This window comes from Megalops cyprinoides, chromosome 12, assembly GCF_013368585.1.
Source record: "Megalops cyprinoides isolate fMegCyp1 chromosome 12, fMegCyp1.pri, whole genome shotgun sequence".
Classification (NCBI taxonomy): Eukaryota; Metazoa; Chordata; class Actinopteri; order Elopiformes; family Megalopidae; genus Megalops; species Megalops cyprinoides.
Genome location: NC_050594.1, coordinates 21,853,878 through 21,973,993, shown reverse-complemented (window position 1 = coordinate 21,973,993; position 120,116 = coordinate 21,853,878). Strand labels below are relative to the sequence as shown.

Below are 120,116 nucleotides of genomic sequence, written 5' to 3'. Positions count from 1 at the left end.
AGTAACTCGTATGTAAGCACAATATTCATGAGCTGCTGGAGTAATCTTGGTGGTCACATTCAAAAAGAGTTCCATCTTGCTACACTGAGATGCCAAACAATGAAACTCTAATTGAACTTGCTCATAACATTTTCATTCAAGATCGTGTGTAGCTGTTTTTTTTAATGAAATATTTAATATTAATTTCTGCTGTTTCATTTTCTCTATTTTATTGCAAATTCCAGTGGCCATATATTGCACTTGTTTTTGTCCTATACAGTACAGACATGATTAAAATAAAATATATCCTTATGCTGTGCTGGTTGTATGTTTAATATGTTGAATGCTGAGGTTGGGAAGAGGGTCAAGCAGAACTATGGCCTCCCTTCTCTTGTGGTAGAAGTGGCAAAACCTGGGCAAGAGTAATCTTCGAGTGTGTAGTGATCTAGAAATAAGTGATGCAAACATGAACATGTCAAAAATAACACATCTGAATAACGAGACACTCGATCAAAACATATGATTAGGCTCATTCACACCTATGCTCACTTGAAATATCCATGTACTAATTAGCGTCCTTACAGATGTCATAATTATACTAAAAAATATCTGATAAATTAGTCTTTGTTGAAATATTTGCATGTCACTGAGATCTCCAGAATCTCCTTGATGATAATACAATGCATTAAACAGGTGAAGTGCATTTTAATGTATTTATTTCTGAAGCGGTTGTCAAAGCTAAATCAATTAAATAAGCCTACAATACATCTGTTAAGTTTATTAACTAAGACTCTTTGATCTGAACAGGTCATTTCTGAACTACTCCTCTAAATTATATTATTAAATATTATACAAGCTTTAACCGTGACAGTAAAATCATTTGATTTAAGAAATACGGTCATGGTGGACAAGAGGTGTAAAAATAAACAGCTCACAAACTCCAGTGTCATCCTGGAGAATGAGTTACAGTACTGCTGCTCTGGGAGGGCAGCGGACATGCGTTAATTCAGTCTAATGAGAGGTCACAGATACAATAGCTCTTCATCATGGGGGCCTGGACATGTCTCAGCCAAGGGGGGGGGTGGTGGGTGGCGGGGGGAAGAGGTTGCTTAAACAGCACAGAGATGAACCTGTCAGTGTGGTCGTATTAACACCCTCACCCTGATTACAGGTGCATCTATCATGGAGGGGTGTTGGATTTATGGTTGCTGGGCCCGGTCTGGCAGGTTAAGTTTGCAGTCTCGAGCGGCGTGGTGGCTAGAGACTGCCTTTGCGTCCTTGAGTTATCGCTAGCGGGATACTTGTCCGGTGATTTATACTTAATTCCTGGGGATTCTTCAATACCTGGGACTGATGAAAATCTGCGATCAATAAGCAAATAGCAACCAAAACAGCAAGCTGGGCTGAATTTATTGACATGCAGTAAGTTGTGATGTGGAGAAGCGCTGTGTCGGATTTCTAACCCTGGGCCGGTCGTTAATTCTGCAGCTTGAGCTCTCTGGCTCACAGGTCTGACAAAAATGTTCCCCTCCGGCACCCTCTACCCTCCATTACCTGTCATTCAGCAGCACCCTCCCCACACACACATGCACACACACATACATACATATACACTTCACCCCACTCCACCCCGCATGAGTCCAGTAAAGAGAAATTACACTGTGACACACAGGCAGTTTCATCCTCCATATACATTATGAATACATGAAACTGCCTCCTGTTTGCACAGGTTTTGTTGCTGTGGATTCTATGGAAACCAATTAAATAACATGCTTCCTAAGAAGTGCATTTCACTTTAGAAGTGATTTCTCCTACATTGAAGAAATGACTATATCATACAGTTTGATCAGCCAGACAATATTGTTCATTTGAATTCCTTAGGTTAGTGATGGCATTTGCTAGCAGAGGATAAGAAATATCAATGAACATGAAGTAATGGGTATGCCATAATTCCATGACATGTTGGAAAAAAAAAGAAACACTAATTACAATCCATAATAACGTGTCGAAAAATGTCAGCTATTACAATACTGTAAAGCGCTGCTACCTGAACACTTAATCGAGGATTGTATGCCCGCATAAAAGCAGAACAGCCCTGCTACGCCCAAATATAATAACACTGAATACCAAGCCGGGAGAATTTCTCCTTCCTCTATTGAGAGAAGATTGATTAAATCAACCAATTTCTCATAGCAGACAGCTGTTCAAGTCTGGCCACTAAATCAGCTCGCTGTAAAAGATTCATATCAAGGCTTTGCAGTGATCCATCATGGAAAATCACTCTGCGCCGTGCTCAGGCCGAGCGACGCCCGGCTCGGCTCTGCCTGTGACTGATGTCGGGAGATGTCAGGTCCTGTCCGATCGCTTCATCTCCGCGTTGCTCAGTGGGCGTCTCCTCAGAGGAGGCGTATTTTTAGATGCCTTTCATTAGGTCCAATCGGCGCCACCTGGAGCGGATACAGACTCTGTCTCCTCCCCTTCGCCGGCGGACGTATTTCCCCTGGTTAATGGTCTGATCTCTGGGATCACTGTGCAGGCCAGGGCCCCATTATTGCCCAGCATGGGTGATCCTATTTGTGCGTCCACAAAACCGGTGGAACAATGCTAGGATCCATATGTTTCAAACTGCAACTGGCACACGATGAGAAGCAGGGGGCTGTTTTAATCCAGGCGAGCATTTTGTCCGGGAGCAGGGATATGGGATTTGCCTGCTTGCTTTCAAGCCATCTACCATATTATGCAGCATCTATGGAAAAGCATTTCAGCATGATGGGTAAACATGCAAAGAAACACCAAGCGCTCTGATTTATTCGCAGCTCTGACTGAACATGAACTGAAATACACCAGTGTAAAATTCACAAAAATGAAAACACACCTTTAAATGAACTAGAAGCTGCAACATCCATGGTGTTATTTTATTAGCAGGGGGAAATTAATTAGAAGTTGAACAAACTGTGACAGGATTAAGTCACTGTGACTCTGACAGCCATGGGGTACACTAGCAATCACTATTCGTTACGCTTTTAATTAATTTTCTACTGTATGAAGCCCCTGCATACATTTCAGATATGATTCAGTCATACCCTGCACACTAAAAATGAAGGGTCATCCACGCGGTGCCCCCTCAGATTAAGCAAAGTTTATCCTTAACAATTACATTTAACAGATCATTATAATTAGGAAAATGTTGATAGTTGATTATGATCTGATGCAAGGCAGAATCTTGACAATTAAGCATTAAGTATTTCTTTCCACCCCCATTCATTTAGAAAATTATCAACTCTGATCTATTTCAAAGCATCCCCACCCCCAAATTTAAAAAAAAGACAAAAATGACACAACCAAAATGAAGTTCTCACTTCAAAGAAAAAAGTCAATTTAGGAAGTGATGCATGCTGGGGAAAGAGATAAAGAGAGGGAGTGCTGTATGGCCTACATGATGGGAGCCCCATATCGACTGGACTCCCTCCCTCCCTCCCTCCCTCCCTCTCAGCAGGCCTCCTTTCCTCAAACCCTGGGGGCTTCCAGAAACTTCTGAAAGTGTACTCATCGCCTCCACTGAGCGCCTCCCAAACTGGCCTCATCCTTCAGGCTCTGACACTGTTCCGGGGGGAGGCTCGAGAAGACGCCCAGGTAAGTGACTCACCTCCCTTTGGACCGACGGGAAAGGACGAGCAAGTGATAAACGACAGGCGGTGTCACCAGCACCCCAGGAGCCTATAGTTGTGCATTCCACTTCTGTCTCTACGGCGTGCGCACGCTATCTGCATGAGAGCAGGCCCCGCCCAGATCAAGTCAGAGACCTGATCAAAACTGCAATGCAAATGCAAAAAAAGCATCATCAGCTACTTCATGACAGCTTTTCCTGGCCACATTGAGTCAGCTGTACAGCACATTCAGCATGGCTCAGGGTGAGATTAATGGTTGATTCAGTCCCTAAATTCAGCTTCCAGCCTGAAGGAGTGACATGATGTCATGCCCCTCCGTATCACAAGCATCTATATAATGGTTAGCCTGTGTATGTTTGCCACCCGCAAATTGGAGAAAAAATAATCAGTTAATTAGAGAGATGTTCCTGTCATCAAACGACAAGCTGAGCTCACAGTTAACGAGCTTGCCCGCCCACTCGCGAGGAACCACCCCCAATGGAAGATCAACACCATGGACTGTGAAGGTTTGCTCCGTGGGAGGAAAGACAAGGCAATTACTGGTAATCTCACTTCGCAACACCTGGACTGAGCTCTCATTATGCACGCATGGTTAGCGCTGGTCTCAACGTAAGCAAAGTCATGGAACAAATGAGTAAAGCATTGCTGTTGGATAGCCAATATTTCATTCCCTCTGAAAATTTGCAAGGTTTGTTTGAATCATTAGACAGAGCAAGACCAATAAAATAGCAGCACCAACGTGTTATACATATAATATAGTGTAGGTTTGCAACCTTGCACCCTACTTTTAGACTAAATGTAAAAAGGCACATACATTTGAATGGGTATGTAATTGTTTACTGAGTTACGTCCGGACCAATTTAATCTCTGAGGGGGGCCGGCGTTGTCCTTATTTCAAATGTGCTGGTTATGTAAAATGACAGGCCGAAGTTATCCTGCTGAAGCAGGAATTTTTAGAGGTTAGGTCGCGGCGGGACTGAGAGCATTCTCTGCATCCCTTCGTGACATGAAATATCTGCTGTGACATCCCACAGTGAGGGTGATTCCATAAAAAAAAAAAACTGCTGACACCTCAAAATGTCCACCGCCATTACCCAGCATCCATCAGGCCAGAATCATCTTCATCTCAGAGCATCCACAACTTTCACTTGCCTCCTTTCACAGGAGGAGGAAGACATGAAGGGATCACAGCTGCTCTTACCAGTAACACCAACCAATAACGCGTGACGCTAAGCCTGCTGACATTTGAGGGTAATTATAGTAACAACCTTGACAACCACTGTTCTTATAAACTTAGCTGCAGTTCATGTTACCATACGACTGTCAATACCATGACTGCTAAAGCTGACAATACTGCCGTAACAACTGCGACATTTCTTGTGCTGATCAAACACTTTTGGTTTTAGGCAGTAGAAGCAGATTTGGAAAATCTCACTCTAAGTATGCTTAAACACAAACCGATTACATCACAGAGCAGACACTGGATGCAGTGTGATTTTAGCAGAACTCACAGATGACCCTGTCAAAAGTGAGAAACTGCCAGGACAAAACCCACATTCTGCGCACTATTTTCATTCTGGATATTTATATAACAGAAGAACTGTTAATGACCTGCTGTGCCCGGCCAGGGTTTCACGCACGTGACTTTGTGGTAGCACGCTGCCACTTGCCCATTGTCTTCAGTGTCTATTCTCAGCGGCTGGAGAATTCCTTGCTTTACCCGCCAGCCAGTTCAGACGGCCGCACCTTCCGTCCACCAGATCGGCGGCGTCTTTGCTATTGCTATTTTTTGCCCCGAACAGTTAGTTAGCAGGACAAATGACATTTGGAGTGGAAACCGCAGCACAGAATCGCGCAGAACATGTGTAATAGGATATAGCAGAATCAAAGTCCTTCTGTGTCCTTATTTACAGCTCCAGCAAGCGAGCCCTCTCATCCTCCTCCCCCCCTCCCCCCCATGCAATACGATACAGCTCTGGGGAGTGTCCGGAGGGGTGTGGTGCTGGTCCAAGGCCGTGGCGAAACAGGGGTACCCCCTCACAGATGAGGAGACTGGCAGTTCTTCAGACATCATCAGCAGTAGTCCGGAAAGAATCTCTCACCTCTTCTTAAATTTCCACATCAACGCACCTACGACCGGCTGAATAATTGAAACTACATAAAAGAACCCTTTTAATTACATAAAAAATAAGGCAATTTTCACTGGTAAATAATACACGTGGGATAAATAAACACATTTTTCCCCGGCATGGGGCTCTACAGCAAATGTATTCTTGCCTCTGGGTCTGTGTCTGTGTGTGTGTGTGTGTGTGTGTGAGTGTGTAGATTGTACTGAAAGTCACACAGTTTGATATTTCATACTTAAATATCACAATCATTTATTAATTCAACCTTGAGGCAGCACAAGTGCACTAAAGCACAGGCTATTTCCAGTGCTTAAAATGGCGTGTTCGGCTAATTGCTGGAGGGACAGGCGACTACAAACAGTCCTTTTATATTTAGATGATTTGTCTGTGAATTGTGCATGAGTATCTGGTGTTGACAGGCTCCAGAGCAGTATCAAACAGCAGAGTGATAGGGTCTTATATCCAGTGCTCTTTTATCTGAGTACCCGCTTCAAGGCAAAGTAGAAACAGGAGCAAGCATCCCCTCCACAGCCCAGAGCCGCACACCTCTCCCTAGCTCTCTCTCTCCCTCTCTCTCTTTCTCCTTCTTTCTGTCCCTTTCTCCCTGTAGATGTAGTGTTGAGAGCCAAAATGCTAATTTAACCAAATGACTACAGCAGCTAGGGGTATGGTATTGGAGCAGCGAATCTAAGTGCTAGCCAAACCAAATGTCTGCAAGGCAACACAACACACTCAAACAAAATGAGGCTCAAACAGCACTAGCGCCTTCCCACTTATTCATAAAAGACAAAATGGTGATCGAGTCTAAAATGACATTTTAATGCACACACAGCACTAGTGGTCCCCCAATAAAGGTTAACGGAGGCACGTGTTTCCACGTCCCAGATTTCAGTCTTCCTGTTACCCACGCATAGTTTGCCCATTCCATGTTCATTGACCCTTTTCTCTTACGGCGTGTAAAACGATAGTAGGGGAAATAAGTGATCAGCCAGCAAAAAGCTCAGACGTGCTGCCCTCTCGTCCTTGTCAGGGAGCGGCTGAGTAAATTCACCGCCGTGGCAATGCACTCCAATCACTTCCTTCAGCACCGTTTCTTCCCCCCCCCCCCCCTTTCTGAGCCCTTCTGGAATGCTCAGGAGGGTGCGCATTATTTAAACATGGGCCATGTTCTTTGGGCTCAAATTTTAATCATCCCATGTCAGAAATATGTGGATTATGGGATTTGCATTGTTTCCAGATGAAGGAGGAAGGAGGGTGGGGTGGGCGGGGGTTGTGGGGGTGAAAGTGCGAACGAGTGAACGCTCGGCCTGCGCAGGCCGAAATCAGATTAGCTCCCTAAATTCGCGGCGGGCCCGTGTGGGTGCGCGCACGCTCGCGTTCTGCTGGGAAGATAACGCAACCATTTTGCTTTGTCAGTCTCAGCTCTTTCAGCACGCAAAACATCATTAATAACCCCGCACTAATAGGACGCGGTGCGTTTGATTTATGGCCGATCCCGGCCTGTTTCGGGGGATTTGGCTCAATTTTTAGACAAGTCGCAACCGTAAGAGAGATTCTAGCCAGTCTCCGGAGGGGACAAAAGGTGAAAGGTTGAGCTTGACGAATAGACAGAGAGGGCAGTGCACAGCCCCCCCTCTGTGGAGGCAGAGCGCTCCCCTCACGTGGGGCTCTGCAGGCAGGAGCACACGGGACAAGGAGGCTCCTTGGACTGGGCCGTCTCATTGTTTTCCATTAGTCCCGCGGAAAGAATACATCCCCACGAGTATCCCCTGCACCTCCGCGCCCGACAGTGCTATTTCAGGTGCGGCTGCTTAGCCAGATCAATACACTGTAACCAAACAGCAACGCTCAGATTAATGCTCTGCTGCAGTGCGGAGAGAAAAAAAAAAACAACAGCGAGAACTTCACAAAGGAAAAGACACCACACACCGGGGCGAAAAAAAAAGAAAAGAATTTGGTGGGGGGAAAAAAAATAGGAATCAGCAGAGAACAAATGAGGACGCCTTTTGGCTGGTGTCCCCTCTTCCCGTGTTAGAGTGACAGTGACAGAAATGACACATGCTTTCGAGAGTCTTCGACGAGGCTTTAAAACGCTCTCCGCATTCGTAGAGCAGGGGAACGAGGATTTTTTTTCCCGTACAGAGATCAAGTGCTCTCAGAGATGACGGCTACAAACACTGACGGCGCAGAAGGAAAAAATTGACTTTATCGCTCCCGCACACTCAAAGAGGCCTGCTGAGGCTGTCATCCGAAACCAGCACGGGCACTCTCTGTGGCCCTCCACAGGAAGTGTACAGGTGCTCCTTACAGAAGAGAGAACACCGCGATGTTCTGAGTCGTGTGGGAGCAGGGCAAATATAGAACAAGTGACAGAAGTATAATACTGTTCTCCAGCTTCACAACAATTCAGGTGTCAGTTTGAACACTCTGATGCCATCCCTAATATATTTCAGCAGAATTGCTCTCATTAGATGCCCTGTACAGGCGCTACACCACCAATTCTCTGCCTTTACAAAGTTTGTTTTTTTGTTTCAGGTGAGAGAATTTCTTGGAATTATAGAATAAAGTCGCTGCCTCCTCCAGGAGTCCCACACACCTCCATTTTAGATCAAAACGTGAAGTACAGTTGGCGGCCCTACACCTCTCTTTAAGCAGGCCCTAAATCCAAGTGATCACTGGGTACTGAGCGCAGATTTATGGCTGATAACACCTCCAGGCAGCTGTAAAACAATGTCTAATTCCCTGGCAGAAATGGTACTTCGGCGGGATGACATTTTCTCCGCTGAAGATCACTAAAACCTGAGGGCCTTCAAAAAAATCCCTACTGAAGTGCAGGGCTTCACACACCACCATAAAGAAATGAATTAAAAAGTCCCTTTATTTCTGTAATCACTGTACAGAAGTATCAATAGTGGTAAGGATGTGCTGTCAGAGCACATCTTATTTTACTACAAAGATTGCCTAACATTCCAGATTATAGCACATTTTGTATATAGCAGTCCATTCCCCTACATTTAGTTAAGTCCCTAAAATAAATATTGTTGGAGACATGGCAGATAAACTGTATTGATTTTTTTTTTTGCTCGTAAACATTACTCAAGTGTAATTGAGGGTTGATACGTAAATGCATGTTGGGAATATTAAACTCCATTACCCTCTAACACAGATCCTCAGATGCTTTTGATGGCCATGTTTTTCAGCTAACATTCTTTCAGGTTACTTTTCAATCAATTAAAACATGAATAATTGCTCTAATAGCTCTGTGTGAGTCTGGTGTACTGATGCATTCTGCGCTGGCATCAAGCTGAGTTGCTGTTTAGACAGTTATCTAGTATTTTTTATTGTACATATAATTACATACAAGGCTCAAGTATGTTTTAATAAGAGGGGTAAAGAGATGAATGCTAATGTTTCCTAGAAGGTAAGTGCATTTGCTATCACCGCCATGGGCTATTTTCAAAATGGAATAAAAAAATATTTCCAAATTGAGTTTTTACCGATCATTTTGCCTTCTGCCTGTCCCTGTGGATGTGTGGGTGGGGGCCACGTAGGGGCAAGGTCTGTGGGAGGGGTCAGATGATAATGTGCGGGCAGCAATAATTCACCCGCAGGTGGATGAGGAGCCGGCGGGCAGACCTTCACGGCGACGCGCGACACCCGCCTCCTGGGGCCATCCTTCATTCTTATTTACGAGCCTCCGCTGACACGCTCCCCCTGTCACTCACCTCCTCAAGGTCGAGGAGGCGCCGCGTGCCCGGCCACCTCCCCCCACCTCCCCACCCACCCCCCGCGGCTGTGACCTCCAGGCGCGGCCTGTTCGCCTTCCTCTTCCACCCTCAGCACCAGGGGGATCTGGGATTCGGATCTGTCCTGCAGCGGTGATCTCTCGGTGACAGAGCCGGAAGGCAGAACTGCCAAACGCAGGGCAGGGCCGGAGCAGCGGAGACTCAGCTCAGTCTGAACAGACAAACGCTGCCGTTTTTGAAGCACCCTGCCTGGTTCGACACACATCATAGACTTGAAAATGAAGTTTAGACAAATAAGCAAGACTACAAAAGCTTGCTTAAAAACACAAGAAAAAAAATGAATGTTCATTTCTAGATCACTGCAGTGCTTCTAACAGTCAACAGAATGGATGTATTTGCACATTCTGCAAGTCTGCTGGGCAATGTCGGGTTAACTTGCACACTCCCAACTTTAGCCCCAGCCAATTTCTGCTTGTGTGCGCGTTTACGAATGAGTGGGATTCGCCCCATTTCTCCCCTGCAATCGCTGCGCCTCTCTTGCCGAGCCGACACCCACAATCCCTTCATCCATCTTTATTTCCGCGCGACAGGGCGGCCTCGGGGTCTATTACAGCTTGACATGATACAGATGTCTTTTTTCGCGGTATGAATTTATAAATAAGGACAATGTATCCACATACTGTATATTCTGTGCGAACAGAGACAAAAAAAAGTTTGGCTGTGGAGAGTATCTGTAAGTAAATGGCACTCCCCCCCCACGGGACTCAAGGTCAGAGCGGAGGCCTGCTCGGCCCCCCGGTCGCAGTGACGCATCCCTGCATGCGCTCCCAAGGGCCCAAGATCCGCAGTGATGTTGAAGGAACCAAACATGCGGGACTGAGGGGCTGCTTTCCCTGACCTGAGTCACGTTTTACTGGAACGTCTCCTGCTCTTGAGTCATGCCTTGTTACTGTTACTGTACTGGGCTCTGCATGTGCCCCTGCACTCTCCGTGACTTTCCCGAACAGCTTCATTCAACACGTGTGGCTAAAATGACAAAATTATGCTCAAGTCATTATGTGCATTGTATTGTACAATACAATGCAGCATGCAGAAGGTAAATGCTTATGCATTTTTGCTTCACAACCCAGTTTAAAAAAAAAAATTCTGCAAATTTCACAGTAAGTACATCATAACAGTAGTAATATCACATTTAGTTTATTTTAGATAAATAATCACTGATAGTATGTAGACTTAAATGGGGCCTGTATGTACACTGCCTGCTATGGTAGAAGAAATTGACCAGTAGGCAAAAATGACTCCACGCCAACGTAGCAAGACGGTCTTGTCATCCAAAGAAAATTGAAAATCTGTGAAAAACGGATGACTGTCGCCGAGCTTTAATCAGCCGCGGTTTCTACACTTTCCCGTGTCCCGTCTGAATAGTGCATGAGCGCCTCTGCCATGCTGCTCCCAATGCAAAACACAGAGACTCTGCCATCTGCAAGGCAATACCCCAGGCACTGAGGAGTGATAATGTTAGGGGCCAATTCCCTCCCCTGCCCTGCTTCCTCCATTACACCGCGTGATACTATTTTTAATATGCCGGTGGAGATGATGTTGGTGGATCCTGTGTTTCTATTACAAATCCACTGTTTGATTTACGACGCACGGGGCCATATTGATAGTTCAATATAAAATGTAGGATCCAGCCATTTTTCTTTTGCCGCAAACAACGTGCCCATGAAAAGCTTTTTGCCACGTTCAATATTAAAACTGCAGCACTTCTGGCCCCAGACCGTTGTGTAGCATTCAAGGGCAGCGTGTGGCTGCTGAGAATATCCATACCTGGTGTCTTCCACTAAATAACATAAACTGAAGAATAGCTGTAATTAAAATGCCACTCGGAGTAATTGGGGGGTGAATCCATAAATCCCGATGAGATGTGATGTTAATATTGCCACCTCTCCGATCCCCCCATCATTCACCTTGTCCTTCAGACAATACTGATATATTATATAGAATATATAATGATAGTTAGAGTGTAGGAAATGTTATTATAAAGAATTATTATTACTATTATTATTCAATTGTCAATAAATCAATTCATATTTTTAAAAAATATTATATCCTATAAAAGCTTTAACCAACACAGACAATTCTACATTTTGATGTGGTTGACATGACTAGGAATGCATAGATTCACACAGCATCCTCTGCTAATTATGTCTCTCACACATACTGTACATGCTTCAAACAGCAGCCTTTCCTTACTGACAAGATGTAGTGGTTACAATATGCACACCGGGATGCAAGCCTGAGTAACTACAAGACAAATGGTGAGGCGTAATCTTCTTTCCATTGGTTTTCAACAACAATATTTGTGATGGCTCGTGAAAATGCCATAATGGTGTTCATTCACATCAATACTATGCTAATTAGGTCCCCACTACACTCATTTCTTTTGCATCTGCAAAAACCCAATCGGCGCTCCCATTCACGAATAACATCAGTCAACGAAAAGCATTCGGGGTCACAATTCATGCCGGAGGAATCGATCGAAGGCACGGCATTCGATATTAATAGCTGAAGATCGGGGAGAGAAGACCGGAGACTTGCTGACGTTGACAGTGTGAGCGGCGTGGACACGTTCTGCACAACAAAGGCGCTGCTTTTGTTCAGTGCGTTCCTAATGGCGACTGCATGTAGCACAGGTGGATCTGCTGGCACTGGCACCAGCACTCAGGCACTTCAATACCTTTCCGACACCCGCTGCAGGCGGGCCGTTTTCCTTCTGCTGGAGGTGGTCGCCGTCATTGAGCGCATGCAGTACGTGAATGGAGGCCCTGGCGCTGTGACACAGACAGGGGTTCTGATAGCTGTGGGGTAACCAGGGAGAATAATCTAATGCGGACGTAGCAGGTACCGTACCAGTGGTTTGAAGTGATGCTAAATGTGTGCAACAAGGCTGCAGAGCTCCTAACCTCGGGGGCTGGAGGATTTCTGCTTTTCATCCCGCCAGGGCGTGCTTTCCTTTTAAATCTAATAAGTCATGCGCTTTGATAAGGTTAACCCTTTCGCTTACTGGCCAGGGGCTAGAGCAGAGTGACAGGACCTGGTATATTTCAGCCCCCGAGCACTGCGTGTTTGTTTTCTGCTTGCTTCGGCTGTTTTTTTTTCTTAAGTCTTAACACTAGCCATATATGTATTTTCACAGAAAACTGTTTATCTACTATATGCACACACCATCTGAACAATGAAGGCCAATGCTCACTTCAGCACTGTTGGATCAGAGCAAGAATTGCATGTAGTCAGTGCAAGAGGACTATCTTATGAAAAAAGGGCATCTGTGTTGTGAAAAGGCCACTCAGAGGGGGGAAAACGCTTTGTGTGTTTTTTTTTCCACTCTCTTCCTGTAAAACTAGCCGTGTGTGTCTTCTCAGATAAAATTGTCCATCTACACATGCGGCATCTTAACAAAGAGGACGGATGCTGGCTGCAGCGGTATTGGATCAGGCTAGGAACAGAATGCGACCGGCTTCCGGAAAGGGAAAATGGCGCCTGTGTACAGCGAAAAAGGCCATTCGGAGGAAAAAGAGCTTTGTGTGGGAAATTTAAGAACGCCGTGAATAAATGTTTACTCCAGCTGATCTGCCGGTCACAGCTTGCAGTGCTGGTGAATAAATGATGAAGAGTGCGGGTGTTGCTGCGAGGCTCCGCTCAGATCATCCGTCTGAAGCGCTGCGCTCAAGGAAACCAAACCACTCCCACAAAGCTCTGCTTCCCTCAACAAAGCCCTGGCTGTGGCATATTTTCTATTCCACTTCATTACCAGCTCAAAAGCAACTGGAAGCCTTTTGCCCGCTAATTAGATCTGGATCTATCTGCTCAAAAATGGTTGTGGTGCTTAGCTGGGTCTGCTAAATTGGCGTAGAGGGAATTTAGATGCACTGATCAATAGTTATCAGTTTAAAGCCCCTATTAAAAGCACAGTCTGTAAGTTATGTATGTGCATAATTTCACCTCATCTAAATAAGAAGGGAAGATGACAAGGCGAGTGCTGAATAGAGGAATTTTGTAGATATAAAAGGAGCATCTTAAAATAAATCAATTAGGCCTTGACTGGAAAGAAGAATCTGCTTGCATCTTGTAAATGTAGAACTATATAATATAATACCATCAAAATATTGGGCATTTCTCAGGGGCTTAATTATTAAAGACAATCTTAGACCCATGTCTTCCTGAGTAGCAATGGATCAATTCCACTGTCCACTAGCATGGCTGATACAGCACAGCGCTATAAAGTAAGTACTTTATTCAGTGCCTATCAAATGTTTTGTGTGGATATCCAGTGTTCCTCTTGAAGATCTTTATGCAATAGCATTACAAAAAAAACGCAACAGAAACTGTGCCAGCAAGAGTCTCTTCTCTACAATTTCGGCAGATTTAACCGCTCGGATGTTCTTTCCCAATGTGATGGTCTATTCCCATGCAATTCACTGTAAATCTTATTCACAGAACTCTATAGATTTGTGACACAGTTTAAACAATGGCATCACAAAACCTTCCAAACAGGGCTGACATCAGGCACCAGACAGCACTGGGGATGAGATTTAAAGACCGTCGGTGGATTAAACATGATATAAATACTACGGTTGGGAGCTCAACACAATTTGTAAATATGCCCCCCCCCCCCCCCCCCCCCCCCCCCGATTTCCTCGATGTTTGCGGTGCGCTGCTCCGTGCGTGTTGTGATGGGATGTCACCTGGCGCCCGAGCATGTGTCCCGCTCAATGGAAGTGACAGGGAGTGGAGGATGCTGGGATAGGCGCAGTGACAGTGGCCTTTGCAATGCAGCAGGTGCTGTCAGACCAGCCCGTCTTTGAAGCCTCATGGTATTTCCAATCGGCAGTCTCCAGCCCGGCTCTCAGCTCCAATCTTCGTCTCGCTTTCCGATCGGACGGCATGTAAGCCGTGTTTCGCTTGTGATGACAAGATGAACACGCACACTCCTGTCACCTGCAGATAATATAGATTTATTTATCCGTTCTGTTAATACAATACAGTTCACATTTCAGACACTAAAGCGCAACACTGAAGATCTCCCATATTCAAGGCACATTTCAAAAAAGATATTTTATTAAACATAATGGCATCAGTGAAACTGAACAGCCACTGTATCATATGTGTAGAAATACACCCAACTCAGCAACAAACTTCAGATTTTAATACAAGCAATGCCACTGAGTTCTACCAGTGTTTCGTTTCTACAGAAACAGCGTTCACAAAAAAGGCTTCATGTCTATTCCTAGCATCTTATTGAGTGTCTTTTAATTCTTTGGCCTATGCACCAATGACAATGACAGAGCACACTCCTGAATTACAGCAGTACACCGTACATCCAAGAGAAGCAGCTAGACAGACATCTGAAAATATTCTGCGGACATCTGCCCATTAGAGCCCTGTTTAAAGAGGGATTAGAGAACGAGCTGGCATATCATCACAATCTTAATTAATTTCAATTTTTGTCATTAAAATACCATGAATATTTAAGATGACATACATAATCACATTAGATGTAATGAAATAACAGCAAGCGCACAGAAGCTCAAGCTGTATATAAAAAGTGCTTAAGTGTCAGTACACTCTGAATATGTAATGAATTTATAATTACAACGATATTTAAAAAAATAAAAACAGCAATTTGGTAGAATTTAATCCAGCACTTTTTGCAGTTCTAATTGGTCTGACAACACGAAGCTACTAAATCCTCTATACATATTCTAACTGCAATAAACACATGTAGAAATGGATTTCTAATCCTCTTTTAAGCTCCAACTCCATTGTGGACAAGCCAGGGTATGAAATATTGGAAAATGTACACTCCAAATTAGCTGGTGACAGCATCCTACACTGTACTCTCACGGAAAACAACAAACTCATAAACCCCCCTGGTGATGTATGCTTTTTTATAACATTTTTTGTGATATGATATCAATGTGAGAGTATTGCCATTTTCAAAAATAGAGGAGGTATAGTAGAGAAAGCAAAAGAAGACATCAGGAGTCTTGTTACTTGATTTTCTATTCTATATTCATGCACATTGTCCTAGACATGTATTGATTTGCGAAGAAATGAGGAAAAAAAATCAATACCTTTTACATGAATGCAAGAACAAGCAGTTTTGCCCTCTGCTGGAACAAGCCCTGCTGCCAATCCCCCTGTGTCCCCTCTGAGAGGGGAACCTGTCACTGGTGCATCCGGTCAGGACAGGCCCTCCAAATAAAACCTAATATTTTTTGATGGAGTAAAAAGTTGAGCCATGCGGCCCATGCTCCACTCTGCTCTGAATTAAAAGAAGGGATTAAACATGGATTTGATTTCTTTTGAGAATTAGGGCTGACAGTAGCTTAGGCTCAGTGATACAGAAGCATTAAACTAAAATGCATTTCTGTCTTGCGGCCTTATCCTTTAGCCATTGTGACTTTGGAGTGACTTCCAAAGCAATCCAATCAGAGGATGCTGGCAGATTAGGGTTAATTTACGTATCATTACGGCTCACAAACACTAACACAACCCCACACCACTCCCCCCCTACTACTGCCCCCACCGCACAGGACTGTCGGCCCGGAGCTCGTCACCGTGGTGAGCGGCGGAACAATCCGCCAGCCTCATCATAACGCCAATCAAAGCGCCGTTCCTGTGGACATGCGCACCGGCAGTCCGGCGGTTGCCACCTGCACCGGCTGCTGTGCCTCAGATGAAACGCTTCCACATCAATTCACAGCAGAAGGAAAAAAAAAGACCTGCCCGCACACATCAAGCTGCAATTAAAACTCATTAATAAGACATCTCTGCTCTCCCGCTAATTCCTCCCTGTGATAAACTCAACAGCCCAACTCGGTGTCTTTGTGTCCTTTCCGCCGCTCGGCCTCATCCGCTGCACGTTCTCAGTAAATATGCATTAGTAATCTCCCCTCAGCAGACAGCCGGCCCGAGCATCCCCGCTACAGTGCCGCTAATCCGGCTTTCAGAGAAACACCGCCGCTGCGGAATAAAGTGTGCGGCAGCACTTTAGTAATCTGGACTCCGCCCGGATCAGCCCTCGGTTCTGCGGTATTGTCGGGCCTTCGGTACGGTACGTGAGAGGAAAGCGGGAACGGGCTGACGAGGCAGAGGGCAGGAGCCTGAAAGTCCTCGGCACGGTCACACCTGCACATTAACTGACTTTCAACACGGTGTGACAGTGTGAACAGCGGCAGGCAGAGTGGCACGGGTGGCGCTCCCCGGAGAGAGCGATGCCCTTCCCGAGACCGATACAGAAGTCAGGCCAAGTCTGACACGCTGTGAAATCTTCTCATCCTTGCTTACCCAACTTTACTGTACTCCCTGTTCTCATCCCATGATTGACAGTGATGAGGGATTATATAATGTCTGAATCAGAGGGCTTCTGTTGCCTTGTGGTCACATTAAAGGGCCTCAGCTGTTAATGAATGTATGCTGACAAAGGTGAAAAATATGAACAAGAAGTGCCTATTTTCTCACAAGGGCACCATATTTTACCCTTGTGTTCTGTAGAATTAATTTTATCATTTGGGAACAGTTTGACATTGTGCTCTGCAGTAATATTAAAATGAAAGTTTAAAATTTAAAACAATGATCCCATTTTTATATTTTTCTGTTAAATCGTTTCTCATTCCTCTTTAATCAGATGTATTGAATACATACAAAGGGCACTGGGCATACATGCATACACACACACACACACACGCACACATTTATTCATTAACAAAAAACTACTTCTACATCCATGTTTAATGCTGACAAAAGGCACAAAATATGGCAAATTCATGAATTTACTCGTGCATTAAACTAAGCAGCACATTTCAGCACACTGATTTCATACATGCTATGATACTTTACCTACATCAGATTATGTCACTGCTTAGAAACATACTAAGCCTGTTTACAGACCTGGGTCAGGGAACTGGCCCATTGAGTTATTCTTAAAACTTTACCAGAACAGTCAATTATCAACTTTTTACTTAGCAAAAGCGGTACGGTGCGGTAAAAGCTCTGCAAAATATTTTAATGAAATGGCTGAGATATTTGAAGTTGAATTTCACCAGTTTGCTGGTTTAAAATGAAACTATAACAGTTCTACTTACCCTACTTTAGTTCCGTTGTCAGGAATTTCTCCAAATTTGTTCCTTCTTATTTACGCTTTCATATTCAGTTCACTAGTGAACTGTTGCAAATCGCGAAGTCTTAATGCAAAAGAAAGCGGTACTCTTGGCATGGATTATATTTATTTAGTTGATTATTTAGAAAGTGCAAAGTAGTAAACCAATCCAATATACCACACTTGCATGTAGCTAGTCACTATAATTTAAAATGCGAATCTTGTTTACACCAAACTATTTATGAATCAAGAATGATCATTTGGTGTTAGCCAGCAGGAAACATATTAGCTGTACTGTATGCAAGCCATACTACAATGTAACATGAGCTAGTTAGCGAGCAGCATGTACACTATGTCATAATTAGCAAGTTAGCTAGCAAGGATTGTCTGATCATAATTTGTTGCTTGTCATGGTCAGATCTGGTGTGTGTGTGTGTGTGTGTGTGTGTGTGTGTGTGTGTCTGTGTGTATTAGTTAACACACACACACACACACCTAGCACCAGTTGTACAACTTTTAAAGGGCATCACCATTCACAATTGATGCCTGAAGGATGAAATTTATGTATGAAAATTTATTTATGAAATTTTTACAATTACAATCGCAAGAATGTGCCATTGAAATAATTCCTTCCTCAAAATAATTCTCGCAGACTGAGGAGCCTGGCTCAGGAGACGTGCAGCTTGGAGCAGATGTTTAGTAATGGGATGTTCCCTTACAAAACAAAATTAAGCTTGCCGTTCTGCTTTACTCTTTTCCTGATAAAAAAAACACACACACAGCTTTAAAATTCAGCCTGTGGACCATTTCATTTAGCAGAGAGAACAAGTGAGGCACGAGAAAGAGAAGGAGGGGAGCGCACGAGCGCTGAACTCCCAGCTCGCTCAGAGCAGCCGTGACGAAATGCGCTTCCAGGGGTAATAATTATGTGTCTTATTATTAAACCACCCCCCCCCCCCCCTTCCCTCACCCATGCAGAGGTCTCCCTTTTGCTCTTTGCGTTCTCTCCCTTGGCAGGGGCTGCATCCGCACGCTTCACACAGAAAACAAAAGCTTCTTAGGTCTCTTTAGCCGGCGGGGTCAGTCGCCAAGGTTATCCTGTAACACAGGAGCCCAGGGGCGGCGGCCAAAACAAGATGCAATAGAACTCCACTCATTCACTGTCCTGCCCCACTGCCGACTGCGTCAATGCCATGATTACAGTTCCTAAACGCCATAGGTCACTACACCATGCTGTGTTATGCCCTGCGATTTAATGCAGGCTAGCAGCAGCGGTAGCAGTGGAGACCCTCAAAGCCTATGTTTGCAGGCAATCGCTAATCACAGCGAGGGAGGGGATTTTTGCCTCGGAGAGTGCCATAGAAGATGCTTGAGCACAGGGAATTACACACAGCGATGCTAATTCCAGTCTCTGACTAATTGACCTTTGGCGTCTGGGCTGGTGCCTGCAGAGCCAAGAGAGGGACTCTCTGCTCTGTGCCACGCGGACCTGGCAACTGTAGCCAAGGACAGGATAATCGTGTCCTTAAATAGTTCAGATGCTTCACCGGGGGAGGGGGGGGGTAAGGCAAAGCGTTCATTGATAAAGGAAACCTCATGTCATTGTCTTGGATGTCTTTACAAAGCCAGACTGGCCCCAGGTATCTAATTCAAAAGCCTCTTAAACAGCAGGTCCCCAGATTCTAGCAGCATGCCTCACATGTATGCTGTCTACATCACATAAGAGTCCATGAGTCAAGGGGCAAAGATGTTATTGAGGCCAAACCAGATTTGACATGGCCATATTTGCTAATCACCCCGGTCACCTCGTGAGGACATTTTCCCCTCAGAGGCGCGTTTCAAGGATAGGTCACGCTCATCTGTCACATCTGCCCATGCTCCGTCTCAGGGTGAGGTCACTCCCTTCTGCTTGGCTCCTTCTATGATTAAATGGACAGAGGAAGCCATTGTGCAATTTATCCATCACCGGACTGCCCGACCCGATTGAAGTCGGCCTTTACGTTCTAACAGACACCAAGCCGTGTGCTCCAGCAGCTCAAGGACTCAATACGGGGCGATCCATTGTCATCGGTTCACTGAAACACATGATATGCACAACCTCCGCGGGGATATTTCACTTCTGCCACGCCCGCAAGCAGCATGCGGTGGGAGCTGTGGATGAGAGCCTGAGTGACAGTGTGAGAGAGAGAGGGACCTCTAATTAGTCCAAACCCCTTTACACAAGGGGGACGCCAGGGGAGATCGGATTTGCTTCTGAAACGGAAGAGAGAGAGAAAGGGAGAGAGAGAGAGAGTGAGAGAGAGGAGGGGGCAGAACAAGCCTTTTCTAAAATATCCCTTCAATGAGGATCTCCGTCGGCACACGGCTTGCCAGTGGGTCTCCCTGGCGCACGCTCACACTGGCACGGCCTTCGGGAGGCAGCGCTAATGCCCGCGCTACACCTCCTCCTCCTCCTCCTCCTCCTTCCCTCGCTCCCTCCCTCCCTTCCCTCACCTCGACAGGGCGCTGGCACGCCACCGCCCCACCCGCTGTGCTCGCTCGCGCTCTTCCCCTTCAAAAGTCCTCTTCTCTCTCCCGTCCCCCCTTGCCGCTCCCCGCCCTGAGCAAAGGATTCTCTTACGGAGCCGAGCGAAGGCAGACGTGTATTGGGATTGCGGCTAAAGCGATACCTCCTCGGCCTCTCTACAGGAACATTAATCCCTCTCCGCTCTCCCGCCCCCCCATCACTGTTTGAAGGATATTCTCACTCTTTTCACTGTTTTTTTTTTTAAGGTCTGGTCTCAACAGACACTGTAAAGGTCAGATGTCTCATTCACAGTATCCAGGGTAGGAGCTGCGCTGGCCCCTTGCTGCAGAATTTTTTACTGAATTGCACATTGGGCCTCTGCGCTGTGTACTCAGCTGTGTGGACAGAGTATTCGCACTGACTGCAGTAACCTGATACGGCGGTGTGCGTGTGTTTATGAGAATCAGTCAGAAGGGAAGAGAGAGGGGGGAGAGGCCAATGTGCATGTGTGTGGGTATGTAAATCTTAGGGAGCAGGGGTTGTCGCACGCAGGTTGCAGGAGAGAATAATAATGAAAGGTTTAATGGCTAAAGCAGGGTAATCACACGCAAGTTAGAGTCTCTTCTAATGTTTATTCAGTGGATTCTGTAAAGGTGATTGATGTCCATACCCACCACTAAGGGCACAATTAATTATACACCATCTTCTGCATAGGTTAGCAACAGCCATTTCTTCCATGTGACAAAGGCAAATTAAGAGGGTGAGAAATAAAAGTGGGCTATCGCAGTCACTAAAAAATATGGAAGCAAAATGTCTTAGAATATATTATGAAATCAAAACCAGGAACATAAATCAATACAATCATGAAAATATCTTGCCACTAACATGATACCCTCAGGCTGGCTTTCCATTTGGTGAAATGGACTTTTGAGGCCAGCGTTGCTTCATTATTTTAAAAGCCCCTAACACACAGAATCAAATCACGTCGATGCAAAGGTGCTCCAATATACACCCTTTTATTGAAAATGGGGGTTCCAATTAAACCTCTTAATCAAGAGCATGGAGGATAGACATTTTTCAACTGTAGCTGTCATACATGCAAAGTGTATTTTTCATCAATTATGTGGCAGTATTTGAGCACACATTTCATGGATACTGTTACTTAATTTCAGAGTTACCCTTCCTCAAATTAATCCACATTATCTTTTAAGCCTTTCCTCATAATCCTACCAGTTAAACTCCAACCTGGCCTCACAAACCGTCCTCTTTGCTACAGAAAAAAATTGCCTGCGTCTATTTTTAACCTGCTTTCCCCTTTGCCATTGTGTAATACCATTTGAGCGTCCATATGAAGCGCTCCTAATAAGATCCCAAAAGAGTTTCACAGCAACTGCTTACAAAGAACCTCCTTAATGTCAGTGGTGACACAGCACTATGAAGTACCAAGCAACATTCCCTAAAAAGGTGCAAATACTGACAGCGATCTCTATGGAAACATAAAGATATCTTATAACTAGCTCATCCTTCTCCGTGTGTTTATAGCAACAATAATATGCACCTGTTCAGATGCTGTTTATTTTTGTCTATACTTAGACTTTCCACTATAAATTTAAAAATATCTGTTGGTATCAATGTGACAGTGAGATAAGATGTTCCTGAGGTAACAAAAACAAAGCTATTCCTTTCCTCTAAAGACAAAGTATCTTGAGAACAGCCATTTCTGGTGGGATAAAGGCATAGTCAGCCTCAGTTAATGCAGCTGTTTTTTCCCTGTTCTCCATCCATCAGAGGCATCTCAGGCCACCATGGGTTCAGGTAAAACATTCCACCTGTGCAGCAAAAGCCACTGACATGCTCAAAACTATTCCACTTCAAGGTAGCGTGATGGAACACACTCTGAAACTAGCTCTGAACACACTCTGAACATATCCTGCCGGATTTCAATGTGGAGCTTGAACACGGAGATAAAAAAACAAACAAATAAATCAAACCCTTTTCTGAGGAGATCTCGAGAGAAAGTCCGATCACGGCAGCCGTAAATGTGTCTGCATCTGGCAGCTGTTCGAACTGACATTTATGTTCTCTAAAAACATTAACATGGGTGTAAACTCATTATGGAAAACTGAACAGTTTTAAATGAAAATTGACTTGCAGCCCAACAATAATTTACTCCATAGGTAGCTTCATTTACATGGGTCTCTGAATATAAACGGGATGTAATGAGGTTGAATATTTGAAGACTCAAAAAACCACTTAATTTCTTAGCCCAATAGTAATAAGTGTAACAGAGCTGAAAGTAATAGCTTCTGTGAGCTATGCGTCATGCCGGCAACATTGCTAATTACAAATTTGTTTTTGCTCACGGTTTTCTCACTACTTTTAAAAAATGGACAAATCACCTGAAAATGTATTTTTTAATAGCAATCCAAATTTGTGCTGAACACCCACAAGAAACAGGTGAAAGCAACAAAAAAAATTGCCAACTGAGATTTAAAAACTGAGGACCTCCAGTAAGTTTTGTTTACAACCACAAATGTTGTTAGCTAGCTAGCCAACTAAGGTAGTTCGTAAATGGCTAGTTACGTAGGTTGTTACCAAAATAATCACAACATTACAATAGCCTATCTTTGATTGCAATGTTGAATTCAGGCACTCCTGCAAAAACATACTCTTCCTGTTCTTTCAGAAAAAATGAAACATGGGTGTGACCAGGTCTATGCGTACACTTGGTGAGGCAGGTTACTCCAGGTAAAATCAGTACACGTGTCTTGACTTTGGCATTCCATTTGCAAAAGGCTGGAGAGAAGGACACCACTGGACAAAAAAGCAGCTCAAAAGCAATAGCATGAAACCCTCTCAGATCTCCCACTTAGAGCCCTGAGGTGCAGCAGGCCTATGACAAGACTGAAGTCACTGCCCCTAATGCTGTGCACATTTCTAAGACTCAAAGGTGAATCACCATCCCTGTCATCTCTCTCCGCGAGCCACTTCTAGCCAAGGACGAGGGGCGTGATTACACGCACGGATCGCCCAGGGGGAAACAGTCATCACGCGCACACTCACACACTAACGACTCCGGGGGACACACTCATTCTCCACAAACACACACACGGTGCTGGCAGTGTCCATACTGTGGTCAGCAACATGAGAGGTCAGTGAGGTGGGTGACCCAGGTTTCCTCACAAATTAGCTCACTGAGGCTCACCATGCTGCACTTGACCTCAGATACGGCCCGCTTCTTGCCTCCGCGCCCCTGACCTACGCCTTGCATCCCTGTGTCGCTTCATGCTCTCAGTGGCTGTTTGCTGCACTGACTCCGCCCTCACTCCCCACCCCACCCTCTCACCAAATTCATAAATCATCAGACCTCTCCAGGGGATTAAGGACATGCTCTTAAAAGGAGCTTAAGATTTACAGTTATTTACCCAAAATGTCATGACGGTGGCCTACAAGGACACAAGGAAACTGGACCAAGATTGCCCTGACCGATGAGAGACGGGTCTTGACCTGGCCTCATAAGCTCAGTTTAAATATATTCTTTCTATGCTGAAAGATTATGCGCCTTATAATAGGATGGAAGAGGTGAAAAAGGTAAGAGCGTAACCCAGACTGTCCTGTATGACAGATGCCCGCCCAGGCAGCCTGCCAGCAAGTGGAGTCTTGAGGTGACAAGAGGTGCAGTTGTAAGGGAAATTGATAATGCCATATGGCTATTCTGGAAGCCCTGCATTCCAGTCACGGAAGGATAAACGAGGAATAATCTGGCGCAGGAGTAGCAGAGCGTCATTTTAGTGCCGTTTCAGACTCCTTTTGCTGGGGCAAGCATACTGCAGGTGAAACCGCGGTACTGATGGTGGTGGTGCAGCTGTTTTTAGCACATTTTTACAGGCTTACAGCAGCATTTATTTGCTTTAGTAAAAGCAGAATATACATCCTCTTGTCTCCTTGCATTCTGAGTTGGAGCGAGTGCACACAAGCAGGTGCAGAGCGTTTAACAGTGCAGAAATCAGCTTGTGGTGCATCACTGAAAACAGGGGCTGTGTGGTACAAAATGCTATATTTGGAGCAGCAGGTGGGGTGAGGTTTAAATGGAGTGAGGGTGGCTACAGGGAACAGCTTAATTGCTTGATTGATTGGTCGTGTTGCAGGGGCATATCTCTGAAACCCTTCGCTGCGATCAATGAGTCAATTAGTGCCTTGCAAACAGATCAGCTTCCCAGCCCGGAATTCAATTAAGCCGGGCCTCTTGTCCCCTGGCCTAGAGTCTATTACGCCCTCAGTCTCCCACTCCCCGGTGCTCCGGTTCTGCTGCGTGCCGGAGTCAAGGCACGCCACGGAACCTGGAGCCGCACGACAAGGGAGCCGCCTTTATTAGATCAGTAATAGACACTACACACTGTATCTGCCAGTAATCGAGTTACTCCCCTAATCTGTCATATAAACAAATTATCAAGGGCTGCAATGCGTCAGCAGGATTGTCCCACAGGGGTGGGGAGGGCTGTGGGGGCTGTTAATAGAGCCACAGGAGAGGGAGAGAGAGAGAGAGAGACTTTGGCAGACAGCAGGAGGAGAGAGTTGGGACTCACAGAGAGATCTGGCAGCAAGCTCTCGCTCGGTTTCTTAATCGAAGACAAGAGAAGTAACAAACCGCAGAAGAGGAAATCGATGGTCCCCTCGAACAGCTCGCTGACCTGCCACTGGACAGAGCCCAGAGTCTGAGCGGATGCTCGAGGTGGTCATTACGCCGGGCTGGCCGTAGGGACTCGGGAAACACGGTGACAGATTGAGGGTGCAGGTCGCAGAGAAGTAGGGTCAAGGCTGTACAGTGCTTTATGTTCCATCTGCAATAACATCCACGGTAATCCACACGGCTGGATGACCACAGCCACTAAATATCCAGGCTGTTCAAAAGTGTCATTTTAAAAAAAAACAGCAATAACTCAAGAAACCACAACAAATCCTTTAATAATTAATGGTTATTTCATGGTAATGCAACACAGTAAAATAATGTGTATTAATTTAGGACTTTTAAGGTTAAATTTAAAGTCAACTTAATATATGTGAATGGATCAGATCATTGTGATCTTAATGTGAACAGAAATGGGCAACATGTTGTTATATATTAGAAATGGGCAGAAACAGTGCAGAATGAGTGGACTGGCGCAAAATGGCTGGACATCACAACAACCATGAGGACAGTATGAAAAGGGCATGACCATTTCTTGGAAAATGTGGGGGCAGCCATATTACCTTTAAGAACCATGCCCAACTGAATTAGTAACATGCCTGACACAAAACAAACAATTTCCAGGGGCACCTTTATGGTTGCCACTGTCAGCTGTATTCCAAACCTTGTACTGTATGACATATGTACTGTATGACTGTATAACATGTAGGCAGATTTTTCCTCACAGAATACAGACATGAAAATTGCAAAGAGACAAGCTATCCCATACATCCAAACTACAGTCTGGTAGACATGTTTGCACATGTTGATCCGCACGTGTTTCAAACACACAACACTGGTGTGATCTGACTCATGAACATGTGTCTTTGTTCCAGGCCAGACACAGGCATTAAAAAAGTTCCTCTCCTTGGACCTCTTCCATTTTCATACAAAAACATAACATATTGAGAATATATTTTAGAGAATATGTTTGTTAGCTCAATCAATATATTTAAAATATGTAAATTAATGCCATTTTTGTGTAATTGGTCATATATTTTAAATGTATTTTAAATATATTCTTGGTCTGAACAACATATTTAACAATTTCTTTTATGTATGGACTGAGCATTATTCTACAATGAGCAGATTTATTTGCCCCTCTGCTTGGGGTGATGTTTGACAAGTAAAGCGTTTATGTAAATTTCCTGAATCAACTATTTTTTTTCCTCTCATTGAGGCTGCAACTAAATTCTTGAAAAATCATAATTTAAGAAAGCCTCAGTTCTAATCTAATAATCTTATGCAATCCAATCTAATCACTGAAGTCATTGTACCAAGATGGAGCCAAGATCTAGTTGGAGCCATTATGACTATCACCACCCTAGAAAATTGTCATCTGCATCTCAGAACCATCCACCCATCCATGGCTATTGCCTCCAGAAACATTCTCTGATGCATGTGCATAAGAGAAACAGCCAACACAGCCTGCTACTCAAATTAAATGAAAGCTACTGCCTGCATCTGGAGGGAAATGCCTGCTCTGATTGGAGGGAAGAGATCCTCATCATATCATTTCCTTTTATCAAAAAGCCTGCGATTTCTCCATGCCATATTTCAGAACTGCCTCCATAGTCAGTGTGAGACCATATGTGTGATGTGAGATAGGCTTTTATAATGTACAGTACCAGTCAAAAGTTTAGACACACTTACTCATAGCAGGGTTTTTCTTCATTTTTTACTATTTTCCGCATTTTAGAATAATTGTAAATACTATGAAATAACACAAACCAGAAACATGTTAAACAAATCAAAACTATCTTATATTTTACATTCTTCAAAGTAGCTAAACAATATTTAAACTTTATTTTTGGAAAGAAATTCATACACATTCACTCATTTTTTGGTTTGTTTATAATTATGCTTCTTCAGATTTTCTACTTGTTTTAAAAATGATTAAGGCAGACCTTCCACCTCCCCCTCCCTGGAGAAACCTCTGCTGAATTCAAAGGGAACATTTGCCAGGCCTTGTTCTGTCACTTGTGTTGTTAGAAACCAAGGTCAATCCGAGTGAAGTATAACCTGTAGGCTGTACTCTCATTAATATAGCCTCTCCTGTGAGGATGGGCAGGCTAAGCCTACTCTGACCCTTCAGCTGTTTGATATTTGAGACTCCTTACTGGGCCACCACCATCAGCAAGCAGGAACCTGCTTGTCCTTGGAGGTTTTGCATTCAAGTAATGATGCTTAGCTTCTGACATCTTAAAAAAGGCAGCTATGTGGTAAGGAGGCTGATGGCGTATGCTTGTGCATGTTGCAGAAGAGAAACGGAGGACAGTGTTGGTTAAGCTTTGCAAATCTTTGCTCCGCAAATACACTATATGGCCAAAGTATGTGGACACCTGACCATCACACCTATATGAGCTTATTGGACATCCCATTCCAAAACCATGGGCATTCAATGAGAGCACCTCAAGCAGAGACAGGAACACACAGCCCCTGTGGTTCATACTTATAAGAGGCCTGAATGCAGCCGTTCCCCGCATTGTGTTCCCCATCTCTGATGATAAAAAGGGCCGGAAGTGCATCTATACCTTTTGAACCTTGAGTCTTTGACCGCTGTCCCACAGCAGCACTTTCTCTTCATCTCAGAATGCATCTCCGTTCACATGCTGCGTGCCGCGGAACTGGAGAGAGGCGCAGAGCACCGATCTGGACGGTTACCGTCATCTCAGCGCCAGTTCAAAACGCTCACCAGAATTCTGGCAGAGCTCCCTGTTTGAAAAAAGAGTCTGTGGTGATGCCTCAAAGTTTCGGAACTCACCTCACAGAGCTGGGGTCATTGAAATGCAGTCGTTTCATCTACAAAGACAAGCTCTGAACACCTGATGTTCAATTATCCGCTGAGAATTCAAAGAATATTCCCACGCCACCTGGGCGCCATGGATTATTATAGCAATCGCTTTACACGGTAATATATGCAGGTGATTCTACTTGCACGATGGCTAAATATAATCTGATGCCCTGCTGCATAAAAGGATTATAACTAACAAATAGATATCAACTCCGCAGAGGGATTTAAAGAGGAGACACACACAGTTTTGTACTGTGATCACATGGGCAGATTGATGATGTAACCTGAGGCTCCTGATTCATTTAAGTCATTGACCAATGACAAGTATTACTTTCACTGACTGACATGTGTGAAATATGACACCATGAGGACCAAACAGCTTCATGAACTTCCATGAAATTAGGTTTGTAATAGCGGGCAAATCTTCACAAACAATAGCACAAAGCAATTATAGCAGTACATGAACACAGAAGCTGGGACCAAAGGGTCATGAACTGAACTTTTTTTTTTTTTTCTTTGGTCACATGGTGCTGTATCAACACAATCCAGTGACTGCTAACACGGGGGGGAGAAAGGCAGCTCAAAGTCACTCACTGACCCTCAGGTCCAAGTGAAACTGAGAGCTCGGTGCAATCCCAGCTTTGCTTGCATGCTCTCCAGTAGAGTTAAACATGAGAGATGGCACTAGGTACAAAGGGCAGTTTCTTAGAACAGGTATGTTCACCATCACAGTATCACAGAGTCAAAAGCCAATCCCTGTGTTTTCGCGGAGGTCCTCAGAGGGAACACACACCTCTGAAACTTCAGTATGGCATTACAAGCATGAACACACCTGTACATACATGTATAAATTCATGGTTTTTGTTTTGATTCTAAACTGATTTCCATTGAACCTTTATGCACTGTACATGTATACAGAAAACTTCTCTTACAACCTCCTACAATCAGTAGTGATGCTGTGGGCAAGAAATGAGGATGAGAACCTGCTTTTAAATCTGATAATGGTGAAGCTGTTTTTGTTTTTCCATGAATACCAAGCTTGCCAATTTCAGGGAGTATCACTGAACAGCATCTGAGGCCTTATTACCTAATTATGCCTTAATAATTAAGGGTCTTATGAAACAGAAAAGAAAGAAAGGCTTAAATACTCATACACACATTTTCACAGCCCATTTGGTAGCATTGCATTTGTGCATTTCATATTAAATGTGACAATATTGCTGTTAAAACCATGAAACCAGCAAAATAAAATCTTTAATAAAACCTCTATTGTCAAAAGGATTTAATGTCATATTTTAATGTAATAAAAACTGAAAGAATTATGTGTGAAGTGCCAAAGGAAATGCTACTACTACCAGAATTACCCAAGAAGGACTTTCTGAAGGGTGATGCTTAGTAAACCTGAACACCCTGCTAATCATTAAAACCTGCAAAGGGGTTCAGAACATGCACAAGTTTTAACTTCTCATCCCCTCATATTTCTTTTGTGTGTTACAAATATTGCTTGCAATATTCATCAGAAAGTCAGAGGAGGGTAGCAGGTATGTAGTTAAGATAAAGGACTGAAAACACACTTTCCAAAATTGCTGTAATATTTCCATGAATTAATATGCTTGTGTCATTTGCCCTTTCATTTAGAATTAAAATAAAATGACAAGAGTGAAAGAATATGGGGACTAAAAGATATGTGCAAAAAGAATTTACATGCTTTTATTTACTCTTAGCTTTTCCCTTGATTACAAAAAAGAACTGTCCAAATCTGAACAAGAGTGACATTCTTAGAATTCACACAAGTGGAAACACTTGTGTTTATCTGAATTCCTGGCATGAATAAGATGAAGCCAAATGTCCAACTTGTCATGCTGTTGTATGCAGAGGAGACAATATATCAGCCGCCTTCTAATTTGCAATTACTCCTCCAGCCTCCAGCAGTCAACACTCCCTCTGTGCCGCTAACTCTGAATCCAGGCCTTCCCAGAATTCCCTGGGGCCCTTTCATCACAGTCTAAACCGTACCCCTTCTTGGCTCACTCTCTGACAGCGAAAAGCCCATGGGGAGGTCCTTCTACCGCCCCTGTGTGTTCACCATGGTGAGCCAATCATGAGCTTCCTTCCCCTGTACCCCTCACCCTATCACATGGCCACAAAATATCAGTCACAGCCACCCGCTCACTGACAGCTCCACGACCCTGTGATCCTTTTCCCGCTCACTAGCTGAACCAGTTCCCTGTAAATAACAGACCCCGGACCCAGGAAGCTGTCACTCTGAAACTATTGGTGAAGATCAAGCAGCTTGATGGTCCATTTGCAGTAAAATCCACCTGCAAAAGACAAACCAAGCTGCTGCATGCCCATATTCTCACAGCTGTAACTTTTTTTTTTCCTTAACTATGCACCACGATAGCTTGAACTGGTTTTCTAAAATAGACTCAGAATAATGCGGTGCAATTAACCAAGGACTTTAGGGCTGGAAGAATTACGTGAGAGAATCTTCTTCATTAAGGGCTTGAAAGACACTAATTGTCCCTTTTTATGGCTCTGCCCCACAATATTAGCCTCAGAGCGCTTCTGGTGAGCCCCGCCCTAAATCCTCGGCTGGGAAGGCCACGACAGCTCTCTCCGGTAATGCACAAGCCTACATGTTGCCTCCCACCACCTGCTATCTCATGTTCACCAGCAGTTATGCACCTTAAAGCTGGGCTGTGCTCTCTTCTGAATTTTGAATTCACAATCCGAACACGTGGTCAACGGTGAGAGAACACAATTGTGTAGCGTGCATGAAGAGAATACTGTTAGTATATTTCAATATTTTCTTAATAACAACAGGGTTCTTCCAAAACACTTTTGTGTTGTTTCATTCGGAAAAACTACTGCATGGATTTTTCCCACTGTGGTTATAATTTAATTTGTTGCTTGTCATGGTCAGAGTTGGTGTGTTAAATCTCTCTCTCTCTCTCTCTCTCACACACACACACACACGCACACACACACACACACACACACTGTTGTTTAAGAAGAACAACAAAATGCAGTTTTCCTCATTGATAGTTAACTAACAAACATATATTTATCCCCCCCAATGACATGTAAAGTGACCACTTAAACTAAAAGCAAAAATGATTTAAAATTAAACTGAGTTAAAAATAAGAACACATTTTAAATCTGAACTAATAAATACACAAATCACTTTTAACCTGGGTTGTTTTTTCTTAAACAGTATTTCTTCTGCATGTGCATACCTACTTATAGAGCTGAAACCATACAAAAGCAGCACTCCATACCTTCAGCATGGAAGAATACAAAAAACCTGCACATGCAGGGATTCACAAAAACCTCTGGATGAAATATTAACAAAATTGCTAACTATATCACATCAGCTCAGTGATTGTGTGGCTATTAGTACCAATCCCATCATTAGGAAGATGCTAACAGTCAATAATGGTAATGACTTTCCTTCGTATTAGCATTTAGACATTACAGAGCTGGACAGAAGTAATGAGCCAAGTACATTAACCCTATGCACCCTGCCCTATTTTTTTATGTTTTGGACTCCCCTCAGTTTTAGGCAATTACTCAGGATCTGTAAAAACTATCCACACATGCCATAAATCATTTTGTTCAGAGCTGCTGTGTCGAATGGAAAATGCCATGGAGGAGGAGCCCTGATCATTAACATTAGGAATCTGATATGCCCTTTTATATGAGATAAAATAATTCTCGCTTGTTGAAAAAAAATGTGTTTCCTCTGACGAAACAAAAGTTTCAGCTCAGGTATCTATACAGAGACAGATAGCACAGACTTTCTACATATACTGTATATTATACACATATAAAATCCATGTCAGAGTGAAATTCCATTGCTCAGATAAAAGTGTTGTCTTTTATTTTATTTTTAACACACTGCAAACAGTAACTATTTCTATAAATACTGACATAAAGTAAATGTAAAATATCTGTACAATTTAAAAATAACTACATAAATAATGAGAAAAACAATCAATATAAAGTTGCAACACAGAACATTTTAAGTGATTGCAATCAAATAGGTGTTTTAATAAATTTTTGTTATATTACTGATGAAAAGCCAAACTTCTTTCAATAATTATCATTTGCTCTTGTCATCTGTGTGGTCAGCTGAGCTGAGACAGACAAGCATCTGAATACACTGTAACTATCAAAAGGTGGAGACTACATTTTTCTTTTTCTGAAATGGCCAAGCTATTAAGCAAAGATTAGAGTTCATTTTGTAGTCAATGAGAGATCCGCTGGTGATGTGAAAGTTTTACACAGTTTGCACCACATTTTGGGGAACCAATTTTACGTGTACTGATGACGTATTGAGCACATTGAATGGGATAAGCCTCCTGGGCACAGCTACATAAACGGAACGCTTCTACATGGAAAAACGGCTAAGTTATTCAGCAGAGAAATGAGGTGAGTTCATGGAAACAATTTGTGGCTTTCAGATTGTAGGGGTTAATAGTAGCCTGCCCTGAACCCTTAATCTGGCTGTGCCATGCCACACAAACATGAATAAACTTCCATCACGGGCAGGGTGAAGGTTCAGTCCTGCTCTGGCACAGAAAACAAAAAACACTGATAAAACAGAGCGAGGCTTTCACTCTGGCCCCACTGCTGACTGCTGACAGTGACCAATAAACCAATGATCAGAGATAGGCTTCACAGCCAGCAAACACAGGTCATAAAGCGGTGTTATATTTACCACCCTGACACAGAGCTGGCAATCAAAGGCATTTCTCTGACTCTCACCAGTGGAAAGAAAAGGGCCACCCCCACCCTGGTCTAAGGATGGAAATTCAGAATGGAAAGCACCTGTCTGAGCAGTTTACAGTTACTATATCCATCGGTGACGACCGCTGGAAGAAACAGCCCCGTGCTTCAGCAGATTAGCATTTTATCATTTAATTACGAAATCCCGCATTTCCTCAGCCCACATGTTTGCAAGAGTGCGGCCAATTTAACTCTCCTCCTTCTGGGATTTCGTAAACCGCGTATCATCAGACGCCTACTGAGGCTTAAGCCGCCGTGTGTGTGCATGTGCACACAGCGAGTCACGCAGAGACCACCCTACACATCCCCAACACCCTGTATAATTACAGGAGGGACTGAGCCTGTTTCTCACTGATAGGGGAGAGGACATTTCCCACTCTGCTCCATGCAATTTCTCTCAGAGGCCTCACCCGCTGGGACAGAGTTATAGCACAGCCCATTTGCCACGGGAAAAAACGTGCTTCGATGTTCGGTAACACCTGGGCCATAATATTAAAGGATAAAAGTCCTAACAAGGTCATAGAAGATCATTTATACCACAGCCTGAGTACTGTTGTGACACTGGTACATTAATGTCCAGAGCAAGACAGCTTGGATGATTGCATGACACCTTTATACGTTTCTTTATATGTTTCAATCTACATTCCTAATAAAATTCAAACAATCCACAGCTATCTGAAGACAGTTGTGAGTCATATTCAGACACTCGTCCTTGTAGCCCTATCTTAAATTGCATAACATGAGAAACTAGAAAGAGACACTGATAGTAGGAAACCCATCAGAAAAATATCAGATTAATCTATACATAATTTAAAAAAGTTCTGTAACATGGCATGGTATGGCATGATTCTATAGTAAATTCTGTCTTATCTGTTAAATTAATATATAAAGTAAAATAATGTTAAATCTGTTCTCAAAAAGATATGAGTTCATGCATGAAACCAGATATCTTTTCCATACTGTCTTACTTGGTTCATACCAATCCCAGGAGGGTGGAAAAGTCTAAAGTTCAAGGATGGATATCATGAGTAACCAGTGAACAGCACAGGCCTCCCTCTCTGTCGCTCTTTTACTCGAGCTCCAATGGCTGCTTCAAAGTGCATCATGGCAGAAACGTCTTCGACATTCGCCTCCACCATCATCTTGCTCTCAATCCATTCTCATGGAGAGGACCTTGTTCTCTATCTTCAATAATGCAGCAGCAATCTGCTTTTCTTGGAAGGTTTACATATGTGACATGCTTGATATGTTGGATAAGCTGACACCATGGGGAATAAAATAATTGGGAGTATGAGGGGCCTCTGAGCAACCCAGAGAGCAAAGGCAGACGTGCGCGCACACACACACACACACACACACGCACACACACATACATACATACATACATACATACACACACACACACACACACACACACACACACACTAACATATAGGATTGTGAGGACCAGGCAATGAGAACTCATCCATAGAGTTTCATTACCATCTCCCTGGTGTTCTCTCCCTGCTGGAGGCACTGTGCTCACCCCCCCCCCCCCCCCCCCCCCCCCACACACACCCCCCACCCCTCCACTGCCCCAGGCTCAGACTCCAAGCCATGCTTGAACGGTTCACCAGTCAGGCAGGGAAGAGGGAGATTGGGGTCTGTGGCACTCTAAGAATCCGGGCATATTTCATCCTCCTAACAAGGCACAGGACCTCATACAAGTGCCAGCTCAGCCACGTGAACACTCAGCCAGGGGCCACCGCCGCCGCCAGGGGGCCCCGCTGAGACGAACAGAGATTGCCAGCGACCAAACAGAATCCCGCAACTTCGTATGAAGGCGGGACATGAATTAAAGATGTGGTCAATTGATCATACTTTCCTAACTGGGAAATATTGTTTCCGTCAGGAGTATGAGAGGAAACAACATAAAAGTTGTCTCAGAGTCAGGTTTAAAAGTAGCACTGCAGAAAATGTCACCTCAGCAGATTCCTCTCGCTGGGAACTTTCAGGCGTTGGCACCGAAGTGAGCAGCTGACGATGGCTCGGGTGATCCAAAAGTTGCGGCTCTCGCTTCTCACGCAACGCTGCGCTGCAATGCCCCTCAGTGGCTGCTTGAGGAACAACATCTGAGTGCTACCCCACCAAAGCTTCGAGCTGGAAAATACTGATGGTCTGCAGCGAAATGAGTTGAGATCTTAAAGCATGAACAGTATCAATCTTATGAGTAATAAGATTACAGGACTAATATGATCACTACATTGGACTACATTTCCCTGGTTAAAAAATTCTCTTCCTAATGAGGCCATTCTGGGTTCTGATATGGTTCAGCTAATGGGCAGGGGAATGTATCACAGGGCAATTTGAAAACATGCAGGCCAAGACAGAATTAATCAATATGATTAATACTGTTTAATTGTCGCCTCAGAGCCGCAATGTCACAGCCTGCATTACTTGCTGATACACCTTGTTCAGCAACACCTCGCCTCAAGAAATAAATCTCCTGCATCAATATCACAGTCTCCTGGTACTGCCTGTGGTGATTACCAAAGGTTGGCATGTTAAACTGAGTCAATCACAATCAATCCACAACTATCAATGAGCAAACTCTGCGCTATCAATAAATCAAATGAGCCAGGTTTTTTTCTCTTCTTGCCATATATGTAACATACTATACTATGTATGCATATAAGCATTGCACTTATGACCTCATGGTTTGATAAAGGCATGCTTAAATGCTCAAATGAATATGTAAATCAAAATGAGAGACCCCACAATGTCTCTACCTCTGAATGCAGAGTGTGCTGTACTGAAAATCCCCTAGTCCTTGCACAGTATCATCTGCACATGCACATGCACAAACACACACACACACACATGCACACACAATTCTTTATCTCTTTTACTATTTCTCACACACATTCTTTCTCTTTTGCTCTCTCTCTTATACACACAAATGCACCCCCATGTGAGAGCACAAATTGTTACTGACACAAACCATTAGATACATGCACACATATACAGGTACACAAACACACACACACACACACTTATGCAAACGATCGCACACACACATACACACGTTCTATCCCCATCTAGCCTCCTGTCTCAAAGCCGCAAGGCTATAGGTATTGTCTCAACTTGGGACACACAGGAGAGAGAATTTAATCAGAGCTTTCACCTCTGGCCACAGATCAATGTAAACAGGGCCAGATTCCAGCGACCCGATCTATGTAATGACGACTTTTCACAACTCATCCATCAAACATGAAGACAGGGTATTGAAAGGTTGAGCTATCTTCACCCTCACTGCTGCAGCTCCAAGCACTGCTGTCTCCCCAGCAGTGAGGGAGGCCTGCCCAAACCATACTGCAGCCGGGGCTGAGGAAATCTCACACAGGACACTTTGGTCCGTCTGCTAAATGCTGATCAGGTGTCGGTGCCATGAAGTTACAGTACCAGTCAAAAGTTTGGACACAACTTTATTTTAGATTCTTCAAAGCAGTCAAAAATATTCTTTTTTAGAAACAAATATTTTTGGAAACAAATTCATATATAGGCATCAATTTCACTATTTATATTTGTCTAAGAAACACATTTCAAGCATTTAAGTATAAGTCTTTAGATCAAAATGTCTTTGAATGCATGTTTCTCATTACCTTAATCAGGTGTGTCCAAACTTTTGACTGGTACTAGATCTACTGAGAGTAAACTAGTCCAGTTCTAGGACTAATCCAGAACAGGGCTATCCATGTCTAAACACATCAGGGACATTGTGTGCAGTGATCATCTAGCAGCTCAGCTCAAGCAGACTCTAAAATCCTTTATTATGCGGCTTGCTGTGACTGAGACACTTACTGCTAGCTGATGTGAGAAATGCAGCCCTCTGGTTTGGAGGTTTGTGGCAGTGAAGCCGGACAGAGTGCTGTGCTCTGGCCCGTTTCACACCCATCTGCCACATAGCCCTGTCACACCCATCGCAGCCTTGGTCTACACACCGGGGCCGAGGTTCACTTCACACCGGCTTGCAGGCGATTCTCACAGAGCCAAAATGGCCCAAGGAACGAATGGTGCACAATGGCACAATGGCAATGTCTTTAACCACATTGATTTTTACAAGGCGCTTCAACAGCATTTGGGTCCTTACAGTCAGATTCCCCCCCATTGTTTACATCATGGAAGGCAACAATCAATGCGGCTATTTATAGAACGTCTATTTTTGGAATTCTTTCCTCATCCCCACTCTCCAGCGCCGCTGTAACGCTGATATTCGTGTCTCCGTCTTGCAGCAGTGCGCAGTGGATAATAAATGATTACTCTAGCGTGGCTGACATTGCTCTCCGCAGGAACTCAAAGGCAGGAGGAAGATCCAGAGCCCAGATTTAGACTAACAGCTGTTCCGCACCTCGCCTCGCACACCACATCTGCCAAGTCATTGTGGCAGGACGGCGAGGTGACTCCTTCCTACAAGAGTCCTCAGCATCTCTCTCTCTCTCTCTGTTTCAGCAGCAGAGAGCGCAACCTTGCAGAAAGTGGCGGTGGAGCAGAGCTAAAGAGAGGAGGGAGAGAGGCCCGACCGCCAGGAGCACGAGCTCACTCCTCACGCGAGGTCATTATTCACCCACACAGAGGGGTGCTGAGGGTCAACAGCCACTGTACCGAGCAGCTAATTAAACCATAGAAATAATGAAAAATACATACGTCTATGGAAATGCGTGTCTTTGAGCAAATATAATGGGTGAGATATTTTGTATAACGTTATTCCACCGCACACACACATAGACATACACACAGCCACATGATTTTACAGGTAGACAAAAGAAAACACAATTATCTCAAAGACATGGGCATCCATAATGGTTACAGTATAGGAGAAGGGAGCAGACTAAATGAGTACATTTTTTGTGAAACTGGATGAATTTTGGCATAATACCAAGGTGTCAAATGTAGGCCACAAGTTGTCTTAAAGCCTTCCGGATAACATGTGCACACAAAAACAAACATGTTTCCTTTTTCAAATGAATTATTTAGGACGGAACTGTGCACTGTAGCTTTGCCTGAGTGCTTACCTCACCAGTAAAGCTGTATGTGCCAATTTACAGGAAAATCAGAGGGAGTCAGAATTTATGTACCATACAGTATAACCACCCCAACAGACAATATGTGAGCCTTCTGCCAGCACAGTGGAGCATAACAATGCATTGTCAGTAAATTTCTCTCTCCTTTTCCACAGAGCAGGGTCTAGACCACACATTCATTAAAACGGATGTATAATATTCATTTATAAAACTCTGAAAACATCCAAAATATTTCTCCTTGTGTGACACAGAGAAAAGTCCAAAGTATAACACTAAAGAGTCACTTTGGGTAATCCTTAACTAAACCAGTCCCCGAACTCACCCTGGGGCTCAAGTGACTTTCAACAGCTTAAAAACGTCAGATGTAGCAAATGGGCATTTTCTGAAAAGAATAAGTACAGGAAATGGAATCTAAAAAACATTGTGTAAATAAACAATAATGGGAAAGAGGGACAGTCCTAATTGCTTTGCCTCATCACCTGTATGTGTTACCTGTAATCGCTCCTTTTAAATGAGGACAGCAGATTAAAAAGCAGTCATGCCAGGCTCGCTCTCTCTCTCTCTCTGAACTCACCGTGACACCATACACACCCTGAAGTTGCTGAGGGAGGCTTGTTCCCTAAAAATGTCAGGTATGTTGCGTGCTTTGACTGACTGACACCTGAATCCACATATTCATCTTTAGCTTAGATGGCAAAATTACATCTACACAGTTCTATCAATGTGTGCACATTTTTATGCCTCATACAAACTGCTGTTAGCATGCCACTTTTAGTAAAGATCACCTACCAGCTGCACCCTTTTATGTAACATCATAGTATTACTTCTGAAGCTACTCTTGATATTAAAAATATAAATAATAGCAAAACTGGACGAAAAAAAGACAGAGGCATCACATTAGATGCAACCAAGCAAAAAGAAATAAGCCGCTAATGGGCAATCCTTATTTAAACTTTGATGTGCCATACAAAATTTAATGTGTGCAAATCGTTTTAAGTAAAAGTTGAAACAAACAGCTTCTATACAACCATAAATGTTGAGTTATGGCAACTACAGTTCTAACGCAATATGGAATGCCACAGCAAAGCGTCTGAATACTTATGTAATTGAGATATTTCAGTTTTTTATTTTGATAAATTTGCCAAAAAATATATGAAAAAAATGCTTTTGCTTTGTTATTATGGGTTATTGTGTGTAGACTGATGGGCAAAATAATATATTTAATCCATTTTAGATTAAGTCTATAACACTACAAAGTGTGGAGAAACTGAAGGGGTCTGAATACTTTTCAAAGTCACTGTATGCTGATCCTACCATTTAAGGGACAGATTTGTCCCATGGTCCTCTCCCTGGTCCTCTTGTTAAAACGGTGCTGAATCCAGTAAAAAGCTCAGCTTAGCCAATTAATATGGGCAGGGTGATGGCGCACTGCCAGCCCCAGAGCCCGTACCATTGGCATGCACAGGCTGATTGGGCCCGTGTTTATCGATCACACATGGGTGTTGGCCTTTCTTGCAGTAGCAGAGATAGGGCAGCAGTTCCAGCTGAATAAACAGTAAAGCTACCTGAGGTGTCGGCTCTCTCTAGTGGTCAACTCCAGCAGCGTCGCCAGGCCCTGACATCAACCCCACACAACACAAGACTGCAACTCATGCATTTACTGTAAACAGCACCCCCCCCCCCCATCAACCCCCTCCGTTTTCAACCTGGAGTAGGCCAAGCCCATCCTCAGGAGCCAACAGACACACAGAAAAGTTCTTAAAGCAAAGCCGGTATAATGCACCGGCTGCCATGGAGTGAGTTACGGCATGATGGTTTCAGCCCCAGGAGTTTTATGAGGTACTTTATCCTCTCGTGCAGTAAAGATAGATCACACATTTCAACATCAGCGCAGTGCACACTCCCCTCCCTGACCTGTCAAACTCGCTGCATCATTAATTATGGCATTAAACCGCTATTAGAGGGGCCGATACCAGGAGATATATACGCGGTAATAAGATCTAATCTCGCCTGCCCTGACACCCCGAAAGGGTGCGCTCAAATTCCCATCGACAGCACTGATTTCCTTCTCTCCCTGCATGCCTCTATCCTGCTGTTAGCTCGAAGGTCCTCCCCTCCGTTTAATTTGCCTATTCTCCGATTATTATCCGATTATTAAGACCTCTGTGGAGAACATGCAGGTCTTATCCATCATCTAATTTCAGAACAATCTTTTGTCTGATTCACCTATTGTGTACTCCTCTAAGATCACAACGTCACAACAGTGGGCAGCAGTGTGGTGTAGAGGTAAGGAGCAGGGCTTCTATCCGAAAGGTTGCTGGCTTGATTCCCTGCTGGATCATTGATGCTGTACCATTTGGGCAAGGTAGCTAACCCACAATTGCCTCAGCTAAGTGTTTGATTTCATAAAATTGTAACCTAATACAATATAATTGCAACCTTGTAACTGTAATCACAAGAATAGATATGCAACATTTTAATAGCAAAAGTCCACCAAAGATTAAAAAATTACCACAATCCCATTTTTTTTTTTTTGTCTTTTTATCAGCAGCACTTCCTCTGCAAGCATTTACATACAGTACACCACATTCTTTACTTTGATAGCTGATGCTGTTATCCAGGAGGATAAATTATCTTCACTTATCCAGATTAACTAACATAACTTAAAATTTTACTTATCCATTCATACAGCTGCACATTTACGTGAGCAATTCAGGTTAAGCACCATGTCCAAAGGTAAAACAGCAGCACCCACAAGGGAATCAACCCCATAACCTTTGGGCTATGAGCCCTGCTCCTTACCACTGCCACCACATATATACACATTGCTCATTTCATGTCATACACATGCTGTAGCTTATCTGTATAGCTACATGCTTATTGTTATAACTGAGATTCTTTGCTCAGGGAGAACAGAGAAGAGAAAAAAGCTTGAACAGTGAAGTCAGTTTAAAAAATCCATGTGAAAATGTTTCTAAGTATATCATCAACATAAAAGCTGCAGCTCTTCGCCAAAGGCAGTGGTTGAGGAGAAGCCTAATTACTGCCCACAGCTAATGATGCTTAAAAAGTTCTAAACTAAACACATTAGATAACTAACATTTACTTCAATCCCCTGTTTTTAAACACTGACCATTAATAATACTAATATGTGATCAGTCCTGTTCCCCGCCCTCACAACTGTCTCTTGGTCCCATTCCAAGCCTCAAATAAGAAGTCTAGACACTGCAAGATTGGAAATTTCTCTTGTCATAATATCCCCAGAACTGTATTAGGTCCTCTTCATAGAGGATTTTAATCTACGAAGCAGACAGGCAGGCTGTCTGAATTACAGTGCTGTCTCAAATAGCCATGGCCTGTGTCCAGATGAGTAATCCCACGAGTTAATCATTTTCATTCAGGGTCATTTACAGTTTAATTAGAAAATGAGGAACCAGTGTTATTAACCACAGAACAGCAGTTAATGCTACAGGCAGGTAGCATGCTATATAATGTTGGTAAAATTGGTCTAGGGGAGACTGCAGTAAAAAAGGTTACCCTTGATGCTTTATCTTCTAGTCCACTGTGCTACCTGACTTCACTACATCTTGGGCATATGGTTATACTACTGATGCAGTAATATGACATTCACATCATTAGCAGCCTGGATTTTTACCAGTGCTGCACCTCAGAACCACCTTCCATTTTCAACCTTCAACATATTTAATACATAAAATGTACTCCTGACATCCAGAGATTTTACTGCAAAACTAGAACTGAATGTCCCTCAGGTAATACTCCCCTTCACTTAGATGCTGACCTGCTTTAAGGATGTCTGCAAGTGAAGTGGAATTTGATTTGTTTGGCAATCACAAATACAGGAAACCTACGCACGTTTAGGAATAATCCTGCCAACTCGTTCTTTAATGCCTCCTTTTCTGAGAATTTAAATATCAGAAAACTAAAAAAAAACTTTTGCTGTAACTTTAAAATCTTAAACTAGTAACTAATAATTAGCAACACCTGATAAATATTTTTATGCCAAATAATGTGCTATGAAATTGGGGAGTTGAATTCTAGTCCTAGAAACACCTTTATTTCCCAAAATAGGGAACCTTAGGTTCATATGTGGTATCCACTCCACACCGTACCTCCTGGCTGACTCTCATTAGCATGGACTTACCTGCATCCCTCTGCCATCCATCACATCCATTAAAGCTGGCACAAAGGATCCCCAAAAGACGAGACCTACACCACACAGCAATCATAACTGCAAATGCTGCAGAACTGACCATTTCATCAGTGATAATAATTCAATGTCATAGAGGCTTGCCTACCAGCAAAACAGTTTGTCATTAATGCTTTGCCCTAAAATGTTATTTAATAACACTTTAATTTCCCCCCATTTTTACCATATCAAGAATACCAGAACAACAAGAAAGTTCCACATCATTACAATGTTTAATGAGGACCTATAATTTGCAACAAGAGTCCCATTGGTCTAACAGCAGCACAGACACGTACAGCACACCCGATGTCACGCCATACACTGTCACTATCAAATAGTGTCTCCTCTGCGTGAGATCTAAGCTTAAGGTCAAAGGTAGGGGGATAGGGGGGGGGAGGAAACAGGAAAGACATTCTTGAGAAGCTTATTAGGTTCAGTTATGGGGGCTTTCTATTGAGATGCTGAAATACAGTTCATAAAAGTGTTCACGTTGAGCACAGTGGACAGAGAGGAACAGAGGGGGGACATTTTCTGAAGGTGACAGTTTTTTTTGGCAAAAAATTGCTGGCACACACATCTCCAGCAGGTTAAAACAGCAGGAAAACACCAGCGGAATCACAGGTTTAACACAATATACATCTGCAGTTCTTCAGTCTATATGTAACCTATCTGATTCATTTAGATAAATATAAATGACAAGTTAACTAGCTAAATGAGCCTGACATTTTACAAATACATTCTTTCATGTGAAATAACCTGATTTCAGCCTATTGTGGATTTTCTCGGTATTCTACAATATCAAACAAGGGGTAATTGGTTGTATTTCTTCCTCTTTCAACCACTTTTTTGTGGGATTTCAACTATATGCTTTTCTTTTATAGGATTTTATTTCTGAAGGAAAGACAACACTGGACACTGAGTACTCAAAGTTGATATTAAAAAAAAAAGTTTCAGATTTGTGAAAGTAACACTAAAACTTACATCACTGTATAAAAACATGGGATAAAAGATTTTGCACTTGGCATATGATAATATTTCAGTTACAAGCATAACCCCTGTATTTGCTAGACATATTTGAGAAACTCAGAGAGTGGTCATTGGAGAATTTGAATCTCTAGATCATCCAGCAACCAGTTAGAATGCTTACAGTTTATCATGGATATTATATAAATTAATTTCAATTCAAAAACAGTGGAATGAAGTTTCCTGGCTTGCCACTGCCTGTGTAACAGGGCCATCTAGTGTTTCAGTTGGGAACTGCAGCTCTGCGTCTTCTATGGCACAATGATCAGGATGCATGCCTTGCAGTTCCCGTGTACTGTGTACATGCTGCACTGTGGTCAAGATGTCACAAATGCACAATGGTAACTCAATAATAAAGAACTATCAGTCTGTTTACACATTAAACCCTAGTGGTCCCATCATATTTATTGCATTTATTTAAAAAAGTTAATAGGTTTAGCCTTCACCTCAAATCAAGAGTATAGTCAATTTAATAAATTAAACAACTGTACTTCTAACCTTGTTAAAAAAATCCAAACTGGAGTGTGCAGTGTGTACTTATGTATCATATAGTAATTACTAATCAATAATCAATTAATGACAATGTATTAATTTCAGAATTCTGAAATTAATTTTCCCTCAGAATTCTAAGCATGAAAACCTTTTGGTGACCCAAATCTTGCAGAGAACAGTGTTAATAAATAAAATAAATAAAAAAGTTGGCTTACTGCACTGTTTACATTTTTAATTGATAAAATGAAGATCTGTGAGATTTCCCCTGTTTTGTTCGTTATACTGCTAGATATAATGTATCATACACATACTAACTAAACTGGTAACCTCAGCTTTACCATTTTCACACACAATGACAGTTCCAAAGAGCCCTTCGTGGAGCTATATTTACTGGTGCATACTATAGGTGAGAACAAGCAAATAATAACATATATGGTACAAGCGTCAGCACCTGGTGTGAAATACAATGCAGTGAACTGTTACAGTGTGCTATACAGTGAGAAAGAACACAACCTCTTTTAAGGCAAATAAAGAGCTGAATCATGAAGAACCAGGATGTTGTGCTGGGAGGAAGGGGAGATCTGGCCGGGGGACAGCGCACAGTGACTAACACCACTGTTCTGAGAGGCATATTCCTCCTCTGTTGAAATGTCTATTGAATAGGAAGAGTCAAAATGCTTCCCTAATGAGTTAAGAGACTGAACAAGTGGCATGCTCTGAAAAAAACATTGGACAATAAAAAAAATCTTTATCAGCCATCCAGACATCTGTTGTTCATATTCCTATGTTGTGTCCTTTCTTTCTGCATTTATAATGGCAGATTTATACGATCTGCAATTTCTAAACTATGACAACAACAATGTACATCTTAAGTGCAACCCACATTGTATTTGCCTTTACGTTTCAGTTTTTACATATGGTTTCATATTTCACTACAGTGTTACCCTGGGTTGCCATGCACACTATTGGATATTGTATAAATACACATTATAAACAAAACATAATGTCAACATACAGTAATTTGGGTCATATTACCGAAACACTAAGATATTAAAAGGCACTGATTTAGAATCATTGCACTTAGAATGTGTTGGGTCTGTCTGAAACAAGATAAGTAAATATAATTAAGAACTAAAAGTAAAATTGTTTCTGAATAATGGGGAAAAACATTTAAAGGAAGAGACAATTGTTTGGCTTCGTCTCCAAAGTAAATGCACATCAATGGTAAGGTTACAAAAACACAAATAATTAAAAATCAAACCCTATTTGTAACAATTGTTAGTGGTATTATAATGGTTGGCATAAATACAGTAGCCTTAAATCCCACCCTCCCAAAAAAAACATAGTTTACTGTGCTCTGGCCAGAGACCCTTTAAGAAAGTGACACGGTTCATTTTAGGGCATTTACCCCTGGAGCTTATAACAGACTGTGTAAAGAATCCTAGGATACAAGGAGACTTAGATTACAGAGTCGTATTTGCTGGGAAAAAATATTGTTCACGAGAGTGCTTTCTAAAATTTGATTTACAGACATTTTTACAGTGAGAACCTAGTTATTTTCAAGCACTTGTTCAGCTAGCAACTAACAAGAACCAGTCATTACCATAAGCAATACAATGATTAACTTGCAGAACAATAACAGCCTTCTATTTCTATAAATATGGATCTAGTTCAACTGCTGCACATATCAAAACCTGGACACTCTGAAAATACATACAAGCATAGCTGCCTGATTGATTTTCAATGTTGGCTACCAATAGCTTGGTAAAAAGCAAGCCAGCATGGGAGATACCTGGCTAACTACATACCAGTAGGACAGTGATTTCCAGCTACTAAGTATTAGCATACACAACACCAACAATATTATGAATTTTACATTTTTTTAATAGGACCTATAACAAATTTTTTCTCTTAAAGCAATAACACAAACACAATACAACATGGGTGAAGTACTGATTATATGAAGGGAAACTTTTTATGCTGTAAGCATGTGCTGTGGTAAAATGTTGACACACTTTTCAAATAGTTAGACCAGATTCTTCAGGCTGCATATGTAGCACATATAACACGGACATGAAACAATGGATCTATAAATCTTACATCACTTAAAAACCGGTGTGTACATCATACTGTATCTATCACACAATAGAATTCGACTGGCGATCTCTTTAAAGCCATTCTCTATTTGTTAAAGAATATTTCTCTCAGGGAGCAAAGTCTGGCTATGGCCTATGGATCGGAGTTTAAAAAAGCTTCAGCATTCACCTCCCTGCATCCAAGATTCTGCTGTGGCAGCTGACTGAGGGAAGAAGAGCAGAGGGAGAGCAGTACATTTTCACCCTGATAAAGGATCTTGCTATGGAGCACTGCTTTTGTGAGGTTGTCATTCAAAGCGGCACAGCACTCTAACCTTAAGTTGTGGTCTCTTAAGCACCCACCCTACAGTGTATCATTTTCTATAAAAATGAAGAAGAAAAAACAAAAACAACAGCTAAGAGAAAATTACTATGGGAAATTGTAAGTATGGATGAGAATCCAAACAACACATTGAGCAAAATCTCCAGTTACTATATCTAACTACCCGCACTTCAAAACCAAATTAATTCACGGGGATAATGCTCTATTTAATGTGATAAGGTACTGGAGGACTCAGAAATAATCTAGTATTACTACTCAAGATCTAGGTATATGGGTATGGGAATTATGTTCAGACTTGTGATATCTGATGTTCAGGTCTTTGAACTGCTACTCATATCCCCCATAAAAATCAACCCAACCTCAGATACAGCTCAGATATTCACAACCCATGTTGTGATAAAATATGAAAATTTACATATCATTTTTCCTCAACAACAACATCACAATCTTAATTCTCAAACTGTGATCCTGGATCAAGCCGCCTCCACTGCACTTCACTACCTTAATTGATCCAACATTTAAAGCCATGCAGCTCAGAACTCCTGTCTTTCTATGCATAATGTTACAGTCACAATAGGTAACAATGCCAACATACTTCTCCCCCTCACCGCCACACTTTGTTTGGGAGAACCTCGACAATTCAGCACATCTCAATGGACACACAGCCCCAAACTTTTATTGTCAAGGCAAGGAGGACCAAGAGGATGGTATTTTTGGTGTGAAAAGAATTAAAACACAAAGAAGCTCAAACAATAAAAATGAGGTAAACAAATATAAATTGTTTTTTGTCAAACAAGCCTTGTACATTAAAAAAAAACAGCTGGTACAGTATTTGCACCCCCTGTGTACCCCTTATTTACACAAATAATACATAATAAAACTAAATAAAACTTCAAAACAGGCAACATCCGCAAAATTACCTAAAATCATAAATTACACTGGTACAATTTATAAGATTACATATCAAAATATAGTCTATATACATTCTTATATTTTGACATCATATAATCTATAACACGAATAACAAAATTTGGACCAATCAAACACTTTTATTACAGTAATGGATAACCAGTAGAAATAGAAAATGACAAATAATAAAAAGCATTCTAAAGAAATAAAGGTGACCCGCCATAAAATTTAAAGAACTGAACAGTGCTCTGTAGAATAACCATGTCAGTGCATTGTACAGCACATAATAATAAAGGAATAAACAGATCCATCCAGATGGTTAAGGACTTCCCACATACTCTCACCTCATACCTTCCATTACAACTTACATGAATCACTAATTATACAGCTACTATGCAGACCAGGAACTGCGAGTCCTTTCTTCCAGTCTTCATTTTATCAAACAGGCTAACTTAGAGATGTGAACACAACAAACAGTAAATGAAATGTACACATAAAATGCGCCATAGCACCTTCACAATGCAGCTTGACTGCAAGGTAAACTTGGGTCACTGTTAGATTTTGTGTTTTAGTGAAGTGAGCTACATTGTTAATGCTGAGCAAGATTAAATCAAAGTTGGCACTTTTTCTGGGTTAAAAAGCAAGTAACATTAAAAAAACTACACTACACATTCAATTTACACATGGTACAAATAAAGATAACATGAATGATATCCAGGCTGCTCTGTAAGAACTCTAAGAACAGGCTAATAAAGGAATGGTGTTTATGGAAAATAGCAAGAGGTTTTTTTTTATCTAATTCCTAAAAAAGACATCAGAGACATTTTACTTTAATAACCAAATAAACTAAAATTGGACATATTATTTTCAGTGCTATTTTGGATGCATTAGTTGATTTGAATGACACATGGATTAGTAAAGGGTAGGGTATGAGTCATACCCTATCTTGTGTTATGGAATGTTTATCCAAGCTTTTGTACAGCATTAAAACTAGCTGTTTCATTTTAACACTGATCTGAAAGTTTAAAAAGTTCTACAAGAGACCTAACCATACACTGTGTTTCTTTGATAAAAATGAACGATTTCTTCATCACTGTCTTTTATTAACAAACGTCATCACTATCACTAAAATGACAAGTCTGTATGCCTTTAACCTGCTTGTGAGGCATTACTATTCGATTCTGTAATCATTCAAATTCTGCTTTACTCATACAGCAAGTGCTAGTACAAAACCCAATGAAAAGCATGTCAAGGCTGAAAATGGCACAGAACTGTGGAAATGTGAAGCTGATGTGAAATGTGTTTATTCTTCTTGCGTTTTAGATTCATTTGTGATCAAATCAAAAGTGTGCCTTTTGTTCCTGTAGTAGCCAGTTGGATATTTAGTTGGAAGGGTCCTTTGCCATAAGATCTACGGAAATGTTAATATAAAGATTTATAAATAAATTAAAGAGTGCAGTTCTTACTCATAAAAGAACTATATCAGTCTCTCCAGCTCTCACCCCTCCCTTCTGTAAATCCATCCACAAATTTGTCAAGATTTCCAAAAAGTGTTTCAGCTTTTACTTTTCATTTTAAACTACTAGAAATACTGAAAAGGAATGACTGACTTTCACATGCACTGTCTGTCGATGGCACAAAGAGAGAGAGCCACATTTTCAAACCAGAACGATGACTCAGACGTTAGAGTGAGTGACTACTGGCATAAAAAGGTGCTGTGATGTATTGTTACTGAGCAGAATGTGAAGCGTCGGTGTGATTGGCCACTCGACATCATGTGACACACACAGTTCCCATCCTTCAGGTCGGGCCTTCTCTTTCAGAGGTGCCAGAGCTGTCACAGACAGGGGACTGTGAACGCCCTGTTCCTCTGAAGAGCGGGGCAGTCATTGGGGTAAAGTCTCTGTGTCGCCAGCTGGGCGACAGAGCTCTGAGGGGGGACAGGGGCGGAGGACAGAGGGTGGGTGACACAGTCACAGTCAGCTCGGTTATCACTTCCTCCTTCGGTTCACCTTCAAACCTTCACTTTTAAGAAACACTGAACGTCAGAGGACGCAAAAAAAAAAAAACATTATTAATAACAATATAACAATTCTTTTAAAAAGAATAAAATCTGAATCACATCTCAGGTCTGTGTGGCCCACGCCCTTGGCAGATCCCCCAGAGATTTGGCAATGGTTTAACTCTTGTGCTTCATCGCAAGCTGTAGGGAGAGATGAGAGAAGTTCAGGGGGAGAACTCGTCATTCACAGCCAATCAGCAACCTCACTTTCAGACAAAGCTGCCACCTCAGAACCAAACCTGATACAAAACTGTACAGAATGCAGAAGAAAGATACCTAGAGGGTTAAGTGCATAAATACACTACATTCACAGAAAAGGATGCGAAAAACCTCAGGCTCACATCCTTTTCAAGACCCTACCTTTGTGAGAGTACTATATGGACATAATGTGGACTTTAAACCAGCATCAGACAACATCTATTGAAAAGAAAGTTGATCTAAAAATAATCATGAATTTGTTTTTCCATGATTAAGGACTGAAACACTTCAAACAGGATCCATTCTTAGAGAGCTCAAAGCACCACACATTTCAACACTGCACTCTAAATAAATACAATACGAAGAATAAAACATAACCAACACAATGAAACTGTTTCACACATGACGTTGTAAGCCAACCCAGATAAATGTTTTCATATCGTGACAGGGCAAAGCACAAAAATTTACTGTCAAAATGCATCTATCCAAGGAGCTCCTACGTGGCTCTGAGAGCCGTTTCATTCCCACAGTATCTCTTATGTCAGGGCTGATTAAGCCCATTAAGAAGAGGTGTAACTGGCTGGCTGGGGGCTCATTAGAAGGGGCAGGACAGAAACCACCCATATAATTCACATCCGTGCTTGGATTCCCTGCCCTCCTTCCCATTCGCGACAAGGGCAAAAAAAGTGGACGGCAATACACAGAACTGACAAATGGGGGCAACAGAAGAACACAGAGGCCGCAGTTGCGTCTGCATTCGACAGCATTCAGTTCTGCAGCCTTCAGCTGAGATTACAGTGTGCAGCAACGGTTAGCAAGTCGGTCAAATGGCGGAGGGGGTACAAACCTTTTTATACCCATTAATTTATTCAAAGTAGCTACCCAGGAGAGTCCCTGAAGCTTTTATAAAGAACACTTGAGAAATTCCTAATTAATAGCGTGAGATATCCAATTAGTTAAACAGTCAAATAAATTAGGCATTTAATTGCTAGAACAAAATGGAACTAGGAGACAATGAGACCATTAAAGTGGGAATTTTGCATCCATTCTCCAGGTAAAATGAAAAACAAAGGCACATTTTCTCTCATCCGTTCAGTAATTTCACTCTGCGGGGAATTCATGTGTGAACAGTGAAGCGCACGCAAGTCTTCCTAAATGAGACTCAATTAGTCTGCTCTCGACGTGATGTATTATTCAGTTATTTATTCATTTATCTTATGAAGCGCAAAATGGAGCCACTTCTAAACAACTTGATTAGATCTCCCATTCGTGGCACATGGGCTGGAATGCGCATCCTTTGGGGGATGGTGACCACTTCTGAGCCAATGAGAGGGAGAAACGTCTCGCACGTTGTTATAATATTGCGAGTTATAAATGATGCAATCATGCACCGAAAGTGTGAGCAGCAAAGCTAACGTTCAATTTTTTTTTTTTTTTTTGCTCGCAGAGCAAAATCAAATTATGCTAATAGTGTCATTTTGCAGCGAAGCGATTAGTCCTCCTGAAACCGGATGGATGCGCTTGGATGAGGCTGTTCTAACAACCCCGCAGAGAGCGTTTTGACGCAGACACCGCTGAGTACGAGAGAGAAGCACCAACAGGAGGAACATGGCACCAGAGCAGTAAACATGTGCCATGAATGAGGCACTGTCAATTATCCATATGAGGTTAGCTGAAATTCTATTTGGGCCTGCTTGAATATCAAAACTATGCAGTTGTTTGAAGAATCTCCCATGTAATCTGCTCTCTGAGAAGCTTTAGCTTTGTCTCATGTGTTGGAGCAGTGGTGGTTTATATCCAGTGGGTCACAGATTTGAATCTGAGCATAGACTGAATACTACTGCCGAAACTTGTATTGATCCAATGAGGAGACTGGTAACATAGAGGCAACAATTAACAGCAAATATGTTAATGATAAAAAGAAAAACAAATGAAGTACATGGAACAACAAGTTAAGCAAAGCTGATTAACTAAGGCTGAATGTTGTAATTTGTCTCTAACAGCATATGGGTCTAGGTTGTGAAAGACTAATTAGCCCCGGTAAGATTATGAACTTTTTTTTGTACATCCTAACTATGATAAAATAAAGCAGCTGGCAAAGGGAGAAAAAGCACACTGAAAGTCTGAATGATCTTCCCAGCCTTAACGCGTCTGACCTCGTGATCACCTCCTTAACTTTATACCTAGAGTATAAACGGATCAGCCGGCGATAAAAATAAGCCCTGCTGAGCTTTGCTTTAAGGCCCGGGGCGCAGAGCGACGGAGGCGGCGGTCACGAACCTTGTGGGCTGTGTCCGCAAACTGCTGGGCGCTGTTCATCATGTCCCCGGTCTTCTCCTCCGCCCGCCCCAGCCGCTCGCCGCGCTCATTCAGGGCCTGGCTGGCCTTCTGCACAGCACTGGTCACACTGTCCGCCGCCGAGTGCAATATGCTGTTCCCTGTGAAAAGGTGCAAGCGGGGGTCACCGTGAAAAAACAGGCGCCCCCCGAGATTCATTTCAACCAAAGATCGTGTGGAGGAGAGCTAAGACACTGCAAATGGACCGGAGGTGTTGGGCTGCGCAGCATTTGCTGTCTGATGTCTTCAAGAAAGAGAATCAAAGAAGACTGTCAGTGGAGCGGCAGTTAAAATCCCTCATGAAGGTGCTGCAATTTCTGTAAGTGTCAGCTAAAAGCACAGTGTTGACTTCCACCTTTGGTATGGTGCAACAAATGTACATTTGAATGTCACATAAAAGTGTCAACAGATGATGCACAGAAATTGCTGGACCACGTGCTGTTACAACTGGCAATGAAATAACCAATATGTTCAAAATGACTATAGGAAATTATGTTTAAAGGTTTTGTAACAATTACCAAATATGAATTAAATAATGGCACACTGTCATTAAAAAATGACTTTTGGTTATACAGTATTTGTAGGCATTAGGAAAAAAAACATGATAGTCCTAGGTTTAACCTTCTCACATATACATGAATATAGAGGACAGCATTAAAATAAATTTATGTCAAACAACAGAACATCCAGTGTGTGTGTGTGTGTGTGTGTGTGTGTGTGTGTGTGTGTGTGTGTGTGTGTGTGTGTGTGTGTGTGTGTGTGTGTGTGTGTGCACGCGAGCGTGCGCTTCTGAGGTGTTTGTTTTCTCTTTCAAAAAACAATAAAACTTTAGTCTGATATGGAGTAAGTGCAATGAGAGCCCTGGAGGCACAGCTCTGCAGATCTGGAGAGAGAGCACATTCTTCTACCGATAACCCAAAACCTCTGGATCCTGCAACTGACAAGCAATTATTGTGGAGCGCTTTGGGGCTGAGCCGCTGCTACTGCGCTAACAATGGTACCACTGCAAGGGACCGCACTCCCCCGTGCCTCCTCTCGGAGCTGCTCGCTGGCGCTGCGCCAACAATTTATAATCCATCCGTTTATGCATATCCGAGGGCGGTACGCCACTTCATGTCGACGCACTCATATTGTTTTTGAGCCCCTTCTATTGTTTCGACGGCTTGCCTACTTTTCCCAGCAAAAACAAAGAGGTCGTTTTGATCGCTTTGCAAAGTTCTGAACAAAAACCATTCTTCGCCGGAGCGGAGAGTTTGACAGGGACGTTTCTGCCAAAACAATAAACAAATAGTGAAAGGGATCCTTGATCACATGAGCCGACAAAGCGGCCTTCTCTCGCAGCTTTTGGAAGGAGCACAATCAGGCACAGTGTGGCATAAGAGCCCGCGTGAGGTGTGGACGATGTGAACGCTCTCTGGGAGGGCCGCGGCCCCTGCTCCTTTAGCGCAACGCCGTCGTGACAAAAGTCTAGCAGCGAGCTCTCATGCCCTTCAATTTTGCAGCAAGAGAACCATTATCTGCAGGGGAGAATCTGGCTCAGGTGAGACGAGCTAAGACATTAAAAAGCGGCAGCCTATTGGCAGATCATCACTGCGGGACGCGAGGCAGCTGGGGGAGCCAGCTGGTGTTAATTTAATCTCCTTCAGATGAACTTAACTTGATAAATTCACAGCAGTGTCCAAAAGTTCTGCTCTGCATATATTGCCTGGATACCTGATATAGCCCATGTCAGATCACCCTCCTCCCCTAGTGTTGCGACCACAATTGACATACAACCAAGGAGGCAAAGTCTTCCTAAAACTACACCATGGCTTTTTTGCACTGTAAATGACCAACCAGAAGCATAAGACAGGTTATTTTAGAAAAGTATAGTCTGCGCGCTGTAAAGAATAACAACAAATTCAAATGGACTTATTTCATATGAGAGGAATCAAATCATTTTATTTACAAACACAATAGTTTTATCTATGCAGCATAAGCAATTTGTTTCATTCCTATGCTGCATGAGAAGTAAAACTCGCCAACTTTCACTGTAGAAACAAGGTAAGCGCAATCATTTAAGACTTACCCCAGCAATTCTTTAAATCACAGATAACAGGCAAACAAAACAAAACAATAGATACTGCTTATACTCAGCACTGTTAGTGCAATACGTGAATGCAAGTTATAAAACAATCAAAATCCAGAGGCATCCTGTTTGCACTGAGTATGACTTATTATGCAACCTATGATTTTTTTCTGGAACATCAATTCAGTGCTCCACACGGGCCCTTTCACAACACAGACTGCGGATTGGCGTTGCTGACTCCATTTCTCTTACAACAAAAAGTGTGAGAGCAGAATACATGCTGCGATGCGGGGCGGCTGACTGCCTCTACAGTCTCTGATTGGCAATAACATAGCTGTATGACTGCTATACGGAATATGCCAGCAAAGAGAATTATGAGCCCTGCTCCCCCTCCCCCACCCCCCGCCGCGCCCCCACCACCCACGCTCTCTAATCCCCGTTCCACTTTTCCCATTTGAGGGAAACGGCTTGCCCCCCCACCCCACCCGACTCACCCCCATTCCAATGCTCCACTTTTCAGATTAGGAATCCCCCTTCAGAGGAGAGACTCCAGCGCCGTCACGGGCTACACACTGGGTATGCAGTCTAGAGGAAAGCAAGTGTGGGAGGCAATAATGATGTCCATAATCCATACGCAGTCAGTTTCATTAAGGTGCAGTTAGGCTGCGAGGGGATTTCAGGGAACAAAGAGACGTGTCGTAAAGAATTTTCCCGTAGTTTTGATAAAGGTGTCCATGGGAGACTAATCCTAAGAGCATGTGAGAGACCACATGGCTTTATGTAACATTCATTCTCTACTGCTCTCATTCTCAACTGCCATGTGAAAATCCCCAAATTCAGTCTTCATTTCACTATACCGGTGTATGTATTTTTAAAAATACAAAAGTAACATTTTAAAAATGTTGAATTTGCCCCGAAGTGCCACTGGAAGTGTTTCCAAACAGTTCAAATGCCCTTAAAATAAATGAATGTTTTTTCTTTTTCAAATAATTGCACGTTAAATATGTTATTACGTTATCAAAATCCAGTCAGTGGTGAGGTTTGCAAATGTTTCCTTTTAAAGCAACCTTTTCAACAGCCAGTCGACTTTTATCATTTGCCACAAATGGCAGTGATTAACTAACTGTGGTATCCAATTGGCTGCAAAGTGCAACGGCAAGTGGCCATCCTGGGCAAAAGATCTAAACCAAATTCTGCAGATAATAAAATGCAGAGGGTAATAAGAGGGTAGAATCCGGAATAAAATCATGAAAAGAGAAGTAATGATTTTGTTCAAGCACAGCCGATAACTGAAAACCATTCTAAAATCAAGCAGAACAAGGTGATTATTCCAATGCTGCAAGCTAGTGACATTAACAGTTGGAGATAAGGCAGCGGCCATTATAGCAATAAATGACACGACTAATGTATCTTTTAAACAAACGTGTATTGCATTTTTAATACGCTGACGTATTTTCTCTCACAATAACCATTTTTGTCCATTTTCTTAAGTACCGGAGCACATCATTATACAGTGCATGGCATGTTATTTATGTCTCTGATAATGAATCTTTTGAAAGCAAGGTGACCTCATGAAACAAAATCAACTTCGTCAAACCGAGGTGCACCTCTATGGGAACATTCCCTCCCAAATGCACATGGGAGCTGCCAGAAGTTACTGAAGGGATATTAAATACAGAACGCACAGCATGACATTCATTACAATAATGTATTCATACTCAGCGGGTGCCTTTCAGAAGGAGGCTTATCCGCGTGGTATTACCTTAATTCCCCTCATCATTTCAAAATCGAAGTCATCGATTTTTCAGCAAAGAGCGGAGCAATGATAAGAGTGTGCCGAATGATGAGCCAGATTACGCCAGAGTGTCGTATATAGATGTAACGAAGCATTAAAACAGGCATTCGGTACGGTACGTGCATTGGCGCACACCTCAGAAAGCGTTTCATGCTTTTCAATAGGACTTGAAGGGAACTTTAACCAATTATGTGAACTGAATATGTCCAAACATTCTGCACCTGTGGACGAGACAGCTCTGAGAAATATAGACTGCAGGTTCACAATGGAGTCCCAAAAGCACATAACAAGCTGGTTTTGAAAATGCTGAATGACTTTTCCAGCAAACAATCTGATCCTGTTGAATGCGTCCTACAGAGGAAACTCCTACTTAAAAAATTCCAGTTCACTCCACTTCTACCCCCATGATATCCATACAGCAAGGCGCCCCATGATATCAATACAGCAAGGCGTGTCAGTACAATGTGAGAAAGAAACAAGGCAAGTCTGGATACTTGGCATCAGTGCTGAATCAAGAGTGTAATATCCTAATGTGAACTTAGCAGGAGAGGAAGAAATACAACCACAGAACAACTGAAGCCATTCTGACTGGCCAACGCATGTCAACAATGTCATGAAGGTAATGGCTATGGAGCTACACACGCAAGTGCCTGTTTAGCACAGCTGTATGGACAACCTCATTTACATAAAAAACTAAAAGCGTTGAGGAGGAGAAAAAATAACTCCAGGAGGACTCATTTACCATGATAATTCAGAGCTAAGATGAATCCCCAGGGCTACTCTGTGTGGGTGGTTTAAAGACCAGGGAGAGGGGGAGTCAGAAAACATCTTCCTCAATCAATGCGCCACACCTCCTAGGCTGCACATTGTGGTATTTCATTATAGCCATAAAAGGGTATGAATGGAGCGGCCGTCCGTCTGGGTTTATTCCAGTCAAAGACAAATTACTTGAATGCAGAACACAGGAGAGTCTGAATATAGCATTAACAATTGTTCTCATTTCTGCTTTCATATTTTCAAGCAGGGACTGTAGGATGCCTGGATTTTCTGTGATGGAATGTCCTCCGTCGACATATGAATATGTGTGTATGCATTCCGTGGAGACTTGTAAAGTGAAATCAGGTGTCACAGAGCCACAGTCTGAGATCTAGCGGAAGGACTTTATCCTTGTGTATTTAAATCTGAGATTACACGGCAAATCAATTGTGCAAACTGTAAAAGTTGAGTGAACCATAAATTCAGCACACTTTCAACAAGCTTGTAAAACAGCAAATTGGGTTCTGATGTTTGATAATCTCTGAAGAGAGAGTTCAAAGGTCTAAAACTAACTTCCTCCTCTGATTCTTGTGAAATGATCACCACGGACTTCTGGAACACAATTCACCTCTTTGGCTTTGCGCGCTGTCAGGCTCCGGTTCTTCCTATGGAGGCCAGCGCAAGAGCAGAAACGGATCTCCCCCTGCACTGCCAGAGATTCACTGTCCCACGGCTTGCCGCAGCAAATTCTACACCCTACAGCTCAATAAGGGGGGAAGCCCATATGCTGTGAGCAGCGAGAAGGAGCACAACCAGGGCCGAACGGGCAGCGCTCCGAAATGCCAGCCACCCCGGCGGGGCGCTGGCAGGAAGCGGCCTCCCGCCGACATGTGGAAATACCGTGGAGCGGTGCTAAAGCGCCAGCAGGCACGTGGGAGACGGATTTCCATTGTTCTGAAGACAAGGCCGCTGCTGAAATGGAACCAACAAATTCATTACGAGTCCAGAAAACTCCCTCTTTTCTCCATTATTCATTTAAATGCAGACTTTGTAACCCAAAAAAGCAAGACTGACACAAATTCCTTGAAGTGAATTTGGTTAATGCAGTGCCAGACCATTTTATTTCATTTGCAAGCTGTGGAGTGGCACGGCCGACAAAACACTCTGACCCCGGAGGCTCACTGTAAAAACAAATGGATACTGACAGATCTTATCAACAGAAAAGTGCTCTACCCAGCTAGTCCTCTTGCCCTTTAGTTTCATCACAGACTGCACTCAACAAATGTGGCCCCTGCATATGCACATTAGAGGAATACTTAATAGGAACATTTTCTCCCAAGTGCACCATATTCCACAGAATATTTCACAGATAATCAATTTGGTGCAAGCTGCCCATGAACTTTAATAATGGAGTACAAAAACAATTAGTCAAAAGATACATTTGATTATATCTGATATAACACAGTCTTTTGCTTCATTCTGTTCTAAAATGTTGAAACTGCTATTTTTGTACACGAAGCAATTTTCCCAAACCTGACAGCTTGTCAACCCAGTAGTACCTACGACCATGACTCACACAAGCTGTGCATTTCACAGGATACCCATCCTGGTTTTCTACCACCAGACCGACCAGACCAACAGCATGTACTTTTAAAGTACAGCGGTCATATGTACATGCATGGCAGGATTTCATCTCTTTGGACTAAGCACAAGGTCAGCGTTGTAGGTGTTGCCCCAGATGGTGTTGTCGCCATTGGTGAGAAATTCATGTATTCCTCCTTTCCTTCGAAAGTATCAAAGGACCAAATGCTTTAGATTTTATTGAGGATTTTGTTTTCTCGCTTACCTTCATTTAGACGTTGACCTTGGTTTGAAACCACCGTTTTCCTCATTCTGTTCAAAAAGATCTTGCAACGGAAAATGACTGAATTTACAGAATGATTTTCTGCGACAAAAGACAACAACAACAAGAGAGAATGTCTCAATTCCTGCGGACCTTCTATTGTTAGATAGTTTACTCCTAGGGCAAAGCATTTATAAAAGTCACATTTATAAGAGAGAAAACATTTCTAGTGTACCAAATCTGATTAATTCTGTGACAAACCATCAAAGTAATGAAAAAAAAAGAACCTGTTCTGCCCTTAAACATAATTTGGAATCATAACTTCAGGCTACTCAAAATATCAGCCAAGACTATTGCAAAGAAAAGTTGAGTTAAAATACAATGCACTCTCAGGAAAACGACAGTTATAGTAGCGCTTCAATGTCACTGGGAAGGATTAGGATTATTAGTAAACATAATTTTGGAGTTGTAACAAAGAAAACATTTAATTTTACTCATACAGTAGGTGTGACCTGTTTTCTTGGTGGCATATTACAATTAACCTATTTATTAATGTGTTGAGCCACAACAGCACCAGAATGCTGGATGACGCAATGAGAGCAAAAGCAACACTCTGTCCTCAGATAGCCAGATTGCCACGACAGTGATGTAGGTAAACACTAACTCCAGATGGTGAGGGAGTGAATTTCCTCGTGTGTAAACAACCATGTTAATATGTGATAAAGTGAGTACAGGGCCCTTCAGAAACTACTGTAAGGCTACAAAAACGGAGGCTACAAGCACCAGTGAACAACATCCCACTTACCATAGGCAAGCACTCTTGCGCCATGCTGGAGTAAAACTACCTGCAAGATTTAGGGAGCATTCTGTTCATCTGAGGCTAATAACAGCATGTGCAATAGCCAAATGAGTCCAGCCATTCCTTCCTTATAGTGAGCCCAATTACACGGCCCATCAAGTATTCAGAGCCAAGCACTTCCACATCTCCAGCACGCTGCTCTTCTGTTCAGTAAAAGCTCTGTCACACAATGACATGGGCTAATTGTGGCCTTATATTAAACATCTATATCACACCCATGAGAGACAAATTCCCCCATGGAGGCGTTCACGAAGCTCTATCCGCAATACATGAATTACTTCAGAATCATAAAGTTCCTCCAAGGTGCCAAGTATTCTATAATAATTTTGAGCTGTATATCAAACGTAATAGAATGCGAGCCCAGGGCAGCAATGGTGGATTGGAGCTTTTTCCACTAGTAATTACAGATCTGTGATAGAGCCTGCAATTGTTCTGAAATATCAGACAGCTGTTTCCTAGGCCTGAGCGTATTCAGGATGCTATTTTGGAGAGGAATGTGGACAGAGGGCAATCAGATAAAGGGTTTCAGAGGGCTACACGTTATGTTTTCCCCACTGAGAGAACACAGTTTTTGACATAATCTTTGCTTAGACTGAAACAAATCTAAAATCTAAATCTAAACTGATCTAAAACAACAGTGTCATCAAGGACACCAGCATCCAATGGGAGCGGATAAATCACACTAATATTAAAACCCCCTCTCTCCCTATGGAAAGTGACATACATGCATGTTCTGTGGGTGATGCACATAATTTATCATCTGCTGGTTCCTTCCAGCCAGAGGTTCAAGCTGTAGGCCTACTGCATTATAGTAAGGGTTGAAAGGTACACACATTCACCGTGACATCAAAAATGAATTCAAAGCATGATTTGAGCATGACAAGAGCTTGTTGTTAATTACTGTGAAAATCATAACACTATGATTGTGTATTGGAAGCCTATTCAACCTAAAAATCATTGCCCCTGACTGCAAGGCACAAGCAGGTCTGCAACCCATAGAACAAATCCAACACATTAAGTGTTACCACTGAGACCTGACTTCACCTAAGCCAGGCAAATCCATTATAAAACTTGTAAGCCTTGTGACCTTGTAAGGTCACCCCTTTCCTACCTCTTTCCGCATAATGATAACTCAGCTGTGAGGTAAGACAATTAATATACTGTCACGCAACTACAGAGCAAAGCTCTGGACAACAACAAGCTTTTTCTTCTTGTTTACAAAGCCCGAAAAACAAGCAAGGTATTGACCAGCGTACTTCTTCAGAATGAATAATTACCTGTCACAAAGACTCCTAACTAGCACCATTGTTCACATTTCAGTCTTGCAGCAAATCTGATAAGCAAACGAGTGATGCTGAGCAGCTCCTGGGTGTGTCATTAGGAACACATTCTCCATTGTCGTAACACACACACACACACACACACACACACACACACACACACACACACACACACACACACACATCGGGCATTAGGACTGTAGAAGTTTTCAATCAAGAAGAACTCTCTCGTTAAACCGAATCGACAAAATTCTCAATTCAGGCGCTCTGGGTGACACATACAAGGCGTTCGATAACACTGGCGCAGATAGCAGTAAATCAGACACCGGCGCACATCTGCGCTGGCCCGGAACGCATACAGTACGAGGAGGTAACAACCCCCACTTCACGCTAGCAAGCACTGAAATCACTGAAGAGAACCGCCTGGAAGGTCCCTGCTGAGAGGGTGAGCTGGAACTCTGCAGAGCGCGTTGTCTCCGGAGGTCTGAGGAGGCGTCCCGCACAGTTATTGTCCCACACCTGAGCAGCTTCATGATCATTGTTTTGCACTGGTGTGAGACTTAAACTGGGGGGGACCATCAGAGGACACCATCCTGCGGGGAAAATGTCGATCCAGTCATCTGCTCATTAGCCCTTTACTTAACATGACTCGCATTTTGGTCTTGGGACTAACAGACCAAACTTTGCATTGCCAACACCATTAACATTAACACAATATACACTTCTGCTGGTGGAGCTCAAGCAATGCAAGTTACTTCATGGTATGATGCAACAGTCATGTTCCACCTGGGATTTGAACCAAAATCTATCTGGGGCCAAAACTATTAAAAACAATGCATCCTGCATTTCTGCACTGCAACATCCTACTATACAACCGGCCAAAACACACTCCACGAGCCAGTGAAAAATTACATTAAAGAACAACAACTGTGGCTGAGGAAATGGGAGTGAGGTTATGGTAGATGCACTTCTGTTTTGAGCCAAAGAATTTCATCCGCAGGGATAAAAGGGTAACTTAACACAACAGTAATGGAGTGATGCTATTTATTCTCTAGGAATAACGAACACAATCAAGCAGAATCCACAAGTAATGTAAACGCTAACCAATGGCCAACAGGCCAATATCCAAGCCCTCTCAGTTCTAAACAGAGCAGAATAATAGATCCACATTGGTACTTTATCAGCCAAAAGTCTGCTGGAGCAGAGTGGAAAAGGAAAAATGACCATGAAGCAAACCATAACTATACCCATGAATAATAAAAACAACAGTCTGTTCCCTCAAGAGAAGGAGAAGGCAAACAGGTCGATGGCTGATTAATAAGTGCAGCTACACAGTCCTTCTCAAGATGTGTCTGGGTCTGAATTCCAGGAAATGGATATCTTGAATCTGCCCCTACTTGGCTCACTAAATTAACACTACCCTTAACAAAGCAACGCTGTCAGCATCATTCCTTCAGTTCTTACACAGCGTTCCCAAAAAGACCAATTTGCTTAAGATTTCAATACACTCCACAGTACACCTCCTTTTTCTGTGCTCCAGTATTTTTCCTACAGTTGTTTGCCTGCCAGGTTTCAGCAGCTAAATGTGTGCATTAATTAATTAATTTCCAGGAAAAATGTTAGTTCTGCAAGGACTGGTTTTTCAGAACCTTCAGCTTTCAAGCCCACCATCTGTGACACTGGGTATCAGCAATTACCTGATAATTTTTATTCTTTTTTTCCCTCCCACATAGAAAGACAGCTCTTACCAAATTCTTGTCATTTCTCCAATAACAACTGGTAAGTTAGAATTGGCCTTGGTCCATCATTGTGCAAAATAACCTTGGAACAGCCTGAGATTCACTAAGACGACTAATAAAGTCTCCTTAGACTGAAGCTGTCATAAGAGATCTATGTACCTTCAGTCATACAACTTGCAGAAAGTGCAGACTTCAGTGCCCTCCAACACCATGCTGTGTTGTGATTTTGGTCCATGCAGGTGTTACTAAATGAAATCATCACTGGTAAGAAAACATCCAAACAGCCACAATATTAAATTGTTCTTATGGGAATTAATAACATGGCACTTCTGAAATGTTTGAAAAGTTTAACATTTGGGCAGGTCAAATTATGTTGCATATCCTTGTCATCAGGGAAATCTTTCTACTTGTCTCATAACTCCATTAGGGATGGGCATTTCCAGCACTCAGCTTTCTCAGGAATAATGGTAATAAAAATATGACTGCTTGGATATTTGAAAAATGTTCAAATCCAGAACCAAAAACACTGTATGCCTAAATTTAAAAATGAACACATTTTCATCAACTGTATTTTCTCAGTCATTAATTGACACAAACTTATTCTGTGATCTAATATTTAAAATTGTATTTATTTTAATATTTCCTCTTCTACATTATTACATTATATAAATAGTGTATATGTATATATACTACATTATATTTCCTAATTCTACATTATACTCTTTCTTATATGTATTGTCAGTGCTCCCACCCCCTAGCTGTTGTGTTTTTGTTTTTTCCCGTCCCATGTGCTTTTGTTTTTCCCTTGTGTTTCAGCCCTGCCCTGTTCCCCGCCCGGTTCTCCACCAGCCTGATTACTTATCGCATTCACCTGCCCACCTGCACACTGCTTCCCATCCCCTTGTCAGCCCTGCCCTATAACTGCCCTGCGTGCCTCTGTATTGTTGCTAGTTCGAAGCAGTATTTTCTGACTGTTTCGTCCCCGCCGTTTTTCCGGCTGTTTGCTGTTTCCCGTTTTCGACCTGCCTGTTTTTTTGATCCGTTTATTGCCTGCCGCTCTGTATTGTTCGCCCGATCTCTTTGCCTGCCCGTTGTTCGACCCTGCCTGTTCCGACTTTCCCGTACCTGGATTTTCCCTTGGACTGCCTCTCTGGTTTAGACCCTGCCTGTGAACTGTTTAATGATCTGCCTTGCGATTTCATTAAATCTGCCCGGAAACCGACGCACTTGTGGTCTGCGATTGAGTCCTTGCCTGAGCCCCTTGACATGTATGAATGAAGCTATCAAAGTGGAAAAATAACACAAATATAAACAAACAACATTTCACTTGTAGATGCTGAAAATTCAAAAGCCCCTTTCACCCTTTTCATATTTTATTCAAAATACGATACGTAAATGTAAAGCATAATCCTGGAACGTGAGTCAAAAATATCACAAATACAGATATTGCACACCACTTTCGCCAGGAATTATGCACATACACACACACAAAATTTGTTTGCTGTTTATCTGAATGTGTGTAATATGTCGAATCATTATAATGTGCGTATTGGTCTTTTTTGCCTATACTGTGCATGTTCAACATAAAAGTGGTGCCTTTCCTTTTGTAGTTCAGAGGTAAAGTAGAATTTTAGCCAAGAAAGCTAACAATGACAAACTTAAATGACATTACAGTCCATACGCTGCACAACATATGGGATGTCCTACAGCACTGAGAGCACAATGTTTATGCTGTTTTGCCCCCAGCCCCTTTATTCCATACTTCTATATCTGTGCATGCATAGAAATGTTTTATCTGCATCTGGTTTGTATGCATTATCTGTGGCAATGCCCCCCCCCAATCAAAAAATGAAGATGAAAGAAACAGGTCTTTGTGGCTCTGAAGTATGAAAAGGATACAACAGCACATTTTTTGCATCAACACAAAAAACTGCAATATTAAAAAGATCAATAGTGCGGTTAAGGTTACAATCAATCATCCAACAAAAAACAAGCTTTAGCACTAGTTCTCGCACTGAAATATGACAGGGGAATATGACAAACACAACCTTCAACAAGAAAACTGTCCTAACACGGCTGCATCAAAATAAAAGTTGAAGTTAAAACTGCATTGGTGCTCGTATATTGCATTTAGGATAGTGAAAAGAATCTTGCTCACTACCTGACAAAAAGGAAATACCAAGAAAATAAAATGTACATACCAGATTGACTGCTCATAATTAAAATTAGATTATCAATGACTACTTCAGCAAATGCAGCAGTGTAGAGGTATCTTAATGAGAAGAATATCACAACAATCATAAATTAGACATAAAATAGCATTTACTGGAATACTGAAACTTGTGAGGTTTCAGATTTGCATGCTTTCTTATTTTTCAGCTTTGACTGCATACTTGGTTCAGATTTAGTTAATAAATCTGACACTCCCTCTAACTGTTGGACAGTCATCAGGATATCAGCAACATGACTTTTCGCATCACTGAACTTAAACAGTCAGCAGAACGTTTCTTATCTTTTTATATTAGCAAACTATTACCACTATTACAAGATACTGACCGTGAAAGCAAAGGAACCATTTGTACTTTGTGAGGGGAAATAAATGTGTAAAATAATCCCCCCCAATGAGACTTAACATCAGCATGTGGGCCCACTTAACGAAGATCACAGCGGTTTTGCCAGAATGAAAAGGACTGCTTCAGCATGTCGCTGTGCTAGAGAACGCACCGAATTAGTGAGGGACACATGGGCTTTCTTCCATGCATTTAACAGTTTGTCTGCATGCTTCATTTGGGCACGGTGACAGAAAACTGAGTCAGTCTGTTGCTTTGTGGTATCTCTTGTCTGTCACTGGAATCTACCAGCTTTTAAAAATGTGAAAGGTTTAGAAGTGCTTCCTATCCAAGCATCACACTATCTGTGCTCAATTCCTGTTTTGTGGAGCTAAAGTTAATGTAAAGTGAATCTTAACTGAAGTGGACATTCCAAGCAAAACCAATCTTACTTGCTGACCTATTCAATTAGCATATTTTAAGCAATCAAGTGTTCTTTTTTAATGCTGGAAAGTTTTCAAGTATTGGTGAACTTACATTCCCACTGGAGCACAGAGTATGCCCACCCCTAATTGCAATGTTTACTGCACATGAAACCTCTAAATATGCTTGATCATATTCCTAAGTTTAAAAAATATATATTTTCACAGGTGTACTTGCTGATCATGTAGCCAAAAGTGCTGAAAAACCAGCCCTATAGATTTATGGAAAGAGCAGGTAAGCCAGTCACAGGGAAACATGCTCTGGACATGAGGGCAAAGTCCACGTTTAAGCAGCTTACCACCAAGTAGCTTGGACTGACAGTTGACAAATTCAGGCTTCCGCTCTGCACTGTACCGCTGGCAGGTGTGGTGAAGGATCTGGACAAAGGTGCACTTCTCTCCAGATGAACTTGCCACCCACTGGTCAAAGGCGTTGTCAAACACCAGATCAAACTCTGGGCAATCCTGAGAGAGGCAGAGGGTGGCAAAGATGAAAATATGTGGGGCAGGAGTGTAGCGTAGTGGAGCAGGGCTTGTAACTGAAAGGTTGCTGGTTTGATTCCCTGCTAGGGCACTGCTGCTGCACCCCTGGGCAAGGTATTTAACCCACAATTGCCTCAGTAAATATCCAGGTGTATAAATGGATAACATGTAAAAATTGTAACCTATGTAAGTCACTCTGGATAAGAGCATCTGCTAAATGACAATAAAGTAATGTAACATGTACAGTGAGGGCTGGTGCAGTTTGATGGAGGGTCTTCCTGAGCCACTTTGGTCATCAACACAGTGCGAGAATAAATCAAATTTAAGGGCTCAGGTAGGTTATTACACACGGAGTGACTGATGTGGGCTGCAAACAGGTAGATCACCAGAAAGATCTAAGGTTAAAAAATCCAAAGGAGATGGACATACCATAGAGCACAGACAGTGTAATGGTGGGGTGATTCATCATAGGGCTTAGATTTCACTTGAGAGAAGAAAAAGGCAGGCTGCTCCACTAGACAGCCTGAGTGGCCTCTAGGAGGATCAATTGCCCCTCTCTGTACCCCCCCCCCCCCCCCCCACAACAGCACTACAGGTAAACCCAGCTGTGCTGAGACAGGAGAAAGACAAGAACTCACTCGATTAGGGTCGATGCCGTTCACCTGCCGCAGCTGTTCGATGGTCCACTGTGATCTCTTGACGAAAGATGATGAGCCTTCGAACTGCTTGACCTTGGTAATAGAGACCTGCGAGGGCTTCTTGTTTGTCACTGAAAGGAGCAAAGGAGAACAAAAAAGGCTTCAATTTTATTCTCAGGGGCGCACAGAATATATTGTACTATCTTGTGTGCGCTGAGAGAAGTAATATGCAAAATTGTTTTAATTAGGAGGGTACCTGTACCTGTGCTGACAGACAAGGAGTATCCATGCAGCCTATTTCATGTTCATTCACACTCCATGGTTTATGGCTTAAGCATAAATGAACAACAATGTGCACTAATCCATGTTCATTTACACTTCGTGGCTTATTAGCTGCCATTTTACAGCCTGAATCTAAAAATGATCAATCATCACAAGGACCACACATAGTAACGTTCAGCTCTACACAATCACGTTGCCATAATCTTAATTCAGGTTATAAACAAAGGACAACATTTAACGTGTTTGGTGCAAGTCGCTGTCTTGTTTTAACACAGTGATTGAGAGCACATGCTCGATCCATCAGAATGTAAATGCAAACAGCAGACATGACAGGTTTCCTCTGTCACGCTCTATGCATCAGGAAACGGGGGAGATATTAAACAATGGCTGACTTCACTCTCTTGCCAACAGCAACTTAGGCCTACACTTTCTCCTGTGGAAGCACTCAGCCTAAACTCTAAAAGACCTCCTTTGCCAGACAATATGATACAGAGGTCCTGACAAAAATCAAAGATTTTGTGTCCAGCATTTACAGCAGATGAGGGATGTCGTCAAAGGATAATTGGGCTGCTTCAGCGTGGTCAGGACTGCATTGTGTACACTGATTAGACATAATGTAGAGGGCATAAAACATGTTCTTTATTGAATTTGTCATCATCTTCACAGCAGTTTAATTTGGCCATTCTGAAGTTTATAGATTGCTCCAATTGCCAGAGCTGCTCATGCTCTACCAGACATTGCACTTTATTTTAAAGACAGTGGCCACACGATTTGTCTTGATAAAATAGATTTATTGCCCCAAACCCCTGTCGCATAAATTTGATCTGATAAGAAGTGGCTCAACAACTGAATCCTAAAAGGCTGAAGCTTAAAAGGACCAGAGACAAAAGTGAGTCCATATACTGTACATCACCACAGATTGAAACCCCAGTTCAGCACACGCACTGTAACAGGGGGTCTGCTGTTGCCCATCCCACATTGTATGCATCACGCACTGCACTGCCTGATAGTACTGTGACCTTAAAGAGCTGTGGAATGATGTTACATTTTTTACATTTTACATTTTTTTTTACATTTATTCATTTAGCAGACGCTTTTATCCAAAGCGACTTACATAGGTTACAGTTCTTTACAATGTTATCCATTTATACAGCTGGATATTTACTGAGGCAATTGTGGGTTAAGTACCTTGCCCAAGGGTACAACAGCAGTGTCCCAGCGGGGATCGAACCGGCAACCTTTCGGTTACGAGTCCTGCTCCTTAACCACCATGCTACACTGCTACACTGCTACACTGCCAGCTATGTAATATCCCTCTCAGTGATGAGATACATGGCCCGGCCAGGCTATTTCCACACAAATTCCTGCATTTACTATGGCCAGGGATCAAAGCCCAGAATTTTCAGATCATCAGAGATCATCCTGCTGAAAGTTCGGCCACATGTCTCAATCAGCCCTGGGCCTAAGTGCAGGGGTGGCCACACCGTACGCTTTCAGGGGAAATTTCTTCCATGTTTTTGTGGGTTTTTTTCCAAGCTGAGCTTTCAACACTGTTTCCTATTTCCCATCTGTACCATGTCATCTCATCCAGATCAATAGCCGGTGGTTAGGTCATCCCACCATTTTTTTTTTCCCCATCCGCGTCAAACTCACAAACACCATCTGTGAGGTGCTCATCAGTTACAGACACTGTTATTTGAGAGCGTTTTTGTGGAAAAAAAACCCAACCCCTCTCCACTCTTCCACTCTCACAAGAAAAACAGGTGAAATCAAAGTCAAACTACGCCCAATAATTTACCTTATTAATTTGCTTACATTTTTTAAATATCAAATTTATTCATCTGGATTTCTATTCCATGTGCCTTGCCCCAGGCCGTGACAACAGTGTTCAAACCGGATTTGAACCTGTGAGTCCATTACTTTAACTTCTGAACGACATCAGTATTTTTACAGCAAGGCTTTCCCTGGAGTTGGAAAACTCATTTGGATCTAAAAATCCAGTATAATAATGAGGTCCAAAGAAGAGTTTGTAATTAGCAGAGTTTCCAGAGCAATAATGCTGTGACAGGAGTGAAGCTCATTTACTGACAGGGCAGAGATGTTAAAACTAATCTCGAGGAACTTGTGAACGGTGAGACTATTCACTGTTGTTCACACAGGTATTACTGACGTATTGCTCCAACATCAACATTAATGACCACAGGGCCTGGAAACAGCAACACAGGTCATTTCAGTAGACACCAACACAATTCGCTCAACATTTCTACCCTCATTAAAACATTTCCGTGAGATAGGTATAAAAACACCCTCAATTACAGACCCTATTATAAGCAAGCAGTGAGGTAAATTAGTCCCCGCAGAGGCAATAACATTAGTATTTACTGCCAATTTGGACCACTGGTCCTGACACCCCACTTACTTGATAGCTAGTGTAGAAACAAGCCCCAAACCATTGCCTTAGGGGACAGAAAATTTCTTAAGAAAGAAAACAACTAATTTGTGAACAGCATTGCCATAATCATTTCAAGCCTATGTAGGAAAGGTCAGTAGGATATACTCAAGGCAAAAGACACGAAAACATCTGTAGACATGACTATACATAGATTGGCACAGACAAGACAGAAAATCTAGGAAAAAACACATTCTGAAGATGTCCCATTGATGCATTGCTTTTAATTACCTTCTTATACTACATCATTCCTCGAAAAAGAAGTTTAATGACTTTGAATGACAAGTCCATCATTAGCATACTCCATCAATCTGGCAGTGAAACAATGAGCATTTGGTTAAGTTCTTTCAAAATGGCACCAGAGTCTGATTGTGGTTAGGCAACACTCAAGATGACAGTGAAAAACACATTTAATTGTCCATCATAAGAGTGAAATGCAACAGACACTTTAATGACTCCCTTGTTTTGTTTTTGTCTTTGAGAAAAAATAAACCATAAATATGCTCCATTTATACGTGTCACTGTGCACGCACTCAGCTCTGGGCTCTCTCTGCTGTTTTGTCAGCACACTCAAAAGCTTTGAAGAGATCAAGTAGACACAGGATTGAATTAAAAACCAGGCACTTCAGAGCCTTTCCAATCAATATGTAATTCAGTCACTGTTATTTATTATCTTATTCATTTCTATTGGTATGCCTCCAACATGAGATATAAGAGAACTGGGTGTGATTTTACAAAATACAGCAGGACTGCCTGAAATTATATGGTCGGAACAAATCCAACTCACTGTGCTGGTGACTGAAAATCTATGTGGACTCATACATAAATCCCACGTAGTAAAGGGTAAAACATGTGGGGTCTGAGAATAATGAACAAAGATGGCATTTCATAGCAAAGTCATGCCTGCACAATCTATGTGGATCTCTATACATAAATGGACAAATAATGATGGTATTCCTAATGAAAACTATTTAAGAGAGGTTCCCATGAACCACCAGACAGAAAACAAGGAGTGAAGTTCCTGTGCTTCAAACAGCTGAATCCCAAGATCTGTTGACTCTAGCTCATTTCCTGAGCTCATCCATTACAGATTATTGAAATTGGTATTATTACTGGCCACGTGGGATCTAGTGGTTTGGAAACCACAGAGTAAAAAAGATCTTCAAAAATAACAATGAAAATGAACATGGAATGAAATCTTGTGACAAGAAAATGGACTACACTGAGGTATTAAAAAAAAACCTCATAACTTTACAATTATCTGATGATACACCACCCTATACATACATAAATAAAACTAAACAGACCTGAGAAGGATTGAAAGGTAAAATGTTGAAAGAGTAAGTGAGTGAAGGACCACACACACAATAATAACACTACAAGAGAGTGAGGCTGACTCTTCAGCTTATTCCATTACAGCAGAAAGTTCATAACCCTCACCTCACCATAGCTTTAATCACCAAAGACACTGAATACGCAGCCTCTCCATACCGCTAATATGACCCAAATCATATTGGACTGACTGATGTTCAGCTGCGGCAGAGGGTGGTTTGGGCTGTGGCCACTTATTACAGTACATGCATGCTTTTGCCTGTGGTCATGATACCTACTGACTGCACCTAAACAACCACAGAAAGCAGCTGAGCTGTCAGATTAGAACACAGGTTTGTTGAACTGTGGATACTCTAAACTATGACACCCATTCAAACCACATCACAGAGACATGGGGTCAGTCATATTCTTCTATGAAGCTATTGCAGGAGGTAGCTATACTGCCCACGGTACCAGAGGTAAGTGCGCACTAATTTACATGTACAAACCACCCATGCTCAAAACACAACAGGTTACACTACCTGTCATACTACAGGTAAAAGATGAAAGTCTTATCATAACGGAGATGAAAGCTCTTCTGATTTTGCACTGCTTGACATTTGTTCTGATGACTGAATGATTGTTTTTAAAGCAATTCCACCTCATCAGTTCTCTCTCAAGAGCTGCACTGGCACAAGGTTTCCATTGTCATTTCATTAGCATGTCAGGAGCAGCACAGTGGTCCTGGCTGGATTAATTCAGTCAGGGATAGCTTATTAGACACCCTCCGAGTCAGACTGCAACACACTTACGTCCTCCATAGCTTCCTGGATGTCATCTTGCCAACTCACCAACTGCTCAAAGAATAGGCCCTATTGCCTATTCCATGCTTGGCTTAAAACCAGTGCACTTTCCATCAGCAATGGAAAAAAAAACAGACAACCAAAATGTGCTACTTTGTCTAGTTTATAGTATACACCCCCTTTTCAATAAAGAGACACATTCAAAGGATAAAAAGACACAGTGCAGCATCTAATCATAGCAAAGACTGAGCTATGTTCGACCAAGGTCAGAGAACCATGGAATCCTCTTGGGATTCTAGGGGATGGTTCACACAACTAAATGAATGTATGAGCCAAAGTGTTCATCCCAATTTGAAGTGTAAGGTTTTTATTTTCTTTTTTGTTTTGAACAAAAAAAAATCACGATCATTGCACATATTTTCAGATGACAAAGCTGTGTGACATTTAAGCTTCTAAAACGCAAGGACATTTCTCAATAACGTTCGTTGTCTGGTTATTCTGAATTCATTCACCCTCGCCAACAGCCACTGAAACGGTGTTTACTTGTGCATGTTGTACATAGGCACAGCTAACTCATGATCTTTTTAGTCATTCAACCACGTGAATAGGCTTTTGTTTTGTGTCTCAGTTTGTTTCTTTCACAAGGTCATCAAATCCCTCTGTAAATCATCCACCTTTGTAGCTTGTCCTTAACTTTAACTGAAAAAATGTTCAATATTTCCTTATTTAAGCACTTGCCACAATCTCTGCAACTGCCAAGCCCATGACAAAAAGGAACTCTTGCGAAAATGAACAAGTTTCAGCTACTTTTGAAACAACTTTGATGTGACTGCCTTTGACTGGGGTGATAAGATCGAATAAAAGCTTTAGTACTATTAAAACTTCTACAGGATCTCTAGAGACTACAGCAAATTTGGGATATAGGCCCATAGTCGCTTGTCAGTGAAAACACATCAAGATATTGGATAGTAAAAAATTCTTAATACCCAGGATAAATATCACTGTTTAGCACAACATATTGTAACCACAGCACACTGAAAGATCTGTTATCTGCTCAGAGGACCAATGTCCTAACCTTGAATCCCTGGTTTTGAAGACAACAGCAGTATGGTGCAGACTTAATCATCAGTAAACTGGTGGTGTTTGTGTGAGTGAGCCTGTTATTACAGTTTTGTGAGGAGGCCATCTTTAGTTGCCTTTCTAAGTCTGGCCCTATCATTAACAATCCCCCTAAAAATGTTCACTATGATTGTGCAGGAGCACACTGTAATCCTCTCTCAGTGCCTGTCAGTGTGACCGCACTCTGCTGGCAAGATTACCCGCAACCCACAACAATCAAGCCCACTGTCAATTCATAGCCAAACAGACAGTGCTGTTGTTCACCTCTGAAGGCATGGGCTGAAAGTATACTACAGGAAAGCACTGTAGTGTGGCTGGAAAGAAAAACAGTGACTTATTACCGTGCCTGGTAAAAGCAGGTTAATCATTCTCATATCAGACTTTGCAATCTAGACGTCCACAGCATCAACATAGCATAGTATGGACTACATAGTGATGAAGTTTTACTTGTAATGGTAGCACTTCCTCTATGGTTTTGATGCTAGTTAATCAAAAGTTAAACGTGTCTTCTGGAATATATTAATAAATATGCAATGGACATAAGTTATGAAGACCTTTCTGACTCATATGATTCAGATAGCTTGAGGTTTTGTGACTTTTAATTAGGGAAAATTCTAATATGATGACTGTCATTTTTTTTTCTTTCCCTGGAGATTTTCTATCCATTCTAATCTGCCCATAATCAAATATTCCATGTATTATATTAATATGAAAAGGTCTTTGTGCCTGAAAGGAACAGTGTGATCCATAAATCTGAATGAACTGGCAGAATGAAAGTATGGTCTTCAAGTTACCGTCTCATATTCTGCGGTAGTATGTTCTGTGATATCTGCAATACTGATCCTGATCTCAGTAACATACGAACATCTGAAATATTTTATTGTCATGGCACAATAAGAAATGTTGAATTTGCCAATTTGCATTTTAGTTGCATGATTATCTATTTTTTGCTGATGGGGCTGTAGGTGGTCTTGCTTTGTTAATGACAGGCTTTAAAATCATGCAAAGAATAAGATGTCTGCGTGGATATGCTGCATTAGGAATTTAATGTCTTATTACCCATTTGCAAAATTAGGCAACAGAATGATGTTAATGGCTGTGAGACACCGTGTATATCATACATATGGGGTAACAGTAATGATCATTATGACAACAATAGCTGAAGCTTGGAAGTCATTATATGTCTTTTAATGAGTTCTGTGACAGGAACTCAAATCTGTTCTACTCAAATTGGCGTGTTAACAAGTTCTACACTCTAGTTCTCTTCACTCAAGTTGATAAATTTCCATAGTCTTTCATAGTATAATGTGTCATTTTGAAAAGTAGACAATTTTCTCTTTTACGTGGTAATAGCCTTTTGGTATTAAAGTACTTCATCCAAAAATGAAAGTGCATACTAAAACTAATACACTGTAGCCTGCTCACAATTGAACTGATGTTACAGCTAGCTTTCTAACTAGCTTATAATAAGGCTGCTGTGATACAAAAATGTTTTTAAAAAAAACATGTGCTTTAAACACATATGATATGTTTTTTATTATGATTTGACTGTATTGCTGCTTCGTTAAGGCAATGAGCTAGATTCATTCCCAGCCCACAGTAATACTGAACCAGCCTGGTGCCAGCTACATGTCACCATGTGTGGCTGATTTCACTGCCAGTTCACTACCCTGCAACACAGGAGCACTATAAGGCACCTATAACAGTCTTGTGATATTAGTCCTGATACAAATAATCAAAAGGTACAAAAGATCCACAAAGTCTGATTAACAGCCTCATGAAAACGAGCGGGAGACTTATACAACTAAAATGGAGGAGAAGCGGGAAGAGTCAGAGACTTACCTGATAAATAATACATGAACAAATAAATGTAGTTCTGACATGGGTAGACGGGTTCCAGAGCCGATGTCAGTTATTAATCTGTGATAAAGCTGCTGAGAGCAGCACGCTCACGTACAGACCGATCACTCAGTGCCGGGCTGGGTGGTGTCACAGTGTCTGAAGACCAGCACGGAGCTAACGTGGATAATAATGGACAGTCGGCGGCGCAAACTTTCAGAGATTGCACTAAGAGGGTATTGAGAGCAGCTGAGCTGCGAAATAAAAAACGGAGAGAACACAAAATGAGAGCCGCACCATTAAATTGTCATGTAGGTATATCACTCCCACAAAACAAAAAGCAATTTCTCTGACAAGATGGATTGCGGAGGCACTCAGGCTTAATAGGCCGTGTCTCTTTGGCGTTGCTATAAAACACGTGAAAAAGTTCTTTTGATTATCCTTAAAAGTCTAAAAAGGTGTAAAATCAGACATTTGGCAATTATTTAGAACGGAAATTAGAAACCACTGCTCTGAAGAGAAGCTGTAAAAAACAACTCAGGTTACATGCAGGTGAAAAGTGTCCTTCCTATTTCTGTAACCTTCCTTTTTGAATCTGCAACCTGCGGGTGGAACACTTGGAAGCAACAATCTAACCGATTTCATTTATACGAAAGTGAATCAGTTAAAGGAAATCAACAATGTTTCTTATGCCATTAGACATGTTTTGTAAGGGTTTAAAACGCCACATGCTCCTTAAAGGGTTTGTTACATTACAAGGTATTTGTTATAGAATATGAGAGGTCCAACAGTATATACTTAATAGCGTTACCTTATAATTACACGAGACACCTGATTCCTTTGCTTTATGGAGATGTACAGAGTGATCTGAGATGTTTTGAGATCTGTTTCTGTTATGTATAAAATGCAACAATATCATGATCTTCAGGAAATAGACAAACATGAGACCCTATTACTATTTCTGAAGTCAGAATCAGAAGATTGGAGTTTTGCAGACTTTATGTCCACCTCATTATAGATTACTGATTCACACCACAAGGCCAGACAGACACCAGGTTATGTACAATCTATGAGGACAATCCATCTCTAGCAGGGAATGCAATTACTAGCTGCAAGGTAAGCTATCTGTGCATATACAGGGAGATGTGAAAACCTCAAGTGAGGAATGAACTGTACAATGCAGTGCACAGTATGGCCACCGTGCTGCCCCAGCAATTCTCTGCAGGAGCGATGAGTGTGACCAGGCAACGTGGTGTACATGACAAAGGAGCCAGAAGTGTTATGGGAAAAGTCTGGTCTTAAGACAAACCGTCACTAAACCAGGTTATAGATATTGATCCAACACAAGAGAGGCAGCGGGCAACAGTTTTCAATTTCAGCTCGGTGGAAAGCGAGCTATAGGAGAGTCGATTCAGCAAACACAGGAGCAGGCCAGATGCTCGCTCTGGCATAGAAATGACCTTGATGAAAGATGGCCTTTGAAATGTACTGCAGCATCACAGAAGGTGGTACAGTACACAGGCAAAATGTGTTCAGTAATGCAGCCAGTATTCGGGGCACAAAGTAGACCCAAGTGTCGCTTCAAAAATATATCTAAGATGAGTCTCAGAGGCACTGTGTGGTCAGTCATTATTTGTCATTTCTGCTGTTCTGGAGATGTGAGGGCAGGACTTGACAAAGCTTCTTTGCACTCCCACTGCTTAGGTACAACACAGCCGCTGTATGGACAAGTTTACAAAATACCCACTTAGCTCGGGAATCATTGCCTTTCTCATCACAGTCCCTCTGTCAGCATGATTAAAATCGGACAAGACTCAATAACAGGGGAGCAGATACTGCAGTGCTATTAGCCCCCTGCCATGGTAGAGCCATCACTGCTTTCCCCTTCACCTTGACCTCTGGCACAGTGCAGGGGGGACCAGGAGACTAGGATCACTTGTAGACTCATTTAGCCTGCTTTACAAAATGAGAGTCACTAACGAGCAGTTCACTGCACTGCCGGAGCTACACCCACGTTCATCCTTATTACAGTCCCAAAACCACTGGTTATGTGACTGCCACTGTCTGTCCGTCCGCCTGCCCGCCTGCCAGTTTGTCTGCTTTTCCTTCCGCTTGCCTGGCTGTGAACAGGATAGCCTAAAGGGGCAGTGACAGATTTAGCTTGTTGAAATGATGGGCAACAAGCAACAAATGATTACATTTGAGAGCTGCAAACAAAACTGTTAAGGGTTTCACTTTAGTTCACTTACACAGACAACCAGAATGAAGGCAGTGCAATCACGGTGTGCAGAGAAAAGCTGCATCTAACAAGGCATTAGAGTGAAAGAAAAAGAAAAAGCTGACTGTTCAAAGGAAAACCTGCTAATATCTCTTTAGCATCAGTGCTGAACTGAAGGGGAACTATGCTTGTAAAAACAGAAAAGGAAAGCTGAAGCCTTCCAGTTCACTGTCCAAAAACATAACCAGCTATTTGTGCAAACTGATCATCATTCACAAGAAACATACACCTGCAGACGTACATGGATTGATGGGTTAGAGTGCACAATATTTGTTTTGTTTTACTAAGGAGAGTAGTGATTTCAGCGATTTCAACTACTTCACCTACTTTAGTTAGGCTCCGAAAGATAAATTTACAGTTCCCAAGACCATTTAATAAAGATTGGCTTTTCATTTAGGAAACTTTTACAGCATTGTAAATCAAGTGTTTTGAACTTGGCTACCACTGCATATTACCAGGTGCCTCGGCCAAGAAGCTTAAAGTGACACTCTCAGGCTCTCAGAATGAATGCTCCTCCAGCGCGTGGAGAAGATTTCATCCTGACGAGCCCTGCCAGCAAACGAGTAAATAAGCAAGCCGCAGCTCACTTCACAGAGACCGGCTCCTGCAAACAACATCTGAGGGAAGCTGCGGTCATGTCGCTCAATCTCAGGCACGCAAACACACGTTCAAGTGATTCTTCCCCTCCCCCGAGGGAAGGAGGTTATTAAAACCTCACCTCCCTTTCAAAGCGTCGTTCTCGGCATCAGAGACAGCAGACTTTATGTCACTCATCTCATGTCGTCCTTTTAGCCATCATTCTGTTGCAGCTTAATTTTGAGCCTCAACAAAAACACATTTCGCTCAGTTCCATCAAATCCATAATCTACAGGGACAGCAGAAATGACGGCGTGTTCCCACTGAACCCTTTGACAGCCTGCTAAAAAGATATTTTTCAGACTTTTAGGTTTAAATCCCAAGTAGCGTGCTTCATCTCTGCTTACTCTCAGGTGTAGGATTTTTTTCCTTTATGTGCTACTGAAGTGAGCTATTACAGCTATCTGTCCTCAAGTGTTGCATTTTTTACTCTAATATTTACTCAGGTTAGTAATATATTTATTCATAGATATCAGTCTGTAAGTATCAAAGTCATAATCTCCACATGCTAGCACGGACGAGGGACTCATTGCTTTGAGGGTCATGCCACCAATCTGAGGAAAGAGTGGCAGCAGAGACGGTGTTGGCACCCAATTTGAAATATACTCTCTGGGATCAGACCTGAAATAAACTACAGGATGAAATAAACTCATTTCAGGTAAGGCTAACGTGGATTTCTGGAAAATACTCCTGTCATGCAGCAGAGATACAGTAGTGCATACTGCCATTGGTTGGGTTACGCTCTGAAACAGATTTTAAAAAACACACTGAGCAAACTTGTTTACAACAGGGTCGCTTTGGGTGCAATGTCCTAGCGGATTCACATTAAATTAGTTTGAACTTGTCAGATGTGTTTTTTGGCTTTAAAAATGTGTGAAAACAGACAGACAACCTCGTTGACAAAATTTTCCAGGAGGAATGTGTCACAAGAACATCAAGATATGAGTTCTGATCAGGGCATATCACTGCTAAGGGAGCCTTTGACAGAAAGTTCAGGTGACACCTGAACTTTCTGTTAAAGGCACCCTTATAACAGCAATATGCCCTGATCAGAGCTCATATCTTGATGTTCATGTGTAAGACCAAGAAAAAGTCATTCTATCAGAACAAGAAATTTATACCCAGACCCAGAGATTCTCTGAATTCTAATCTTCCTTGTTCCCATCACAGAGGTAGCCTGCAAGTCAGTGATGGATGCTGCCTCTCTTAAAAGACAAGAAGTAATCTGTCATCCTCTCTGAGACAAGCCAGAGGCAGGGTCGAGTCAATCCAGCCATACCAGAGTGCTGCAGTGCAAATAAAAAAAAAACACCAAACCTTCTATGTTACTTTTATGGGATCAAACTTTTTTACGTAATAAATATAGATAAATATGCAATGCGTAGAAAAGCAGGCTTTAAGTGTGCTTAAGGGAATAAAACAAAGCTCAGAGGCTGTTAAACAGAATTTCTTATAACATCTTAAACTGGTTCTCCTGCAACAACAATAAAACTCTTTTATAACAGGTACCTGAGGGCACTCTCTTTTCCACATTTCCTCTATTCTTGTATTGGCGTGGTTTATTCGCTCGCTTCCCCCAAACCCCCACCAGGTATTTTAATTTATCTCATGTCACCCATCTGAAATGTCAGGACCCATTCATACAAATGATGTTTAAAGGTCCAGCACTGAATGGCAGACCCAGGAGTCCCTTTGACACTTCTCAATAAAGAGACAGGAAAATGCAGAACAACTACCACCTTATCTGTCCCATGCTTTTGTGGGTCTGTCAAGTGAACTGTCAAAGGCCAAAATTCCATCCAGTTCTTTCCCTGCTGCTGTTCACTAAATATTCTGTGATTATAATTCTGCATTTCAGAACAAACATCACCCTGTCAAGCCCATAAGGTTTTAGAACTCTGCTCTTTTAAACATTCAGTACCTACCGTCACACAAAGAATCCAACTGTACAGAGCTCAAAAGAAAGCTGGTCTTCTTGGGTGAAAAGATTGTTTGCTCACTCCCTAATTTGAGGCTTCACATAAGTATAAACCTCCTGTTCTGCCGCTATCCTGACACCACATAAAACAGCAACAGGCACCACCAGTCTTCTCTCTATTAATTCTGTCGTTCAATTTCAATCCTTTCTTCTTCGGGAATATCTGGTCTGAGCGGGCTCCTTTTTGGCCACAGCTATGCATAATTTATTTTTCTCATTACCTGCAGGAACCAAAGATGCTTTAAAAAGATCTGGTTCTGGCCCATAAACAGGAAGTTTATTGTGCACATGTTTGCTGAGTGACATAAAATGATATATAAAAACAAGGAATCAATGTGACATATAGACGTTCATCACTGCTTCTCCTGCCCCAGACCATTACTATCCCAGGATGCTCTGAGTTTATGGCTGGTGTCACCCAGGCCAGGCGTAGTGAATAAAAACCTAGTCCAGTGCTGCTGGCTTGTAGACAGAGAAACTTAAACACCACATAAATTTCACAAGATACCTCATCAAATTCTGTCCTGTTACATAAATTAAATGTGCATTTTTTAAACTGCAGTCAGGTTTATTTGTGTCAAAATGTGTAGTTGCACTCTGAGGCTAGGACTGCAAAGGTTTACGTGAGAGAGCTTGGTTAGAAATGCTCTTGAGATTGAAGTGGCAGGGATCAAATCACCCCGAGGAACTGAAATATCATGCAGGCTCACTCATTGCAACTGCTGACAAAGTCAAAGAAAAATCAACATCCCCTTCAAACATCCAATAGTTCTGCACTGTAACTCACTGGACAAGTTCTTGTGTCATCCCTGGTTCCACATGACTTTAGGACAAATTGGTTTTCATATCCCAATAGAACTGTAAAGGCTAGAATACCAGCCAAAATTCTTCAAAAGGTTTTTTTCATCTCTAATACCAACAAGGTCAGTCAATCCATGGGAGGGCAAACAACAACAAAAAAAGGTGTTTGTAAATGTGCCAACCAGACTCTGCAACCTACAGACTTCCTGTCAAAGCCCACAACGTTTTCCTTTCTGCCGACCAGGTGGAGTTACACTCTAATGATTCAGGGAGATACTGTTGGAGTATTCTGGAGACGAGATCAGACCATGATAGCTAATATGTCCCCAGACATTCCTTTGTGCCCTTCATACGCAGAATTGCAGAAAGATGTCGCTCTTGAAAAGAGGTCAAACGGGTATACTGGCAACTTGGACCCAGAGCAAAAAGTTATGTCCTCCTTTGTAGAACCTCCCAGAAGGTTAACATTCAGTTGAAAACAAAGGACTGAGACTGAAGACATCTGCTAGCGTAATAACATTTAAACTAACAATCAAACATGTTGCCATTATAAACAAACTCAACAGGCCTAAACCGCTTAATGAATTGGCATTTAGACACATTCCTAAACTTAAAACTCTCATTTTCAGAAATTTTTGGCACAGTTGTAGCCCCCTCCCTGAGGGTGTTGGGGATTTAGAGACAAACAGGACAAACTGGACAAACAGCTTCACTGTGGCCCTCCAACACTGGAGTTGGACAGCTTCAGCCGTTATATCACTGTATGCTTCTTGTCACCGATTACTATAGCAGTACATATTTTTACTTTTAATTGAGTTTGAGAAGGAATGCCAACACAGAGGTGCGTGCACTGCCAAAATCAGGAACCGTGGGGTGCCCAGCAATGCCCTTACTGAAAAATACTACCGTGGAGAACAGAGGGACACACGGAGAGATCTTCTGCCTCCTCTGCAGACTTCCTGCAGACTCTAGTCAGGGGATAGGCCAAGGACACTGGGCTCAGAGACAAACATGCCAGTCTTAATCCTGTCTAACCTTTAAGGGTTTAACTAAACAACAGGCAACCTGCTCAAACGCTGACAGCTTGGCAGGAAAACACAACTGCGCCATATAAGGACGGCTCCAGCACTGAATGTATATGGTGTGGGCAGAGGTTCACATTCCATTTGCATTTCATTTTCACTGGTACCAGGAAGCGTTGTGTCGAGGCCTGTTTCATTCCCGTTTCGTTTTTTATTTTGATATAGGAGAGTGAATGAGATCATTCTGTGAATGAGATCACAGTGTACTAAGCTATTTCTGTCTGAAAAAAATGTACCGTCTAGAAAGAAAAGATTTGCATGGGTAGATTTACAATGATAAAAAGCAAGCAACCGATGAAGGTACCCCTGAGATTCAAATCACTTCAAATAAAATTACCCATATCATTTCTGCACTGTGAAATGCAGCAACATTGTGACAATGTTTCTCAGGCTTACCCTTCACCAGCATAAATAATTTTAGGCTAGGACATAACCAGCTGATACAGGCATCTTTAAACTTACAAATAATACCACCTGCCAGAAAAGCAGTTTATGCAAATATATAAGGGTTTCCTTAAGGGTTTATGCAAATATTTAAGGTTTTCCTAAAGTTGTTATGCAAACATTAAAGGTTTTCCTTATGGGTTTATGCAAAAAGGCTAAACAGCCTGGCATTTCATGTGTATGTAGGGATGAGATGATGCGTTTTGCTAGACTCCTAATTTAAGAACCCTATCAGATTTTGCCAACCGCTGTTTCACATGGCTCTTCCTTCCCCCTGTACTGCACCTTGCTCCCGAATCATGTTAATTGGACTTTACTACAGCGGATGAGAGCAATATGCCTTGCGAGGCACCCGGTGTGACACACCCCAACTTTCACGGGTCCCGCAGTGTCCGTGCGGCGAGAACAAGCGGCATCGCAGCAGGTGCTGAGGTGGCCTTCGTTAATGCAATTAATATGCACATCATTCAGAGGGAAACGGGCGGGTGCTTCTCAGGAGACTGCAGCACAGCCCAGGCCACTCTCACACTGAGACCCAACGGCACAGAGCCCACCACCACAGACAGAGATATGGCCAATTCACCTACGAATTAGGCAAGGTTGTATGAACATATTTAAGAAAAATATTATAATACCACTTCTTAAAAACACAACTTATATACCCTTATATAACACAACTTGTATACCTCAACTTAAAAACACAGGTAACAGATGACAGAGAGAATTTACACTGACACAATAAAAGAGAAGACACACATGTGGGGCCCTGTCTCAGAGTGAATGTAATTCAGTATTGCCATGTGAAATAAAATAATTCACCACTGCCATCTGTAATAATATAATTCAGTGCTGCCATCTGTAGTAATGTAATCATGGCCAGGGAAATAAGACGACTCGGGGTATAGAATCTGCATCTTTGCTGCAGTTTTGCTGCAGGATTTTCTTAGAATCTGCACAGTGGAAGCAATCAATGCAGGTTATTCTGTCCTGTTTCAAACCCCTGCTTATCGACAAGTCTAAGGGTGGGCCATGTTCAATTGACCATTGCTTCACAATAACATCAGCCTGAGGAAGAGCTCTAGCTAAGCTGAGCTCAAAGTCCTGTCAGGACAGGAAATGCAAAACAGCAAGGCCATTATGTGGGCTCACTTCGCAGAGTCGCAGCATCTGAACGGACTAAGGATCGACACAAAGGATTCCAAGATCACAATGCCACACTTTGTCCTGTCGATCGACCAGCTCTGTGAAACCTCACAGAAAGAAGCTGAGTGACGGCTTGTCCTGACACACTCCATTTCCTCTGGAAACATGGACTCACTCACTGAGCAGCTGGACAGGAAATCGGCGTGTCTTACGCAGTCCTGCCTGATCACATAACTTTACATAAATGACTTAATGCACAAAAAGTGCTTACATGGAATAAACTGTCATCACCATATATCAGCAGAATACATGTTTTAGTAAAGATCTAAAGGGAACTTGAACAGAAATGATTGCAGAGACAATCAACCCCCTGCTGTAGAATGAATAAGTACTGGAAAAGATGCTCTGTGGAGCATGTGTGCCGTTTCAGATGTATTAAGTTGCACAATGGCTTCAGACAGAATAGATTCCTTTCTTCAAAAGACCACAGAGTGGATGAATCTGTGAACATCGAGCAGTTCCCTTCTGCACACTTCCTGTATTGCAGCTGTATCTTAAAATGTTACTGGACGCAACAATGAATAATAAAAAACAAAAACAGACAACTAATTGGTCTTTGAATGGGCTTGATTTGCAATGACAGGGAGAGGCATTACCGCAATGTTTAGCCAGCAGATAAAATGCACCCCGCGCTCCACATCGATCTGGCCGTCCAATGAGCTGAGATTAAGGGACCTGCTAATGAAGACAACTTTATCTCCACGGGGGCCCGGGAGTCCTTCAGGTCACCTAAAGGTGGATATCTCCTGCTGACAGAGCGGCACGCATCACCGGCCTAAAGCAATCCTCAAAACATTTCCGTTCGAAATAACAAGGAGCAATACTCAAGGACACCCAGCACACAGGGAGGGAAATGCTATTTACCAAAGAATCAGCCTTCCATGCTTTCTCCCTGCTCAATGTAACAATGACCTACAGCAATTTCCAACAGAAGGTATACAGATACAGATCCTACGTATACATGTCTTCAGAAAATAAACTAAGACTTTGCATATGCAGCTATTTATGACTGAAAGTATAACTACAACCCTTGCCTATCAAATGCAGTTACATATTTGTCAATCATCCACCTTGGATCACGCAGAGAAATGAACCCATGTCAACACCTGAGCGCAATGTAAATACACCCTCATTGTTGCTGTCCCGATTGTCATTATTGAATCTTTCATAAAGATAGGACTCAGCCATGGCGGCTGCATGCAAATAAGGAGGGTTTCCCACCGAGACACCGCAACCCAGCGAGCAGCTGGCTGTTTCAGACGAGAGGCTGACTGTGTACACCGCGTGCATACAGTATATCCCTGTGATGCCCTGGCTCCAGAAGGCTTCAAGTGACAGAACCCGTTATGGGGCTGGAAGCCTCCTGCACTGCAACGTATCCACCGACTCCCTCGGCACCTAATACCCCAAAGTTAATTCCTAATTATCTGCATGCTTCAAAGGGAAGGGAAGGTACGGGAAATGAATGGCGTATTTGAGTTATGTATTCAGTAGACATTCCTAAATCCTTGACTTGCAAAAGTAATTCAGGTACAGGCAAGAACTATACCGGGTGCCGGAAACGCTCTGGTGAAAAACAGAAGAGGGTCGTGTGATCTCTACCATCACGTGAAGCTTTATTTTTGGTCAATACTCAAAAGGCAAGTTTTGACGGAGAATTTACTAAGAGCTGAAATTAAAAGAGGGGCGGTCGATTCAAATCTGATCACAAACATCCACTGCTCTCCCTGAGCTGCTCTGTATTTATAAGAATCCATACACATCGGAAACATTGCACCCATGCACACTCTCCATGCCTTGCCACCCTGGGAGCCGAGGTCTATTCTGCTAGCGCACACTCGACAACAATCTCATTCACAAAAACCGCCTATATCTCCCCATCGGAGAACGCGCTTCCTGGAACCGAAGACGCATTCATCTTCCTCACCTTTCATCCCATCCTCACCGGGTGATTCATCACAGTGAGGCAGCCAGTGTATTTTGCAGGCAATAAGATGGTGCGATTTGTCACGATTTGTTGGTACTATAGGTAGTAGGGGAAAGGGGCCCACAGATTTAGACACGTTTCTGGAGAGGGCATCATTCAATGCCACGGCTCTATCCTGTGTCATCACTCAATAATGTGTCAACAATCCACAAAACATCTAATTGCGTAACTGGTCTGCATAGCAGACAAAAACCAAAATGCATCCACTTTTAATTTACTGAGGAAGAGACTGCTTTCATCCTGTTTCTCTAGTCTTACTGGTTAAATGAGAGCTGGTTAAGATTCTACTAAGGCTACTATAGCACAGAAGTGATTGGGGTTCCTTCGACATGACAAGATGTCAAAGTAGTTTCATATTTGGCAGCATAATGCTGAAAGCCTATGACACGATTAACAGCGGCATTACACTGCCATTTATACTTCAGATCAATTAACTCTTGCTGTTAAATTAACAACTACAGTAAGCCTAGATGGAAACAAGATCAGTAAATGTTGTTAATTATGTCAACAAGTATCATGCATAATGAGAAAGTCAGAAGAGTCAGGAATGTGTGAAATACAACCTCACGACTGAGTTACTTTACTTTACTCTAATCACAAGTCATGCCGTTCCAACCATCTGTGTTTCTTTTGCCAGAGAGCAACTATTCCAATGTTAGTAGTTTTTACTATGTGGTCACTAATGTGAATTCCTCCCTCCACCGATCTTTAGACACCCACCCTCTACATTCTTGTCAAACCAGAGAACATGTGGACCATGCCCAAGCACTTCCAGTGCATAAATAAAGGGAAATTACTGACTCTCTGTCAGTGCTCTCTCTCTCTCTCTCTCTCTCTCTCCTCTCCTCTCTCTCCTCTCCTCTCTCTCCTCTCCCTCTCTCCCTCTCTCCCTCTCTCTCTCAAATGTATAGACTCAATAACTCACACACAACAGTGAAAACAGACGTGGTGCCGTAACAGTCCGGTAGTATGCCTGAGGGGGGCGTAGTCAGCCACTAATCCAGGTTTTGAAATAGATGCTTGATCTTCGGCTAAGAATTAAGTTTTGCTTCTTATAACAGATCAAGACTGTAATCCTCACACGCACAAACTGCTGAGAAAATATGCCATTTTCAATGCAAGATGGGCTGATAAAACTCAAGTTCAGAGACAAAGCAAGCAAACAGCAATGAGCAGAGCAAACGGAGACAATTCTAGGAAGAATCTAAGAATAAGAACAAAGCAAACAAAACAATTCAAACAAAACGTCTAGAACAGACATGACTGGAAGCATTCGAAACTTCAGCTAGTATCACAAATGTTGATCTGAAATTAAAAATTCCTTTTCTTATCTGGGCATGTAACTCAACCCTGCTCTGGTGTTTCTGACACTACAATGCATTAGGTCTCACAAACTCCTCCTTATGCCATACTTTAGATGCAATCCAGCCTTCACCTGGGAAGTTCAAAACTGTTGTCAAAAACCAGCATGTAAACAGACACTCCTGTGGTTCCACATAGAGATGTCTTACCTGACACCAGGGGCTCTTCATAAAATGTCAACATGACAGGCACTATCTCAGGGAGATTAGACTATCTGACACCGTTTTCACCCTTAGAACACCATTTAACATCTGTCATTATTTGACATGTGCCTTTTCCTCCAAACTTTCCTGAGAGGAAAGGCAGGCTATCTGAGCCTGCATGCTTGGCACGGGCCCTGGTGCTGTAACCAGCTCCAAATACAAAAATTGTTGTGTTTTTGTAAAAGCTCCTTGTGGGCTCTTGTTGGATTGAAACTCAGGTTTCCATGGGAACCGGAATCCTCCACTGGAGCTTTTGGGAGAGGAGAGGCATTGGTATTTACAGTTACTGAGCTGTTAACCTAACCACTCCATTTTGTGTATGAGTAACAACTGGAGTAGTAGAAAGTTAATATTCAAAATTCATTACTGTTATCCTTCCAGTGTAACATGTGAGACAGGTAGATTGAATATTGAATAGACTGAATCGTACTGTTATTATTTTAGAGTTCCTTAAAACAGAATTACTGAGCTGTACCTCACAATAACATCCCCAATCTACACACATTAATATATTAAATATAATCTATATATCTATTATAGATATATACATTAAAGACACTATATATAGTATTTATCACTTTGAAGTACAGGACATATAAAATAGATCTCTTTGATTCGTCCTGAAACGAGGCCTGTATTTCCTTCACATTTATTTCTGTTTTACACAAATGATTTATACAAATAACTATATTAGAACTATACTAGAATTAGAGTTTAGAAATAAATTACTGTATTCTATCATAAATGAAATATTAAATAATAAATTAAAAATTAATTCTAAAGTGAGCAAAGCGTCATTAAGAAGACCCAGTGCTTACCTCTCCCCTTTGCATGTTGAACTTTATTTAAACCTGTTCTCACAGGCTAGGTTCTGATCTCAGACAGCCAGCGGGGTGATGTAGAGCCACCGAGCTGACATTAATTTGATACCAATCTGCTGATCAGCAGCTTTCCCGTCCATCAAGGCACGTGCCGGACGACATGAATCTTTCCTGGAAAAAAAGCTCAATTCATTCTTTTAGCCCAAAGTGTTAAAACCATAAGCTACTGGCTCAGCAGATCCGCACATCGCAGACACTTCACAATCAATAGAACCTCAAATAAAAATCATCTGCGGGGCACACACTGCTTGAATCAGGTGGCGTCAGATTTAATTACCTCTCTGAAACCATCTATCCTAGGTGGCTTATTAAAATACTCAGGCTGAAGTCATTTTACCATGCACACTACCTCTCCTCTCATTCATCATAGCTGCAGCAGCCTTCTAGCAGCGTCATCAGTACACTAACAATATATATTCCTCTGGTACTGACATGTTCTGAGCAACAGCCTAGAGTAGTGGTTGAGGTTACAGGACCGTGATTAGACATTTGAGGGAGTGGTGTACCAGGGTGCCGATGTATCCCTAAGGGAGACAGGTTGACAGACGCTAAACTGTGTTGCGAGAAGAGCAATTTATTCTGCATTTGGGACGCTGGCTAATAAGACAAAAAATGATTATCACCACTACTGTAACAAATTTTCCTGATACACATATTGTTTCCTGATACACATATTGTTTGCTATACATCATCCTCAGATGCTTTAAGATATAGATATATTTGATTTTGAAAGTTCTACCAACCTTCAACCGCCAACATATTACATACATAACATTACATTCATTCAGCAGACACTCTTATCCAGAGCAACTTCCAGAACAACAGAACATTACATCACATTACAACTGGATGTCCAATTATACATATTTCCTTTGGCCATTTGCTACATTCCTATGGAACTGCAGACCTCGTGTACGGGCCCAGGCTACGAAGCCTCAACCTCACACTGTGCCTCAGAAGAGTCTGTGTAAATGGATTACCTTTGCTGAGGGGCTTTAGGCTGGATTTTACATTATGCACTTAACATTCTTGCAGCACGGTTCACTTGGAATTATTCATAGGCTTCCACAGTTGGAGGCAACAACAATTGAGGGCAATAAATGCACAGCATTAACTAAATGATCTCCTTTCAAAAATAATCCTCGATGAATATGCTGGAGAGGAGCCTGTATAGAACACTCACTTGAGATTAGGGTCCCTGAGGCTCCCTGAGGATAGTGCTCATGCAATTTCTGACAACTTGACAGGGTGTACTATTTTACAACTTTCACGTTCTGAGTTTATACTGCTAGATTATGTTCTTACAGTGTGACTGAAGTAAAGTACCTTCCTCATGGGTACAACTCCTGGGTGTTGAACCCACAACCTTCAGTCCCTGGAGCTCAATGCACTTCTGCAATCGAGATGTGCTTATGGCTGCAGTCAACAACAGAAAACTACTTAAGAAAAAGCGCTAAGTAGACATCTGTCAAAAATTGCACCACTGACTAATACTAAGTAGAAATGATTAAATATTCATTTCTATACATCTGCAAAACAGCAGCTACAGACACAAGGTATGAATCACTGAATAATTTCCATTCATATATTTCAATATACAGGCAGGGGTGACTGACGGTCTGTCCCTGAAAGGGCGTGTACTGTGTTCCTGCATTTGTCAGTAAGGTGAATATTTAATTGGACAACACCACAAATGATCTGCTCAACAGCTGCGTATTGCTGCTCCAGTACTGCTACTTGCCCATTTAACCATCCCCTATTAGGCCCACCACCCACAGTAAAAGCACCCCTGTGCCCAGAGGAAGAAATAGCCGGTGCTTTAAAGCACAACGGGACGGCAGAACCCTTGATAAGTCAACATCACCTCTCCACTTACATTACCGCAATCAGGTTTTGGCAGCATTGCAACAGACCATGAAGCAAGATGTACTCTTCTAGAAAATCTATCCTGTGAAGACAGAATAGCATTTGACAAAAAATCCCTTCAGCAACCTTATAACCTACAGTCAAGGTTTTCCACACCGAGCTCCAATCCATAATATGGCCTGACACTGTCGGGGGGAGATGATTTCACTCTTTCAGAATATCAGAATATTCCCTCGTTCACATTCTGTCAGAGCAAACTCAGGGACTCTGGCTGTCTCCTGACATTGAGTCTGTGAGGCTGACTGCCGGTGCAAGAGGCAGGATACAGAGAGAAGAGCCTAAGAGATGACAACGGCAGAAAGCAGAGGGGTGCACAAAAACGAACAACCGTGGCTAATTTATGCCCGCACCTTTCACCTCTCAGCCTCCCTTGCCGGGCCCTTCACTCCATCTGTGCCGGGAGCCTGAGCGCGGGGTGAATTGATCGCTCCCCTCAAACCGATGCAGATCATTTTATTTATGCAACGCTCAGGTCTCTGACACCTCTCTGGCCACCAGCAGTAAATCAGGCCTTTATAGAATGTCACCCACAGTGCCCCACTCACTCGCATGCTTTCTGCATCAGATGTGTTTTAAATGTAAAGCAGTGTGACATCAGAAGGCCGCTCCATAACCAGAGGCAGAGAACTACACATACTGAAGAATATAACTTAACTCTTACGTGAAGAGAAACATAGAACTGAGGACTGAATGGACGATAAAAAGCAAGAAAGCAGGAAATATCCTCCTGGAGTGAAACCATTCAGTCATACATGCAGCACAGCCTGTCACCGAACTTAAAAGCACAACAGATAGGTTCTGAAGTTTGTCTATGTAATAAAAGGGGCACTATCCTGAAACATATTTAGTTCAAAAAATTTGCTGTGAATAATTCTGACTCCCTATATGCAGCACTACACTATGCTGTATTGTCATACCCAAGCTCTGATCGAAGGACACTAAAACATGAGTGGGCCATTCACGCATCAAGGGCCAGGCCAAAGAGTCACCCCGTCTTCCACAGTCACGCAGGGTAGTTATTTTCTAGCAATTAAGCCTTGCGGTAACTGCATGTTAGGAAACTTCTCTGCTCAGACTGCACTGAGCAATTTGTCTTCGTGTCCACCATGCAACAAAGCAGACTGGAGAGCGTAATTAAATACTATGCACAGTAAACTTTAAATAGCCCGAGAACAAAGCAGCGTTTCACCGTGATAATCAGAGGAGCCAAGCTTCAGAAAACCATGTCTGGCTACTTGAGAAACATCTGAGCTGCACAAGACTGTTTCTCAGGGGCAACGGGCACGGGTGGTTCTGAAATGGTTCTCTACAATATAAGCCATGTGATTTTGGGATCAAGCTGCCTTTTGGCAAATCCTGCAATGACGTAGAGGAGGGGGAAGTCAAATATTACATTATACTATTGCATCACAAAGCCCTGAGGAACAGACCTGTTACCAACAGGGTTGTGACACAGGTTGGTTCTGCAGCATTGGATTCCCAATGTAAGTGTGACATGAGGGGCACTACTACCCTGGTGGATTGAAAGATATAACTACTTTATAAGTATGAAACAGCATAATAATTCACTTGTTGTTGGACGGCTCATTTAAGGCTGTATTGCTTTTTGCAAAGACAAACATTTTTTCAAACCAGTATACCGTCCATACCTCACCCATGATAAATGACAAAAATAAAATGCTTACTATAGCCTCTTCATCACCATTATAATTGGCAAAAGGATGGGCACTGGATACAGCTACAACTCTACAGAGATCCCAGATTAACACATAACAGATGACTGAAAAGAAATATTAAACAACAATTATTTTTGAAGTGTGGTGAAATGCAGGAATCAGGTAAGGCCTGAATCACCTGGCTGTTCTAGTGTCTGAGCTACCAGAGGAACATTTTTTCTGGATTTTACAATCTAACAACAATATAATGTTCTACTCCAAGAGACATCGCATAGGGCTTCCTATGGACTAAGAGTGGAGTTATGACACTCTTCCCAGAGACAATAAAATGTCCTCAGAAACTCTGACACAGGAACCTCTGATTAAAAAAGGTAATTGAAAATCAGCCATTGATGAAGTTATTTTCACAGAGGCTATGACATATCGCCAAAATGAATAACTCAACTCCCAAGGTCTTGCAAAAGGCAGCGAGCAAATATCAGCAAAGCAAAATTAAAACTCTGCCACTGCAGTCTCCGCATGGTCTGAGAAGTCCAATTAAGCTCAGCAAAGCTATAAATAGTTTTCAGTGATTAATGTCCTGTTGACTTGCATCGAGTAGTGTGTGCAGAATATCCGAATGATCAAGCTAGGTTACAATACAGATAATTACTAGCTTTAAAATTTTGTATACACACTTTACTGGGAGTGAAGTGCATGTATAAAGGCCTGTGAATGAGCATGATATGTTCTAGTTCACTGAGAGTGAATGGCAGTGCCACACATCCTGACAGGTTGAATATTGTTGTGGGGTTTCCATAAATGTGGAATGTAACAATGGCCATTTGAGTTGAAGCTCTAGTGAACTGCATGTGCGTGACTGGACAAAACCTTAACAGCTTCAAACCAATCAGAAGGAAAAAGATGCCTGGAAGAAACGTCAAAGGAAATGACATATTTCCAGTTTTCTATGCAAATAGGTACTCTAAAACAAAACCAAGCTGCATGGAATTTGTCATCCTTTCCCGTGTTTACAGGGCTTGAACTTGAGTGAGAAAGTTCATTGGTCTCCCTCTGACCTGGTGACATGTGTAATGCTTCATATTTTTCCAATATAAATTTCCTTTCATTTTCAAATGAAACTGTATGAAATGCAATTCAAATTCAATTGAAATCTGTAAGTAAAGAAGATTATTAAATGTTCAGTCTTCACGGCACTTTGCTTGACAAGTACAGAGTGTGGGTAATTATTTGCATGGCTGCCTTTTACGAGATGCAGACAGGAGCCTCTCAGATTGGGCTTCTTTCCTTTCACCCAGATCCAAACAGCACAGATGAGTTGCACGCTCCGTTACCACCAAACAATACTGAGACATCCTCTTATGACTTTCAAAGCTTAAAACTCCACTGGAAAAAAACACACACACACACACACACACACACACACACACACACACACACAACAGCAGAGCAAAATTCATTGCGGTTTGGCTGTGTGTGTATTAGTGTCTTTTTCACACTCAGAAAGTTATGCCCCAACTTGGAGTCATTTGGGTATGACGTAGAGGAATGTTGAGCACTGCATGGCCATTATTCAAATGTATTTAATTATCTCACTTTCATTCCACCCTGTCCTGGTCCCCAGTGACTGTGAGCTCGGCACATGTGCACAACATTAACATCTCTGTGCCTTCTAATCAATCACTGAGCTCACAAGTTCCAGCGAGCAGCTCAGAAACTCCACAACTCTCAGCTACTCAAGGCAGACAGTGAGGAGCCCCAAACACACAGTAGCGTGAAAGATGTACCTGCTTTTGACACATGTATTACTTTTACTAGAGCCTGAGCCAAAGGGGTACTAGGGGTCAAGATCATTTTCTCAGTGTGTTTCCTGAACACAAGTAAACAGGAAATCATGGCTTTGCTGTATTTTCTTGTGTCTTGGAGACAATGTGTAAACATCATACTCATATATCCCCTGCCTCCTGTAAAGTTTGCTGCTGCACAGCCCTCTTTCCAAGCAGACTATTAAACATTACAGTGCTAGGCAATGTACGATTTTATGATTATATTTTTTTCCTTATTTTTCATGATATAAGGTTCAGCCAGTGGTCTTTGGACATTCTGATTTGATCATGTTGTTTTTCTCATTTATAAGACTACCGCAATTCACATTACTTTTGCATTATATAGTTAGATGGATTGAGACTGAACTGTATTGTCCCCAGGGGTGAAATCTGTCCAACGGCAGAAACCATAAAAACTGCAAACTACACATACACAACAGGCCATCAAAAAACAAAGGTCTGCTGCTTGGTGAACAACCTTATCCGACAAATTTTGCAACCCAATTATACAGCTAGATGAGATTTTTAATAGAGCAGCTGGAGAAAAGTGCCTTGCTCAGTGGCACTCCAACAGTACCTCACCCAGGAATGAAATGCACAAGCATCAGCTCAGAGCCCAGTGCTCCTGCCTGGATGCCACACTGAGAAATAAACCTCTGACTCAATAACAGAGTTCCACACAACATCTCCTATATGCACCCAAAGGGTCTGTGGTCATTCTCTTTGCCCTCTCCACTCTCTCTCTCTCTCTCAGGTGCCATTGAGATAATTAACTATGTTTAGCACACACAGCCGTGAAAAACACTTGGTAGTATTTCTCCTTAATAATGTCTCTGCGCAGGGAGGACCAGTCCAACTTCTGGTGAGGATTTACAGCTCTGGGGCAGGACAGGCTCCAGGGTAGGTGGGAGGCCCACGGTGTGGGTGGAACTGCACACCAGCATTGTCCAACACTAAATCAGAAGCTGAGAAGTAGCTCTGGGCAGAGGTGGGGGTAACAGAGAGGAACACACACCATAAATCTCACACAGCCTAGTCCCCAAGGCCAGTGGAATGTCATCTTGGGGGAAACCCTACTGTTGTTCCTAAAGATCTAAATCATAAGGAAAATAATGGAGCAAAAGCGAAACAAAGATGGAGACGGAGTGCATTGAGACCAGCAATCCCAACACGTTGTTCACTCACTCAATGGTTATGACATCATGCAGAGATCAGAATAGAAACGACCAGCTGCCTACGACGCGTTCCACAGCTGAGTTGAGCAGTGGAAGCGGAGGTAAGAACAGAACGGCCTCTCAAGGTATGACTGTTTGACTGGCATGGAGATGTTCTGAAACAAGCCGTCAGATGCACTGCGGGTCTGCGGCTTGTTGAAAACTCTCTGATCACAAACGCTGCCGATGATGAAACAGCCGCGTGACCCCCAGAGAGATCCAATAACGTAAGCACATCTGTATCAGCGCTGGGTAAACAGGCCGAGGGGCCGTTACCACTTTCATCTCAGTTTCGTTACTCTTGGGATGATCAAACCGGTGTGCCAGACCCTTGGGGACCACAACATGATCGCTTTAAAAAAAAAAGTGGTTACCCCTTAAAAAGGTGCCATTTGTCCTGTTTTCCGTTTTTCCTGAGGATTGTGTGGGTGCCGTAACTCTGCCCAGGTGCTTATCTCGTCCACTCTAGGTCAGTCAGTTTTTTTTTCGCAGTAGTGGAGCTGTGCAGGTGAAGAGGGCCTTCTCTTACTGTCTGTTTTTCAGGAGGAGGGGGAGATGGCGACAGCAGATAGCACGGCCCTCTCTCCGAGGAATCTCAGGGAAGTGACATGATCGACTGCCAGCCTGATTACACCGCAGCACAGCATCCGACGCATATAAATTCACATCCCGCTGCTACAGGCGGGACCGTGGTTACCGTCCTGTGACTGGGGGCTGGGCACTGCTTCCTATGTTAAGACCGAAAACAGAAGACAATCGTTTTTCACCAAAATATGCATTTTCATCAAACACACGTCTGACCACCCTGAAGAAAAAGAGAACGCCACAGCTGCATGTCACACCTCATTAAAGCCAGAGCTGACTGAAGTGAGCCGATAAGGCCAGCAAACCGTTCAGATTTTAACACCAACTCACAACCAATTTGTAACATTTGCTCGTTTTTTTACCATTTTAATTGCACTGTTAACTAGTATTACGTCAAGTTAAGAATTCAGCTGTGCTTGTTTGTTTTTGAAGAGCAGAGTAAAATCGCAAAACACTAATTAAATTTTGATAAAAGTACCTGCTAATGACTGTTCCTGTACACGGAGGTTTAGGGACATTTTGTTTCCTCTTCAGCAATGCCACAAGGTGCTGAGCATGGAAGGGTACAAAAAAGGCCCTTTTCATTACAAACACCCCTCCTGTCTCCCCACATCACCTTTACACACTGCAACCATAACTCATATTGTATATCACAATATATCACAGTATATACCATAATATACTTGAGGATTAACACCTTTTTTAAAGAGGAGTAAGGAGAATTATATAATGGACAATCAAGCCATGCATACAGTACCTGCTCTCAGAAAATAAATGCAGTTAATTTAGCACTATTGCCCACAATCACATTTTTTCCTGCTGAGCCAGTTACCGTGACAGACAAGCTTGTCTTCATTTCCGAGAGATCATTTTCACATTTGAAGGGTTATGTAAACTACTAGCTGGCTAAACTGATTAAGTGCACGGCAATGAGAACAAGCTCTGATATTGCTGGAGGCGCAGACACTGGGGTGGACATTTGATCCACACAAAGCAGGTAAAGAAAACTCAACACGCAAACGAATTTAGGCTGGTAAACAATTAAAGAAAGTGTTTTTCATTACGAACGGTTAGCACAATGTCGATGTTTATTGGTTCAATTGAATTTCTGCAAAATTTAATTAAAGGCATTTGTCACATTCATTCATTCATTCCACCGCAATTAGCAGCTGTGTCAATTTGGTAATGAGATAATCCTTGGTTCATTGGTGAGATTTCATTCATGTGAGAATTTATTCGTCTGATAATTTTAAGTCAATGAGTCATTCATATACCATACCATTTACAGCTACTGTAACATTATTACTCTTTTTGCATTTGAACACTCCCATAGAAATGAATCTGTCCATAGGTATACATTCCTATATAGTATAGTATGCTGGTGTTTGCAAGGTAGGGCCAACATCTGAGGCAAATATAAATAGTAAATTGCCATGCTTGGGTCTGGACCTAATAAGGACTTTCTGATATCTGTTGTGCAAAGCAGCTTAACATACAAGCACTACCGCTAGACAGGGTGTCATCCACTGCAAGCTCATATACCAGTTTGTCAACTTTCATTCATTCAATATGATTGATACTTAACTTATTGATTTAATAACATCATTCAACATTAACTGTGAAAAGCCTACATGTTCTAAAGCAATCTCCAGGTGAAAGCCATTAGTCAATGGCTGATTACTCCCATTCAAACATATCACCAACTTAGCTCATGTCTTTGTGCTTAACTGATTGCCTCCATATTAGATTTCCATCTACAGGAACTGTATGAGAGACAGAGAATCAGACCAACGTTATTTATTTGGGGAAGGGAGCTGGGGAATGCTGGCTTGTATTGATTAAACCAGTGTGTTGGAATTTCAGTGGTGAGTATTCCCCAAAGCACACCAGTCTCAGCCAAACAGTCTGCTCCTCATTTCCTCCTGAACTCTCTCCTAAACCAGGGCTGCATACTCTGTCCTGAACCTGCAACTTGTGTGTTTTGGATAAGGTCAGCCTATTTGCAGACTAACAAGCTTATTAGGGCAGGCTTCCATTATAGAAACACAGACATGGTTCTCCTCCTCTCTCTCGCTCTCGCTCTCTGACAGACACACATACATGCATACACACACACACACACACACACACACACACAATTATTCACCTGTAATTGAAGAGTCCGTAAACCTGCTGAAACTGTTACTGACCTACTACGTTATTAACAAACTATTTATTTTAAAAACTTATCCATGAATTGCCACATACTGAACAGAGTCTGACCATGTTGATCTTAGCAATTCATTCAAATCATCCTGATATTAAAAGACCATCTTCTCAGATTTCCCCTCACATTTTGAGTGATCTGCTGCTCTGTCTTCAACAACATGTTCAACAATAACCTACAAACCTCCCCTCACTGATTCTTGTTAAAGTGGATTCTATAGTTCTGACTTCATAAATTTCAAGTGTGGTAATGTCAGTGACTCACACAGAATATCTTTAATAAATCACTGTGTATTCTAAGTAAATTAGAAAAACCATACATAAGTCTATTGTGATGACATTACTGTTCAAATAAACAACTCCACCACTTTTTTATAAGTGTTACATGCTGCATATGGCAGCCCAATGCAGCCCTGTTTCATCTGGTAGAATGGGAGTTATGCATAGAAAATACAAATAAAATTACATTCCAAGGCTGGAGTATGAAGATGTAGCATGTATGCATGAGAAAAAGGAATGTGGGTTCAGTTCACATCCTAATATTGTAAGTGTTATTTCTAACATAAATTCAAACTATTACGTTTTTCTTAAAGCTTTGATATTAATTTAATGTATAAAGTAAGGCTCAGTAGAGAAAATAGAGCTGTTTAATTGTCTAGGAATTGTCAAAAGTGACAAGGAGCGAGAAAGAATTAGGTTCTATTTGAACCTTGAAATAAAAACTCAAAAAAGAAGAAAAAAGTCCTGCCAGTGATTCAGTCAAATCATTTCACTTGATGAACACTGACTCATTTCCAAGAACTTCCCTCAGGCTTGCAGTAATTCAGCAAGCAAGTGCTCTCATATCCTCAGTGAGATGAAAATAAACAAACTAAAAATGCACTCACAGCTAATTCCCTGTAATGGATATGTAATGTGCAGATCCCTCCGCTAAAAAACGCAGAAAACGGAAAGCCTAATACAAACTGACCATACCAGCATCCTCTGCAGTAAGCCAATACCTCTGCCAGAATCCTAGTTTCACAAGGTCATGCTATTCATGCTATTCATCCACACACAGTCAGAATCTTCTACCAAATGGTGTGCTCCAAGGCCTCTGGCCGTGAGAGGCACTGTCCCGCACACAGAGGACTGACTGATAGGTCCAAATATGACCCACAACAGAAAACTGTCTAATGAATAATTCTCTAGCCTACAACCAGTTGTACGAGTGGACCGTTTAAACCCAAACTGTTTAATGTGAATGTGCAGCAAAGAGGACCTTGATACCACCTGCAGACAGGCCGACAGGCCAAAACCATGATGAATCTTAGTCTGCACACAGAGCCACATCTTCACAGCCCAGCAACCACCATACACTGGGGACTTACAAAGATAAATCATTCAGCTCTGTGCTTCTGAAGAGCAGAACCACAGCTTATTATGATGGGTTAACTTCATTCACTTGTGGTATCTGCAATCAATTCCTTTCCTTCGGTGTCAGTATGTATCTCTCTTGGTGCAATATAGAACACTGTGAGTGGTCATGTTGCTCAAGTGTGATTTTCCTATAGATGCACTGCACGAACAGCCAGGCAGATTCAGCGTGATATGGACTGCACGCCATAAAATCCCCCTCCAGTTGAAGAGTTCATCAGGCGGAAAAGGCGAGGAGGACGCAAGGAATGTGATGAAAGTGGGTCAGCTCAGCCCCCCTCTCCTCTTCGTATCACACCCTGCGGTCTGGCAGCGATTGTACTCTAAGCATCGGCCCTTAAGCCGCGGAGCCCCCCGCCAGTGGGATGACGCCAGAGACCCCTACGAGCCCTGGGGCAAGCTGTCCCATCGTTACGCAAGACCACTGGACTGCCCAAGGGCAGACACATTCTGCCGTTCTCAGAATGATGGGAGAGCAAAGGCTTCCTTGGATCCTACGCACACACACGCTCCCGCTACCAGTAACACAGGCACTGTGGGCTCTGTGAGCACGCCCACTGTAGCTCCATGTTTTCCCTTGCTCCAATTCACACTTGGGGTGGTTTGCGCCAACTGCAGAGGTCTTAGCCAGTGGCGGATCAATGCGTGTTCAAAGCACACAAAGTGCCAATAAACTGTGTGTGTGTGCAAATTCATAACTGAGACTTGGTAATTTTGGGGCAATTTTGGAGCAATTCATGATAATACAGTAAATTGTCTGTCTAGTCATCTTTCACTTGTCTTCTTTGGCAAATATCTCTCAGATGACCTGGGATTGATTTCTAAAATATCAACCCTTGACTTTATCTTTGTAATTTAAGACATAGATCATATATTAGAGGCTGTTATTTGTTATGTTTATGTCAAGGCCTACACTCATGTTGGGAAAGTATAAAAACATATGATCAAATTTATCTATGAAAATTCAGGATGAAGCATGTTTCCTTTAAGACCTGTACAAATAGAGCCAATTATAGGCAATCAGTCTGCTGGCCCAGAAAATATGTGGAGTCTGCCATGCGAGTTGGTTCTGAACAGGCTGATTAAAGTTAATCTGAGCTAAAGACGACCAGAGAAATCAGATGTGAAATCATATGTAAATGACATCTCCTTATTGCAATCTTTTGATTAATCATTATGTCTATGCAAACAAAACACAAGCACACCTTGTGGCCAATGATTACTACTGTTTTGGCTGAGTCGATTTTATTTTTGGGAAAGGTACCACCAAGCACAATTTGCAGACCTAGCTGGAGGCCAAGTACAATACTTGTCATATATCATATCATAACATCTTTAAACCTCCAATTTTGATAGCTTGGTTGATTGCTCGCTATACATCTTAACTTGATGAATAGTTATTTATTTAGTATCACTTGTTACCGTCTGGCATCAATAAGTTTAAGAAAAACTAACATCAACAAGCAGATATGTTGGTGAGCTATCTGTAACATGAGACTGCTAGTTAGTGCAGCCCTGGTACCTTTGCTGTATGATGGTTATCATGTTATTATAGTTAAGATTTACCGATGTCTTCACTTACCAAAACACTGACAATATGCTCTTCTCTATTTTGGCAGGGGAGGTTACATAAGAATAAATCAGGCATATCTGCTTGCTCATTTGATGTTGGGGCATATTCGTCTGATGTTTTTAGCTCACATGATGTTGTCACAATCATGCCTTTGGTCTCTACCTAACCTATTTTTTTTTAGTTTGTCCAACATACTGGTAGTCACTGATGTACAACTGAGGACTTGCATTCTATTCGAGATGAGCATTTCTAATTTCTGTTGACAGCAGAATTCATATTAACTTGAACTGTTAGATTAATCAATACAGTCCTACTGTAGGAGTAAAAGACCTGCTCTGATTAGTTTTGTTCAATGGCTTTTAACACAAAATCCCATCCACACAAACAGTTTCCACAAATACAAATGAGATTCTCCTTGCACTCCATGCTACTTCCTGGGTCTCTTGCGGTCCCACAGAGCAGCTGTGAACACAGTCAGTCCCGGTCACATGGCTGTCTCCTGAGAACTCACCCACAGCAGCATCCTCCTGCCCTCCCTGATACAGGATTAATACAAATCCTCTCCAATGGACACCTCAGAGCCATTTGAATTTTCCACACCAAGAACATTTGCCAGTTATTAAGATTAACAGCGAGGACCCCACAAGAGAGCACAGGTTCGATTTTGTTCTCACATACCGCTGGGCAGACAATCTGTTCCAGATCAGTCCCTTTAGCTAGGCGAAAAGAGGGCCAGGGTGCCTGCAAAACGGCAGGTGGTAACACCTCATACATCTTCGCATTACTTGTTAACAATGAACACAAAATGCATAGATATCAAACCCTCATGCTACGGTGCGCATCATTTCAATACGACCCAGTAGTCATTTAACCCTTATTCCGTAACCCTGTGCCTGTACAAAGCGGCCAATACACTCACACCTTTCAGTTACACTGCAGCGTTTCTCCCAGTCACATCATCAGTACACCGCACAAAATCTCACAGCCAACCATAACAGGACACTCATTTGAATATAATTTGCAGCAGCGCTATTGATCTCTGCACATTCAAAAGCTGTACGGCAAAGATGAGAGCACAGTAATTATCCCAGCTGATTAGGCATGGCACTGCATCATGTCTATAAGGCAGCAAGGGAAACCCAGGCTTTGGCAATTACTGGCTGTAAACAAACTATACCGAGACTCTGGAAAGCCTTCAAATTATGCAAGGAATAGCACTTTTCTGTGTAACTGTGAGGCAATAAGGCTGAACTAAATGTATTTTTAAAAATCAAAAACATTACATTAGCTTTAAATGGAAAAATAAAATTCCCCTCTGAATACACAAAAACCTCAGAATGGACCATTTTAATCCACCCTCTTTGTTTAATTTCTAAATCTAAGCCATAACACTGGGCCCTGCATGTAGTGCAGACCACTGATGTTGAATACTGTATATTGCCAAAAACAATGTGACAATAAGTTCAGCTGTAAAAATGATTCTTCATTCCATTAGAGTATTGAAATTAAACCCTAAAGGTCTAAAAGGGAAGAAACACAATAGTCCGAGCAGAAAATTACAGGACAGGAACCTTGCTGCTCTATGTGAATGACCTTTTAGGAAGAGCCGTCACAGCGCTACAGTGTTTGACAAGCAGGCAGAAGGAGACATACTTCTCTTATAAGCAGAAGTGTGACTCTGAGCAGCAGGTCATTGAAGTCCTCAGACAGGTGAAGTGCCAAGCTACGACTAGTCTATCACAATTAACCCATGGTTCAGACTCTGACAAGAAAGAAAAATGAAGGAATTTATCCAGTGTAACAGTTATATATATATATATATATATATATATATATTTCTACATATGGTATAGGCATGATTATTTTGAATAGCAGACTAAACCATTTTTATGTCTTTTATTTGTGACAACTAAATTGCATTAGAAAAAGCAGGCTTAAGTGCAAGGCTGAATGAATTTTCCAAATTCAACACCAGGGCCAGATAATACACTAATACATGAGTTTCTAGCCCGTCACAGTCCACAGTATCCAGTTTTATTCAATAATGCAAATATACAGAACACTGAAAAGGTTTTAATGTTACAAGAACATTAATTAAGAATTCAATATGATGCACTTTCCAAAATAATTGCTACATAAAGAAAAGTAATAAAAAAGAAGCACCAGTACCATTTACTTTGATTAGCAGTACAACGCTTTCAGGTTTCAAGTCAAGTTATCTATATCCGCACACAGTCATTCAAGAAGAGATTATTAATAACCACATTTCTTAAATGTATGCAAGTGGAAATCATCTACACAGACAAAAATACCAAAAACTATAAGAGAAGATTAAGTTACCTTAAAAATATGGCAAACTTGTTCATAATGCATCACAAACCCATCTAACCAGTTCATTGACAATATCATTTCTGGGTGCCTTACCAATTTACCCTACCCAACCTTCCTTCATTTTTTTGCATGTTTTAAAAAAGTTTAAGAATGCAACTCTGACAATAAAGCAGTTTAATACAATCAGAAAGTCTCAAATTAGACACTTTAACCCCAGTTGTGGATGAGCAAATTATTTAATTTGTTAAATTAATGTTAAGGTTAAAGAGGTCCTTGTTGCAAACCACTCTACTTGGTAGGTGGTGCCCAAGAGAGCTATTCCCTAAACTGTCTATAATACCAAAAATGAGAAGGTCACAACACTACTTTCACTAGAAGTGCTCAGAATGTATTAATGTATTATTAATGTAATTAATGTAATTAATGTAAATTAGTGCACTGAAATGTGACTAGACTTAACAGATTTGATCTGTGAAAACACTGATGTGCCACCAGATTGTACATTCTACACTGACTGCATCCTCTTTGCTGTGCTTGGGGTAGAACAAGAAACAGAAGCCCTACTGTACCTGAGAACAGCTGAAGTGCTGTTTCCCACTAAACTGTAAACCACTGAGACCTGGTCATGCAGGCCATGCAGCGCTAATATTGTTGACTCCTTATATGGCTTTTTGCTTGTGTTGTACTTTGCCTCACTTGTATAAAAGCGTCTGCCAAATGAATAAATATAAACGTAAGTAAGAAATATGAGCGCTACTGTACCTGAGAGCAGGTGAAGCAGGAAATATGAGCCCTACTGTACTTGAGAAAAGGTGGAACAGGAAACAGATTCTCTACTGTAGCTGAAAGCAGGTGGAGCAGGAAATATACGCCCTACTGTACCTGAGAGCAGGTCAAACAAAAAATATGTGTTCTACTGTACCTGAGAGCAGGTCAAACAGAAAATATGTGCTCTACTGTACCTGAGAGCAAGTGAAACAGGAAACATGAGTGCTACTGTACCTGAGAACAGGTGGAGCAGGAGACAGAACCTCTACTGTACCTGTCAGCATGTGAAACGGCAAACAGATCCTCTACAGTACCTGAGAGCAGGTGGAGCAGGGCACAAAGGGCGAGGCATTACCTGACAGGCAGATGTAGGTCATGTAGTCTCCCTGTCCTCCAGTAGCCAGAAAGGGGATCTTTTTCTTTGTTCTCCTCTTGACCTGCACAGCAGCCAGCATCTTCTCATCATGCGGTGCAAAAATCTCCTTGTTGATGGCTGATTTGGCACTCATTTTGGAGCTTAAGAGCACGGGCTATTATCTGTCAAGGGACACAAAGAAGCGCATAGTGAGTGCATTGAGCACTATTTTTACAATCCTTTGACTGGCTCAAGGGGCACATGTAAATGTCACACTGGGTCCCACATGATCCAGCATGCAATTTAAGCATGAGGAAGCAGTCTCAGGGGCAGTGTAATCCAAACCGCCCGTTATCTGTGTAGAGATGCAGAGTCCCAGGTGTGAAAGCGAGAGCCAATCTCATTTAGAAAATGCTGATGTCAATAAAAGGAGCTACAAAAGACAATGAAAGTGCTACTGTCTGATCTACATGCTCCTCACTGCCAGAGCCATTTCATTTTGTAAATTATAAATTCTGTTAAAGTAAACGGGAAGATTAATCTGAACCCAGTGCAGTTTAGTGATAAAGCTCACTAATATTTCAAATGCTGCTTCAAATAATTTCACCTTACAATTTAAGCAGAAACCTGTCAAACCTTGATTTTTCACCAAAGTTTATCTAAGTACAGTCTCATCATCTGACCTTCATAGCATACATGTACAAAATTCCTTAACACAGAGCAGTATAAAAATGTACAGCACATTAACTGGTTAACTGTCCAGCAAAAGTGAACACTGAAACAAATCATTACACTCATATACAAATCTGTGCAAGTTCACTGAAAACAGTACATCGACTGACAGTGTCAGGGTCACATATATTCCAGAGCAGTGCTTATTAAATGCAGGCAAGTCAAAATTACCAGCAAATGACTTGGACTTTAACATACACACAAAGACCATAAAAAAGCCAAAATAATTATTCTGAGAAGTGATGTATACAGGAAAAGAGGAACTGTTCCTTCAGCCAATTTGCTAACTAAAACGACTCCTCAGATCTTCCACACTATGTATTTCGAAGCATAAATTAAATTCAAAGGAGGAAATGACCGCATGCTTATTGCTGAAAGGAAACAGGCAGTGTCTGTGAACAAATGTTATCCCCCATCCATCAGGCAAAAGGGATCCTAAAAATTCAATGATGGGGTGGTTATTTTGAGCCTGAAGGTTGTGTCACAATAACTCATGCTCGTCTGGGCCTGCATGGCCATCAGCCATCTCCCTCTAGTGCGAGACGGAGAATTTTGACAAGGTCGGTGGCAAAATCAACTTCTGCTACAGGCATGCTGTGTGCCGCCTACTTGCATATGGAATGACGGGTACATTCTGGAGGGCCAATTAAACATGCCAAATTCCAAGTTGTGAGTTCCAAGCACTTGCCCAGGGGATTTGGAAAAGAAGCATATTTACCTCAATACTTGATGCTGTGCGCTATTATTAATTATGTTAGTCATTCAAAACACTGAGGGAATGACTAACTTATTACAGAAGATTCAGTATCATTAACATAAATGTACAGCAGTCAAGACACTATTGAAGAAACATGCTGGAAGCTAATTTCACCCTTTAAAATGTGTAACTTAAGTCTTGACATTAAGTCTTACCTTAAAGTCAGTTCTGGAGCCTTACCCCCAAATCTGGGAACAGACTTGCAATCATAGATGTCTGCTTTTGATACATTATGTACATCTTTAAACTATATATACTGAACAGATTTCTAGATTAATGCCACCCAGTGATGTGTGAGAAAATTTATTTTCAGCCTGCAGGATGGCTACCAATACAAATGAATGAAGTGCCATGCATTTTTGTGCACAATACATCCCATTACGGAAGTACGTCTGAAAACACTGTGCTTAATAAAAGTTTCATTTTCAAGGACAAGAAAGGTCTTAATTCTATTGTTATGAGCTCAAAGGAAACAAGTTTTCCCTTTATAGTCTTTGAGGTGACTTTCCTGTTAGAGACTGATGTTTGTATATGTGCACAATAAATTGTGTACATATACAGAATTATTGTTGGAATTCTGAATTTAAGGGTTTATATGTGCAATGGTGAGTATGCAGTAATGTTCACTTAAAAGGCAATAATAACATGGCATGTGAAAGACAAATTTCATCATGTCCACAGACATAACAGAATATGATAACAGCAAACACAAGTGCAGCAGCTAGGGACATCATTTTTCCTCCTCTAAGCAGCACATCCATCTCCTTTACTGATACCATGGCCTTAACAACAATCTGTTTGTTGCAATCTGGCAAGGAACCAATTATTCTGCATGTCTGATTCAACAACAAGCTAGCTGTTCTTGCCAGGGGGTAACTCAGGTCAAGAGGCACACCTTCTGATGTAAACAGTGCACTATCACTGAATATAAAGTATAAAACCTGACTGGACCTGAATATTGTGTTGCAGACCATTGTAGTGGACATCTGTGATAAATGTCAGATATAATGTCTATTATCACCGACTAATGCAAGCATGTCTTGTGGCGCGCAGGCACCCCAATGGTTTTCTTCCCAACTTTTATTACAAGAAATCCAAGCACCACAGGTGTGTATTAGGAGCCCTGTTGTTATAGATCGATATTATTCTTCTGCCACTTCTTTGAGAAACTTCAAAAACGTCGGGAAAGAGCGGCAAGCCGGGCGATCACGCAGAGAGAGGAAGTCGCATCACGACAGCAGGTGGTGACGCAGAAGACACCACTGACCATAATGGAATGTGACTGTTTAAAAATAATAATAATACATGGTGTGGAACAAATGTTAGGGAAGTATCTGCTCAGCTCATCTTCTGCTACTGTCACACTGTTCATCTCTATTACCGGATTGTGTACCGATATCCTGAATTTAAAAAATCTGATCCATTGACCACATCATATGATACAGTGAAAGAAATATTCTGGTAACAAAATGTTACATTTTTGTAAAAACAAAGCATACTTCTTATCTGTTGAGGCCTTTGTCTGTGTCCTTCCTCTGTTACACAGCTGCAGCAATATTTGAGGTCCAAGCACTGACGGTGCATACAGATTCATACTGAGATAATTCAGATTTATTGGAACTGCAGGAAGTCATCACACTAAATTTAATGTATGCAAGCCAAATTGGATTTCACTGCATGTTCTGCACATTTTTTAAAAAAAATTACCTAACTAAGCTGCAGAACTCTGAAACTTGCTACACATTGCTGACATATGAAGGAGACTTTCTGCAACCCAACATTCAGGACCGCACACTGCCATACTTGACTTTAAATTTCAATTTTTTTAAGACAATACATTTTAGACAATAAGGAAACGATAGCTCCCACGAGCCACTCATATTGAATGCATTTCCACAATTGTGGAAACTGCTGGATATTACACTTAAATGATATCATCTTATGAACAGCTGATTAAAATAACTTTAGAAAACTGCTGCTTTGTAAAAGCCTCTACAAAAGTTGCTCATTTAAAACTCATGAGTTAAAGAACATAGGCACCACAAACACTACAATTTTCAAATTTCTTTGAAGCCTACATGGTTTGAGATTGAACTATGAAATCCATTTATATTATAGAGCAGTTTTTCTCAACCCTCTCCTGGAGGACCCCCTGCCCTGCATGTTTTAGATCTCTCCCTGCTCCAACACAGTTGATTCAAATGATCAGTTTGTTCTTAAGCAGCTTCAGGAGTTCATAACGAGTTGATCATTTGAATCAGCTGTGATGGACCAGGGAGAGATCTAAAACATGCAGGGCAGGGGGTCCTCCAGGAGAGGGTTGAGAAACACTGTTATAGGGAACTGTCTGTAATAGAATACAGTGTGCTGTGCTTCATATGATACAGCAGCCAATTCCTTACAATGCCTAACCCCCTTTAATACTGCTTGCAGCAAATACTTCTATTTATTTGGTATAACATTCAGAGAAACACCTTGATCCCCAATCACAAACCACTACCATCATCTACAGTTCTGCACAATTCAGCACTGTAACAATTGTAACTGTTAAACAGCTTTGTCTCAGTAACTTTAGAAGCACACATGCTCAATTCATGTTACATGGAAAAATATTAGGAGTTATTATTAGAAGCATTATTAGAAGTCTGAATGAGGATGCATTAGTGTAGTCCAGGTGCTAACAATCACAAAGGGTGCTTTAAAATTCAAATTCAAATGCATGCACACGACTACACTCTTCATTGAACAGTGGAGCCATGAATAGGGCAAACACAGACACAGCTGTGGCATTGAAGATATGAAAATACTGAAAATGTCTGCTGCATACCTCTGGTTTTTCTTATCAGTATCAGTGTAGGCTTCATGCCAACACTGCATGTTAGGCCTAAGATTCAGTTCAGTGAACAGCTATTGCAATCATATGCACTGCACATTGTTGTTGTATAGCATGTAATGTTATTGTGTATTGTATATTGTGTATATAATGTTTACATACGTGTACATGGTATACATACTCTGTGTAGGTCTGTAGTGTCCTTCCTTGTTGGCTTTGTGATGGTGTGCCCTTTATGTTAAGGCAGAGAGAGTCAGAGCACATATATTTCATTGTATTTTTAATACACATGACAATAAAGTTGAACTTGAAACTTGCAACTAAGACACCTTTTGTTTGAATCAGTGTCATTACCTTAAAAGGATAAATTTATCAAAAACTGAGCTATGCTGTTTGCTATTTTGCAGTTTAGTAGGTACACATGCTAAAAAAAAGTCCTTAGACCCGACTTGATTTATGAGTACTTAAATATATGACATGCTCCCTTGATTCCTGATACCTCTTGATTTCTGATTTGCAGTAATTTGTAAGTTACTGTTCATTTGTTCAAGTGTATTACAGGATATTCAGTAAGTAAATCTTTAAGTAAATTCATATTGTAAAAACACTCATGCCAAAATAATAACACAAATTCTAAATTTGGTGTTCTTGGATGATTTTAAAAACTCAGATTCAGTTCAGTGAACAGTAAATAAACCATACTGAACCACATTTTGATCAAGAACCAAACACTGTAATAAAAAAAAATCAGGGCATACATAAAGTAAAGCGGTGGCTGTAATTGAACTATGCAAACTGGTAAGGAAATTTACTCCTCTGTATATGCCAAGCTTATTTTTTATGATGTAATATAAGGACTTAATAGGAGAAAAGCTGCCAAATGTACAAGGAGAACTGGTTTTTCAGGCTAAATGAAATCCTTTTTAATATGCAGAACCGGGAGGCTTTTATCCTCTTATATAATCACACGTGCTTGGAATTCCATGATACTCCAAAATTAAAATTATGACATGAACCATAAAGAACTTTTAATTTATAATTTCTTTGAAAATGATTCAAAATGTGCTTTCTAAGCTGCTGCAGGGAACTTCGCAATATCCAAAAGTTCCAGTCCAAGACTACAAAGGGAAATGCCCTCTGTGGACCAGGGTGCTGTAGCAGGCGTATTACTAACTCTGCTTTGTGTAAAAGCTAAAATAGCTGTTTCACAGCAGTTTCAGGCCTGGAGGGGAAGAGGAAAAAAAATATGAAATACAAACCGCTCTGCAACAAATTGCAAAGTAAAAGATCAAACGGACAGAAAGACAGCTGATCATCAGGGATTCCCGTCCACCCGTCCCCAGGAACACTAATCTGAGAAGTGTGACCTCTCTGCCGCAGCCTTCCAGCTGACAGCTAAGGCTCTCTTCCTCCTCTCCAGCTGTTGACAGCTGGTGGAAAGTCAATCTCCCAGGTGGGTGACTACCGCAAGCACAAGATCCCTCGACCGGCTGGCCGTCAGACGGGGGAAGACAAACTCATCCCCACCGTGCGCTTCCACGGTGAAAATTAACCCTAGAAACACACGCTTCCCCTCGGAGGCAAAGAGCAGCGCTGCATTTTCATGCCCACCCACTGTGCTAATATGAAATCCGCTGGGCTACGGTGGAGCCCGCCACTCTTGAAGCAGTGTGAAGGCTTTTCATTAGCAACGCCGGCAGTGCGAGCGTGCTCAGCTGGAGCCGGTATCAAAATCATCCACAGTGTGTCTACACCCATATCTTCCCCTTTCTAGACTCTTCACACTCATCAGATAAGACTGAGACCTCTGAGAACTGCAATGATGATCCAGATTTCAATGAAACCCAGATGAACAAAAGACAATGCCATAAATTTCTTCAAAAATGCTTTTGGAATGATACACAATTGCTATCTTTTCCAAAATACAAAGATTCCTAAATATCATTCATGGACTACCAGTCTATTTTTTTACCAGTTAAGCTGCAAGTATCACTGTTAATTAATAATGAACACAAAAAGAATGATAAATATCATTCCTACTGAATTTGATTTAGTAGATCAATGGCTACCAAACCTTACCGTCAGATACAGACATTTGCTAGCTAAATATGCAGATATAAACATCACATTTTGGTATTAAAATAGATTGTGCTGTTACTTTATTCAAAGCAAAATTTATATGATTAAATTCTATTCCAATCAGTACTCCTTCCCTGCAAAGTAAATAGTACTGTAATGGAGTAATGGAGTACTGATGATGGATCAAAACAGACAATGTAGAGGTGAATATATGGCTATTTTTAAGAATTAGAAGCGTGACTAGTGCTGCCTTTTTGCTTTTCGGAAAGAATGAACCCCTGCTTATGAACAGTAGTTCACACACACACAAAAAACCTTTAGTAACAAGCAGGTTGGGGGTTGGAATGGCTAAGAACCCATTTAGTAGCATAGATTTTAAAATTGTTTCTATGACTATCTTTTCACATTTTCTTGAACACACCTTTATGTGGCAATGAAGCCTATGCAATAAATTTTCATCTTACGTATTCTATAACACATTTTCACATGAACAAAGCGGACAATGTATCTCTCCCAAGGAGTGCCCCACCTGGGACTCAAATCCACAACCCTCCTCAAACATAAAATTCTTTCCGTAGTTCAAAAGCAAAAGTCACAGAGAGGGAAAGCCTTATTTCACAGCTGTGGGAAAGGGGTGCTCTGTGAAGCTGAACAGAACAGCAAGTGGTTGACTTGCCTGCCTTTGTTCTGTGTACTGTTTTGTTTAAAATGCTATGTAAGTACGCCCCAGATAAGCTACAGGAATCACATTCCTTGGAGAATACACTGCACTTTTATAAGCAAAATCCATCCTAGACCCGCAACTCTTTAGTTAAGCCTTTTTCGTTTACTCATGATCTGAAATGTGTCTTCTGTCACTGCAAAGACTAGATTTCATAGCACAAAAACCCATGATATGAAAATCAAGTGAATCAGACCTATAAATAAGAGGGGGGCCATTTGTACTGCGTGTCCACACAAGCCTATCACAAATGATTTTAAACTACTAAATCACTCCTTAAAATAAATGTAAAACAAAAATTGTTCTCATCCAGCCAAGAACACAGGCCTGTGGCTGAACGACTAAAAACATATATTTAAAAAAATTACTTTTTACTACTCAAAAGGGTAATGGTCGATTTATGCATTTTAGCATGCAACAGCACTTTTGCTACAGTGTATAAGCAACAGTCCTGAAAATCAAAGATGAATAATAATGAGGGAATCTGTGTTGCTCACAGTGTATGACAGAGATTCTGGCTCAATGCAGCGTTTAAAACACATGGTGTGGCTCCCTGACTGCCAACGCTTCATCCTTCCAGATTGTTTTTCTGCCCACATCCGACTAAGCTCATTCTCCTGCCCTCGAACTCCCCCTTCTCTCCTGGCAACTCTCTTTCCCTCTTCATCAAAACAGACACTCAATGTACCACTGTTGTCCTTGCAAGTACACATTTCTTCCTGAAAACGATCATTAGAAAAAAAATCATTTACACAGCATCTGGCACATTGTAAAGGCTACAGTACATGCAAACTTTAATCAGAGAGAACAAAACAGATCTGGGGGGTGTAAGAGCACAAAGGGAGTAGACTACAGCACCAAAATTTGAAGTCCTTTGAGAGACAGGAAGATCTGTTAGGAATCACAATCCTTTTTTCTGCACTTCACTGAAATATTCTACATGTTGAACACAGAATTTGGTGACCTCTGCAGCATGCCATGATCTATAGCTGAGAGCATTTTTCAGCAAGAAGAAGTAATAGACTAACGTACAGTCCAAGCTTTCATTGGCTGATCAAAGGCTATACAGTGGTCTAAGATTACAGAGCTCCTGAAGGCAGGATAGTGCTCTTTGGCATCTCTAAAACTGTGAAAGCATAATATTGATTCAAAAGAGCTGTGTAGCACCATCCAGGCAAGAGTCTTTGGTAGACAGACACAATCTCTGTGCATCCTCAGCCCCCAAGATGTGAAATACCTTTTGGCCCAACATTTCTGGATACTCTGTGTTTATGGGCCATGTGTCTGATTATTATTTCATCCTAAATAGAGCGCAAGGCAATTACTTTAGGAGACTGATGTATGGGGTTACAAGATATGGCCAAAAACAAAACCAGAAGCCAAACTTCAATAATCTAGCACTGGAAACCACCCGTTGTGGTGTGGCCACTGTGAGAAATGCACCTCTTAATTCTACTAAGAAGCACGGCCAATATCCGAATTTTCACCTGCGAATTTGAAACACACTAATTAAGCTTCTCCCTCATATCCAGCAGTGGCTGGGCTGTGCTTGCGCCTCAGAAAGCATTTTATCTATGCGGGCAGGTTGTTTTTCAACCAGCAACCAGCAACCAGCAGCAGCACATCTATCAAGAGCGGAGTCCCTCCAGTAAAGCTAAATTGCAGTGAAAAAGGAGGAAAAGAACCAATCAGGTTTAAAATGTGACTCAGCAGCAGGTAGGAGGCAATGCCAAACTGTCATGGGCGCTATGAATCAAACAGCTGGACATTCAATGACAATAAAGCTTTGGGGGATTCTGCAGTCATTTCAAATTTTCCCAGTATTCAGAATATTCAGCATTACCACAACAGACAGAAAGCAATAAAAGGCTCTCACCTTTGGGACTCTTCAGCACATATAATATGATATAATGTGACTGGAATTAAATCAAAACTTTGGTGCACCAAATTACACACCAATTACAAACTTACAATAAATCAGCCTTTGTCATATTAAAAATGATAACACAGTGTTGCTGTGCATAACATGGGACCTACCAAATAAAAGGAATCTGAAATATATTTGTCTCATTTTTGTGTAAAATGAAAAAATGTTAAACATCAGATAAAATATAAATGGAACAGTAAGCACAATATCAATATTCCCCTCTGGTTAATTTAGAAATTGAATGTAACAGTCCTTTTTCCAATCAAATTGCCTTGTACGGTTTTCCGATACACATGCATGCGCATTGCCAAGTAGACAAGGTGGCACTGTTCCAAACGGTATGATTCAGAAATGGGTTTGTTCTGTTCCCGTCTCCATTATATGTGCTATTGAGGACAGAGGACTTGCATGCACTGAGCTTGCCTTCTGCCATCGGCCTTCATGCTGGCAAAAGCACTGAAGATTCTTTTTGGTCCATGACAGCGAACATTTAAATAATTAAACAGCCATTGGCACAGATCCCATTCCAGCTTCTTTTCCGGTTTAGGCTGATGTATGTAATTTGTTATGGTATTGCACAAATATTACCAGGAGAGTGTCAGTGGCCAGTTTCCAATTTTCTTTTGAGTCTTGTATCTTGAGACAAGATCTGCCATTAAACGCAACTGATCAAAATTCCTTTGCATACAAAGTTTGTAAGCTAATCCATTTTCAATGTACATCACTTCTTTAAGATAAAAGATCAGTACCAGTTCTCCTTACTGCATGCTGCACATGCAGTTAAACACTGTCACGCACAAGTCATTTCGCTTTGCTCAAATTTTTCCTGCCATCAGAAACCATCAATTAAACATCATTTTTGTTCTTTTCACAATGGCAGCTGCAACATTCATCTAAGATTCTATTCTAAGATGATTATCTTACATTATTCTGTGAATAAATTTAACAAGGACATTTTAAATTACCCTTTTAGGATTAGTGTTACATGGAGCAGCAAGAATGTGGCAAACAGAATTGGATGCTCATATAACAGCTGTTTTTATCATAACTGTCCTTAGGTCATACCACGCTTTTTTTTTTCTTCATTTCTTTCTTACAAAAAAACACTGGAAACATAACCCTTCGTTCCATCTGTGTAGGCAGAATTCTTCAGGGGGAGGTCTTGGGTAGTCATTAATCATTGTGTGCATGAATCAACACCTACATGATGAATAGTAATTAGCTGTTGTCCGATTCATGCAGATTCTGTAAACCTGTCGATTGCATGGGCTTATGTTCCCCACATCAGCATCGGTTCCAGAGAAGCTGAGAATGCACCGGTCATGTTTGCCCTTCCTCGCACAAGCACAGGAACTCCACACAGCCTCCACAGATGCCTCCAAAAGTTGCCAGTCAGGTGACTTGGTATTCCAACAATTGTCAGCCAGACCTAAGAATTTGTTTTGGGAAGGCAGTAAATGCAACTCATCATTAAAAAAATTTTCAATTTACAAAATGGTGAATCGTTAATTGCAATTATCGATGTTGCAGTCAATATTAAACTAGATGATTCATGAATTTGTTCAGTTTGTAAAATACAAAACCTGCTATATTTTAATCTACATAAAAGCTATATAATTCAGATTTATCCTTAGGATAATGACTTGTATTTGTAATATTTTACATAATGATGCACAATTTTATCCAGTTTCTTCAGAAAATCTCTGTTCAGTTATTGCTCCTGTGATGTTCAGGTATTCTTGTCAAGATAATAAATTAAAATCTGGCTGGATAACAAATTGCTGAAGTACATTAGTGCAAGAAAATATGAAACAGAAATAATGACTATTTTCCATTCATTTGATCAAATGAAATTTACAAATAAATTTACAAATGAAAAGGTGCATTTTGCTTTTCCTGTTTCAGAATTTCATTAATATTTTTTGTTCCCTAAACCAGTGTTTCTCAATCCTACTCCTGGAGGCCCACTGTCCTTCATAGCTTCTAAGGTTGCTCCAAACACACCTGATTAGTGTGATTAACATGCTCTTGATTAAATCAGGTGTGCTCAGCTAATCAAAAGTGCCACTGATGAGTTCAGTCAGGTAGGTAGAGCAGGGAAAGAAAAGCGTGCAGAGCAGGGGGCCCCCAGGAGTATAACTGAGAATCAGTGCCTTAAACAACAATGTAAGCAAGGTAATTTCATGATTTAAAATGATAATCTGTCAATAGATTCATAATGTGAAAAGGGCTGAAATACTTCATCACTTCATCAATTATGGTGCAAAGAACCTTGATTCTGTTATAGTGAATTCTCAATCCAAGCAGATCACGTTCATGGATAAATATTCACTGCAAAGATTACATGAATAAGTCTCTGAATGTGGAATTCTTTAATGGAGCTTGCTTCCTCCTGAGGAGATGATGATCTAAAAAAGCCCAATCAGCAGCTGTGAACAGCTGAAAATTGAGGGGATCTGCAATGCAGTACACTTACAATAGACACTGCAGGGTCACAGGTGTATGCATCTCTGATGACGGAACTTACGGAGTAACTGCATCGCGAAGATGTGTTGCTGATTACTCAAGTCTCCAGGACTGATTAGGTTCAATGAACTTCCTACACAAAATACAGATCACTGAAGCATCATGTGATGAGTGCGTGTTGAATCCCTGTCCCTTCACCAGGGGAAGGACCATGTGGGTGAAATATTCATGTGTGAAGTTACCTACAGATTTAAGATAAAATACCCAGGTATTTATGGGAAAACTAGTCCTGTGGGAATATTGTATACTCAAGGGAGAATATTTACAAGGTAACAAGGAAACACACACATAAAATCCCATTATCACACTTAACGGTTTGTCCAAGATACAAATATTTAACCCTTCTCCGTTCCTAGCTTTTGCCAGTTACATCATGAGTAATACCTTTTGGTCAGACCAAAACTATGATAGAGATTTCATGCTTCTACCTAATTTTTCAAATACTTCTATAAAACATCCAAAGACCGTTGGCATCTAGTTTTTATAAATGGGGTTCTTTATTTAGTAAGAATGTGTGAAATTATCATGATGAGCTATTTTTATAATCATCACCCCATTTAAAAAATGTTTAGGCTTACAACTTCAAAGGTATGGAGTTTATGTGCATGGTTCCAGAATCATTGCATGCTTGCGGGATTATCACTAATAGAATGTGACTTTTCTGAAATCCAGCAAAAAGTTCTGTTAGCGTGGATATCCTGTCAGATGGGACAGGTTCTCCAGAGGTCACTACATTCATTGACTTTTCACCCTCCTCAGTAAGTGTAGCCCCATGTGAATTCATAAGTTGGGAATTCTTTACCCCCAGAGAGTTTCACAGACCAAAGAATGTCATAACCAGAGATGTGTGTGATGATTAGCTACCCAGAATCTCTAGCTATACAGAAGCTGTTTACTTGCAAATCAGCTTCAATATTCAGTATAACTGAAAAAGACAGAAACTACAGTTCTCAAAAGGGGTCAAATTTTGCACACATTATGTTTTTCTGAAGCTTGTATAATACCTTCATTAAGACAGTAGCATGTCTCTATAAATCATTCATGACCGTATGTTAAAATTTTTGTCAGAGTGTTGACATTAAGTCAATTGACATTGTGTGCTGTCACCTTGGAAAACTGCACTTTACATAACATGTTATTTCATCCATCACAAAGCACTACATTTTCTTATGAATAATGAATAAAGTTGTTATGCAATGTCAATGAAGGCACTAACACATGCTTCAAGGGTCATTCTATATGAAAAGTGACTTACTTTGGTATAAGCCTTATACATGATTACTATGTTCATACAATAGTTTGTAGACTTTCATAGCAAAGTGTTACCAAAATCAAAGATGCTGTTTTTTCAATACTCCAAATAATACTTTCGAAATCTGTATTTCTGAAATCTGAAACAGTAGACAAAAACATTAAACAAACCTCAAAAGTCAAATACCTGTTATGGCACTGCAAGAGCTTTAATGTGATTCTAAGATCATGACTGCAATGACTAGTTCAATTGATCATATCATATGCCAACTTTTAAGAGAATCTTATAGGGTCATGCCAAACTCTGTTCCAATTCACTTGGATGACTTCATCAATTCTTTAGGAATGCACAGCCTACTGTGTGTAAACTGAAAAAAAAATGTTGTTTTCTTAACATAATCAGGGTAATATTATTCAGATTACAAAAAACACAGTATTTTAGCAACATCGTTGATTAATTTAGATTTATGAATATCTAAATGCATGACTATACATTATCTAAGCTACCTTTGACTTTTTTATAGCCACTACAAACAATGCAAATATGTTGAACTGAATACTGAGGGCAGTCACCAGCTGTTGGCCTGGGAATTTTAGACCTAGCTACATCTGCCCAATCATACTGTATATTTCTGCACAGCTGTGGAAACCTTACAAAGGACTTGGGTAGGATGTTTCAAATGCAGAGCTCAGATCCTATTGGATAAGAAGCCCCTTATTCACCATAAAGCATGAATGTCCCACAAATTCATTTTTATGGGAGATGCAACACAATTATACCAAATGGGCAGTCACGGTAATCGTTTTTATAGCTTGTGCAATAAGAACGCTGATTATCTGTTGCACAACAGGCAAACACTTTGCCTGTTACATTGCGTTTTCAGCAGAAATTACAGTAGTCAACAGTGCTTTGTGAAAAACCTGGTTTCAATCATCTGCAATCAATTTTTTAAAATCTTCTTTTTACAACAGAATCGGACTTCCAAGAATGTACATTTTCAAACATATAGCATATGAGCATAATGAAGGAACAACAGTTGCCTTTCCAAATGTGGAAAGCTTTCCAAATGTGTGGGACATGATGGTACAGCACAGTACAGCTGGGAAGAAAATGTAAGATAACAGCATGCTAGAAGAGGAATTTGGAGCAATTCCTCCAAACCAACAACAGACCTGTTGAAATACAGCTACCACTAATCAGTCCTTATAGAGTGGGGGCTCCTAAATGAGTACAGAACTTTCCCCAACTCTACGAGCCTAATATTAGGGGAGACCAGACATGCTTTTTTCTGCTTTCTATGGGAAGGATTTTATGCTGATAATTTTGGCCTGACACTAACAGCCTTAATTGGCAGTAACTGTCAAAATAGCACAAGGGTAACAGGCAAATCAATATTGTTGTGGTAGAATTTCTGAGTAATTGACCACTTAGTCTCATCCCTATTAATTACCGTTATGGAAGTAACTGAATGTTAATAAGTCTTGTATAAACATTACAAAAGGTAATCAACACCTTCATATCCCTGCTGAGTAAAACAGCGTCCAAACGCAACACTGGATTTTAAAAACCATATTATGTTAGCAAAACAGCATTTTAAAAATAAGATTTATGCAAGCAAGCTGCTGTTGTCACATCATACCTGAAAACATAACATGAACTGGCTTGGTGTGACTGAGAATCCAGCTCAGATTTCAGGTTTGAAAGCCAGGGAGATGATGAATTTCTTCTATGAAAAGCTGTGTCCAAAACCTTTAAAATGGCCCCCATATAGCAAATTAAGTACATTGCCTTCACTTACAGACAAAAACGGAACCTCACAACTTCCCCTCAAAGGACTGCTCTGTACGTGCTCTACATGAATATGGTGTTATGACTACTTAAACACAGCTAAATCAAAGACAGGTATGTTGTTGCACATGTTTATTTCTATCAATTAAAGTAAGCCCTAGACCTAAGGTTCAGCTACTACATGCTTTTATATATGTCTGGTGTAACATATCAAAAACAAGCTTTTCTATGACATGCACGTAACTCATTGCTAATTTTCTACTCCAGCCCTGAACTTTAGATACTACTGTACAAATTATAATGGTTTTCTATCAAAGCAATACTGAGCAAACCTCTATAGTGCATTCGTCTTCAGCAGAATGTCAAATGTTTTTGTCTTTCGTACTTCAACCCAATGCATATACTGTCTATAACGTACAATTTAAAAGCTTAATGTGTTTGTTGTGCATTATATTTTACAGTCAGTTTTGTCATGTTATACTATAAACATGCTATACTATAAACTATAAATAAACAAAAACAAACAAAAAACTTGATTTAATCTTAAATGCAATTAAATAAATGTAAATTAAATGTAATCAAATTAAATGTAATTAAATGGCATTTCTTCCCTCTATCTCCTACCTTTTCCTGCAGACTTGTTTTCCGGAGAATCCTATAGTCTCCCCATACCTGTGTCGGCACACGTGGAAACCCCGCAGTTGTGCGGGAAATACAACGGCGGTATGCATTAATATACACATATACGAGAAGGAGCGCTTGCAAAATACACTGATCGACTTACCTGTAGGCTACGTTATATGGGTGAATAGCGGGCTAACAGGTAGAGAGTCCGTTAAAATCAGTTTTCACGCACATCTGACTCCTTCATAACGACTGACACATTGGTCCTAATTAATGCATTGAACTACAAAGTTCACCGCTTTGTCCTTTAATTTCTTAGCCAACATATGAATGCCCTGGCAACGGAGCGACACTGTGAGAAAGCAGAGAATATTGGTACCTGTACTAAAGACTGCGGTTCTCAAATATTTGTCATTCCATTTTCGACAGTTACTGCTAGCGCATTCCAGAGACCCGCACGTCTCATTTTCGACACTGCATTTCTACTGTGGGAGCGTCCTTCATGTCTAGAAACCTGAACCTTACGGATCTTCGGACTTCTGTGGAAATTATTAATAATTTTCAAGCACTAATCGAAGTACAGACATTTCTGTTTGCGATATCTGCTACCTAGACAAGCTGTCTACATAAAACGACATCATACAGTGAAAATGGCCAGTACAGACACTTCAAAATCTTAAGTATTTATACACCACCAGAAGCTAGAGCTCTCTTCTTCAAAGACTTCAACGTCCCACCGCAGGAGACAAGGGAAAACAAGGTTACCGCTCGCATTGCATCACCTTGGTTTTCAAGCGTCCCTCTCTGCAGAGCGGCTGCGAATTCTGAATTCGGGAGGCGTGGTGCAGCGTGTCTTGCGGTAGCCACTGTACTTATGCGAATGTTTTAAAGAGTTTTGACATGTATAACAAACATGTTTAAAGTAAAAGATAGTACAGTATTTATGTTTTGATTTGTGTCCTTCAGAAATATCATTTTCTCGCCTCTAAAATAGGTACATTTCAGTCCCAATACCAGATTGGTATTCTGTGTTCGCGCAAGTAAGTCACATATGAGCACAGCTGATTTTTTTCTTACAGACCTACTCTACACAGCGATTGCCATGACTATAGATCAGAATTCCAGACACTGAGCTGTTCAGATCCCGCAAAATAGTTGAAAGTCGTGACGACAGTCACCAAGCATCGGACGTGTGCTGGCTACCTAGGTGACGTTCAGTTAGCTAGCAGGATAAACGATGCTGGTGGTAATAACATTAGCTAATATTAACTCGAAAGGTAGAGCGGAGTACTGTCTTAATTTTTGAGACGCGCGCATCTTGCCTTACTCGCTCTCCCATTCCACCCCTCTGGCTGAACTCCCACATTTCACTACAGCTTGGCAAGCTAACTTGCAAACGCATCTTAATTAAACAAACTAGTCAATCTGCATCGTTAACTGTGCAGCGTTGGATAAAATAAACAAAAATAGAGAAGAAACGGTTCGACCTACCACTTTTTATTTTCTTGGTAGCTAGCTACGCTTCCACGTGTAGCTAGCTAAATAGTCTTTCTTCTGATTGACCGTTTCTGTCAGTCCATCAACTTCCAGGGGTCAAGTTGATCCTGTTATCTACTCAGGTTGGACGGGTTCATCTCGCTCCTGAAATGTCGGTAGTTTCCGATGAAGCTATGTTGCAGATTTAATACCGGTATCGGTATGGTAACAGAAGCACACTGGCGCCGCGGTTGCCTGTCCTACTGGAAGCGCAGTTTCTAGCTAGGTAGTGAAGAGATCCGAGCAGGGAGTACTCCAACACTTCTTGGAGAAGCCACCAGTCACGTGAAGTATGCTACTACGTGCTACTTCCACTCCTGGTCTCACTGGTTTGGCACGAAATGTCAGAAGAATTAACTCCCCGACGATTGCAATTAGTGATTTTCCCTGCTAACAGCTTGGTCCAGACACCTACAGCTTGTATTCCCCAAAGATGAAATGCATTTGACTCGGTGGCTTTAATTTTTTTGTATACGTATCGCTGCACCAGATGTCTTTGCAGGATCATCTATCCAGAGCTATTCGAAAAAATGAGCCGTGTTTATCCCGTCACGAATCGTCAAGTTTAATGGCGAACACGTTTTAAATTAAATCTTAACACATAAAATGAAGTGCGACTTGAATTATCACACTGATGTGATTACTTTGTTTTTCTTTGAGTTTTCAAGGGTATAAAAATGTCCTTTTTTTTTGAAGAAAAGTCTTTGCTCAGTTTTGGGAAGCTTTGAAGCTTTGTTATTTCGTAGCTTGCAGTTCTAATCATTTACAGTTTCTCACAATATAAACACAACTTTGTGTTTTCGTAGTAATGTTTGGGTTTCATACAAATACAGAGCATGTCCCTGTGCCCCACTGACTGTTACGGCCAGGGCTTCCTCCTTATCATGCCAACTCTGGGATTCCTGCAGAGTTTACCCTCTGATGTTCCCACACAAATCCGGGAGAATAATTGCCAGTCTTTGGCAACCCATACTGGGCAATAGATTATCCAAATAATGTGCTATCAGGGTATAGAAAATTAGATTCACAGACTATCCTAGGCAAGTGCCTGCACTGTCCTTTCTGAATTTGTGAGCACAAAAAGCAAGTATATAAGCAAGAAAGAAGGGGTTT

The 120,116-nt window shown here is 41.6% G+C and overlaps 1 protein-coding gene across 3 annotated transcripts; it reads right to left on the bottom strand.

Annotated features, from left to right (window-relative positions):
* Positions 1-47,768: 47,768 nt before the first annotated feature.
* Positions 47,769-119,418, bottom strand: stxbp6 (syntaxin binding protein 6 (amisyn)). 3 transcript variants are annotated; one of them, XM_036542676.1, is made up of 6 exons: positions 118,959-119,418; positions 102,229-102,410; positions 65,696-65,826; positions 64,874-65,039; positions 51,147-51,304; positions 47,769-48,809 (listed from the first exon to the last, which is right to left on the bottom strand). In XM_036542676.1, the coding sequence occupies exons 2-6, from the start codon at positions 102,380-102,382 to the stop codon at positions 48,786-48,788; spliced, it is 633 nt and encodes a 210-aa protein (XP_036398569.1). In that variant the 5' UTR covers positions 102,383-102,410; positions 118,959-119,418; the 3' UTR covers positions 47,769-48,785. The 3 variants fall into 3 exon arrangements, with proteins under 3 accessions (XP_036398569.1, XP_036398570.1, XP_036398571.1); XM_036542677.1 differs by lacking the exon at positions 118,959-119,418 and adding an exon at positions 118,163-118,237; XM_036542678.1 differs by lacking the exon at positions 118,959-119,418 and adding an exon at positions 117,468-117,510.
* Between the last annotated feature and the right edge of the window lie 698 nt (positions 119,419-120,116).

Excerpts from the sequence above, each read along its gene's own strand:
- stxbp6 (XM_036542676.1), bottom strand. The coding sequence starts at position 102,382 with ATGAGTGCCAAATCAGCCATCAACAAGGAGATTTTTGCACCGCATGAT. Across the intron at positions 65,827-102,228 it reads GACCTACATCTGCCTGTCAG|TGACAAACAAGAAGCCCTCG; the intron begins GTAATGCCTCGC and ends TGCTCCTTTCAG. Across the intron at positions 48,810-51,146 it reads TTGCGGACACAGCCCACAAG|CTTGCGATGAAGCACAAGAG; the intron begins GTTCGTGACCGC and ends CTCTCCCTACAG.